At 39.8% G+C, this 144,179-nt stretch overlaps 4 protein-coding genes across 7 annotated transcripts in view; 2 read left to right on the top strand and 2 right to left on the bottom strand.

Annotated features, from left to right (window-relative positions):
- Window positions 1-6,299, top strand: part of GPD1 (glycerol-3-phosphate dehydrogenase 1) — a 7,192-nt gene extending 893 nt beyond the window's left edge. The window contains exons 3-8 of one of the 2 annotated variants that reach the window (XM_044677621.1): window positions 869-941; window positions 1,447-1,585; window positions 1,823-1,935; window positions 3,145-3,378; window positions 3,619-3,725; window positions 4,248-6,299. In XM_044677621.1, coding sequence (XP_044533556.1) covers window positions 869-941; window positions 1,447-1,585; window positions 1,823-1,935; window positions 3,145-3,378; window positions 3,619-3,725; window positions 4,248-4,344 — 763 coding nt within the window. In that variant the 3' untranslated portion in view covers window positions 4,345-6,299. Of the gene's footprint in view, window positions 1-800; window positions 942-1,446; window positions 1,586-1,822; window positions 1,936-3,144; window positions 3,379-3,618; window positions 3,726-4,247 lie in introns of both variants that reach the window. The other variant, XM_044677619.1, reaches the window with a different exon arrangement.
- A 1,237-nt stretch (window positions 6,300-7,536) lies between these two features.
- LOC123249250 (cytochrome c oxidase assembly protein COX14) lies at window positions 7,537-20,819 on the top strand. The gene is made up of 2 exons (XM_044678228.1): window positions 7,537-7,727; window positions 20,421-20,819. The coding sequence occupies exon 2, from the start codon at window positions 20,429-20,431 to the stop codon at window positions 20,606-20,608; it is 180 nt and encodes a 59-aa protein (XP_044534163.1). The 5' UTR covers window positions 7,537-7,727; window positions 20,421-20,428; the 3' UTR covers window positions 20,609-20,819.
- Window positions 20,820-22,170: 1,351 nt separating this feature from the next.
- CERS5 (ceramide synthase 5) lies at window positions 22,171-29,668 on the bottom strand. 2 transcript variants are annotated; one of them, XR_006506367.1, is made up of 10 exons: window positions 29,339-29,668; window positions 28,838-28,968; window positions 28,107-28,164; window positions 27,311-27,361; window positions 26,917-27,009; window positions 25,386-25,514; window positions 25,178-25,284; window positions 24,661-24,817; window positions 23,955-24,061; window positions 22,976-23,059 (listed from the first exon to the last, which is right to left on the bottom strand). XR_006506367.1 is itself a non-coding variant. In XM_044678215.1 (9 exons), the coding sequence occupies exons 1-9, from the start codon at window positions 29,477-29,479 to the stop codon at window positions 22,907-22,909; spliced, it is 1,020 nt and encodes a 339-aa protein (XP_044534150.1). In that variant the 5' UTR covers window positions 29,480-29,668; the 3' UTR covers window positions 22,171-22,906. The 2 variants fall into 2 exon arrangements, 1 of the variants encoding a protein (XP_044534150.1); XM_044678215.1 differs by lacking the exon at window positions 23,955-24,061 and having other exon boundaries at window positions 22,171-23,059.
- A 29,974-nt stretch (window positions 29,669-59,642) lies between these two features.
- Window positions 59,643-132,906, bottom strand: LIMA1 (LIM domain and actin binding 1). 2 transcript variants are annotated; one of them, XM_044679457.1, is made up of 10 exons: window positions 132,797-132,906; window positions 126,793-126,838; window positions 114,386-114,847; window positions 81,674-81,755; window positions 80,701-80,849; window positions 74,886-74,993; window positions 71,161-71,218; window positions 69,125-69,234; window positions 63,220-63,353; window positions 59,643-61,879 (listed from the first exon to the last, which is right to left on the bottom strand). In XM_044679457.1, the coding sequence occupies exons 1-10, from the start codon at window positions 132,904-132,906 to the stop codon at window positions 60,874-60,876; spliced, it is 2,265 nt and encodes a 754-aa protein (XP_044535392.1). In that variant the 3' UTR covers window positions 59,643-60,873. The 2 variants fall into 2 exon arrangements, with proteins under 2 accessions (XP_044535392.1, XP_044535393.1); XM_044679458.1 differs by lacking the exon at window positions 114,386-114,847 and having other exon boundaries at window positions 132,797-132,870.
- Between the last annotated feature and the right edge of the window lie 11,273 nt (window positions 132,907-144,179).

Here is a 144,179-nt window from a genome sequence, read left to right as displayed (position 1 = left end):
ACAGTGATGGCACAGAGTATGTGAAGGCATATTCAAGGGTTGGGTGGGGGACAGATGAATGGCAGCAGGGACAGAGGAGCTGGCCCTAGAACCAGAAAGTGACTGAGTTCTGTGAGGCAGAACCTGTCTGTCCAAGGGATCTCCATGCCCCGATTGTCATCTCCTGGGGTATCTCATGACCAGATAAATCCCCACTTCCATCAGGTGGCTCCAGGGCTGGGCTGGCTGAGGAAAGGAGGGGTTGTTGAAGCAACTCATCTCTGTGGCAACCAAGGACAGGCTTCCAGACTCTGGGGTTCAGGAGAATGCCCCTGGCTTTCATCCTGTTACTCATTTACCCAGTGGCTGACCTTGGAGACTGCTCCGTGGACTCTAGGAGCCGGGCCAAACTCATTTGTCTTTCATTTTCCCCCTGAAAAGAGGGAGGAGGGCATGTTGTCTGGGGCTCTGACCTTCCTAGCTGCGAACCCTCATTTTTTGGTCCCTGAAACTCCTCCAAATTGCTTTCTCCAGCCCAGCCCATCTCTGGAGTTACCTGTCATGCCCCTAGATGAGGCTTGGGAGCAAGTTGGGTTTCAGAAGTTGTTTCCAAGAATCTTTTACCCCCCAAAATAGCTGGAGCTATTGGGGAGGGAGACTGGGAAAATGGCCTGTCTCTTCAAGCCTAATAACTCCTAGGCTCTGCTCCTGAAACCCAATCCTGCCCCCATGCACCCGTTTCAGTGCTCCCTTCTCCCTCCATCACTCTCCCCGCCCCCCCCCAGAATAGTCCTGTCAGCACTACTCTACCACTCCTGTAGGTAGCTGTACCAGATGTGATCCAGGCAGCAGCAGATGCAGACATCCTTGTTTTCGTGGTGCCCCATCAATTCATTGGCAAAATCTGTGACCAGCTTAAGGGTCATCTGAAGGGAGATGCCATTGGGGTGTCTCTGATCAAGGTACCTGGGATGAAGGGAGGGGGGAGAAGGAATGGCTGTGGTGAGGGGCTTGGGGTGAGGACCAGAGCAGCAATTTGAAAATTAAAATCCAGAAAAATGGGGGAGAGGAGTGAAGGGTTGGTTTGGGGCATTATGGGGAAGGACTAAGGAAAGTTTGTCCAGTTCCTGAGCTGGGAATGGGAGGAGGATCTTAAATGAGAGGCAGGCTCCTGAATGATAGTTTTTGAGAGATGGTCTTCATGGGTAGGGACTCAAGATAGTGCAGTGGTTCCCAAACTTTTTTGGCCTACCCACCCCCTTTCCATAAAAAATATGATTTAGCGCCCCCTGGAAATTATGAAACTATTTATTGAACTCAGAATGGAATGTAATACAAAAAAAGTGTAGCCGTCACCGCTTCCCTGGATCACTGCAGCACCCACCAGGGGGCGGTAGCGCCCACTTTGGGAATCACTGGGATAGTGGAACAAACAAAAGCTAGCTCTGAGTCCCTTTCTGTGCCCAGGGTGTGGATGAAGGCCCTGACGGACTGAAGTTGATCTCTGAGGTGATCCAGGAACGACTGGACATCCCTATAAGTGTGCTGATGGGAGCCAATATTGCCAATGAGGTGGCTGATGAGAAATTCTGTGAAACCACCATTGGTGAGGCTTTCTTCTCCCTACTCTCACTACAGTCCAGCCCATCTCTTTTCCCCCATCAAGATACTAAGGAAGGGCTTAAGCTACAAGATACTAAGCTCAGCAGAGCGGGGAGGATAGAGGGGTCCTGGAGGGTAAGGGAAGTGAAAGGGTTACCCTCTTTCTGTCTGGAGCAGAGGGGAGAACAGCTGCCATTAAGTGACAGCTCTTGTTCAGTCTCATCCCTTCCTTCCCCTTTAGGCTGCAAGGACCTGGCCCAAGGGCAGCTGCTGAAGGAGTTATTGCAGACACCAAATTTCCGAATAACTGTGGTGCAAGAAGTGGACACAGTAGAGATCTGTGGGGCCCTCAAGGTGAAAGGGGGGAAAGGGCTCAGGGTCCTATTGGGATCCATGAGATTAACTGTAGGCTGCCTGGACTCCAGACTGGAGAAAATTCCAGTGGAGCGACTCAGGGAAACTGTTCTGATCCCCAGTAGACACCTCCCCACACCTCCCCACACCCCTGCACCCCCCCCCCAGATGAAAAACACCCACACTCATCTGCACTGCTTTTTACCTTTGCCACAGCCCTGTCTTAGAGGAAAATTCAGCCTCTGTCCTTGAGTAGCTTTAGGCTAGTGAGAGAGACAGGGAACACACCAAGGACACAGTCCTGGAGATAAGAAAAGAGCAAGGGGCGACTAGAAGAAATCTAGCCAGAAAGCTAGAGGGGTGAATTAATCAGGGAAGGATTTCTAGAGCAAGGAGGTTGAAGTGGCATTGGTTAGAGGAGAAGAACCAGCATTTATTAAGTTCCTGCTAGGCACTGAGCTAAGCACTATACTGTATTATCTCAATTCATCATTAAGGACTTGCCCTGAGTCACACAGCTAGTGAGTGGCTGCGGCTAGGTCTGAACCAGAATCTTCCTGACTCTCTATGTACTCTACCATCTAGGTTAGCTGGGAAAGGCTGTCCCAGAGAAAAAGGACTAGTCATCGTATTCAGCAGCAGGGCAGCATAAAGTATTTTGGAAACAGGTTAGGGCCCCAGTTACCCATTTTTGTCATGGAACCCTTTAGCCATGTAGGGAAGCTTATAGACCCCTTCCCAGCTGCTGTCATTTCAGTCCCATCTGACTCTTCATGATGCCTTTTATGGGTTTTTTTGGCAGAGATACTGGAGTGGTTCGCCATTCCTTCTCCAGCTCATTTTATAGATGAGGAAAGTGAGGCAAACAGGGTGAAGTGACTTGCCCAGGGTCACACAGCTAGGACCTAAGGCCAGACTGAACTTCCGGCTTCCTGGTGCTCTATCCATTGTGCCTCCTAGCTGGATTTTTAAATGCATACAATAATTTTTTTAATTACAAAGAAGGCCAATTATATTGAAAGTTATGAATAGATATTTTTTTTAAAAAGCAAAAGCAAACACACCACATGCACTAGTTAACATACCCTGGTTAAGAACCGGCAATGACTCAGATGTGACCAAAGGTAAGGCCCCTCTCTTCCGACCAGGTTTGAGGAAGGGCATATGGTGTGGAGGGAAGAGGTGACATTTGTTCCCCAACTCCCATAGAATGTGGTTGCTGTTGGAGCTGGCTTCTGTGATGGCCTGGGCTTTGGGGACAACACGAAGGCTGCTGTGATCCGGCTGGGACTCATGGAAATGATAGCATTCTCCAAGCTCTTCTGCAAAGGCCCAGTCTCCTCAGCTACCTTCTTGGAAAGCTGTGGGGTTGCTGACCTCATCACTACCTGCTATGGGGGCCGGAACCGAAAAGTGGCTGAAGCGTTTGCCAGAACTGGAAAGGTGGGGGCTCAGAAGGTGGAGTCCTGACAGGCAGGAGAAGGTCCATCAGGGCAGATGGAAGGAGGAGAAAGGCTCCTGGGGGGGGGGGGGGAGGAAGGCTAGAAGAGGCTTGGGGCATACTCTCCCCGCCCCCAATTCCTCCCCAGGGTCCCAAGTCCCCATCTGAGAGATTAGGCTCCATCTGATCCCGACCACTGAGACCCTCTGTTCTTTACTTCCTTCCCTCTATCTCTTTCACAGTCTATCGAACAGCTGGAAAAAGAGATGCTGAATGGGCAGAAGCTTCAAGGGCCCCAGACAGCTCGAGAGCTGCACAGCATTCTGAAGCACAAGGGCCTAGTGGACAAGTGAGTGGTGTCACCCTGGAGCAGACCTCATGTACCCTTCCCTGCTGCTCCTCACCCTCCTTGGATCTGAGGGGCACAGGAATCAGGCATCTCATTTGCCCTCCTCCTGCAATCAGAGGCTCACTCTAAAAACACACACAGCCACAGGGATGCTAGGGTGGTTGGAGCTGAGTTTGGGAAGGCTTCCTGGTGGCAGGAAAGAGGGCTGGTCAGAGGAAAGTTAGAGAGAAGCATTTGGCCACAGCTTTTATCTTCTGGTAGGAGGAAATGCCAAGGCAAGGGGAAGAAGGGAGCCAGCAGGGAAAGAGACAAGGAGTGGCTATGAGGGTCCTCCAGGCCAGGAGAGTAGCCACTATCTGTGGGGGTAGGAACATGTGAAGGGTAAGAAGGTCCATTAGTGAAGGGGTCTTTCACCCCAACCAAGGTTGAGGAGTTTGTATTTGAAAACCATCATTACAAGTGAAATGGGAGGAGATTCCTGCCTGACCCAGTGTATCCCTCTTTCTCTCCTGTCCTACCCAGGTTCCCCTTGTTCACGGCAGTGTACCAGGTGTGCTATGAGGGTCACCCAGTCCAGAAATTTATCCAGTGCCTTCAGAACCACCCAGAACACATGTGAGCAGCACTGGAGCTTGGGTTACTGGAGACACCCAGTTTCCTGAACCGGACTCCGGGGCATATTGGGCCCTGAGAACTTTTCAAAGGTTCTCAGTCACTCAACCTCAGCTTGGCCCTTTCTTTTCCTCAGAGTACGGGGAGCCTTGGGGCTTAAGGACCCATGGAAACCTCTGCACAGGGGGCCAAACCGGACCCAAGCAATTGACCTCATCTCAGCTTGGAGATTCTTAAATTCTTGTATCTTCCTCTTTCCCCCTCCTCCTCTCCAGGGGGTCAGGCCACTTTTCTTTTCTATTTGGGTATGGGGGAAATGAACCTCAACGCCCTCTGGATAACTGGGGGCTAGGATGGCTGCTGCATTTTGCTGACCTAAAAAAATGATGGCCAAAGCTAAGAGCCCTGCCCTCCAGGCCCCATGCCCAATCAAGTGGCTGCTTCTTGTGGAAGTGAGGAAGTTGGGGCAGAGGTTGCTCAGGAGGTGGGCTCCAGTTGGGGGAGGGAGAAGATAGAGCCTTGTGAAACTCCTTGGCTCTGACCCTACCAGGGGCACCATCCTGTGTCAATGGATTTCAGTGTTTGTAACAAAATACAAAGATTTCATCTCTTGTCCAGCTTCTCCTAGCAACATCTCTGTCCTCAGAACCTTCTGAGCATGTCCCTTCCCCTCCTCCCCTGGCATCCAAATCAGCTGGCCTGGCATCAGAGGCCCTGGGGCCCTGTCTCCTCCCTGGGGCCTTCCTGGTTCCTGGCTTTTTGAGCTTTGGCACTTTCCATGGCCCTGGAGCTCCTCTCCTACGCGAGTGACCTTTCTAGTGAGTTCCCTGCTCTCCCCCAGTTCTCTCTCACTGAGTATCAGGAACTTAATCTGCTGACTGAGGCACCTCCTGTACCTTTTCAGAGTGGCTTTGACTCTGACCTTTTCATTTCCCACCCCCTGCCTGCCCTCCCCCTAGCCTTCAGCTGAGGATATGACTTCCCTACAGGGAATTACTCCCTGACTGCCACCCCTCCCTTTCCTAAAATACTCATGCTCCTCAGCCTCAATTCAGCCAAGCAGAAGGAACCACTGCTGATCTCATGGGCTTTGGGAAGGGTGCTCCAGGGAACACAGGCCCTTTATCCTCCTGCTTTGGGGAGTCTTCACATGAGAAGCAGGGAGGGTGGGGGACAGGCTGAGGGAAAAGGAATCCCCAGATGCCACAGCCCGACATGCAGAATTAGAATTAGTGGGGCCCAAGGGGAAGCAGGGCTCTGGATGAGAGAGGGTCCACTCCCTAAGAGCTAGGAGTGTTCTCAGAGGAATGCCTGTCTACGTTGCCTCAAAAACATCAAATCCAGGGTGTAGGGGAGAGAAGAAATATCCACACCTAAGTGAAGGAAAGGGAATAGGGAGGAGAGAAAGAAAGGGAAGGAAGGAGAAAGGAGAGACTGTCTGTGAGTGAGTGAGTGTTCTTGGCAATGGCCTTAGTCAAAGATCAGATGGCAGCATCAGGAATGTCAATAGATCAGCAGCTTGGGTGCTACTCTATTAATAGTCTTTTGGGGTTCTGTCCAGCCAGCAGAGGGGACACTAGTCAGTGAATGTCTGTGGTCCACCAAGAAATGGTAACTCTATACCACCTCCCTCCCCATACCAGGGACTCATTAAAGGCCTCTAGCCACTGTTGGGGTAAGAACTGTGAGTTTCAGGAAATGAATTGCCTGGCAAGGACTACCAAGCCCCTGGAAAACTGAGATGAGAGAGGCCTCCCAGTGCTTTTGGAGCTGTACTGTCATACCAATTTTCCTCCTCAGGAAGCTGAGATGGAAAGACTAAAGAACTCCCCACCCCCTGGAAATAGATCTAAACTAAAGTAATATGACTTATTGACACTAACTTATTGATCCCTAACTTTAATCTGAATCCTTCAAATCAAACGATCTTTTTTATACAATAAAATCAGGTTATTTTCTGAACAGAGTCTCTGTGTTAGTCACATCCTGGACTCTTTACATCCTCCAAACCTTATTTCTTTTCTGTACGGGGAGGAAAATGTCATATTTACTGTTCTGACAGCCCTCAAATTTGTCATCCATCCTCAGATCCTCTTGCCCCACCCTCTCATTCTAGTTCATGATTTGTGCAGTAGAAAGAATAGTGGATTTAGAGTCAGAGGACCTGGGTTCAAATCACTCTCCTTGGGCCTCTTTCCTAGGCAACTAAGTGATTCAGTGGCTAGAATGATGGGAACCTAAGTTCAAAACACCCTGGCACATTTCCTAGTGGTTTGACCAAGTTACTTAAAGGCTGCCTGCTTCAGTTTTCCCCATCTATAAAATGGAGATAAAAAAAAATAGAACCTGTCTCCTAGGATTGTGTTAGGAGAAAAGCAGATTGTATTTCCAATTAGGAGAAAAGCAGATTGTATTTCCAACCTAACTAAACATTGCTATTGTGTTATTATTACCTGCAAAACAAGAGGTTTGGGCTAGATCTGTGGCCATTGTAGAGTGATGGAAACAGGCCTGGAGAGGTTGGCCAGGGTCACCCCGCAGGTTGGTGCTGGGGCCAGAATTCAGGTCTTCTTCAGCCTCTGGGTCCAGAACTTCTTCCCTACAGCTTCTTCCCCAAATTCTCCTTATGATTCTTCCAAACAACTACCCCAGACTTCAGGGGTCTCTGGCAGCTCTAAAACTGGGGAAATAACAAACTACGGCTTTCTAAATCCCAGTCTCCATATGACCATTGCCCAACTTGGCTATATTTCTCTCCAGGCAGCACCTTTACTCACCCTAAATTCCCCCTGGCGTTCTTCTGGGATTTAATCTAGCCTGGCAACCTCAAGATAGAACACTAGGGGGCGCACTGAAGCCAACCTCGCCAGAAAAAGATTTGCCTGATGACTAGTGACGTCACTATCTCACATTTGCTTGGGATTGGCCTTTCCCGTGACAGACCTCACAGACCTAGCGGCAGGGAGCCGTAATGAGGAATGACTACAAAGCCCAGGATTCTGTGCTTCCAAACTAATCGTTGAAGACTTTTAGGACGCCCATGATTGGCTCGATGAGCAGGAAATTCATCGAGTCATGTCCGAGTTGCGACCTGGGCCTGGCCGCAGAGAGCGGAAGTATACTCTAGCTGGCTACGGAAAGTTAGTTTTCCCTCCCGAGGGAGGCCGGAAGTTGGTCAGAGAGGGTAAAAATCCATTTCCGCCCTAAACCTTCTGCTTAAGCTCTTAGCTTAAGGTTCAAGGCTCTGACTTCCGTTCCTCCCGGCCTTCACGGGAGCATCTCTGTGGTTCCGCTCCCAACTGACCTTGATGCAGGAAGTGACGCAGTGACGAAGGCTTGGAAGGATTTAGGGAGGCTTCGCTCTTAGGTGTGAGGGCGGTGGGAGTCCAGGTATGAGGGAGGATCCGTGGGGAGGAAGAGGCAAGGCTGGAGAGGGTGGTGGGGCAGAGGTTGGGCTCCGAAGCTTATTCCTGTCACTCTGGGTCTCAACCTCGGGGAAGGTTGAGCTGCAGGGCAATGAGGCCCGCTGCAGCCGGACGGTCTGGGCCTGGGGGACGAGTTGTCCAGTGGACGGGCGCTGAAGCCCTCCTGATCTTCCTGCGGTGCTGCCGAGTGCCCACCCCCCCCAACCCCCCACTTTGACTGCATCGGCCTGTGGGGAAGAGACTACCTCGCTATCCTAGGTTCTTGTGCCATCGCTGCATCCCAACTATTCTGCTTCGAGGCCCATCTTGAGCAGCCTTGGGGCCACTGAATAATCATCAGTCCCTCCTTCTAGGCCTAATGCTTCACCCGCACGTGGTACCCTTGTAGACCTTCCCCCAACAGCTTGACCCCTTCGTTTTGATCCCGCTCTAGCTATCCTCTCTTTCCCTCTCCTAATTTACACAGTCAGTTCAGCAAACATTTATTGAGCGTCTGCTATGGTACAGGCACTGTGCTAAGCTTGGGGGGAAAGGACAGACCTTGGTTTCAAGGCTCACATTCTAACTGGCAAGAGGATGCAAACAAATACTTACAAAGCAAGCTACAAACACGATCATTAAAAGAGAGACAGCACTAGAATTAGAGTTAGAGAAGACTTCCTGCAGAAGGTGGAATTTTAGGTGGAACCTAAAGGAAACCAGGGAGGTCGGTCAAAATCTTATTCTTCTTTCATAGTTCAGTGTTAGTTCTTACATAAAACCTTCTGGAATGCCCTTCCAAATGGGAATTGAACTCATCCCCTCAGAACTTCCACCTCTATTTGGATCCATCTATCTTATAGAACTTATTCTGAAATACTGAAAAAGATCTTCCATTTATAGCAATTAATTAGCATTTAGTGAGGTATATTCTATGCCTAGTAGCCCTATATAAATTGCTAGGAATATAAAGAAAGGCAAAACCAATAAAAGAAACAAGCAAAAAAACCTCTTGGGAGCTCACAAAGATGTAGGTGTCAGCCCATGCTTCCTCATCCTTTGTGACTTTCTCTCAGAAACTTATCACTGTATTTCCTGGAGACCTTTCTCAATGTCTTCTGACATCTCTAGGAAACTAGTAGAGTTCTTGGGCTGTCTACTTGTAACCCGACTAACATCTATGTCTTCTTACTGTTATAATTTCCCTATGTCTTTTTTTTTTTTTTAAACCTAAAACTGACGTAGGTGAGAGGAAATTAGGTCTTGTCCAAAGAATTGAGAACTCAAATGGACTCCATGCTGAGGGAAAAAGCATTATTATGAGAGAATGTAGAAATGGAGTTGCCAGTAAAAGAAGCAGGAAATAGTAAGTAAGGTAAGTTAAGGCGCTGGGTAAGGCATTTTCAAGAATGCCTTTTATCTTGATTAGTTACTTAGGAAGGGGTCATTTGTTTGAGTAGTTCCCTAGGAATTGATGTCTTTTTACTTGTGGTTGGCTTTGGTCTTTGTAGCTTTATCCATAATTCACTCTCTGCCCACTGGAGGGAGCACACCCCATGTAAATAGAATGCTAATGATATGTTAAACACCCCAGGGCAATTTTCAGTTAGATTTTTGCTACTTCTGCCGAGATTCTAAAGGAAGGCTGTATTGTGGAAATTGAGCATTGTTTGAACCTAGTCCTTTGTGATTAGGAAACTGAATGGGCTCCCAACCAAAGACCTAGGCCTTGCATGAGGAATTTTCTTATAATTGGCCCCATACTAATTACTGCTTCCATGTTATTTTGCCTGTTTACAGTTACTGGGCAGGGTTTTGTGGGATATTTCAAGCCACATCATAAAGCTTAAACCATTTTTTAGAAAATTCTGCCTTTTTGGGATAGAATTGTGTTTTGTAACAGTGCCTAGGAGAGTTTTTATTAAAAGAAAAATTCTTTGTTCTGCCTTTTGACCAGATTAATGAGGCAAAACATAGGACAAAGAATTAAAAGGAGCAATACGTTGACAGATTGATCATTGGAGTTCAGCAAGGGATTCCAGATGTAGCCAGCTTTTATTGATGACTTTTGTTATGACAATGCAGACAATCACACCTGAAATCAGAATTTACAATAATGCCAAATTACTGTCTCATGAAATAGCAAATTTCACTAATCACGATTTAGGACTAACTGCTCAGCATCATTAGGCTCTACACTTAAGAACAAGGATCATGGCTCTTATAAGCCTGAGGTCATCTAGCTTTTTGCTGTCAGAATTGGATCCCAGTTCTGATAGACAGTCTAGGTCCCTTTCTTCAACATCATGATTTGATACACTTTCTGAATTCTGCACCAGTTTGAATCTGTCATAAGCAATATGATTTAGCAGATTGAACACTAAGTAGGTGAGATACAGGTTCCCCCTTATAATCAAGTACTACTTACAATCATCTTCAGCTATCCTTTCCCAAAAGCCCTGAAAAATCCCATTCTTGCCTAAATTATAGATCTAATCAAATTTAGAATGCACATCTGGTAAGAGTTGGGCGAAATGTAGACATCAAAGGTGGCTGCCTGAAAAGGGCTTGTCAAGCCCTCACATGCTAATCCTTCTTGAATATTCCATACAGCTGACTGTCTTTCACCCACCTGGGGTTCCAAAAAGCTGTAGCACAATGCAGCAGCTACACCTTGATAAAACTGTTGGTAGGGGACTAAACCAGGTTGAGGGTAGCTAACAGGCCTCAGACCTATCAGTGAGTTAAGGAAATGTCACATGTAAAGACTTCCCCTGGCAGAATGGGTGGGTGAGAACAATTTGTTTTCAGTGGCTGTGAATGTGGCTGAAGCAGGTGCCATAGAATGCTTAGAGCTTAGTCAGCCATTGTAGAGGCTGAGTCCATCCCCTGCATCCCAGGCTAAGGCCAGTTGTCTTGACTTTTGTTTTGCCACTGAAGGAGACAATGAGACTTATGACTTGTATAACTCTTATAATGTCACTGGTCCTCTTTGAAAACAAAGCTCTAACAATAACAACAGGGTATCACAAAAGGTGGTTTGAGCTGGGCCTTGAAGGAATGAAAGGAAGTAGATATCTGTGGAGGGGGATATGGCACTCCAGTTAATGGGGACATTATAACAGAGGTAGGAATTTGATGATTGTCTTCAGGCAACAATGAAGAGACCAATTTGAGCAGAATAGATTTTCTTTAGGGAAGTAGTAGGAATTAGGTGAACTTCATTTTGTAAACAATAGGGAAATAGCTATGTGGCATAGTGGATAGAGCAATGGACTTGGAGTCAGAGAGATCTGAAGTGAATACTTATATAGATACTACCTATGTGATCCTGCGCAAGTCAGTAAATGCCTCTTAGCCTTACTTTCCCCTTCTTTAATATGGGAATAATAATGGAACTACTCTGCAGAGTTATTGTCAGGCTCAAGTGATCTAATTTAAAGTGCTTTGCAAATCTAGAAATTGTCTCTATATAAAATGTTAGCTATTATCAATAATAATAAGGAGGAGAATGATTGGCCAAGGAAGGAGAGAGCTTCAGGATAGAGGAGTTTCTCAGCTGTCAGATATATCAGAGGAGGCTTTTTTTTTTAATCAAGGAAGAGTGTATTGGTGACCTTGGAGTAGTTTAAGTAGGTTGGTGAGGAGCCATATTACAAAAGGCTATGGAAGGTAAGGTGTAATGAATATATATAAATTTTTGAGAAGTTTGGTTACAAATGAATAGAATCCTAAATGTCTAGAAGGGAACTTAAAACCCATCTGGATTCAATTCAATAAAACATTTCTTAAGCCTTTACTATATGCAGGTACTCTGCTAGGCACTAGGATACAAAACCAAAATGAAAGTCTGTGTCCCCTGACATGAACATCACAGGCTTGCCAATTCTTTTTTTGGACGGCTCTAATTATTGCATTCTTTCTTATATCAAACTGAAACTGCTCCTTTGTAAAATCTACCCACTATTCCTAGATCCACCATCTGGAGCCTCACAGAATGTTTAATTCAATTTAGAATTGCTAGGTACTGGCAGAGAAACAGATTAAATAAGATAGGCTTCTTGCCCTTAAAAATCTCTGTAATTCTGAGCCTTCTGAGATTGTGGTGTTCCATATTTCTACAAACATATAGCATCACCAGAAGAACATTGGGAATTGGAATTGTGCTCCTCTGCAACTTATTTCTTGCCAAGAAAATTTTCTCATAATTCCTATTTATTTACCTCATTTGCACAGCAAGACCATAAAACATCAAAGTCTCAGCTTATCAGAGAAACATAAAAACCCCAGTTTGTTCAAAATTTCCAGTTTGTTCAAGAAACTTATCAGGTTATGAGATTTCCCAACACTTTTGCCACCTTGAGCCAGCCCACTTAATCACTCTCTTTTCTATTCCCAAATCAGTAATTAAACAGCAAATTCAGAAATTCTTAGGGGCTCTTGGCTGTTGTAGTAATTTGTAGGCATGGCAAAACCTTTCTACTCCTTCCCTCATGACCATATGCTATGGGACAGAGAACATTACTAACATTACTAACTCTTCCTAATCTCTCTCTCTCTCTTTTTTTTTTTTTTTAATTTTTTAAACCCTTAACTTCTGTGTATTGACTCCTAAGTGGAAGAGTGGTAAGGGTGGGCAATGGGGGTCAAGTGACTTGTCCAGGGTCACACAGCTGGGAAGTGTCTGAGGTCGGATTTGAACCTTGGACCTCCCGTCTCTAGGCCTGACTCAATCCACTGAGCTACCCAGCTGCCCCTCTTCCTTATCTCTTAATAGCCTTTCCATCACTCACCCAGCAACCAATACTCCCCCTTCTCCTTGAAGGAGAGAACCTCACTCCATACTCCATGATTATCTTCAAATTTTTCATGCAAAGAATGCTGACTTTGTTCTTTTCTGAAATGGATCCTTTAAATAAGTCCCAGACTCTGTGGTATATGTGTTGTATATAGTATACTGCTAGTCTGGAGAGCAATTTGGTACTATGTCCCCCAAACACTTAAACGCTATGCGTACCCAGCATCTGCTAGGTGAAGATATATAGCAGTCAGTATAGGTGTTCAAGGAAAGCCTTAGGGCTAAATGGCTAAATGTACTTCTATTATAGCCAATGTGTGGTCCTCTTCGTTTTTTTTTGAAAGTTACATCTGGAAGGAAAGAGGCGGAATTGTGACAGGAGTTTTTAGTAAGGTTGGTAGAAAGGAGTCAATGGAAAGGAATCTATCCAGAAGTCAAGAGGTCACTGATGGAAAAGGATCCCAAAGGGGGTGGGAAAGAAGACCAAAGGTAGCAATTATTCAATCCCACATTGGCCTTCTCTTTTTTGAAAAATTTATTAGAATTTAGGCCTAATCAGGAGAGGTTTTTTTTGATAATTCATTAATCTTTCTGTCCCTTTCTAGCCCCTAGCACAGTAAGTTCTTGACAAAGACTTTTTATAGCATTACCTACATTCCTTCCCATCATCTAAAGAGCTGTTCCTTATAAATATTTAAAAAAAAAAACATCAACCAAACTTTTCATCAAAACTAACTCAAGATATTAAAAAAAAAGTGACATTCGGTTCTATGCTCATAGCCCTCCACCTCTGCAAAAGTGGGCCAGAGGGCTTTCTCGTAGATCTTCTTTAGCACCACTTGGTCATTATAATTTCACAGAATTCCGTTTTGATTATTTTGTTGTTCTTTTCTGTTATGTTGTCATCTGTATGGGGTTTTTCTAGTTTTGCTTATTTCACTTTGCATTGCTTCATGTAAATTTTCCCACGTGTCTAGTCATCTCTATCATTTCTTATAGTAGAGTGATACTTTCTTACATTCTGTACAAGAACTTGTTTAGCTATTTCCCAGTCTACTTTGTTTCATATCTTTTGTTAAAATCCAGAGCTTGGCTGTAAATGTTTTGGTATGTATCAGACCTGTGTTTTTAGCGAAATGTAGGTCAGAAGGTGTGGATGGTCTAGTCCAGTGATTCCCAAAGTGGGCATCACTGCCCCCTGGTGGGTGCTGCAGCAATCCAGAGAGGAGGTGAATAACTGTAAGGGGGGCAGTGATAGTATGTGACAGGGGGAGCTAAGAAATATTTTTTCTGGAAAGGGGCGGTAGGCCAAAAAAGTTTGGGAACCACTGATCTAGTCGTTCCTTTTGAGTAAATTGCTTTCTAGAATTGTGTAATAAATTCACAGCTCTGCCAGCAGTGTGTTAGCATGTCTTTCCATAATCTCTCCAGCACTGACTGTTCTCATTGTTTGTTATTTCTGCTATTTTTCTACTTGTGTCTAAGGTGAAATCTCAAGGTTGTTTTGCTTTGCTTTTTGTTTTATGTAGATTTATATTGATCTTCTGTTTTTATACCATCTAGAGCTTCCCTTCTGCTCCTGCCCCTAATACCTCTCCTACAGCAGCATCCCTTTTAACAAAGAACTGCTTTATTTCTTTTTCCCCTTGTTTTACTCCTTTTCGTTTTATTTTTTTAAGATCTTTTATTTGATTAATTAATTTAGAACATTTTTCCATGGTTATAGGATTCATGTTCTATCCCTCCCCTCCTCCCACCCCCTCCCATAATCAGTGCACAATTCCACTGGGTTTTACATGTGTCATTGATCAAGACCTATTTCCATATTATTGATATTTGCACTAGGGTGATCGCTTAGAGTCTACATCCCCAGTCATATCCCCATCGACCCATGTGATTAGGCAGTTGTTTATCTTCTGTGTTTCTACTCCCACAGTTCTTCCTCTGAATGTGAATAGTGTTCTTTTCATAGGTCCTTCACAGTTGTCCTGGATTGTTGCTAGTAGACAAGTCCATTACATTTAATTTTACCACAGTGTATCAGTCTCTGTACAATGTTCTCCTGGTTCTGCTCCTTTCACTCTGCATCAATTCCTGGAAGTCATTCCAGTTCACATGGAACTCCTCCAGTTCATTCCTTTGAGCACAATAGTATTCCATCACCAGCAGATACCACAATTTGTTCAGCTATCCCCCAATTGTAGGGCATTCCCTCATTTTCCAGTTTTTTGCCACCACAAAGAGCATGGTTATAAATATTTTTGTACAAGTCTTTTTCCTTATGATATCTTTGGGGTATAAACCCAGCAGTGGTATGGATGGATCCAGGAGCAGGCAGTCTTGAGCGCTCTTTGGGCATAGTTCCAAATTGCCATCCAGAATAGTTGGATCAATTCACAACTCCACCAGCAATGCACAAAGAATTATTTTAAAATTAAGTTTTTATTGCTGTCTTCACATATTAATTTCTTTTGGGGCAATTTCCCTCAGTATCCTTCTGCCATCCCTTATAAGAAATAATATTTTTTAAAGACAAAAAGGGGGAATTTAGCATAACCGATTGATACATAGAAAAAGTCTGAAAATAGGTGCATTGTTACCACACTTGTGGAGTTCTCACTTCTTTAAAATAAAAGTGTCTCTTCAGAGCCATGCTGATTCTCTGTTATTTTTCAACATTCACTTTTTATTTTTTTGGATAGTTCTTTCCATTATACACTATATGTAGTGGACGTAGTGTATACATTGTGTATATTGCTTTCTTGGCTCTGCCTACTTCACTCTGCATACCAAGAATTAAAAAAATAAAAGAGAAAGAGAAAGAAATTTGGCAAAAAGTCAAAATGTCAAAAAAAATCTAACATATCAGTGGATTTTCTTATTTTCTGCAAAGGAGTGAAGGGGTGAAGTGTCCATGTTCTTTGCAGTTTTGCAGCATTCATTTTTGATTGTTTTGTTGTTCTTTACATTTAGCTGGATGTATATGTTGTTTTCTTGACATGACATCTGTTCATTTAAGTCTTCTATATAATTAACATACCCATTGCTTCTTATAGCACAGTAATTATCCATTATATTCATTTACCCATACCACATTACACAATTTTTTTGTCCATTTCCAAATTGATAGATATCTATTTTGTTTCCATTTTTTGTAACCATAGAAAGTGCTGCTAGAAATATTTTGGTGTATATGAAACCATCTGATTAGTGACCTCCTTGGGGTATATGCCTAACACTCGAAATTTTAACTCTTATTTGCATAATTCCAAATTGCTATCTAGAAAGGTTGTAGCCAATTATAGTTCTACCAAAAATATATTTAGTGTGCCTGTTTTTCTATAGCTTCTCCTATATTGACTATTCCTATCTTTTGTCATTATTGTCAGTTTACTGAGTGTGAGGTGGAACTCTAGTGCCATTGATATATATTTCTTGTATTATTAGTGATTTAGAATAATCTTTCTTATGTTGTTTTTTTTTTTTTAACCCATACCTTCTGTCTTAGAATCAATACTGTATATTGGTTCCCTGGCAGAAGAATAGTCAGGGCTAGGCAATGGAGATGAGTGACTTGCTCATTCACACAGTGAGGAAATATTTGAGATCAGATTTGAACCCAAGACCTTCCCTCTCCAGGCCTGGTTCTCAATCCACCTAGCTCTTCCTCCCTCTACTAATAGACTTTTTTTTTTTAAATTTTAAACCCTTAACTTTTTAGTGTATTGATTTATAGGTGGAAGATTGGCAAGGGTAGGCAATGGGGGTCAAGTGACTTGCCCAGGGTCACACAGCTGGGAAGTGTCTGAGGCCGGATTTGAACCTAGGACCTCCTGTCTCTAGGCTTGGCTCTCAATCCACTGAGCTACCCAGCTGCCCCCAACTAATAGACTTTTGAGAAGAGTTTGTTCATATCCTTTGACCTTTTATCTCTGAGGGAATAACTTGTCAAATCTTTTTCTGTTGCTTGTATTTCTCGTATATCAGAACCTTAACAGAGATACTGGAAACAAAGGTTTTTCCTCCATTCAGTGGTACCCTTCTTGTCCTAGTTGCATTAATTTTTGTCCATGTAAAAACTGATTTTTCAAATCATCTCTGTCTCTTCCTTGGCTAGAAATTCACCTCTGAAAGATACTTGACCTGCTGGTTATCATTATTATTGTTAATTTTTTAAAAATTGGCTTACCAGGCTTAATAAGTATCAAATTGAATGAATAATTTGTTCCTTTTTCAGAACTTATTCCCTTTTTTTAATTGGTGGCAGGGCTCAGCACAGTTGGTAGAGAAGGGAACTGAGGATTCCAGCTCTGTTGATCCTACTCTTGCTTATCAGCCCATTGCTGGGTTTGTTCATCCTCAACCCAGGATCTTTAGCCCTTAGGGCACCTAATGTATTAATGCATTATGTGCTTACATAAATGTATTACATATATTTATAAAATGTATGCATTGAATACATAAATGTATTAAACTCTTCCCCATCTTAAATTCATTTCAACAGACATATGGGTATATGTATATTATTTGTAAGGTACTAGAGATAGACAAAGAAAAAAAATTAAAGAGAACACACCTTTTAAAGTCCTTGCCTTATGAAAACTGTAAATCTTTGCTATTTGGAGGTAGATGTTGGGACATAGGGAAGGCCAGATTTAGCTACTGCTAAGATTTGGAGGGTGGGAGAGCCAAAACTGTTCCAGAGAGATCATTGCTGACAAATATAGTGGCCTTTTTTCTCAGTTCTCATCCTTCTTGACCTCTGCTGCATTTGACACTGTTTACCTACCCTCTGCCTTCAATTTGTAACTTTGACATTATCCTCAAGTCCTCCCTCTTCCTCACCCCACATAACCATTCAGTGGCTAAGTCTGTGACTCTCTCCCATCTGACCACCTCTGTCTTTGCACAGTTCTCACCTTCCTTTAGGCCCTTCCTCATCTTCTCGCACCCAGTCTCTCTCCCTGCCCCAAATCTCTCCCCTGTCACACTGCTGCAGAGCCTGAACGATCACGAGTGCTGCTAAGATAAAATATGAGCTCTGGATGACTTTTAAAGTCCTTCACATTGTGTCTAACTTATCTTTCCTCCTGTGCTGGGCCTTGCTCTTCTTTATGCACACTGTGATCCAGCCACTTGCTCTTCTCTGTTCCAAGCAGGACCCATCTCTGTCTCTGTCCTAGCTGTCCCATGCCTGGAAGGCCCTCCCTCCCTGACCTCTACCAGAATTGCTCACATTCTAACCAAGAGTGGCTTTCCTTATTAACTGACTGCCTTTCTCTTTATTTTTGTTGTTTAGGAATAAGAACTAAATGTACAATTTCATTGGTCTAGGGAACTCTCTAATGTCTCTGATGTCTTCGCTGCCATTAAAAATATTAAGAGAATTCCAAGAGTGCTGAGAGCCAAGTGACTTGCCCAGGGTCACAAGTCAGAGGGGCCCTTGAGCATAGATCTTTTGTGGCTTCTTGGCCCATTCTCTAGTCCCTTGTCTCTTGTGCAGAGTCCTCCAGAGTAGGTTTTATTAAACTTTTTGTCCCCACTGGCTAGCACAGTGCCTGGCACATAGTGTTTAATAAATGTCTAGGAAGGAATCCAGCTGCCCAGGAAGGGGAGGGGGCACTGTATACCAGTGTCCTGTTGAGGCCTATCTGCCACCCCCACCCCTTCCCGTTCTGCCCAGCCTGCTCCTAGCTTGCTTGCTTGCTTTGGGTTGAGTCTTCTCTGCTGTGGGGGCTGGGCCTTCCCTTGCTCAGGATTGTACTTCCCCCTTACCCCATGGAGACAGACCTTTTCCTGCTGATTCTCTGAGCTTTTCTGGGTTTGAAAACTGCTTCATTGCTCCAAAATTCAGTGTCTAGATTTTTACAGAGTCCCTCGCCCACTGCCTTTGATTCAAGGAGATACATTGACTTGTTCACAAGTTCTAATTGATTGATTTCAGAAAGAAATTTTTATCCAACAAAGAGCTTTACAGTGACTTGAAGGGTGTTACCTGCCCCAAAGAAAAAGAAAGAATTGTGTCTCATGAGCTAAGCTAAATACAAAATATGGAAGACCCATTGCTTTTCATTTCTTTCTTCTTCTTCCCTCTTCTTTTATAGCAGCTATCTGGAAAAAAAACTCATTTTTTTCCCATTGTTACCAGAGCTGTTATCACATCTCTGGATTGCATGGATAAGGTGGTATTAAACAGATCCTTCAAAGATGGTTGACTAGAAAAGGTGGGGCAGACAGCATGGCATGAAGATAATTAGTCAATGAGGATATACATAATGACAAGAATTATAGGAAGCTCTTGGCATGTGGAATATATCATAACCATTGTTGTTGCTGCCACCTCAGTACAGATAATGTACTGGAACTAGACCAGGGTCTTATAGGATAATCTGTGCATAGTTGATATCTACATTATCAGAGAGAACCCATTGAGGAGCTCCTTTGTCAGTCAAGTATCCTGGGCATCTCAGAGCAGACTCAGTTTGTGAACCTGAGTTGATTAAGAGTGATGATATTCTCATGGGAAATAGGGAGTCCACTAGGGGGTAGGGAAGAAGAGAGGATAATGAGATCAATTTTGGCGCTACCGACCTTGTGTGGCAGCTCCAGCAGACAGTTGATGACGTATGTCCCAAGTGAAGAGAAAGATTATGGCTACTTCTAGAGTTTTGAAAAGCAGCTGAAATGGAGAGACACTTGTTGAAGCCAATGAGATCTCCAAGACAGCACCTTTATAAAGAGGGCTCAGGCTAGAAACCTAAATCTTGTAGAGATGTTCCAGAGACTTGTATTAGAAGCTGGAATATCTTTTCCTTTTTTTTTTTTTTTTTTTTTTAATGTTTTGCCTGTACTTTTATTTTAAAATATTTTTTCCATGTTTCTGATTTATGTTCTTTCCCTCCTCGCTCCCAGAGCCAACAAGTACAACTGGGTTGTACAAATATTGTCATTTGATATTTCCATATTCATTTTTGCTATAGAGTGATTTTTTAAAACCTAAATCCCAACCACATCCCCATATGTACATGTGATAAGTGATGTCATGTGTTTGGCTTTTGCATTTCTACTCCCATAGTTCCTTCTCTCAATGTGAATAGCATTTTTTCATGTAAGTCCTTCAGGAGTGTCCTGGCTTGTTGCATTGCTACTAGTAGCAAGATCTATTACATTAGATTTTTCAACAGTGTTTTACTTTCTGTGTACAATGTTCTTCTGGTTCTGCTCACTTCACTTTGCATCAGATTCCTGGAGGTTCTTCCAGTTCATAAAGAAGTCCTCCAGATCATCAATCCTTACAGCACAATAGTATGGAATATCTTTTCCTAAAGAAAGTGTTACAAGGGTCATCTAGTTGAAAGATTACAATTCATGTTATAAAGCATTTATTGATCATGTTCTATGTGTAAGACACTTTGGGCCCTTTATATGACTAATAGTCAGGGCTTAATCTTTTATACCTACCTTCTACTGACCACTTGATCTTGTTATCATGAGTTCAAGACATGCAGATTTAATTATTAGCCTTAGTGAAACAAAATTAAGGTTAATCTGCTACAAATAAAAAAATAGATCATGTTCTACAAACCAAGTGAAACAATTTTTGAATTCAATCTTGCTTTGTCAACATAAATAATAATTGTCAACTTGCTCCTAATTTAGTTCTTGCTCATTCCGTTTTTTTTCTCTATCCTGTGTGCTTCTTTGTCCTGGGAATTTCCAAAAGGAAGGCTTTGTCTTCACTACCTCATACCCACCTAAGCCTTTTTATGCAGGAAATATATTGTATATTGCTGGGATGGCTGGTTCTGACTAGAAAGGTAAGCACTTGGAAATATGTGTATCGCATTCAAGGGTTTGGATCTGAGTCCATTTTCTTTGCAGGTTACAAAATGCCATCATCCAAACAACTGGCTGACTTTGGTTATAAAGCCTTTTCTGCCTCCATGATGTTGCTCACTGTGTATGGTGGCTTCCTGTGCAGTGCCCGGGCCTATCGCTACTTTCAGCATCGAGGTGTCCTACGGCAGGCAGCTGAAGAACAAAAGACTCAAAGTGGTCTGCAGGACTGAAGATATCCTCCTATATACAGAGGCCTGAGGCATTCTGCAGAACACTTGAATTAATTATTTGCAAGGAAGGGTGGTTACTAGCCCTGTCTTGGAGTCTCTGTGGCTTCCATCTTTGATCAGAGCAATGTATTCACATGCTCTGTGATGGATCACAGCAGAGGAGTGACAGTGAAGGATTGTTGAAAGGCATTAAATATGGTTTGCAATTTCAGACTCATAGTTATTTGTTTACTCGAGGTGGGGATTATTCTGTTTGATCAGGGCAGAAGTCACAGAGATTAGAGCTCAGTGCCCCAGTCAGCCTCTCCTCCCCTGTGTTTGAATACTTGGGCTGGTACCTGTGAAATTTGGGTGGGGTTTGTTTTTCATGGATAGCTAGAGCAGAAAGTGATTGGAAGGATCACTTATTCATGCCTCTACCCAAAGCATTAGTCATTTTATAATATCCCTAACAGATGTCATCTGTCTTCTATGGTCCTTCAGTCCTTGGGAACTTGGCTAAGCCGCCCAATCCATCATCAGACTGCTCTAAAATACTAGGAAATTCTTATATGAAACAAAATTTGCCTCCCTTTCTCCTAAATCTTAATCCTTTCATGTGAAAAAGAGCTAGTATGCTTTCTTACTTCCCAAGTCTCTTTTGCCTAAATTTCAGTTTCTTCTATTGATCCTTAGGGTTTCCAGACCCCTCAATTTGGTACTCATTGTTGGCGTCATTAATAGGACCCAGAACTGAACACATTACTCTATAGTCTGACTGATACTGTACTCACTGAATATATTAGCATTTTATGCTTTTTTTTTCAAATAGCTGTACTCAAAAGCAAACCTGATTCAGTTATCCTCAGTAAGGCTAAAAGATTATCCTCAAGGAGAGATTGAGGAGCAGCCAAATGGTTCAGTGAAGAGAAAACCAGGCCTAGAGATAGGAAGTCCTAGTTTCAAGTCTGGACTCAACACTTTCTAGCACCATGACCTTGGGCAAGTCACTTAAATCCAGTTGACTTACCCTTACTCCTTCTGCCTTGGAAGCAATATATGTGTGTGTGTATATATATATATATATATATATACACATACACACACACACACACACACACATATATATATATATGGCTTGATAACCCTATATGTAAAAGATATAATTCCTTGAGATTCAGCAGACTTTCATATTAAAATCCCCTTCCTCAAAATAGGCAAGAATTACATAGTTCTGAAGGATAAATTGCTTGCTTTCAACAACTCAGGACCATAAACCTCAGCAATCTGGATAGCTTCACTTTGGCTCCTCTTCTTTTGTGATAGTATTTTTATATGGTACCACAACAGTTGAAGCTTCAGAGGGCATATAGTCCAGCCTGATCTTGAAATAAGAATTCCTTTAAAGTTGAGAAGGCTCATAAAAACTCCTGTGATGGGGAACCCAACCCATAGTATGAAATAGTAGAGAGGAGTGATGGGTTTGGATGTAGAGGGCCTGGTTTTAATCACAACTCGGCCATTATCTTTATGATCCAGTAGGCTAGCTAGGGATAGTCACTTTAATAGCCAGGACACCAGAGGAGGGCTGAAGCACTTTTAATCACAGAAAAGAGTAAACAATGATATAAAATGGTAACAACTGCCCCCGTGGCTGCTGCTCTCCCCCAACATCAGCCCACCCCCAAGTACCATTGAGTAATGAGCAGGATATCAGCAGGTGCTGTTGCTGCTGGGGAGGGGGAAGAAAGAGGTTGGTAGACATAGAGTCCAGCCAAAGGCCACGGCACACTCTGGCCATCCATCTAGAGTTCTTTTGTCCCAACAGAACTGTCATCAGCTTCAGTGCAGAAAATGGGCTGAGCTTGGCTGCTCTATTCAGAAAGTCCAAGCGGCCGGAGCCATAAGCAGCAATGAAGGTGGGAGTGCTTGTCCAGGCCAAGTCAACATGATCTAGGAATGCAGCCAGACTTGAAATTGGGGGTGAAGGGGCAAGGCAGAGCTCAGAAGTCCAGTCCAGAATTGTGCCCCAACCCACCAAACCACACATGATGTATATACACACACAAAAAGCACGCGCACACATACACACGCACACACATATGCACACGGCAAATAACATTATGGACGAGGAAGTTATTAAATACAAAATGGCAGAGTTTTTAAAAAAGTGAAAATGTTTGCTTCATGATTTTTCCTCAGTGCCTGGTGGGTCTGTTACCCAAGAGTGGGGCTATGAGTGGGAAAACAGGACACGGGGAGCAGGCTGCCAGTGACCCTGAAAGTTCACGTGTCCTCGGGCCTCCGTGTCAGCCTGCCCTACTCTTGTGCCCAGCAATTGTTTCTCAGGTGACCATTGATTTGGTTGGCCCCATTACTGGAATTGCCATCATATGGATGCTTCTTGTTGCCAGTGGGCACATCTTCCTCTTCTGAGCTGCTTTCCACGTCACTTCGGTCATCCTTTGATACCTACGTAGCAGGGGCCAAGGAATAATAGTGAGACCAGAGCTGCCAGAGTCCATGCTCCCTGCCAAGTAGTCTCTGGTTTCTTAGTCCCTCATTTCAGGTCCAACTTCCATCTGTCTCTGCATCTTTCCAGAAAACAGCTAAATTCCCAGAGAGGAAAGTCTTGAGGAAGATCCAGGCTTCCTCTTCTGCTCCCAGACGCCAGGGGTAAGCCCTAACCACTTGGAAAACATGGGTCTTATCAGCAGTAACAGGAGGCACTTGACCCTGCTCAACCCCCTCTTCCTCTCGGAATTCCCCCCAAGCTAGCTGTTTGGGTCTCCCAAGCCAGGCCGTATCCAGGAGACTGTGCTTTCTCTGGCCTCAGCTTGAAGCGGCTTACCTTCCCCAATCCCTGGGCTCAGGTCTGCTTCCAGGTCTGCCATGATGCAGAGCATAACAGAAACGGACTTAGAGTGAGCCTGACCTAAACCACTCCTGGCCCTTCAGCCAGCTAGCTTTGGGCAAGTCATTGGAGCTCCAATGCTCAGGCTCACTGGAGGAAAGCACTCTTGTCAGCCTTTCCATTCTATATGAGCTCCCATGATTCTTGGAAATCCAGGTTTGTCACTGTAAATTGGGGAATGAGCTGTAATAATCTGTAGAAAACTGAATCTGGCTTGGATGTTTATCATCAAGAAATCTCCACCAGGGGGCAAGCTGGCCCCAGCACAGGCAAAGGAAGGCGTGTGCCTCCCAGCGGGGCTTCCATTCTATTCAGCAGTGCCCAGAGTGCCCAGGGAGGATGAGCCCTCAGAGAAGACAGAAGGACAAAGGGAAAAGGAAGACACACAGACAAGGCCCACCGAGGAGCAGCAGCAGCAGCAGCAGCAGCAGCAGCAACAGAAGTTACACTTACATGCAAGAGATGAAACTGTCCAGCTCCCACTTGGCACAGAGAAAAGGAAGGAGGTGAGAAAAGAGTGGAGAAGAGAGTCGAGGTCTAGTCCTTCCTGGCTAGGTCACCTGGTTAGGAGAGAGAAGCCGGAGAGAAGACAGGTATTGGACAGCTGCAGCAAGGAAGACAGACACTGAGCAGCTTCTAGAACTAGCAGCAGCCATGAGGGGCATTCATGGAAGACCTCATTCTCGTGTTCTGTCCCACTCCTCTATGTCAACCTGGCGCTGGGAAATTGTAACGCTCAGCCTAACCTCTCCACAACTTAAATAACTCGGTTAGGAGCCTCCTTGAAGTTCCCTCCCTTTCTGTTTTAGTCAAGCAGGAGCCAGGTGTGTAGAAGGGCCACAGGAACTTTGCCCAGGATAGCAAGAAGGTATCTCTCAAACCCATTCTCTTCCAGGTTTCCTTCAAAACACTTCAGTAAGTCACCCTGGGACATGAAAGACATCTAAATAATGCATTCCACGAGGTAGGGGAGGGAAAGGAAGGCTACCTCAGAAAATCTGGAGAACTTCAGCTCTTTCTTCCCCTTGGCCCCTTGAGGAAGGAGAGTGAAATATTTGGAGGTATTTGGAAGAAAGTCAGACACCCTGCCTCATCTGTAAAAAAAGTTCACTAAATATATAGAAAAGGGAGGAGAGGAGGGAATCAGTCTAGCCCTCACCTTTCCTCGAACCAGGGCCTTGCAGGCAATTCGAGCAATCAGATAGGACCAGATGATGTGGAGAACCTGTAGGACTAGGAGAAGGCTATTGAAGAGCCACCAGGAGGGATAAGGTCCAATCATCTCCCAACTCTCAAACAAGGTTGTGTTCAGGACCCTGAAGAAGGAAAGCCAGGAGTCAGATCATGGGAGGCAGTATCAAAACAAACAAACAAAAATCCTTGGGAAACGGGGGCTATTTTTTTTCCAGTTTTTTTTTTACTTGATGAAATTGCTCCCCAAACGGGTGCTTCTGTCAGCTAAAAGTCAGGGTGGCTATGAGCACCAGATAAGCCAGGGTGCCCCCAACCCTAAGCAACACTGCTTAAGGCAGCTAAAGTCCTAAAATAGTACACACGCTCAGACTTGGCAGGGGATAGAGGTTTCTTAGGAGTAGGGTTCCCAGATTCTGACCCTTAGCTTGCCAACAGGATACCACTGAATAGAATGTTTACTGCCCCAGGGCCCAGGCACTCACCAGAATGGATAGATGCCAAGGCGAGTGATCACAAAAATGACACTGAATACCACAAAAAATGTGTCACAAAGCCGCTGATACTTGGCATAGTTGGCCAATTTGGCTGCCTGGGGAGGGAAAAAAGAAAGAAGTGGGAGAGAAGCAGATCTATCAGGAATGGGGGGAAGCAGGAAAGGAAACACAACAGGAGAGGAGCCAGGAGTCTCACCTCGAGCAGGAAGTCTGAGGAGTCATGCAGACACATGACCAGTGTTCCCACCCGTACCATGTTGTTGATATAGGAGAAGGTGATGAGTCCAATGGTGGCCAGATGATGCACAAACATGATTAGGAAATCCTAGGAAGGCAAGGATGGATGAGGCAAAGTCCGGAGGGGTGGGAGCCCCTCAACCAAAGCCTTAAGAGGGATTCCATGTCTCGGGATTTTCTTCTGTGACCATCCCTCCCTGAGGCAGTTCCATTCTGTATTTGGGCCATGGCAAGGTGCTACCCTCCCTAGCTCTCAGCCCTAAAATCTGTTAGTATGACCTAAAAGGGAGACAGTTAATTTTTTTATGCCCAACGTATTGACAGAATGCATAAGCTATGGATGCTAAACTAGTTCTGGGTTCACCCATTTCTCAGCTGCCATCCAGTCCAATACCTTCTGTCTGCCTATATTTGGGATCTAGTTGCCAAGCATTTTCCATATTCTAAGAACATATAGCCCTAATGTAGATCAATAAGGAAGAAGGGATAGGAGATGAACTTGGATCACTGGTACCAAGGAAAAAGTCCAGGACTTCCTGCCTGGTGGAGGATCCCTGAGGCAAATATCAAGTTTCTACTTTTGAAAACCACTTGTTTATCCATCTCAACCTGTTCCCATTAGGGCTATTTCTAACTTTTTATTCAGAAAAAAGATGTTCAAGAAGGCAGCTAAGAGGCTATGAGCCAATACACAGAAGTTAAGGGTCCAAAAAACAAACAAATAAATAAACAAAACAAATAAAAAGAAAAAGATGTTCGAGAGTCTGGTTCCAAGTTAGCAGAGCCATACATCCATTATGCCAGGAAGGCACAAAGAACATTAATTCGATCCGGTTCTTCTCCTCTGGAGATTAAGAGTTTACATCTTTGGTTCCGTCTCGGCTGCCAAGTCACTTAATGCAATGAAAAGTGCACAGGACTTGGGAGTCGGAACTAGATTGTTCTAAACTCTGCCATTAATTCACTGTGTGACTGTGAAAAAGTCAGTCTCCTTATCTATAAAATGAAGTTCTCCCAATGGCTCTTTTTTCAATCTGGACAAAATTAGGGATCTGAGCAAAATGATTTCTAAAATTTCTTCTGGCTCTAATGATTTGTGATTCTTAGAACCAAAGTGTCGAGAGGAGGATACACAAAACAGGGATCACCAACTGCAGGTAGAATTCACATCCCAACAGTCCTAAATCCTTACTTTGTCCTCTCATTTGTTTGAACAGTACTTTGTTATTTCATTTGAGTTCTGCCAGGTACTTGTCTCTTAGCTCAGATCTGCTCTCAGGGTCTAAAACAGAACTGAGCACATCCATAAATCCTTGTTTCCCAATGCTATATAACATTCTCTTCCCCAAATGACAACCCCATTAAACCTACCACCTATTCTTTTGAGATCCTGACCAGGGAAAAGAGGATCCATCAGTGGTAGTAAAGGTATTTACTAGAGAAGAATGGGAGGAGAAAGATAGGAGCACATTGGGAGACAATGTTCTTACCTTTCGCTTAATGTCTATAAATTGAGAAAACATAAGAGACCAATAAAAGGCCAGTTCCATGATATAGTAGTAGTAAAGGCCCGGTGTGAGAGGCTAGGAAAGATAAGAACTAGTTAGAACATCAGTGAATCAAAGCTGCTGCCTTTCCTTTTTAAAAAGAAAAGCCTCTATGCAGAGTGACTCCTCCCCAAGAATTGGCCTTAGCTTTGGCCTAGACAACAATCTTCTTTTGGGCTCGGAACACCAGGGAGAGACTTCCTTTCTGCCCTGTTTCTCCACCAGGCTACAACCATGGGCAAAAGGAGAACAATGTCACTCCGGATAGACCCGTCTGGGCCCCTGCAGCTGAGATCTCTGAGATTTTGGGGCTTTTTGTTGAAGTCTTCATTCTTACCTGGTAGGGGTATCTGTGCCAGCACTGTCGGGTGTCCCAGAACCAGGGTGACTGAGGAAAGAACAGAGAACCTCGGTCAGTCTGCAGGGATCCAGCTTGGTCCTGAGATCCTTTTAACCTAACATTCCTACTCTTTTGTCACGGGAGAGGTGAAGGAAAGGAAAGATGAATCTGCAGCCAACTTCCAATTCAATTTGTTCAAGACAATAAAACTGTTATTCCACAGGTATAAAATGCTTTGGAGGTAGCTTGAGGGAAAGGCAAGGTAGGTGGAACAACGGAGTCTGCCCATAAAATTCCACCTGCACACTGGGAAATAGCAGGAGGGAAAGGCTTCATTTGATTCAAATAGTACCATGAAAAAAAGGCCAAGTTAAGAAGTCAAAAGCTGCCCTTCCGCAGAACCCTTTAGAGAGAGAGTTCCAACTTGGGATCAATGTCTAGATTTCAGGGAGTCTGAGAAGTTAGATGAGGAAAAATGACATCTTTATTTTCACTAACTTCTCACCGAAACTTAGCATTTTCTTCTATTATTTAAAGAACACAATTCTGAGAAGGGGTCCCTAGATTTGCCGGACTGCCCAAGGGATCTATGGCCTCCCCAAAAGTTCAGAACTCCTACTTTAGACCTCCTCAGGGCAGCTTTCTTAGGAAGGATACAATTTGCATAGCATTTAAGCCTGGGATGGGACCATTAAAAGGAAAAAAAAAAAACAAGAAAAAGAGGCAGGCTCTCAACTCTGACACCCAGGACCGGAGCTAATAGAGCAACAACAAGTGGCCAGGTCAGACTCACCGACCAGAGAAACCGGATTCCATAGGCGAATATACATAAATAAAAAGTGAACCTCCACCTAGGCAAGGAGAGAGCTGAGGTTAGACAGAAGCCCAACTACCACAAAGTCTCTGGGAAGTTTGGGGTAGGGAGGGAAGGGGAAGTCATAATGGTATCTGTCTAGACGGGCCAGTTTCAGGCTACTGATAAGATCCCAGAATAAGAATTTAGGCTAGGGACACCCGCTAGTGTGTGCATGCTCTATAATTATTCTCTGGCCTCTGTTTGTGATATCTGTTTCACTGGGTATCATTTACTTTTCTGTCTTCTGAATAGGCTCCGTGCTGGGAGGGAGTGGGTCTAGAGAAGGGTGGAGCCCAGAAAAATGCTTAATTTTCCCTTTTTATGCAAATGGCCAAGGAGCAGCCTCCCAACTCCCTGCTTCCCAGATGACAGGTCATATCAGAGTTGGCACCACCCAGCAGTATTTATGGCTGTGCACAGCCTTGAAATTGCCTCCTACACAGAACAGGCTAGAAGTCCATCTGGCTTAATTAGTACTCAGGGGGGCCAAGATGTCAAGAATGACAAGCCTCCACAGTCCTCCCTCTTCAGAGGTACTTACAGATAATACCCAAGGATTCTGCACTAGCGCCCATGTGCTGACTCACCCCCAGCCACAGGTGCCTGATACAAAGGGAGAGAGCAGCCTGTCCCTACCCACCTCCTCACTCCCCAGCCTGCACACCTACATGCTCTCACAGAATTTAGTGAGTGTTGGGGGCTTGTCTTGGTTCCTCCGATGGCGAAACCAGCCTTGGATTTTTCGGACATCCCAATCCAGCTGCTTTGAGAGGCCCTCTAGCCTTTTCCCATCAGGACACTGCAGATGGAAGACCATAATCAGAACATTGCCCCAGTCCCTGCAGATGCAGAAGAGATCCCCTGCCCTATACAATGAAGGGTCTTCTTGGCTCATTTTTATCCGATCTCCTGCCTAAAGTCAATTGAGTCATATATGCTCCATCTCCCCCTTTCAGAACAGGATGTGGTAGACACTGGCTCATAGAAACCAAGTAGGACCTGGCCGGAGTGCAGCTCCATCAGTTCCTGACCTGTTCTCTATTGTAGCTCTGGAAGCCTGGACCCCCTCTCTTAGGGTAAAAACCAGTCAGATATTGTCTCCCCCTGCTCACATCCCTGACAAAACCTTTCCCCTAAGAGATGATTTCTCCCCTTTTCTAGCTACTCACCTTGGTGATGGATGTGTATACCTTCTCAAGGATGGCATTGGGATCTGCCTGGTGAGGAACTTTCTCCTGGATGCCAAGATGAACTGCACATGGTTTTGCAATAAACCTGCAGTGAGCAAGCCAAAGGCCAAGTCTAAACATAATTATAATTTGTTTCAGGAAGGAAAGAACTTGATTGGAAGATGGTGGGATCCACAGGGGCTAGCAATGTGCTGAGAGTTAAAACTTTTACATTTCATTTCAGAGCCTGCCACTAATTGACTAGAATCCATGTTGGTGAAGATATGGCACCGTGCTTCCTCGTGCCAGAGGGACTGCTCCCCACATCCTCTCCTCCCCTCTTCTCCAGGAGCCCCATCCTGGATGGAGATCCAGCCACCCAATATGAGCACTTCCTCCCTCTGCTCTCTGGGGTAATGCAGGGGCTCACAGGCATCTGGAAGGCGCAGTTTGAGCACACAATCTCTAAAAGGTTCACCAGCGGTGGACTAGATTATGATCATCCCCTCCATCCAAATGGGTTGGGATAACTGCTGTGCTCAGCTCTGGTCTCCATCTAGAGTACTGAGTTCAATTCAAAGCATTCACTTCAGAAAGGCCAATGACAAACCAGAGCCTAGTCAGAGAAGGGCAGCCAGGAAGCTGTGAAAGAAGGAGATTATATGCAGAACCAGAGATTTTTTAAGTGGAGGAGAGTGGTGGTATATGAGGTATGATTTCAGGCTTTAGTTACCTGAAAGGCTCTCATTTAGAAGACAGAGTAGTCTAATTCTGCTTGGTCACAAAAGAAAAAATTAGAATGACTATATGGAAATATCAGAGAAGTTGATTATAACTAAATAGAAGAGTTTTCTAGGCCTGGAAGCATCCAAAGATGAAAAAGAATGCCTTTGAGGAGTAGTGATTACTCCATCATTAGAAGCCTTCAAATAGAGGATGGATGATTGTGTCAGGGATACATTATAAAGGAGATTTATGCTTCAGGCATTATACTGGGTAGCAAATAATACGTCCTGGTACAAAGAGTCAATTTGAGTTCACAGTTATCTCAGAGACTTAGCAAGATGAAACTCATGACTGGACTATGGCTTTGGGCAAGTACTTGTATCTTACTGAAAAGAAATGAAGTAGGTAAACGAGCAAGAGGGTAAAAGTATATTGAGGAGGTGTATTCATGTGAGGAAATTCAGGAACCAAAGGGGGAAGCATGATGGAGAGGAAACAGAAATAGTTTTGTCATTGGACTACATTCCAGACTACTTGTTCAGAAAGAGGAAATTTAGATGAGTAATTTGAGAAACAGATCACGAGTCTGGCAATTCTGTGGGATCTCAATTATCCACACATCCACTAAAGCTCTCTTGTCTGCTAAAAGCAGAGCGAGTAATAATTTCTTGATTTGCCTTACTGATGATGTGATCTTTCAAAGGGTAAAGGAACCAACCAAGGAAGATTCTATTCTGGATTGAATTCTTGCTAACATAGAACTAGTTGTTCTGGTGGAAAGGATAGGAATCTTGGGGGAAAGTAACCACTCCACCTTAGAATTGATAATAAAGGAGGGGAAATCAATCCAGAATTTGAAACACACCTTAAGTTATCATTTTAAATGTTAAAAAAGAAATGTTCAGAAGACAGAAGACTAGTTAACAGAACATGAATATAAGAGATGACATATCTGTACAAAAGTATCTTAAATGCTAAAGCTGGAAATGAGCCAAGGTTGGTGAGGGGAAACTAAGGACAACCACCACCAAAATAAAGAGGTTTCAATGCAATGACCCAGGACAATTCTGAGGGATTTATGGTAAAGATGCTACCCACATTCAGAGGAAGAGACTGCAGGAGAGGAAACATATAGGAAAAACAACTGCATGAACGCATGGGTTGGGGTGGACATGATTGAGGGTGTAGACTCGAAACTACCACACCAATGCAACTACCAACAATTTGGAAATTGGTCTTGATCAAGGACACATGACAAAACTAGTGGAAATGCGCATGGGTAGGGGGGGTGCGGGGAGGGGGGGTTGAAGGGGAAAGGAGGAGCATGAATCATGTAACCATGTTAAAAATGAATATTAATAAATGTAAAAAAAAAAAAACCAAAAAAAAAAAAAATAAAGAGGTTTCTGCTTATTTTTTAGCTCTTCTAAAAAAAAGGGGGAGGAGCAAAGAAGAGATAGGACCTTTGCTCAGGGTGGATGGGGTGATGATAACTGACAAACAAGAGACAGCAGAGTTGTTCAATTATTATTTCGTCTATTATTGGCAAAAGAAAAGGATCTTTTATACTGGAAATAAGAGTACAAAAATGATTACCAGCAAGTTGAAACCCAAGATTAAGGAGACAGTAAGATGATAGTTGGCTGCCCCTGAATGAATTCAAGTCCCAGATGAACTTCATCCTAGGGGCTCCAAAGAATCAGCAGCTATGACCTCTGAGCTGCTGTAAGTAGAATTGAAAAGGTCACAGAAAATAGAAGTACCACCATAAAACTGGAGAACAAGAGATTGTAGGCCATTAAGTTTGACTTTTGATTCCTGGGAAAATCCCAGAAGACAATTCAAAGTATCTAGAAAGGAAAGCTGTGATTGCAAAAAGCCAGACTGAGCTTCATCAAAAACAATGCTTGGCTCATTATTTTTTTGAAAGGAATACCAAATTTATAGATGAGAGAAATGATGAAGATATAGCTGGCCTAGATTTAGCAAAGCTTTTAATAAAATATTTCATACTATTCTTGTAGAGAAGACAGAGAGATCTGGATTAGGCAAAAATACAATCCTAATCAAAATCGATTGTATGGCCAGACTCAAAAGATAGTTAATGGTTCAACACCAGCATGGCCAAGGTCTTGGGAAATGCCCCAGGAATCTGGTTGGCTCTCCATCAGTGGATGAAGTCACAGATGGAACATACCCTCATCACACCAGCAGGTTACACAAAGGTGAGGAGAGCTAAAACACTGGATAACAATGCGTTAGGCTTTTAAAAGGTTAGAGTACTAGCCGGAATCTAATAAGATGAAATTCTACAGGGATAAATGTAAAATTTTTCCCTTGGATACAAACCTCCCCCCCCCCCCAATTTCACAATTAGATGAGGGAGGCACAATAGGCAATGGCTACTCCAAAGAGGATTTTTAATGGAATGTAATCTCAATACCAGTCAACAGGGTGATGTGGTAACCACAAAAGCTAACATGAGCTGGAAACACATTAAAAGGGAGATGGGGAATGGGAAGTGATCATTCCACTGTGTTCTGTCCTCAGGACACCACATTTGGAGGAGGTTCAGTTTTGGGCACCATGTCTTAAGAAGGATCCCGAAAAACTGGAGAATATCCAGAAGTAGGCAAAAGAATGCTGAAAAGCCTTGAGTCTATGTTGCATTAAGGATAGGCTGCAGGGAACTGTTCAAGCACATTTAACCCATTGAAGAGAAGCCTGGAAGGTGGGAGGGGACACCATGACAGCTGTTATTGAAGGACTTACATGTGGGAAGGATCCAGACTAGTTTTTTCTGTTTTGCCTCCGAGGGTGAGACCAAGAGCACTGGACAAAAGATGCAAAGAGGCTAATTTAGGTCTTATAACAATTACAGTTGTCCAAAAGTGGAATGGACGGCTTGGGCAGTAGTGAGTCCCCCAGGAGGTCTTCATGTTGGAGATATGGAAGGGATCCTTTCTGTGCATGGGTTAAAGGGCTGCTGAGATCTCTTCTAACTATCCAATTGTGTGTTTCTACAGTTACTTCTGAGATTCATCCCTCGTCTTGCACATCGTAATTGCTTAGTGAATATTTGTTGAATTTAAAGTCCTTAAATTTCTTCCCCTGAGCTTAGCATAGTTTCGTAGTAGTGCTGTGGTGGAAAGGACTGCGCTCCAGGGAAACCATGCCTGGTGCAACCTCGATTACAAAAAGCTTGAGATCTGGATAGGAAGAGCTCTGAAGGAATCCTGGAGGAGGCGAGGCTAAATGAACTAGGGGGTTAACGTGGAGAAGCATCTGAGGAATATCATAAGAAGGACTGTTTGGCCTCAGATGATAGACAGACAGACAGACAGACATAGGCAAGGCCCAACGAGCAGAAGGTGCAGAGTGAGATTTAGACTCAGTGTAAGGAAAACCTTCCCAACAATTATGGCTACTAAAAATGGAACTGGCCACTTCCTAATTATGGATCTTCAAGCAAAGTCAGGATCATTCATGACCACTCATTGTGTATGTTGTGGAGGGGATTACTATTTCAGATATAACTTGGTTTAAAGAAGCAGTACAGTACAGAGGATTTGAGTTCAAATCCTGCTTCTACCACTTACTACCTATTTTTTTTTTTTTTTGAGTTTGGGCCAATCGGCTTCCCCTCTCTGGCTCCCAGTTTCTTCAGCTGTAAAATGAGCTTCTACTAAATGATCCTTAAAGTCCTTCTAGTTCGAAATCTGTGGTCCTTATCACTAATGTGGGGCATGATCCACTGGGGTACAGGAAGAAAATGTAAGAACTTCTCTTTACACTTGTTTTTATCTTTAGAATTAGGCTTTATCAATATTTAATGTACAGGAGCAGCTAGGTGGCTCAGTGCATAGAAAAGCCAGGTTTAGAAATTAGAAGACCTGGTTTCAAGCCTGGCCTCAGCTAACTTCCTAGCTGTGTGACCCTGGGCAAGTCACTTAACCTCAACTGCCTATCCCTTACTGCTCTTCTGCCTTGGAACCGATACCCAGTACTGATTCTAAGAAGGAAGATAAGGGTTTGAAAAAAAAACAACTAATGTATTCTAACTCCATATGTAGAGCTGGTGCTCACATGTCATAAACTACTTGGGACATCTGAAAAGTAGTTGTTCACAGTCTTTAATAGAGTGGCTACCTCGCCCTTTCTGTTTTGCTCCAACGTACTAAGATGTACTGTAGTTTGACCAGTTATTTAGTTCTAACAACCCTCACAAAATATAGCTTTAAAAAGGGGAGCTTAAAAAAGATTCTTGCAAAGAATCTGGTATAGCGAAACCCAACAAAGTGAACGCAAGGAAACAAGAAAAGCACAGAGCAGACAGTTCAGATCATCTGAGTTCTTTCTCATCTCCATTACAAGGTAAAGGCAATAAGAATTTAAACAAATAAGATAAAAAAGATAAAAAAAGGCATTTGATCAACGTTATGCAAAATATGAATCTACTGTCCTCACCAATGAACTTTGCCCTAAGTACCTGCTGTAAAACTTGAGTTATCAGCTCTCAACTGGGGCATGCCACCTATAAAAACCCTCCAACTGTAATGATTAAAAAACCTGGAAACGGAACTTTCTAACCTGATTAAATATATTCCAAATGACAAGTTTTTGAACCATCTGTGAAAAATATAAAAATCTAACAGCTTCAAATTAATTTGCAAGACCAAGCACTTATAAACGATGCACCAAGTGCTATGCTAAGTGTTGGAGAAATAAAGAAAAGGCAAAAACAGAAATCAGGGAAGATGAAAACTTACTATTGAAATTTCAACAAAAAACTTGCAGAATTGGTAGACAGGGCTGAAAAATGAATATTGGGGTAGCTTGGAGGCTCAGCAGATAGAAAGTCCTGGAAACAGGAGGTCCTGGGTTCAAATGTGACTTCAGATAAGGCCTTGCTATGAGACCTTGGGCAAGTCACTTCACCCCAATTGCCTAGCTCTTAGCTCTCTTCTGCCTTGGAACCAATATTTAATATCCATCCTAAGATTGAAGGCAAAGGTGAAAAAATAAATAAATGAGTATCACTATTGGCAAGTGCTTCCAGCAATGTACTTCTATCTGGATCTGGGCATCTTTTCCAGGCATCGCAGCCATTAAAACCAAGAAGCAAAACAGAATGAACTTAAAATCATGGCGAATCCCATTCAATTTCAAGACTCTCACTCCTCCTCAGAAAGGTAAGGGAGGAGGAAGAAAGACCAGAAGGGGAGACCTGCTTCTGGCAAAGACTGCCTCAAGTCCCCAGGCTTCACTGATTGCAAATAGGAAAAGTCCTCACTTGCCACTGCAGTTGGTGAACCAGTTCAGGTTAAAAACAAAAACTAATACTTAATCACCTTTCTCTCATTTGTGCCCGCTTCACGATTATTTGTAGCACAGATGAATTTATCTACCCGGGGGGGGGGGCAGGCTCAGGCGGGTTTTGTGGAGGGGATGAACATCTGATCAAAAATGTTTGGAAAGGATGGCTTAAATGGTGGAAGGTGGCCATGCCATGGCAGCCTCCTCCCCAGAATAACAAGGCTGGTATTTCTTTCCTGATGCCCCTGAGGACTCTAATGTAAGCCTCCCCATTGAGCCCAGGCCGGGGCTGAAGGAAGCACCCAGAAGCTCGGGGAAAGGCAAGGGCAGAAACACCAGCTGAGAGGACACTGAAAGGACACTGAAAAGACACTGTCCAGCACCCACCAGCTGCAGAAAGCTCAACTGCTTCACCCGGGATTGACTTGCGAATTAGCAGAGCTGGGACGTGCACCTAGAGAGCTGGAGCTAAAAATCCACGGCATTTTCCATTTTATGATCTAAACACAACATCCAACAGGTATACACCCACCTACTGGGCACTCCCTGTCTTTCAAGGCAGCTCATTCCCCAACCAGGCGGCTTTCCTGAAGGGAGAACTAAAGGTCTTTGTTCCAGGTGCCTAATATGGACTGTGTCTCCTAACAGGACAGCCGGTGTGGCGTAGTATGAACAGAGCCCCAAAGATGCATACTGGCTCCGTAGGACTCTGGGGACAGCGAGGGGGACCTGGAAGACTCCTCCTTCTGAGTTCAAATATGGCCTTAGACACTCATTCACTGTGTGACCTGGGCAAGTCATTTAACCCTGTTTGCCTCCATTTCCTTGTCTGCAAAATGACCTAGAGAAGGCAATGGTAAACCACCCCGATATCTTTGCAAGAACAACCCCAATGGGGTACCAAGGCAGCTGGGACTAAAAGCACTGAATACATGACTCTGGGCAAATTTTTAAATCCCAGGTAACTCTCTGAAACTGTAAGAAGCCTCTCCCTTAACTAATGAGATCACAGAACCAGTTCCCACCTACTCCCTAAAAAACAGCCCCCCCAATCTTAAAACATAAAAATCTCCCCATGGCAATGTAGAGAGACCACTCTCAAGAGTGTCAGAGCCAAGAAAAGGTCCTGCAGCGACTTTTCAGGAGTCAAAGCCAGCCCTGGCCCGAAAGAGCCCTGAAGAACCAGGACCCCAGCCCTGGGAGAGAAAATGAGAAACTTGATGCACTTCCCTTCGGTCTACACCTGCCTGTAATTGGCTGCTCTTCTTCCTTCTGGCAGTGTGGCCAGACACAAGAGGGTAGGTGGTCTTGGGAAAACAGCATCATCTAGGGAGGGGGTCCAGGTTTGAAAGCTGCCCGGCCCCAGCCTCTGCCTCCATGTGACTTCTGGGCAAGTCTCTTAGCTTTATTAGGCCTCACTTGGAATAGATGGGAAAGAGATCAGATGGCTTAGGAGATGGACAGCTAATGCCCTGAGGTGCTTCCCCAGACCCCCTCAACAAAATAAAAGTTCTTGGGCCCAATGAGCACTGTTCCTAAGGAACTAAGCATCCCATTCTACTTCCTGAAATTTCCAAGCAACCAGCCAATGATGTAAAACATATTCCTTTACAATTTGCTGATAAAATATCTTGTGTATAATGGTTGTTCTCTCACAGTCAAGTGTCGTAATACAAATATGGGCGGCTTGCACTTGAGGCCATCCTGGCAGCTCACTCCTCCCTTGGATCATCATCTTCATTCTCCTCAGCCAGAGGATGGGAGGGCAGGGCTGGGCCATCTCTCAGGTCCATCATTCTATGCTTCGACATAAAGCAAACAGGCTAACTGAAGTGTGAGCCGTCTTGGGTTCAGAAGCTTCCCTGGCAGACTTCTGAGCCGATGCTGGCCTCCTGACTCAGTGTGAAGAGCCCCGGCTTGGCCTCGAGAAAGCCTCCAGGCCAAGCGCTGCTCTATGGCTCAAAGCGGACGCCCCAGAGTCTCATTCATCACTGGGGACAGGGATTTATGTTGGTTATTTTCATGAATAGCATAAATTGGAATGAACCAGAAAATTCCTGCCGAAACTCTGCTTCCGGAGTCGGAGTCGGACCTCCCGTGGCGGCGGGACCCAGCGGGCAGGCGGCTCAGGCTCTGCAGGTCTTTTCCTCATTCGTAAAATGAGAAAACCAAATCAGCACGTCCCCTCCTCTCCCCACCCAGGCGGGGAGCTCCCTTTGACAAAATGAAAATCAGCTCCTGCCTTTTAAGAAACTTGGGCTCGCTCGCTCGGGATGAGTACGTACACCGGATAAAAGAGGGGCACCTGCAGGAGGGGATGGAGTAGTCCACTGGGGTGAGGTGAGGTGAGGGGGGAGAACAAGAGGAAAACATCCTTCTGTCTGCCCCAAGAACGAGCATTCTCAGCATGGAAGAGATGAGAGGGAATAATGTGAAATCAGGCTGGAGGGGCAGATGGGAACTCCCAGATTCATGGAAGGATTTCAATACCAGGCTAGAGAATTGAGTTTTTCTTCTACCGGCAATGGAATACCTCTGAAATTGTTGTTAGCAAGACACTGAAAGGGCAGCTGGATTACTCAGTGGATTGAGAGCCAGGCCTAGAGATGGGAGATCCTGGGTTCAAATCTGACCTCAGACACTCCCTAGCTGTGTGACCCTGGGCAAGTCACTTAAACCCCATTACCCAGCCCTTACTGCTCTTCTGCCTTGGAACCAAAACAGAGCATTGACTCCAAGAGGGAAGGTGAGGGTTTAAAAAAAAAAAAAAAAAAAGACTGAGTGTAGATTAAGAACAAATGGCAAGGCAGATCACCCCTACTTCTACTCTCCTGGGTACATACTCTGGTCCCAGTACTAAATCCCTTCTGGAACAGGGAGCATTTTTGCCTGCAGAATGGAGGAAAGTTCTGAGTCTCCCGCTTTGTGCATGCCTACATATCCCTGAGGATCCTAAATCCTAAACCCTAAAGCATTTCCACTTTTCACTCTGGCCTTAGACTCTGAGGGAAGAGGGAGAGGAGCTGGTATGAAGGGAAAGAAGACAATTCTTCAACAACTCTTCCCCCTTCCTCAAAAAAAAAAAAAAGAAACTTCTTGGGAGCAGAACATACAGTAGAAGTTGGGGGTTACCATATCTAGGTCCCGGGGCCAGCTCAGTGATTTTGTAGCAGAGAAAAGCAATATAAAATAATACTGGTTTGCCAACAACAACAGGGCTAGTGGGAGCAGTAAAAGACTTCTAGCCCTGAATTCTCTTCACTCGGCCATGGCCTAATGACTCCCAAATCCTGATTTCTCCCTACTTCTGGGTTTCTGGGCTTCCTCCATTCCCTGAGGTTGGGACACCCAGCTAACGTACCCAGGTTATTTCCCTGCAATAAACTAGAATTTAATTTGCAGCAGTAAATACCTGAGATAAAATCAATGAACTCCTTAGAAAATGGCTGAATTGATTCAAAGTCCCTCAGGTGAGCAAATCTTAAAAGAAAAATCTGCTCTTCCCTTTAAGAAAAAAAGGATATTTCATTCCATTGAATGTGCTGACTCTGAGTGAAGCAAAATCCCAATGCAGCCCCAGCTCTCCAGGGGCTCATTTGCAGCCTAAGGAGTGACAGCAGGGAGGGGCAGGTGAACAGAAAAGGACATGAATGTAGATAAGATGTAGCATAAGAGATTGGGAACAGAAAGAATTCAGAAGAACGAGGGGCTGACAGTTTGAGCTTGAGCGGATGCAGAGTGAAAGAAGCAAGCCCGAGAGGTCCTGTACACGACCACAAGAACACAATGGGATGCAGCCACCAAAGACTTCCCAGGACCAGGCAGAGCAATGACCAGTGTACTGGTCAGCTTCAGGGCCCCTCAGTATCTTTTATAATAAAAGACGGCTTCTATTCTCGCAGAGAGGACATGAAGGTAGTGAAAGTGTTAGAGATGCAGCAAAATTTCTAAGGAGCATCATAAATTTAAATATTTAAAAAGAATAAAAAGTTCAGAAAGGAAGGAACAGCCATTTTGTCACTCTTATTAAATTTAAAACGCACTTGTGAAAACAGTAGGTAACAAAAGTTGCAGACCTGCTGTTTATTTGCATTTGTGGATGTCAATAAACAAGCCAGTGACAAAAAGAGCACAGGACTTCCCAATCCTTTCCGGTGCTCTTTGCATGTGGATTGTTTGTATTTACTATCAAGTATATAATTTTAAAAATCATTTACTGGCCGTCTTTCTTAATCTCACTACTAAACCAGCAGCTCAGACCAGGGTGAGGAGACCCTGTCTTTCTGCAACAGGAAGCAGCTAAGAGATCACACCTGATACACTTCTTGTCTCTGCTTTCTCTCACTGATTGAATGCATCGTCTCTAGGGAGAGAGCCTGAAACCTAACCTTGTACCTGAGGTTATACGGCCTATCTGCAGAGCCTTTATAGCCACTGCACAGAAAGGATGAGAAAAGTTCTCTTGGAAAGGCTGGAGATTTTTTTTTTTTAAAGCAGTGAACAGAGTGCTGAACTTGGGGTCATCTCCCTGAGTTCAAATCTCAATTCAGGAACTTACCAGCTTGGTGACCCTAGGCAAATCACTTCACTCTGTTGGCCTCAGTTTTCTCATCTGTAAAATAAACTGGAAAAGGAAATGGCAAACCACTTCAGCATCTTTGCTAAGAAAAACTCAAATGGGGGTCACAAAGAATCACTGTTTAATCTCAAGAAAACAGAGGTACAGACACTGGGAAGGTGACTTTTTGTTATAAATTGCTGGGGGCTGAAATGAGAACAAGGCTTGGAGTTAGTCTTAGGTTCAAATGAGACCTCAGAACCTTCCCAGCTGTGTGACCCTGGGCAAGTCACTGGACCCCAATCTGCATTAGAGATTTGATAGTGATTCTAAGACAGAAGGTAAACATTTTTGAAAAAGAAAGAAATTAGCTAGGATTGAGATTCAATGAAAGTTATTGATTGACTCCCTTCTCCCCTTCCACCAAGCATGTGAGCACATGGTGAAGAGGAGGGAACCTCTGAGCAGCCCCCTGGACCCTCCCACCCAAGTCCCACTAGCCCTAGTCCGGGCCAAGGTGTCTGCACAATGTTTCCCCGCAGAGGGCTACACTGTACCAATGAAGGCCGCAGGCTCCAAGCCCACAGAGAGCACCTCCAGGCAGCTCAGGCAGGCAGCCGGGGAAGCGGCTGGAGGGAAAATGCTGGGGGAGAGCCTGAAAAGCCCGCAGGCCTGGGAGCTGGCCCTTCCAGATAAGGCCGCCAGCCATGTGACTGGCGCCTCCAATCTGGCCCCACGGGAGAAGCAAACCTGATTTGGCCGGCCATTTGTAAATGACTCAAAGGAGGACAGCTCCAACAAGGCAGGGGCCTAGGGAGGCACATAGGCACAGGAGCCCCGACAGTGTGGAGAAGGAGAATGGGCCTTCCAAGCCTCAGGCCAGGGAGCAGAGAGAAGCCTGGGGTCCAGGAAACAGCCAAGGTCAAGGGAAAGACTGGCAGGGGCTGCCCAGAGTCACCCAGCAGGGAAGACAGAGTTCTGGCCACTATTGCAGGCTTCTCCGCAGCCAGCCTGGAGGATTGAGGAAGAGGCTCCCAGGGAAGGAGGCTGCTTTGGGCTAACGGAGCAGGAACAGGAAGAATGAACAGTGACATCTGCAACCCAATCTCCGGGGCCATTCACCAAGCCATTTCCCCCTCTTGGCTCCATGACTGCTGTGGGCACCAAATCTTGGACTCCCACAGAATCTCCCATCAACTCTTATTTCCCATCATCTGGTATCGAGCAGAGCCAACTCCACCTCAAAGACTGAACTCCAGTCCGAGTTGGGGCCCAGGGAGGCCAATGAAAATGCCAGAAGAGAAATCACTCAAGGGAATGCCAATTTCTTCACCTCAAAGTTTCTTCTAGAAAATGTTCTCCCTTCCCAGTTGGAATCCTGACTTGGCCATTTATTTGCTAGTGTCACTTTAGACATCCGGTCTTGGTTTACTTATCTGGATGGAAGATGGGAATATTTTGACTTATATTAACTAACTTATTGACCCGTTGTGAGGAGAGTTCTTCCTAAACTATAAAATACTATTTAAATGTGAGCTAGTATTATAAGAGAGGAACTTCTAAAAAGGAAAGAAAGTGCTCTAAGTGACCTTTGGCAGTTTAATGTCCTTAGATTACAAAGGAACTGTGCAAATAACAGGATTTCACTCCTCTGTATCAGATGACATACCCTAGCTTTGGTGCTGCTGCCCAGAGTACCAGGGAGCCAAGAGGGAAGGGCCAAGCCCTCTCCATTCATTCAAAGATGTGAGTAGGCATCATGCTGTCACAAAAATGTTAAAGCTAAAATGAGACCTTAGAAGCCATGCAGCAAGTCAGTAACAGAGCCAGGGGAAAGGCCACAGGGGAAAGCTCTCTAAGCAAAATGTCCCTCTCATCCTTTCCTTCTGTTCCTTTGAGAAAAGTGCAGCTCCTCAGTTTAAAACTTCCAGGCAGATGGACCCCTTCCCCCCAGTCTGGCTCTTCTTTACTGCAGAGCACCCCCCACCAAGAAGGAGGAACTTCAATCCCTTCTTCAGGAGAAAGGAGACCACCTTGACACCGAGTCATTTATCCACTCATGCTGTCCTATCACTTGTAGAGCAGGTCCCAAAGTGGAAAGGAACTGCAGGACTTTCATTGGATTCGAGAGTCCCAGCACGGAGAAGGTCAAGTCCTCAGTAGCAGGAAGCAGCCCAGTAGTTAGTATCCTTCTGCTCAGGACTGAATTCCTTTAAAAACCTGGACGTTATTGAAACCACATGGCTCCATAGAAACACTCAGAAAGGCTCCTTTAGCACTTGGGGTTCGGCTATGATGTAGGAGGGTCAGATGAGACGATATTAATAGGTGGTTCTCAAAGTCAATATGCTGCTTCGAGGGATCCTGGGGGTATAGTCTGGAGTCTCTTTTCTGTTTCAGTTTGAGACCACTGATTGAGAACCTTGCTGATTCAGAGATGGACCCGGGACCATAAGATCACATGAATGAATCGAAAAGCACTAAGTGCTTACTGGGCGCAAAGGGCTTTGCTGAGGATACAAACCCCAAGATAGTCCCTGTTGCCAAGGGGCGCGCTTTCCAACAGAGGAAGAAGACCAACAAGCAGAGGTGGTTTATAAGCAACAAGTGACTTCTCAACACCCATACCAGGAAATAGGTCCCCGGCTGAATGCCCATAATCCTTAGCTAAAAGCAGATCTTCTTTCCTACTGGAACATACTTTTTCCTGCTTTATCCACCACAAGCACCCCACTAACCCACACAATCTCAATCTGCACATCTGGATTCTCCCCTTCTTTCAGATTCAGTGAACCTTTTGTAGGCCTGTTTGGTTTTGGTTTTCCCCCAAGGCACAACAATAGTGGAGGCGAGGTTACCTCTGAGAATCCCACAGGTCTAGAAGCTCCACTTTGGGAAAGAGCACCTACTCCAAGGGGGTGGGAGTGGTTTTATTTAAATTAATTTAAATTAAAAACAAACAACAAGAGGACTTCCAGTGGTCTAAGAGAAGAGACATTAGATCTTCAGGTCTCTCTCTTTTTCTTCTCATTTGTTTTCATTAGCTGCTGCACAGGGATGGATTCTCAAAGCTGTCATTACTTTACTTAACTGTAAGCACTCCCAGGGAAGGGATGTTGTTTTTCACATCTTCATACTTCTCCTGACCTAGCACTATGCTGTACCATTATAAATGAACTAGCCTAGCACTTCCCAAAGGCTCTCACTGGTGACAAGTAAGCCAAAGGGTATCCCATGATAGTAGGAGCAAACATCCAAGCCTCCAGAGAGCAGCTGAGTGGGAGTTCCTTCAATAGATACATACATTTCTCCTTCCCAGAAGAGATACCTCCCTCCCTCTCCCCAAGTGCTGCAAGAATAGCAGAAAGATACAAAGAACAATTAAGTAGCCCCTGGGCTGGAGATGATTGATGGATGGATGGATTATGGGTAATGGGCCCTGGGCGTCCCAAGACACCCACAACTTTCCAAGAATGAAGGTTGGCATTTGGTCCTATCTCTTGTCTACTTTCCCAAGCATATCCAGAGTGAGGTTTGCAATCCTTGGGGTCCTGCAGCACTTAGGGGTGACTGCCCTTCAAACCAACCAATTCCAACCCACAGAAACCTGGGATGATGGGTTCAAGGACATGGGGATGAAGAGCTTAGCGCAGTCTATGCTTTAGGTGAGCAGATTTGAAAGCCAACTCCAAGTTCACTGGAACACTACTCCATGGGTCAGGGCGGGCCCCTCCTCACTCGCTCTCCCCATCCTCTCAGCAACTCGGGCTGTCAGCACCGCCCTGTGGGAACTGGAGCGGCCTCGCACTGCACCACATCCAGAGAGGTCCTCTGGGGTCCTCGCGCTCCTGCCCTACCGGGGGCCGCCCTTGCCCAACCAGCATCCCCAGAAAACCACGTGCGGGAGCCACCGGGCCTCCGGCCCCCCTGCCCCGGCTCTCGGCGGCTGCTCCCGCAGGCGCCCCGAGGCCTCCTCACTGTCTTCCTTTTCCATAGGGTCCCTCGCGTGCTCCCTCCCTACGGGGCCCCCGGTCCCCACATGTCCCGCTCCCTCGGGCTGCTCCTCCCCGAGCATCTCCCTCCTCTTCGGTAGCCAGCAGTTGCCCCGCGTGTTCCTCGCTGCCTTTCTTCCCTATGGAGCCGCCCGCGCCCTCTCCCCTTCGGTCTCCGGGGACGCCCCGCGTGCGCCCGCTCCGTGGAGTACGCGGCCGCCCCGCTCCCTCGGGGCCCCTAGCGGGGCGGCCCCCTCCCCTTCCGTCCCCAGCGGGCGCCGCCTCTCACCGCTCGAAGAGTAGGCGCAAGGAAAAGATGCCGGCTGCTAGCGGGAAGGCAGAGAGGACGTGGCGGGCCCGCGGGTAGCTGCTGACGCCTGGCCCCTCCAGGTCGGCCCAGCTCACGTTCTGGGGCAGCCAGAAGCGCTCGCTCCATATCCAGTCCCACAGCAGGCCCAGGGCCCCCGTCACCGCCGTTGTCGCCATCTTACCCCCGCCCCGCGGCTGCAGCCGCCTTCGGAGCCAACCGCACTAGCGGGGAGGCGGCCGCCAGGCGGGGCCCGGTCGGAGAGCCGCCTCCTTCCGGGCCGGGCCCGCCCCGAGGGCTGGGCGCTCCCCTAGGCCATGCCTCCAGCTCCGCTACGCCCCGCCCGCCCGGGCTCCGCCAGCCTGGCTTCGGCGCGCGCGCTCACAAGGTTCTGCTGCGCCTCCTCGTGGGCTCCTTCCCCGGTTCCCAGGTCCGACCGCGCCCCCTTCAGTTTCCTTCCTCCAAGCCGGTCTCTCAGGAGCCCCGCCTCCTTCGTTTCAGTTTCTTCACGCCCAGATTGGTCCCCCGCCCCCTCGTTCCCTTGCCCCCTCCTAGCAGTCTTTTCTTCAAACCTTCCGGGCCCCTCCCGTAGGATCCTCGGCTCTCGGCCCCAGGCAGCCACTCTCTTTAATTATGCGTTCCGGCCTTCCCCCTTCTCCGCCCTGGCCTGGGCCGTACGGGCTCTAGGCCATTTCTCCTCCCACTCGGGCTTTCGGGAGCGCTGGCCCCGCCGAAAACTGGAGGAGGGAAGGAATAGTTTTTTCTCTCCCAGAGGCAGGGACTTGATTCTCCCCTCTGAGACCCGCCGACTTTCCGATCCCGGGGCGCTCTGGCGGGGGAGCGCATACAAGGCGAGGCAGAAGAGAGTCTTGTATTCTAAATTCCCCTAACCCTTACCTGTTGCCGGGGGTGGGGTAGATGGAAGGTGCTGGGAGGGATTAAATTTGCAGAAATGAATGTGTCAATCAAGCGCTTACCACAAGCTAAACCCTGGGAGCGCATATAAGTGACTAGATGCATGATCACATGTATATTTCTTGGTCAGGCGGGTTCCGCTCTCCCTGACCCCTTTTGGGGATGGCTTGCCATTTCCTTCTCCAGCACATTTTACAGATGAGGAAACGGAGGCCAACAGGGTGAAGTGACTTGCCCAAGGTCAAACCGCTAGAAAGTGTCTGAGCTCCATATACAAACAGGAAGATGGGTCTTCCTGCCTCCAGATCTCGCACTGTGCGGGTTAACTGCCCCAATTACATATATAAAAAGAAGATGACGTTTAGAGAGTTCCCTAGCAATGGGGCAGATCAGGAAAGGCTTCCCGAAGAAAAAGTCAAACTTGAGCCGGGTGGTCAGTGAAAGAAAACAGTATTTCCAAAAGGCCGAGGTGAGTAGGGAGTGCATTTCAGGCACGAAGGGCCAGGAGAAGGGACTGCAGCTAGTCCTGAGGCCTCAAATGGGCTAGCATGGCTGGCTCCCAGGATTTAACGGGAGCACCATATTACACATTTATCCTCCATAGAGTCTTAGGGCGTAAGCCCGGGGGTGAGGGTGGGGGAAGAGATAGGGAAGGGCCAGATTGTGAATATTTAAACCCCCAATTTAGAATTGCTCCCAGAAGCACTAGAGAGCCAAGAGAATTTCCCTATGGTCGACTCTTGGCTTCAGGAAAATCCTTTAGGCAATTGGGTGAAGGCTGGTTGGAACCGGGAGAGGCTAGAGGCCCGTAAGTCCATTTTGGAGTGGGGTAGGGGGTGTCATGGTGAAGACCGGAAGTAGGGTAGTGCCTGTCTGGGAAGAGAGGAGCCAACTTGGGATGTGGTCGAAGTAGAGATCAAATGTGTTAGCTAACTCGATTTCCAGTAAGGTGTCAAGGATGACATCATGGCTTTTAGTACATCCACTTAGACATATTTGATAGAAGCAGGACAGAACTACGGTGGGAGACCAGGGGATAGATAACATAAAGAGAAAATCAAAATTAAGTGATTTGCCCAGGGTCATACAACTAGTAGCTAGTAAAGTTTCCAAAGCCAGATTTTAACTTGGATCTTTTCAACTCCAGGGCTTGTACTCTATTCATTGTACCACCTAGCTGCTCATAGGTATTGAGTTCTTAATGTGCAACAAGAGCTCTCTGTACTTGAGTCCATTTTCCCTTGTGAGAAGGTGTTACTACTTGGGGGTGGGGTACCTACTGTTCTTAGACACACTTCTCCAAAAGCTACTGAAGGCTGACAGATTTCTCAAGTTGATAATCTTGAGGGGAACCTCTAGCCACTTGTTAATGCCTCTTTCCCCAGGAATTAGTGTGGATTTATTGTATATATTTATTCTAAATTATTTATCTCTGAACTATGTTGTATCCCCTTCAGAATGTGTGATCTCTTTGAAGGCAGGAACTATCTCCCTTTTAGATTTTTCTCTCCAAAGCCTATCAGTAGAGAAATTTTTTTTTTTTTTTTAAATTTAAACCCTCACCTTCCGTCTTGGAATCAATACTGTGTATTGGCTCCAAGGCAGAATAGTGGTAAGGGCTAGGCAATGGGGGTTAAGTGACTTGCTCAGGGTCACACAGCTGGGAAGTGTCTGCGGCCAGATTTGAATCTAGGACCTCCCGTCTCTAGGCCTGGTTCTCAATCCACTGAGCTACCCAGCTGCTTCCCTCAGTAGAGAATTTTTGATGGCACAGTGGATTAGAGTGCCCGGTTTGGAGTCAGAAAGAATTCAAACTTGAACACTGCCTAGCTGTGACCCTGTTTGCCTCAGTTTCCTCATCTGTAAAATGAGCTGGAGAAAGAAATGGCAAACCCCTCTAGCATCTTTGTCAAGAAAATCCCAAATGAGGTCATAAAGTGAAACTGCACATGAGGATTCATACTTTACCTCCTGTCTTAAAATCAATACTAAGTATTGGTTCCAAGGCAAAAGAGGCAAGGACTAGGTAATGAGGGTTATGTGACTTGCCAGATTTGAATTCAGTATGTCCTGTCCCTAGGCTTGGCTCTCTACCCACTGAGCCACTTATAAATGCTTTCTGAATGAAATCAGAATGAATTGGGGAAAAACACAGAGTAGCCCAAAAGATTAAGAATGGAACAACAGCTGATGTTTAAAATGACAACTGGGTCTAGAACATATACTTAAAAGATGAACCAGGCAGAGGGAGAGGAGGAAATGACACCTGCAACTGGCTAAGCTCCCAACCTGTCACTGAACAAAGGTTGAGAACCTTGGGCCCTGGGAGTGCCTTCTGCCCTGGGAACTTTATACCTGTTTAATAAAACACCTAACTATCGCCACTTACAAGGTTAATTACCACAAGAAGCTGACTAGTTTGATCTGAAAGAAGATTGAAAGAACTAAATCTGTATCCCTTGTGAAAGGGGAGATAAGGTAACTTTATAACCAACTAAAGCATGTACACACCCAATGCTGAGTGTATCCGAGAAGAGGGAACTTTAGCTAAGGCTGTTTTTTCTCAAACCTAGAGAAGCAAGACTAAAAATACTCAGTATTCTATGTTATAAACAAAAAGGGGCCTAAGAATATAGGTATACAGTGATGTGAGTGTATCTGTCTGTATTCTCTCTAGCTGCAGATGATGGAAGAACACCAACCAATCACCCTTGATAGTTGTTATAATTTCCCCTTTCCTCTAATAGTTGCCCAGGGAGGACCCTTGAGGTTAGATGGGTGGGTAACCCTTTCAGGTCCAACCTGGGGTTGGATACATTAATATAGGGCTTTGATCTGCCTTGGATTATGTTTGGTGTCTGACTGCATTGACTCCCTCCCCAAGGGTCGTGATATAAAGACCACTCAGGAGGGTACTTGTTAAATTCACTTTATCTATAATCAGGGAAAGGATAAACAGGACAAGGATTGGGGATTGGAGACCATATCAACCTAATATCTATAACTAGTTGACAACCAGGACTGGAGGCTATTGATCTAGTAGAAGCTGGAGCTTTATTCTCCACTACACCTCTGGCCTAGCCTGGCCACAGCCAAGCCAGAGAATAGGGACTGCTATTGATGCAGCTGTGCTGATGATCTTATTCTCTCAGCTTTCTCACTACCAGTGTTTGGTGATACACTAGCTCTCACAATTTTCAGGAAATATTCAGATTCTTCTTACCCTCTTCTTCATAGACCTCCCTTGCCTCCCTTCACCACCCAAAGACCTAGAGACCTAAAGAGACCTAGAAAGACCCAGAGACCTAAAGACCTAAAAGGCCCCTCCAAGTGGCTGTCAGGGATTATTTATACTGTCAGGCCAACTGACATTTGTCCCTGGCTTACAGCACCTGGGAACATTCCATGTCTTCCAACTGCCTCCCCTGTCATTCAAGGTGGCATCCATCATTTCCCAGGTTGTGAATAATAACATAAATGCCGTTTTGTTTTTGGAAATTTCAACCTGAAAATTTCCTGATGATCTTCTTCATTGATGACTTCTACTCTATGCTTATCTAAACTTATGTGTTCCTATCCCACTAACCTCCCTTCCCAAAATAAATCTTATCTTAGCTAATGTCTTATCTACTTATGTTTGCCTAATGCTAATGAGAAGGGTTTAGGATAGATTTTCTGGGAATGTATGGGATTTGAATACAATGTTTCCATAAGTCATAACATTTGAACACAATGACAACATGTAAGCATTATAAACACATTTAAGAATAACTATCTATGCTACTTCTTACTTCTAAGTCAATACAATCCTTCAATAAACTAGCTTAAGTTTCTAATACTGAACTTTAGATGAACATTCCTAGTTCACAATAAATTCTAACATTTTTCTCTGTTCCCTAATCTATGGTTAGGAAGATTAGTATGTAAGTAATTTCCTTAAACTATTGTTAATGTGTTAGTTTATTAGTTTCATTGCTAAGTAACTTACACTATACGTCTGTCTGACATTTCTATTGACAGTCCTATATTTGAACATTCATAACTATTTTATACTGTCCCTATGCTAGCTAGAATTGAATTTCCCTTTTCACTATTCTCTCCCTACAGGTTAGTAGGCTATTCATTATTGGTTAGTAGCAATACATTACATATGTACAAGGTTTTCATGTGATGTTCCTATGAAATATGAGTACTGTTGACCTTACAAGGAATCTGAGTCCTCTTGTTTATTATGGCCACTGTACTTTGTACTCAAACCTATTTACATCTATTTACAGTATGTACATGTGATGTGACTTTACTGTGTCTATTTGTTGGACTGATGACCTAACATTTGCTGTCTGGCTTATACTCACCTTCTTCTTTCAGAATCTCTCTGTCAATCAGCTTATATTCTGTTGCCTTAATCCTAGTGTGTGCATTTCCTTGTGATTTGTGTCTGAATGTGAAAACCTTGCACTATTCAAACCTAATCCTGGTCTGCTGATCATCTCTCCTTGTGATTTTTCCAGTGATGTTGTCCAAGTCACACAGGTGTTGTCACAGTTCAGGTCCTTGTACAGTCTGTTGTGGAATGTCTCTTGTATTGTTCTTGTGCTGGTCCTGATATCCTGATGTTTCTGGAATCTTTGGAATCTCATCTCTCTTTTCCTTTGCTGGATACACATCTTGTCAGTTGTTGACTTGATTGAAGAATTCCCTGGATCAGGAACCAGTGTATAATGATTGTGTAGTGTTGTGTTAAATTTTGTGTTGCCACAAAATTTTTTCTTATGAGATATTTTGTGTTTGCACTTGTTTTTGAGGTTATTATTGTAACGTTCATTCTTCTTCACCACTGCTGAATTCTGATAGGCTTAACTGTTGATCTTCATGTATGAATGAGGTATTTGTGTATTCTAAATCAATGCTTTGATTGTCTTGCTCCTGATATTGATCTATGTCTTGGCTATCTGTGTGATCTTGTGTTTCATTTGTCTTTGCATCTGTATCTTGGTCTTTCTGTTTGAGGCTTTATTTCTAAGTGTGATCTTTTCTTTTGAGGCTCTATATCTCTGTCAGATTATATTTCTTGTGGTTGAGGCTGAATTTGTTCGTTTGTTTGTTTGTTTGTTTGTTTGTTTATTTGTTTATTTATTTATTTAAAACCCTTAACTTCTGTACATTCTGTTCCTTGGTGGAAGAGTGATAAGGGTGGGCAATGGGGGTCAAGTGACTTGCCCAGGGTCACACAGCTGGGAAGTGTCTGAGGCTGGATTTGAACCTAGGACCTCCTGTCTCTAGGCCTGACTCTCAATCCACTGAGCTACCCAGCTGCCCCCGAGGCTGAATTTTTGAATGAGGTCTTGACTTCACTGAGGACTTGATGTGTATATAATGATACCATGCATCTTTTCCTTTGATTTTTACAGATGTAGGTATAACTAAGATTATTTCATGTGGACCATACCATTTTGGTTCTAATACTGATCTTCTTGTGAAGTTTCTGATGTAGATTTTATCTCCAGGCTTGTAATCATATAGGCTAAAATCTAGTGGAACTTTTTGTTGGATCAATGATAATTTCTGCAATTCTTCTAGTCTTTCTTTCAATAAGGTGACATACTCATAGATTTTGCACTCAATCTCTAGATGTGATAGGTAATTAGTGTCATGTGGTGCTTTCCCAACCCACGGTTGTTGTCTATATAATAGTTCAAATGGTGATAAATGTGTTTCACTCTTGGGTTTACTTCTTAAATAGAAAAGCACCATAGGTAAGACTTCTGGCCATTTGAGATGACTTTGTGTGCAAAGCTTCCCGATCCATTGTTTTAAGAGTCCAATTTGTGCGTTCCATGGCTCCCGACAACTGAAGTCTATAAATGGAAATTAAATGTCTCTTAATTCCTAGTACCTGGTAGACTTGCTTTAGAATAGAATTTGCAAAGTGACTACCAGAGTCAGACGAAATAACAGCAGGAATAGAGAATCTTGGAATTAGCTCCCTCAGTAGGATCTTTGCTACAAATGCAGCATTATTTTGTCTGGCTAGGAATGCTTCTGGCCATTTTGTTAGTTTATCCACTATCACAAGTATGTACCTATAGTTTTGACATCTGGGCATTGTGATATAATCTATTTGTAAGCACTCAAAAGGTATGAATGCCAATGGCTTTCCCCGGTAAGCCTTTGTCTTAATTATGGCTTGATTGTATTGCAGGCACACTCTGCAATTTTCACACACTCATTTTGCTTCTGTTGTCATGCCCAAAGCAATTCAGCCCTTGCAAATTATATAGATTATTTCCAATACTCCATAATGACCTCTTCTATGAATTGCTGCACAAGCTGTGTGGTGCAGTAGTTTTGGCAAAAATGGTTTTCCAGAGATAGATATCCATACTCCATTTACTAGATTGGCTCCAAGATTTTCTTGCCAATATTTCACTTCCTTTTGTGAATAAGTTTCTTATAATTGATCTTTATCTACTAAAGATAAGTGGAATGTAGCTTTAGGTCCAAATCTAGCTGCAAACTTTGCACTGATGTCTGCCCTGTAATTGCCCAATTGTACTGGTCCCACGAGCTTTTGGTGTGCTTGGCAATGTATCACAGACAACTTTGATGGTAACTGTATGGCATGCAATAATTCACTTATTAGTTTCCCATATGCTATTACTATCCCCTTCTAATGGTAATTCAGGGATAAGAGTCGCTGGGTTAATGGTTTTGCATCTATGGAAAGTCAAATTCTTGTTTGTTAGTAAGATTGTTTGGTACTGGGAAAGACATTGTGATATGAAAGCTTGCAGATTTGCATTCCTTAGCGTGGTTTCAAGTTGGTGCTAGGAATACAATCTTAGCTCCCCTCCCAGAACTAGCTTTGAACTTTTCCTAACCATTAGAGCTGTAGTAGCAATAATCTTTAAACAGGAAACCATTCCTTGCATAACTGGATAGAGAGTTGAACTGTAATAGGGTATGGATCTTAGATTGCTACCTAAGTATTGTGTGAGCACTGCACAGGCAATTCCTTTATCCTCATGGATAAACAGATGAAATGGTTTATTGTGGTCAGGAATGCCTAATGCAGGAGAAGATAGAATTGCCCTCTTTAACTTTTCAATGGCATTTTTGCGTTCCCTTGTTAGCTTCAGTGGTTCTATGATGTCTTTCCTGGTCAACTCTGTTAGAGGTTTTGCTACGAGAGAAAAACCAGGTATCCACTGTTTACAGAAGCTAGTCATGTCTATAATTGCCCTTCACTGTTTCTTGGTCTTAGGTAAGCTTAATTTCTGTATATCCTCTATTATCTTCTTGGATATGCTTCTAGTACCATCTTACAATGTCAATCCCAAAAACTTGATCTTATCTCTAACCCACTAGATCTTATTTTTGGATATTTTATGACCCCTCCTATTCAGTTCTTCAATTAGGTGTATGCTGTCTCTTTGACAGATATCTCCTGTTGGTGACATTAGTAGGATGTCATCTACATAATGCACCAGTTTTCTGGCAGTGAAAGATATTGATTCAAGAACTTTTTGTAGTATTTGGCAAAATATGCTCTCACTATTTATGAACCCTTGTGGAAGACAACTCCACAATAATGTTCTTACATGTGAATGCAAATAATTGTTGGCTGTCCTTGTGTACTGGAACACTAAAATAGGCATTGGCCAGATCAACGATGGTGTACCATTTAGTGTTTGATGGGATTTCTGCAATTATCTGGGATGGGCTTGGAACAACAGCATGGATTTGTTCCACATAAGAATTTATTGCCCTAAGATCTTGTACCATTCTCCACTGGGTGTTCCCTTCAGCATCTAACTGCCTTTTTTATGGGCAAGATAGGAGTATTAAATTCTGAAAAATCCATATACCAATATCCCTTGATCTAATAAGCTTTGGATAATTGGTTTTATTCCTGCCACAGCCTCTTTGCTTAATTTGAATTGAGGAATTCTAGGTGGTGGTATTCCTCCTTTCACTTTAATTTTCATTGGCTTAGCAGATAGGATCCTACGCACGTCTGATGAACTACTAGCCCAGACCTCTTTGGGTAGTGTATCTGGAATCTTGTAGATGGTATCTTGTTCCAGTACTAAGATGGTATGATCATCTGGCTCAATAGATGGTAGCTGCTAATTTGCATAGGATGTCCCTCCCTATTAGGTTGTTTGGACATGATGGTAAAAATAAGAATTGATGGTCAAATTCTATTGGACCCAACTTCACCATTTTCGGCTTGAATTTTGGTGCAGTTTGGGGTATCCCAGATGCTCCCTTCACTACTACTATTCCAAGCATCTCACAATCTCTAGGGAGATCTTTTAAACAACTGATATCTGCTCCTGTATTCAGTATCCCTTCTACTGATTCACCGTTGATTTCTATTGTGATCAATGGCTCATTAGTGATTTTATTGTGCAAAGAAAGTATTTGATTCTCTTCTATTTGTGGCTGTGCAGTAATGGTTTCAGAAATCTAATGCCTCTCTATTAGGAGATATATGGTAGTCTGGAGATGAATCTACTTCCGGTAAAATGGCTGTCCTCATGTACACTTCCTGTTGGGTGTTTGATTCTGCCCCTCCCCCTTGCTGCCGAGTTTCTCTGCCTAGAATGGAATCTTCAGAAACTGACAAACATGTCTGCTCTTGAACAACAGTTTGAAAGTGAACTTTTTCTCCCCTCACTGTAGGGCTTTGTAAGTTTCCTCTCATGGTTTCAGGGAAAGAATTAGGTGTTTTTTCTCTCCTTTCACCACTACTTGATGCTTTAGCTCTAAGTTTGAGGCATTCCGGGTGTTTCCTGTGTTCATAGAGGTGGCTGTTTCTCCCAGCCCCTGAACATTCTGAGGTTTGGAGTGTTCACTTGCTTTAAGAAAATTTTCTTTGGTCGTTTTAAAACAGAGAGACCTGCTACATTGTTTCTAGGTTTGAAACGTGTCAGGGTTTAGACACGTTATTATCTTACTTGTGGATGTTATGGGGGTTTCTGACAGACTCTTGAGCTTGAAACTGTGTTTCTCTTTGGCTCTCCATTACACTATCAGGGGTCAACCTTAACAAAATAACATTTTTCTCTTTGGCAAAACACTGTTCCCGGGGGTTGGTTTTGTTACCACTTCTTTCCCCGGGTTTCTCCCTTTGTCCAGCTCTTACTTTGCTACCTGCAACAAAGCTTCTCTGGCTGGTTAGCCTTAAGTCTACCTTACTTCTAGCTAATCCCTTGCCATAATGTTTCACTCCTACTGAAGTCTGTGACAACTCAGTATTTTCCAAAAGAGATTATTTCTCCCCATAAATTTCTTTGTGTAATTGCCTCAAGTCATTTTCCATTTCTAATTCAGCAGTGGATTTATGTTTATTCTCTAGTGTGGTGTATTGATTGCCATCACTATTGCCTTTCATTAAAATATTAACCTCATTCTGCTTTTTGAGCTCTCTGCTCTCTCTACAATCATTATTCTCTTCTGACTTAAATGTATTAGAGATTAACCTTCTGCATTTCTCGGCCTGGCTCCCAACTTTAAAAATTTCTCCATTTCTTCCAAAGATGGTTTGCTAGAAACGGATTTACATTCATGTTGGCAACAAGCCTCTGATTTCTGAGATTTGCTAGCCCATTTGCTGTTTACATAAGTCTTCTTCTGGTAATTGCTAACTCTGTCTTTGGAAAAATCTATTTGTTTTCTGAATCTACATTGCTTGATCAAGTGTCCAGGTTTCTCACATAGAAAACATTTTTGGACTTTGTCAGCTGTTTTTTTTTTTTTTTAAACTCCTGGATAGTTCTGTCCTTCTCTGAGTCTAATTCATGTGTAATTTGTTGTTCTTTGCTTTTGGACTCATGAATATAGGTTGCATGCTTTCTAATGTCCTTTAGAGACAATTCTTCCCACTGTGGACAATTCTGTTTAAAATAGACTTGGAGGGGGCAGCTGGGTAGCTCAGTGCATTGAGAACCAAGCCTAGAGATGGGAGGTCCTAGGTTCAAGTCTGACCTCAGGCACTTCCCAGCTGTGTGACCCTGGGCAAGTCACGTGACCTCCATTGCCTACCCTTACCACTCTCCTGCCTTGGAGCCAATACACAATATTGACTCCAAGAAGGAAGGTAAGGGTTTTAAAAAAATAAAATAAAATAGACTTGGATTGGGATGCTAGTTCCCTTTATGAATTGGCATCTGATATGGGATAGAGCTTCCTCAGATTGGTCTTTGTTAAAGCCTAGGAAATTTTCTGAATTTTCAATGAGCCTGTCTAAAAACAAGCTAGGGTGCTCATCCTCAGCCTGCCTCATTTCTTCAAACTTGTTCCTCCCATTTGGTCTTTTAGCATGTATTTGTACAGCCTCGAGTAAATCAGTTCTACATTTCAGGAGTGCCCTCATATTGACAGGTTCTGTCAAATCTATTGCTTCATGCCCACGAAACCAAATTTGGGTTGTCTCATCTCAGCAATGAATTTGGCTTTTTCACTGGGGGTGTAGAATTCATCTAAAATAAATTCAACGTCCTGGTAGGATGGATTAAAAAGGTTGAAGGTTGGGGGCAGCTGGGTAGCTCAGTGGAGTGAGAGTCAGGCCTAGAGACAGGAGGTCCTAGGTTCAAACCTGGCCTCAGCCACTTCCCAGCTGTGTGACCCTGGGCAAGTCACTTGACCCCCATTGCCCACCCTTACCAATCTTCCACCTATGAGACAATACACCAAAGTACAAGGGTTTAAAAAAAAAATCTAAAAAAAAAAAAAAAAAAGGTTGAAGGTCCTTTTTAGCTCCTTGGCAGATTTATATGGGGACAGGAATATTTGGGGAACTTCCTCTTTAACACCTCTAAATATTGTGCTGTAAAAGCTTTGTTATGTCTTCATGCTGACAGGTTCACTATTTGGTCTGAACTATAATTGGGAACAATGACACAGTGGTAGGGGCAACTGCTCCATTTTCAGTATGGGTAGCCTCACTGATATCAAAATCAGTCTGGGTACAACTGTCCACCATTTTAGATCTGGGAGTTTCCTTGGCCTTAGGCTTGTATGTATTCTCTATGATCTCTAACTATAGTATAGTGTGTTCATCGAGAGTCTGTCCCTGCTTAATCTTATTATTGATTTCCACCATGAGCCTAAGCTGTTCCTTCATCACTGAAAACATATCTTCATTGTCTTGTTTGCCTTTCCCAAAAAGTAACAAATATTTTCTTCACTGCCAAAATCCCTTGAATCGTTGTCACAAACATCACTACAATTGCTGGTATGTAAGTAGGACAGGAAATCTGCCATGGTAAAATATAATGTCAAAATCTTTATAAAATAGTCTGAGATAACTTGAAACCATAGCCTTATCACCCCTTGGGTAAAGGAATAGATGAACAGTGAGATGGTGGTAAAGATGAAAATTGCCCTTGCCAACCCCATCTTATTTCCTTTCCCTTTAGTTAGCCTAGGTTCTTTTGCCCCCTGGCTTCACCAAAAACTTTTATAAACAAAAAGGGGCCTAAGGAGATAGATATACAGTGATGTGAGTGTATCTATCTGTACTCTCTCTAGCTGCAGATGATGGAGAAACACCAACCCCAATCACCCTTGTTAGTTGTTATAATTTCCCCTTTCCTCTTAACAGTTGCCCAGGGAGGACTCTTGAGGTTAGATGGATGGGTAACCCTTTCAGGTCCAACCTGGGGTTGGATACATTAATATAGGGCTTTGATCTGCCTTGGATTACATTTGGTATCTGACTGCATTGACTCCCAACCCAAGGGTCGTGATATAAAGACCACTCAGTACCTATTATCTATAATTATTTATACCTATTTATCTATAATTAATAAGTACCTACTTGTTAAACTCATTTTATCTATAATTGGGGAAAGGATAAACAGGACAAGGATTGGAGATTGGAGACCATATCAATCTAATATCTATAACTAGTTGACAACCAGGACTGGAGGCTATTGATCTAGTAGAAGCTGGAACTTTATTCTCCACTACACCTCTGGCCCAGCCTGACCACAGCCAAGCCAGAGAATAGGGACTGCTATTGATGCAGCTGTGTTGATGATCTTATTCTCTCAGCTTTCTCACTACCAGTGTTTGGTGATACACTAGCTCTCACAATTTTCAGGAAATATTCAGATTCTTCTTACCCTCTTCTTCATAGACCTCCCTGCCTCCTTTCACCACCTAGAGACCTAAAGAGACCTAGAAAGACCCAGAGACCTAAAGACCTAAAAGGCCCCTCCAAGTGGCTGTCAGGGATTATTTATACTGTCAGGCCAACCAACATTTGCCTCTGGCTTACAGCACCTGGGAACATTCCATGTCTTCCAACTGCCTCCCCTGTCATTCAAGGTGGCATCCATCATTTCCCAGGTTATGAATATAACATCTATAAATAATTTTTAAAAAGGGAGCAAATCCTATCTCTAGTCCTGTGGCACATTGGCAGGATCTCAAAATACCCTCAGAGAAAATGTTAATTTTGCCTGTAGTAATAGATCATTTATAGAGTGCCTTAATTTATCTCAGAGGCTAGAATGTAAGTTTTATACTGACTTTAAGAGTGAGAATCAGAGGCTCTGAATGGTCAAGCAACCTGTTTTTAGTCACACAAGTAGCAGAACAGAGATTCAAACTCTCATGTTGCTGACAGCTACTTTGAGGGTTTTTTCACTGCAAACTATTATCTCTCTAGGATCTGAAGACACAATCCTGACTACCTTAAGCTCTTTAACACTCCATCTTAAAGAGATCACATTGTAATTCTTGGGAGACACACTGCTTTCCATAAATGATCAGTTATGTTGACATTGTCTTCCTTTTGGATAAAAGGTATTGATCTGACCAGGAAAAATTTTCACCTTAGCAGCAAAGCTGACATCAGTCATGAGCTGGAGGCTCTCTTACTTCATTGGCAGGAAGCCTCTGATTCCAAGACTGAAACAGTTCAAAGTTGCTATTGTTGGTCAAATCTCAGGGGAGATAGCAATAAGTTCTGTTCAGTTATTCCTCCCTGCCTCAAATATGCCTGGGTTGTCAGGCTTTCTGTTGAATAAAGCAGCCATTTTCTGTGTATACATACCATGCTATCTTCAAGCATTTACTAAGTATCTACTGTGTGCCGGGCAAGATGCTAAGCATCGGGGATCCAAAGAAAAGATAAGAACTTGGCTCTCTGGCTTCAAGGACTCCATATTCCAATAGGGGAGACAAACTAGGAAGAATAAAAAGGAGATAGTCTCATAACACTCAGGAAGACTGAAAAAGGCCTCTTGCTGAGGGCAGGATTAATTAGTGTTGAATCCTGCAGGATGCCAGGGAAATGAAGAGGCAGAGCTGAAGAAGAGCATTTTGGGCAAGAGGGAAACAGCCAGTAAAAAGACACAGAATGCTGTAAAATGAATTTTCCAAATGTTAGTTTTAAGATTTCCACTAAATTGCAAGCACCTGGTCAATGATAGTCAGGCAACTGCTAACTTGGATACTAATGGAAAATACCGGGTGCCAAACTGGTGATGAGACCATCATGGTACCAGAGCTAGGCTGGCCCTGAGTGTATGTGTCTGAGAGAGAGACAGAGAAAGATAGAGACAGAGAGAACATGTGTGTGTGTAAGGCAACAAGCAGTTAGGAGTCAAGAGTTCAGTTCAATATAAGAAACTCCTAATGTGTTCACATCACAAATGGAATGGGCTGCCATTTGAGAATAATAGCTATCATGTACATAGAGCTTTAAGGCTTATAGATTACTTCAGAAGAGATAATGAAATGTGAGTCCCCATCCCTGGAATATTTCACGGAGGCCAGAAGATCATATATCTAGGATTTTGTAGGTTCTTGAATCGGGAAAGAAGTTGGACTAGGTAGCCTCTGATGGCCCCATCTCTCTAGGATTTACTGATATGAGTAGGAAATATTTCATGAATATTTGGGGATGATGGTTTGTGAACACAATCCTCACTTTTGATTTTCTTTACCAAGTTATAATACACAGCAGGTCATGGTTAATATTAGGGTAGTTAGGCTGGAGGTTTTTAAACATGTGAGTAAGGAAGGGCTTCTGAGATTTATAAATAATCTATCCTGAGGGAAAAAATCAGGAATACAATTCTGTTGAGTTCAAAGACTGAGCTTCAAGCCCTGAGACTTTTAGTCTTTAGTTTCTTTACAAGCTGTGGAATGTACTTTGCAAAGAGCGACTGGGTATCACAAAGGACCCAAAACGCACTGGACAATTTAGAGAATGTTTTTAAGACCAAGGCAAAAAAAAAAAAAAAAAAAAAAAAAAAAAAAAAAAAAAGAGCACTGGACTGTTGACTCTATTCCCCAGAACCAAATAGAAAATGCAGCATTCAAGAGCAGCCCATTACCACCACCTGCTGGTTGGATGGTACCACATCATTAGAGTTACTCAAGATTCCATTTTTGGCTTTTCTTTGACAACTCTGGGCAGAAGAATGTAGAAGATCATAACAATGGGAAAAAAAAAGACAAGGAGCAAAATTTAAAGTGTAAATGGAAAGCTTTATTGGATAAAAATGTTTCATTATGAGCAATGTTGGTAAGAAAGCAGAATATTTTACATCTCTAAAAAATATTATCAGAACTAAATTTCTAAAGATAACAGTACAAAAGAGCCTATAGTTTAAACCCTCCCCCCCTCACCCCAAGCTAGAATATAAATTATGCAAAATAAGTGTAATCACATTTGAAATGTTCAGAAATAACTCTAGAAACCAGTTCCAAGAAAAAGGACAACAGCTGGTCTGGCTTTACACTGGGAATATTGCCTTTAACATAATGCATCCATTTCAGAGCTAATTAAGTATTAAAAATGAAGTCTTAGGTGAACAGAGGTCCACATTTTTAAAGAGTCTCAAAATGTTGTCACTTTAAGTGAATCACAGGGAACATGAATAGTAAAGAGAGAGGGAACTGAACAGTTTCTTGCAAAGATGTCAAACTCCTTGGGCAAATGCTGTATTCTTTTTGAGTGACAGCTAGACCCCTATCACTTTTGCCTAAGGATGAATATCAGTTCCCTCCAAAGATACTCTGAAAATATTGCTGGTGTTACACCCTACACATTACAAAATGTGGCTTGGAGGATGCAAAACAGTACATTTTTTATACTGATTTAAAGAAGAAAATTAGAGTTTATCATTAAAGAGATTAAAATTTTGATCACCTGGATGAATACAAAGCAATTAGATTTGTTTTCATTAGAAAATAAACTACTTGTGCCCTTTATACTAAAGTGCATTCAGTCATAATTGTTAGGCCAATAAGTCCCTTCTGAATTGGTCCCTAGTTCCTGGTAGTGTTTGTAGTGGTAACAGTGTGTCACTGAAATCTGGCTGCAACCCTGTTTTTTTGGGGAACACAAGAAAATCTTGAAGAGAATCACTTAGTGTAATTTATCTCCTTGATATAAAAGACTTCAAAAGTTCTTAATACATCTTATCTTTGCCTAAAATCAAAGAATTTAAGTAATAAAGATCTCTTGCACTTATTTTTGTTTGGGTAGCGATATGGGGTTTATTTAAAGCAGAACAATCCTAATTTAAACAGAGGTACTGTTTGGGATGGTAATTGCCATCCACTGTATTTTTATGCCAAATTTACTTCTATTTCTAAGGCATCTTTTGTTATGTAGTTTAAAAAAACCTTCATGGATGGCAGCTATTTGCTAATACTATCAATGTAAGGCCCAGCACCTCTGCAAAATTTCTAGTTAAAAGCTAATCTGCTTTTCATCTTCATCATCTTCTTCCTCCTCCTCCTCATAGTAACGATTCCTCTTTATCTGCTCTTCCACTGAAAGCTCTTCTATCTCTTCTTCCCAGAAGCTCACATCCTGGGATTTCTGAGATGTTGCCATTTCCTTGATGGGTGTGTTCCCCTCAGCGCTGGAACAACTTGGAGCCTGCCGTTCTGTGTTTCCATCTTCACATGAATCTTCCCCCATCTGGCCGTTCTCTACAAAGTGATCCTCCCCTTCCTCTGTCTCAGGACTTGTCCTGCTCTTCCTTCTCTCTTCTGTAGGTTCTTTGTTCTCTCTGTCAGCTCTTTTCACACTACCGTTCTCCTTGACTTTGCCTCTCTTGATTTGCTTTTTCTCTGTCACTGTTCCCCCTTCAAGTTTCTCACTCTCTTCTGGTACACTGCAGTCTCTCCTCACAGGCAGAGCTGAGGCTCTTGGGCTTCTGACACTTGTCGCCCGGAATGATGCCGCTACTGTGAACGGGCGACTTCTTTCTTTCAGGGAAGACGATCTTCTTAGCTTTCTCAAATCCAGATCCACATCATCTGCAGCATCTGACTTGCTCATCTCATCCTCGGGAGGCCACTTAGGCTTTATCATTTTGATCCCTCCCTCTGAAGTACTTACTGAACTACCAAGTTCAGCTGGAGGTGGCCAAGCAATCCTCAACTTCTTTGTTTCAGCGGGTCTGTCTTCCTTTTCTGGCTGAGATGTGGCCTTGGCTTCCATGCTAGCAGTCAATACACCCACTTTAGCAATGGGGGCATCTTCTACTCCAGGGTTCTGGAGACTCTCAGTTGAACATGAAGGCTGAGTTGGTCTCTCCAAAGACTCTTCAGTTTCATTTCTGCTTGCCCATAGATCCTTATGAGGCTTATGTCCAAAGCCTTCATCATAGTTGCCTTTAGATTTAAAAAGTTGATTGAAGTGAGGCTTGCAATAGATTCTCCCATGTAAGGATGCATATGTTCCTAGACTGTTAGCAATTAAAAGCAGATAAAAGTTAGTATACTGTAAACACAGCCCCCTGAAGGCCCAAACCTAAGCTTCTCTACATTTTTAGGATTTGCAAAATGAACTAAATGAGGAAATGTTGACACATTCAAAGGTCATGCTCAGAGAAGCTTAGCAAAAGTCGAACTCAGTCACCCTGGCCTCTAGCTTGGACACTTTCATTTGTTTTTTATACACTATGCCCAATTTGTTCTTTCTCATCTCTGAGCCTCTGCAACATCATCACTGAACCTGAAACATGCTTGCTGGTCTACCTCTATTTTTTAAGCAATGTCTTCTCTTTGGGAAGTCTTCATTAATGATTTCTGCCTATGCAGAATGAACACATACTTGCAATCTATAATGATGCATTTATTTTGTCAGATCCCTTTTGGATGTTCCCTTCTGTTGGCCTCTCCTTTATATGAGGTATCCCCAAACTCTTAGAAACAGCAAGTGTTGTGGTTTAGGGTTTCTTCTCAGCCTTTTGGGACAGGCTACATTATATGACCTTATATGACCTCATTTCTTTTATGCCTTCCCACAACTAGTCGTGTAATGTTCTACCCCAAATATGAACTTAGTGACTACCCTTGACTTATTGACCTGAAAGCAGCAGTCAACAGCAATATGGTGATCAAGATTAACTAGTAGGCCTCTTTAGGAACACTATGCTTTAAAGGGAAGATAAGGAAACTGTGGTGATTCCACCAAAAAAGAATTATAATAATGAATGGCTTATAAAAAGACATATTAGAAATGCATATGGTTATTTACTTAAGAGGAGGAAAGGTTAATGTTTATACCCATATGTGTATGAAGCTTATTTGTTTTATCAAGAGACACAGAAGACCAAAAAGTTCCATATAAGAAAAGTAGTTAACAGTGAAATGAGTTTCTAAAGAATGTGGATTCTTGTTCCCTAAAGAATTCCTAGATCTCTTCAAAGTATGGAGAGAAAAAAGGGGGAATTTTAAAAAGAAGCTTCAAATGATTATTTTGATTTAATGTACACCTTCCCAATTTTTTAACCACACATTGAAATTCCTCCCTTGAAGCAGTTAGATGGACTGAATCTTGAAATTCTTCCCAGCTTGACTTACTCAAATGCAAATTACTTGAGCTTTAGTCCTAAATTATGGCTATTCACAAACAAAAGGTCCAAATGGCATTGTCATTATTTTAAATGCCAATATCATCTCCCTACATCTGTGTGGTGCTTCTCCCTTTTTCAAAGTGCTGTCACACAAAGGAAACATTCATCACCATTTTTTTCAAGAGCCAACATCTAGTGAAAACCAAAATTACTTTGATCTGGCTTACCTGAGTTTATTGTTGCAATAGAAACAACGGAAACAGCTGATGTGAAACACCTGCTGGTTGGCCAAAAGGCGCTCCATTGGGTACACAGTTTTCTGACATACAACACAGGGTTCTTTCGTAGGCAGCTGGAATTTCTAAGTAACAGGGAAAGAATAAATGGAATCAGTATGAAGTAGAGATGAAGTAGAGTAATGCTTTGTTGGCATTCTGAGATGAAGTCCCAAGCCACAATACTGATTAGTAGATGACTTTAACCCTTTCTAGGCCTACTATAATCTAACTCCATAATAAAAGAACCTTTCCTGCCTTCCTTGCCCAAATTGCCTTGGCATTTTTTGAATTGTAAAGGTTGCTGAACAAGGTGAAATTATGTCTGGAAATCCAAGACGAGATGAGCCTCTATGAAAAAGTGCATATGGAGTACTGTGGGTAGAGTGTAAGGAAGCTGAGATTATGCCAACATGGTAGGCAATGCTACTATTCTTCTCCTATCAGGTCACTATCATAATCTTTGATCTAGTGAACTGGCCTCCTTACTGCCCCACAAACAAGGCACTCCATCTCTTGGCTCCAAGCATTTCCTGTGCTTATCCGCCCATGCCCAGAATATGACTCTTCTTTTCTATTGACCTCCTGGGCTTCCTTTAAGTTCTAATTAAAATCTACCATCTACAGGAAGTCCTAACCCCTCTTATTTCCAATTGTATCTTATAACTTTGTGTGTGTGTGTGTTTGCATGCTGTTTCCTCCATATCTTTTGTCTCTTCTTGTCTCCCCAGCACAGTGCCTGGCAAACCATAGTTGGCACTTAATAAATGTTTATTGATTTACTGATGGGACAAGCAAGAGAAGACATTTGCCCAAAACACCACTTAACTTTGGGAATCAAGAAGAGATACTTTCATAAAGTATCTTTTATTCTATTTGGTTTATAACTGGCTAGACAAGAACTATTCAAACTGGTAATAAAACTTAAACAAACAAACAAACCCTAACCCAAACCCTCAAATATCTCACAGTAGAGATGCAATACAGTAAATCAGATAAGAATTCGTCATCAGGCATAAGCTAAAAAGAACTCTTAAGTTCTATAAGTTTTTAAAAATAAAAACATCTTTGAGGCTGGTCTCCCTCTCTCAATAGGAAGGAAATACAGGCAGCCACACACAAGTGTTAGTCTGCTCAACTTTTCCACCCTGGGCAGCCTTATGGTCCCACATCCCTAAGGGACAACCACTTTCATGCCAGACTTAGTTTGGACACTGACTAGCTTTAGCTTCAGAACTCCCAAACTACCAGCTCCAGACTTTCCCAAGGTTATAGGGGCCATGACCTGCTATAAGATTTCTAAAGGTGACAAATTAAAAATGTTATAGAGTGAAGGTGAAAAGGGAGGGAAGGGGGTGGGGAAGAGAGGGAGATTTAAATAATAGAAAGTGCATTAAGTCACCAAAATATTTGAAAGGGCAAAATAATCATCTTCTCGTGCAACACGGAGGGTTGCATAGATGGTCTCTTATATTTTCAAGGACAGGTTAGCTTACGATGCCTTGCTTCTTGAGGATATAAAATATTAGAAATCAAGGTTATGATGTGAATTACCACCTTATGGGTACTATCCAAAGTTTATATGATGGGAAATGGCTATATAGGAACCAGAAGGGAGTGGAGAACCTGTGTGGGAACCCCTCTCAGCAATATGGATCCCACATCTGCTACCTCCAACCATAAATGCTCCAAAAGTGGTAGACTTATGGTAGAAAGATCTGGCTGGAGTAACGTCAGGCTGATATCAAAGCAATCTGTTAGTGAGACGATTAGCGGGAGATCTTGGTAGAAAGCACGATGAGTAAATCAGCAAATTTGTATGATGGCCTGAAAAAAGGGACTCGGTTCAAAATAAACTGGGCTGTGGGTAGGATATAATATTGATTAAAAAAAACCAAACTGAGAGAACCCATTCAGTAGGGCTCACAGTTGTCAAGTGATTATTTTAACAGGAAAGGAATAGAGGACACTGTGTCAGTTGAAAGCAAATGAGGGGCAGAAAGGGAATGTGGGATTCAAAGAGGTAAAAAGATAGTATAAGTGAGTGGATTTACGTGATGCAACAACCAGGAAGTTAGAAATACATCTACTTTCGCGGGGAGAGGGGAGAGGTAGGACAGAGAGTGTGCTAAGAAATCAAGCCACAAAAACTGTCTCTACTTCATTCAGTTCCATGAAGGTATCCAAATTCTTCCATTACATCCAAGTCCTGCTGAAAGTAATTATATTAATATCAACTGGGGCTTGGACTTTTTTTTTTTCATCCTAATTAGATTTGGCATATAACTGAGATGCTTGTGTAGAACTTCAATTAGGTTTATTACCCTGAAAAGCCTCGGTCCTGGGGTGTAGCAAGCATGATTAGAAGGAAATCCTGAATGTAGGGTAGAACTGAGACTCCTGCAAAGTTTCATCTAAATCACAACATGCATCCTGTAAATGCCACCAAACAAAGGCTTTGATCAAATTAAAAACAAGCCCAAACTCCCCTTTCAGTGACAGCATTTTATAAGATTGCTCTGCTGGGGCAACAGTGTAGTCAAGTGCCTGCCTCCATGACAGGACAAGTCCTGTTGCTAGGGAGGCTGGAACAGGAGGAGGAGAGAGAAGAGCAAATGTCAGGGCTTTTCTTTACAAACATGGCCCTACTGGCAGAGATGGAAGCACAAGGAATAGAAAGGAGAACCTGAGAGAAAGTTGCAAGTTGAGCTCACAGAGGAGGAAAGCAGAAGGCAGGAACAGAAATGAGGTGCCAGGAGCAGGAAACAGAAGCTGGAAGAGACAAATAGTAACAACTTTCAATGGATACACAGCGTCTGGTGCACTGAGAGCCCTCCGGTGGCAGCTGCCCTAAATACACGGAGGCAGGAGCCCAGCCAGGAATAACATTTTCAAAATTAATGCCGCTTAATTAGCTCTATTTTCATTCAGACTTTAATATTGAAAGACACCCAGTTTTTCTGAGAATGCATCCACGCAGGAAACAATGACTCCTCAATAGTCCTTTAGTACCGCCCTACAGCCTCCCCATGCCTTTAAGGTAGGACAATTTCTTTTCAATGATGCCCTGACTCTAGGGATGAAAAGTAATTTCTTCCTGTCACCAAATACTTCCCAGGGCCCTCCCCACTCTAGCCAGAGACTGCACCATATTCCCTGGCGTCCGACTCCTATGTGTAATGCTGGGCTCCATTTCTAGTCAGTCAGAGGCGCTGCTGCAGCCGCCTCCACATCTCCACAGGGTTTCTGGCACCGTCAGCCACTTTCTCGAATCCCTTCCACATCTGCTCGGCCTTCAGTGAACATCACCAACTCAATTTGTAGGTAAGGAAACAGAAGTCCAGAGAGAAAAGGGATTTGTTGGAGGCCACACTGACAATATCAGAGAAAGAATCTGCAGCCAGTCTTCTGGCTCCAAAATTGGTACAAGATAAAGGCCCTAGTCAAATTTATTTCATCTTTAGGAATGCTGGAGGAGGGGGCAGGTGGTGGCTCTTTGGATAGAGTCAGGCTTGGAGATGGGAGGTCCTGGATTCAAATCTGACCTCAGACACTTCCTAGATGGGTGACTCTGGGCAAGTCACTTAACTCCAAATTGCCTAGCCCTTACTGCTCTTCTGCCTTGAAACTAATACTTAGTAAGACTGAAGGGAAGGGTTTAAAACAAAATGAAACAGGAGTGCTAGAAGAGGAGAGAGAAGAGTCTCAGGATCAGGACTAAGAGGGCTGGGCTGAGAAGTCAGTTCATTCTGAGCTCTCTCCCTCCCTAACCTAAGGAGACTTTAAGTTCAATATTTTCCAATTACATTTTAGGCAACTGTGGAAGTTTGCCACTCCTCTGCTCTAGGGGTTACCACCCTCCTCAATAATTAGGCTTCTCAGATGCCAAGTGTGAAGAAACAACTTGTTTTAACCCCTAATTTTCAAAAGAAAAATAGGAAACTACATCCTTTTCTGCTAGGCTGCAGTGATGGCTCCAGGTGCTGCTTCACCCTCCATCACCACTCCTCCATCAGGATTTGTTTAGTCATATTTCAGTTACAAAAAATTCTGGCAATAACAATCGATGTTAACAAAATAAATAAAAATTCAGTAGAGCATAGATAATGTTAAGGGTTGTTTTTCTAATTCAATTTGGCTTCAGGGATCCATTTCTATTTCTGTTTGACGATACTGCTCTAATGCAGGAACTCTTTACCTGGGTCTGGAACCCCAAGGGATCCAAGGATAAATTTCAGAGGGTCTTCTGAAATTGGATGAGAAAAAAAATTCTTTGATATTTCACTCTAACTTAAATTTAGCATTTCCTTTAGTTATTTTAAAACATCATGCTGAAAACAGACTGCCAGAAAAGACAAAAGACTCTTGTCCTCGACCAAAAAGGCTTCTTCTGAGGAGGAGGTATTAAAAAAAGGCTTGAAGCAAACCCCCAAACTCTCAAAGCATTGTGACAAAATGTTAGAGCTGGAAGGGATCTTGGGGACAATCTAGTCCAACTCCACTACGTAGAAGAATCTGAGACCTCATAAAGAAGTGAATTGTTCAAGATCACAGAGAAAGGCTCATTTAGCTCCTATTCCCAGGGCTTGGGATGATGCCTAACATGTAGTGGGTGTTTAATAAATGTTTTCTAGCTGAGATGGAGTTAAGTCAAACGGAGGCCAAATCTAATAAATCCATAGTTAAAGCCAGAAAGAACCTTAAAGACTACCCAGGCCTAGACACTTCCTAGCTGGGTGACCCTGGGCAAGTCCCTTAACTCCCACTGCCTAACCCTTACTCCTCTTCAGCCTTGGAACCAATACTCAAGTCTTGATTCTAAAATGGAAGGTAAGGGTTAAAAAAAAAAAAAAAAAGAATGCCTTATCCATTTCTCATGTCTGGCAAAAAAGGAGGCAGAGGCCCAGACTTTGTTTCAGAGTAGGGACCCCAACCCAGACTTCCTGACTCTCAGTTTAATATTCTTTCAGCCACAACTTGGACCTTTTGAGACAACTTTTTTATTTCTCAGCTATCTTCTTGTCAGACAGACCAGAGCACCTTTTGTTCTCTTCTATGATCCCTTTTCTGGCTAAGCCAGCTCTGTCTATTTTATTCTCTCTGCCATCTTCTTGTCAGTCAGATATGCTGTTTCCAGGTACCTACCTCTTGTTTCTGGGAAGAGTTAATCTACTTCCCTCCCTAAGACTTAACTCACCATCCTTATAATTCTCTAAACCAAACTAAAGCAAACCCAAACCCTTTCTGGCCGTTACTGTCTTTTTGGTATCTGCACTAAAATGTAAACCCCCCCCCCCCCCCCCAGGCCAGCGCTTGCCCCGGGAGGAGGACTTGGGAAGGCTTCTTGGAGAAGCAGGATTTGATGTGGGTCTCGAGGGAATCCAGCAGGCAGAAACAAGGAGGGAGAGCATTGTGGGCATAAGGAGTGGCCTACAAAAAGGCACTGACACCAACTGTCCCTCATGCCTGAAAGATTCTCCCTCCTCATTTCCTCCTGGCTTTCCTGGTTTCCTTCAAGCAAATCTACAAGAAGCATTTAATTCCTCTTAAATCTAGTGACTTCTGAAGATTATTTCCAATTTATTCTGCCTATGCCTTGCCCATACATAGTTGTTTGGGAGCTCCCCGAGGGTGGCTTTACTTTTCTTTGTATCCCCAGCACCCAGAAAGTGCTAAATGTTCACTGACTAACTGACTGAAATGGCAGGTCTTGTCTGAGGAACAGCATGGAGTCTGGTGTAGCTACATCTCAGAGCAGTGTAAGACAGGAATAGAAAAAGAAGCCAGGCTGTGAAGTGCTCTAAAAGCCAGAGGTTATTGATTGCTGCAATGCCATAGAAGTAAATAGTTACTACACCTTTGCTGCTTTAGGTGGAGAATTTTCAGCAGAGCTAGAAGCTCCAGAGTCGGGGTTTTGCTGCTTGAGATGTACAGGCTTTTGGCTTTCCCTCACACTCTGGGAGGTACCTAGTCCAATTATGGAGGGCAGAAAAGAAGAAAAGTTTTCATTTTTATTTCTTAATGAATTTTTTATTTAACATATTTGATTTTCACTTTTTCCAACTTTAGTTAGTCTCCCACCATCCCCCATCAACTAAAAAAAAAAAAAAGGCAAAAACCTTATAACAAATGTAGAGCATAATCAAGCAACACAAATTCCCACATTGGTGATATCCAACAATATATGTCTTCTGCATCTCCTCTGCGAGGTGGATAGCAAGCTTCAGCATCATTTAGGGTTAAGACTTTCAAAGGTGTATAATTTTTGTTATTGTATAAGCAACTCTCCTGGTTCTGTTTCCTCTACTCTGCATCAGTTCATATATATCTTTCCAAGCTTTGCTGAAACCATCTCCTTTATCATTTCTTTTTTTAATGAATAAAAATCAATTTTCTTTCCCCTTCAATTGCATTGCTTAGAGTTCTTAAGTCTTTCTGAGCTGTTCCCCTGTTTCTGTTCTCCATTAGATTATATGTCTTTCTAGGTTTCTCTGCAACTGTTTCTTTTTATTATTCCTTATAGCCCAATACTATCCCATTACTTTCATATACCCTTAATTCCTCCAACCATTCCCTAAAAGGATTCATGATCTTTGTACCTCAAAAAGAGGTGCTATAATTACTTTTATACACATGGGTCCTTTTCTTCTTTCTTTGATTTTTTTGGGGGATATAGGCCTGGTAGTGCTATTGCTGGGTCATGAACAGTTTAGTAATGTTGAAGTACTTTTTCAACTTGCTTTCCAGAATGACTAAATTTTCAGCTCTATCATGTAGTGATGTGCTTGTTTCTCCAAAACTTCTCCAATATTTGCCATTTTCATCATCATCATCATCATCATCATCATTTTTACTAGGCTGCTAGGTATAGGTAGAGCCTTAGGGTTGCTTTAATTTTCATTTCTCAAATTATAAATGATTTGGAGTATTTTTTAAATACGGTTACTGGTTTCATATGGCTGTTGGATTTTTTCTTTTGAAAACTGCCTATTCATATCCTGTGACCACTTATCAATTGGGGGAATGGCTATCATTCTTATGAATTTGAACAAATTCCTTATATAACTTGTAAATAAGATCTTTTTAGCAGAGTAACTTGGCCAGTTAATGATATTCCTTCTCATTTTAGTTGCATTTGTTTTATTTGTGCAAAAACTTTAAAATTTTATCTAATCAAAGCCTCCCTATCCCCTATAGAATACTGTATTGATTAAACTGGGCAACTGAAATACTTTATGCCATGGGAAACTCAGAATTAAAAGATATAATAAAAATAGTAAGTTAAACCACAAACATTTTTTTTCCTTGGGAGTCTTTAGCCTCAGAATGAACAGAACTTGGAATGTACACATAAAAATCAGAATAGGTTTGATTAAAACAAGACTACAACAACAAAAACCTTAATCTTGAGTTTGAGGTAAGAGAATACATTTAGATAACTAAGGAAAAGTTATATTTATAAGATTATTTTAAAACTATAAACATAGCTATCATTTTTCCATGTGAAATACTGGTTCTTGAAAAATTTTGAAAAGAAAAATAGTTTCATAATCAGGTTATCCTTAATATTTGGCACCAAAAACAGGAGATTTTAATGAAAATAGCACTAAAAGTATTTCTCTTATCCTTCAAGTCAAGCTAAATTCAAACAACTGTTCTCTACCTCATGGGTTAACCATGAGATATTTTTTAGGCATTACTCCCTACAATTAGCTAATTTCTGGTTGTAAACAAGAGACCAGCTGCCACTCCTGAAAGTCAGCAAGTAATATGGATAATCCTGGCTCAAAGATGGCACACAAAAGCAAATGCTTCACCACCTTCCATTACTCCCCCCTCCCCCCGGTAGCTCCCCATAACCTCTTACTACAAGATCTAAGAGAGAATGCTCACCCGGTCCATCTTCAGTAATGTTGGAATACAATGTCAGGCTGTTTTCAGTTGTTGGAATCTACAACAAAAGAAAAGTATGAATCACATTAAAAATAGAGAGAGAACTGCTATTAAAACCTGCTGACTCCAATAAGTCATTGACTGCCTGAGGGAAGTAACAGGCAGCAGAACAGCTGAGCATTTAAATAAGAGGCAGCAAAATATATTTTATGAGGCCATTAATGTGCATTTCAATTACACAAGAAAGTTAGAAACAGATTGCTTTCAGCTGCCAGAAGTGTATACTATCATCTCCCTCTGTAAAAGAGCCCCCCACCACATCTCTCTAAAGGGATGCTGGACTGAATGAGAAAGGCTACGGCTACCACAGTTTTCTCCAAAAAATGAGAATAAAACCATCCAAATATCAAAATCTCCTTATTTACTACTCTAATTTCTCCAACTCTAAATAAAAGCATTGTTAGTATAGAAGGAACAAATTTGCTATACTCCTTCAATGTTTTTGCTATAGTTTTTTCTAGATGAGAAGTTGCTGCTTTTGACCAAGATGACTAATTTAATGTGATTTCTTCTTTAAAAACGACTATTTCTGTTACTCGAATGTCATCTGCTCTAATGAATAAACAGAACCATTGTTCAGCCCATAACAAACTCAGCCTTAGACTAGGTTATGGTCTAAGTATGGAAATTCCCCAAATCATCCTTTTCCACTCATATGCAAAGGAATGAACTGTCAAACTGAAAACAGGGTGGCACTTGCTCAAAACTGAGAGGATTCCTAAACATTCTGATTCCATTATAAAGTCATTTGAAGAAAACACCTGAAGGAACACAGAAAACTTCCCCCTTCTTTTTCCAGTTATTTTATTTTTTTCTTTCCTAATTTTCTTTGGGTTTGGGCAGGTCTTTACATATATCAAGAAAGGTAATAATTTATGGGAACTTCGTAAAATGTTAAATTTGCAGAACAATATATTTGGATGTGAGGAGCCTCTAGGGCCTAACCTCCAGGGACACCAACTTTGATTAATTTAGACCCTAAAAAAAGACTTTATTTCTTATTATCTAAGAACTATGTCAAATAAACTTCATGGAGACTCTTGAATGAAAGACACTGGGGTGGGCACTCAAAAGGATTATGCCTAAGTCATATCGACCCAGCTGATTTGGTGGGAACAGCACATATCTCACTGGGGAGAGTATTATGAAGATGAATCAAAGCAGAGTTTTCCTAAACAACCCAGTTATATAGTGTAAAGAAATTTTCTAACCAACCTGACAAAGGCACTAGCCACTGGATGAATTCAAATGATGGGACACATGAGACTTCTTGTGACTAAGGATCAGCCATGGGTTAGAGAACTTTTAAAAATGTAACATAACTGCATTTTTTAGATAGTGAGTTTGAGGAGTCAGTTTTGAATTTCTCTGGATGGTTTTCTTGAGGAATGGAGCAAAATGAAGGTATATCTCTTTCCTCCTTCCCTTTTCCCCACCTTCTAGTGGAAGCTAATGGCTATAGGAAACATATGCTTGAATGTAGCTTGAGAGGAATCCAAGAACATTGTTTCCTAAACCTCTGAACTCTAACCTGCTATGGAGAGAGAGGTAGAGGGGAACAAAGAAAGGGGGAGGAAAGAGAAGAGAAGAGAAGAGGGAAAAGAAGATAAGGGAGGGGAAGAGGAGTGGAAGAGCTTGGTAGGGATCGAGATGGTAGCCTTTAGAGCCAAGATTGGGAAGAATTCCTGTTGGTTCTAGAAGTTACAATTTTTTCTGAAAGAACACAGACATGTTCTAGTCAAGCAATTCACAAAAGCTAGAAGCCAGAGATGATGAAGACTACAACTAAGTGACAGAGCAAGAGAGCAGGTGCTGTGAGCCCTGTTGAAAAATTTGCTCAGCCAATATTTCTCACTCAGCAAAGAGCAGCAGAGAAAAATCATTGAGAGAACCCGAATGGCCCTGAAGCAGCTCAGGGGCTCAGTTGCCCTTCCATGTGTGTTCCTCATGTTGTGGGTGGGAATATTCATGGTTTCTGCATTTGATCATTCTCCCCATTGATGCTATATGTGTTTATAGAAGAATGCTTCCTGAGTCTATTGGGGGAGATGGGGGAATGCTTTTGCTGTGAATCTTCCTACCATACTATTTCTTTAAATACCATCTGACTATCAACAGGTAAATACAACAGGTCGGGTTCATAACTTCTAGCTTTTAGCACTGCTAGCTCAAAGACAACTTTGAAGCTGGAGTGGGGTACTCAGCCTCCAGGGGATTGGGGAGAGACTGAGTGATCTGTGAATGTATGTAACTTAGGTGGAATCTTCACTTAGGTGACATCTTTTTGCTGATTACAGCAGGATTTCATAACAATTGTTCACTCTCTGATAATGGAATACAGACAATACTAGGCAACTCTGGCTTTTGCTAATCAGTAGCGTTCTCTTTTCCTCTTTATTTTGATCCTGATCTTACCACAAAATCTCAGTAGCAATCTCTAATATATGCCCAAATCTATGACTTCCTTGCAGGAAAAGTCAAGCTAGCAGATTATGTTTAAATATTTTATAAGAGCAAGATGGAGGGACACTCAAGAGAAAAGGAAGAAGTAAAAAATGAAATGCTGTTTCATCCTTTATTCCAAGATCAGCATCTGTCTGTAACAAGTTATAGTTCAAACACAGCTTATATGGTATTTGGGGGCAGATGGCCAAAAAAAGGAAGAATGAAAGAAATTCTGAGGCTGCTGACTGTTTACAAAATTGCGCGATGAGCCACAACAATTTGTATTCTCTTCATCCTGTATTCTTTATCTACTCCTTTACCTCATGAATCAACTCTACTAATATTTCATTAAACAAATTATAATTAAAATTTTCTGATAATATTGTTCAGCTCAGAATTCTAGTATTTAACAAATATGAAAACCAGATGAAAGTGGAAAACTGATCAGAGGGTTAATTGAAGTGCTGGGTTATGTCTAACCCTCTCTGGGTTTCAGTTTCTTCATCTATAAAATGAGGGAGATCAGACAAAATGATTTCTAATGCTTGCTCTCTCTAACTTGAACACTCAGACTCATTTTCAGAAAACCACATTCTAGTCAGGTTAGGAAAGAACAGTGTCAAGAGAGTTAATTTAAATGATGATTTTCTCATAAGACCAACCATGACTACAAAAAGCCCTTGTCTCATTTCAAATTTGTCATGCTGACAGTTCAGAAGACCAAAACAATAGAAACAAGTATTGTACAATAGAGAAAATGATGTGTTAAGCTAAATGCTGGAACAAAGTCATTGATCAAGAACTAAGTACCTTGGAAACAGGCACTCAGAACATTTAAGAGATGAACAATTTAAAGACATTATGAAGTTATCAATTTCCCCCGCACTGCCCCCACACATGCCCGATGCACATTTCCACTGGTTTTAACATATGTCATCGATCAAGATCTATTTTCAAATTGTTGTTAAGACTTAAGATCTTTTAAAGTAATGAGCAGATTTTTTTGAACATTCATCTAGTTAAATGAGTTTTCACTGAATGTGAATAATTTATCACCAAACTGAAGTTATATAACTTGAAAAAAGAATAATTTATACAAGCAGCTGCAACGAAATTCTCAGACACTCCACATCAATGGTTTTTAAGTGATTTCTAATTTTAAGTATCTAATCTAGAACCCATGCTTCCTTGGTAAATGAACATCAGACCATTCCACTTACCTTCTCTGCCTCCTGATGGGAGACACAATCTTCAGGACCTGGAGGAACATTCTCTTTCTGGTCCAGTTTAAGGGTTTTGATTTCATTACCGGTGTTTCTTAGCTCATTCTGTGAAAGAAAAATAACTGAAGTATTCAAAGAATATTCTTAATGTTCTATCCTCTTCAAGTCACTCTAAAGAAACTTGTGATGTTAAAAAAACAAAAGCAAAAAAACCCTTCAAGCAGCTTCAAGTCATGTAGCCCCCTGACTTTCACAAGTAAAACCCACAGATTAGTGAAACTACAAAAGCAGCTTTGTGGCAATACCTCACAATTAAAAGAATTTGTAAATTGGACTGAATAGGATGCTCAGCTCACTAGAACAGACACATCGACACATACACACAAAGGTCAGGTGATTCATACTCTTGCAGCAGAGCTTGAGGCAATGTGAAGCTTGTGAATTTTGTCAGAAGAGACTATTGAGGAGCAAGGAAAGGGAGATGCCAAGTGGCAATATTTAATAAATGTACTAACCATATACATAAACGCCTGGCCTGGAAAGAAAGACAGGGGTGATGTGTATATTTTCATTACTAAGATAATACTTACGGATAGTGTAAAACAAAAATTTTCCCCAGATGTTTTAAATAAGAAATTTAAATCAGGCCCCATAAAGTGTAACTCCCACTGTTCTCATAAAATAGTCCAACTTGATAAAAAACAGTGGGGTCCCCAAGAAGGAGACCTATATACCCTCATTAGGTTTCATTATTACCCTCATCAGGTAATCAATTGGGGGTGGGAAGATAGACCTAGTCTCACTCTTCTGTGACAGCCATGGGGGTTTGTCTCCCAAATAACTTCACCCTCTTCCCTTCATCTGGTATCACTCAATACTCTCCTGCCTTCCTGTCCTACTGGTCTCACATTGCTCTGCAAGCTCTCAGCCTCTTTCCTTCCATTCTGAATGTCAGCCCCATAGGGCTGTTATAACCTAATGTGGGCAGCTGGGAAATCAAAATCTATTCACTGCCAGTGATCATGAGTAACAGTTCTGTTCTTCCTCAGATCACCTGTTGGGGGCGGGGGAGGGGGGAGTTTCTGAGGCATGGGATGGTAAATTAGAACCCCTTGTTCCCTTTAGTTTTTTTAAACTCTTACCTTCCATCTTAGAATCAATACTGTGAATTGGTTCTAAGGCAGAAGAGCAGTAAGGGTTGGGCAATGGGGGTTAAGTGATTTGCCCAGGGTCACACAGCTAGGAAGTATCTGTGGCCAGATTTGAACCTAGGACCTCCTGCCTCTAGGCCTGGCTCGCAATACACTGAACCAACTAGCTGCCCTTTTAATTTTTGATGGTACAGAATGAGTCTTGTGGGATGAATGGTCATGGAAGAGTTGTTGTTACCACCTAAAACTCATTGTTTTCTTCCCCCCAAAAAACAACCCTTCTGCTGACAGGCAAAGACACCTGCATTCTTCTATGAAACGCTGATGTCATCTCAGATTCATCACCCTCTCTCACTACATATATATATATATATATGCATATATATATATGCCTTATTGATTCTATCTCTACAATGCTTCTCATATTCATCCCCTTCTCACCTGGACTATTGCAACAGCCTCTCAACTAGACTCCTGCATCAAGTTCCTCTTTATTCCAATTTACCCTCCACAAAGCTGCCAAACTGATATTCAAGTCTGCACAGGTCTGACCATTCTATTCCTTTACTCGGTAAATTCCAATGAATTTTTCTATTCACTTCTAGGACCAAAAATTAGTTCAACTTTACCTCATCCTTTAAAAATGCCTATTTTTTTGTTCAAGGTTCACAACGAACATAAATATATATGTAAATATATGTGTGCATATAGATATAATAAAATTACATGAATTTCAATCCCCACTTTTAATATATTCAATTTATAGGTAAAATTCAGTCCCTATATGTTATATATAATTTATAAAAATATAGATTTGGAGTATGCTTCATCACAAGCTTTTAAGTAATTGGGTATGCTATGAAAAAAAAGTGAGGGAATGCTGTGATTAAAAAATACCTTTGCGGTCTAAGCTAATTTCCTATTATTCTGGACTCTTCCTCCACTCTGAATTTTTGTGACACAATTTCTTCAAGTCATAACAGTCTCCTTCTTCTTTTAAGGCACAGCTCAAGCAGTTTCTTCTGCCCTTCTGATCCCCACTATTGCTAGCTCCCTCCCTCCCAAACTATTATCATTTAACTAATCTATGTTCATATTTATTCATTTTATATTTATGCTATATATATTCTTAGATGTACTTCTTGATTTCAAGATGATTTCTTGATTGTGTGTAGGGATTGTTTCATTCTTTGTTCTTATATTCCTAGCACCTAACACTGTGCCCGGTACATAGTAGGTAATGAAGCAGAACTCATTATCTTTCCCTCTAAACCCTCCCCACCTTGTCTGTCTTCCTTATTACTACTATTATGAGGAAAATTAAGAGTATAGACATTTAGTGAAATTAGCATCCAGGCTGTCAGATAAGACCTAAAGGTTCCAATGATGTGAGTAGTGGCAAGAAAGGAAATGATTCCTGAGAGACTCCATTATGACTGAGGGAGCAGTGGGATGCTGGTGAACTGCCTTTAGTAGAGAGCCCAGGAGAGTGGATTTGTCTCCCAGAAGAAACACCTGCCTGTGGGAAATTCAAGTTGAGCAGGAGGATCAGACTTGGGTGGTGGACATCCCAGTCTGATTCAAGCTCTTTGACTTTAGCTGTTTGGATTAATTTTGCTGAGGACCTGTGCTGGATCATCAGTGAACTCAAGTTGTGAGACATCCATTCACCTTCCAGCCTTTTAGGCACTCCAGGCAGCCTGGGTTAGAATAGTGTAGATCCATCTCCCAGTCCCTGAGTACTGTTCTTAGATATCTAATTTAAGGGTGACCTTACCCAACATCGTTTACCCTTAAATTAGTTATTAAACTGTGTTTTTATAACTTCTTTCTGTTTCATTCCACAACCCAAAGGGCTCATTGTCATTTAATAGGAAAACCCTGGCTGAGTTGGTCTGAAGTTGACAGTTGCTTCCCAACTGTCACCAACCATTCCCAAGTCCTGTATTTGTGTGTTTGGTGAGATTTCTAGTGTGTAACTGTGTGTCAAGCAATCACCCTTCACTCCTTCATCCCTTTTCCCCCTAGAAACCCCTGTGTGTTTATTTACCCACTTCAGATGGCACCCCAGATGGGTTGAGGGAGAGGGTGACCATCTTCTCAGACCCAGAGGCTCCCAATCTTAGGAGACATCCTGGATTCCTCACTCTCCATATCTATTACAAAATGCTGTTTGGCATTCAAAGCCCTTCAAACCCTGCTCCCTCCTACCTTTCTGGACTTCTTTTACCCTACTCCCTGCCACATGCTCTTTAATCCAGTTACCCTGGCCTCCTGGCATTTTTCTGTCCCTCTCCCATGCCTGAAATGCTTTCCCTCCTCTGCTATGACTGACTTCAGTGACTTCCTTTAAGTCCTTCTACCTACCTTCTCCAGGAAGCCTTTCCCCAGCCCTCTTAATTCCAGTGCCTTCCTTGCTTTGTATGTATTTGTTTGCATTCTATCTCCCTCATTAGACTGGGAGTTCCTGAAGGGCAGGGACTATCTTTTGCATCTTATTTTTGTATCCCCAGTTCTTAGCACATGCTTAATAAATTTTTTTGGTTGACTGATATTTGTTTTTAATATGTTTACTGATATTTGATTCTCTAAATTTCCTCTAGATTCTCTAAATGTTCTGTTACTCTACCCCTCCCCAAAAGCCATTCCTTAAAAATAATTTTTAAAATAAAAATTTCTTTTTTTTTTTTGGCTTAGATTTCTTCTAGTGTCCATCCCCCTCCAAAAGAGTAATCCCAAATAACTTTTTTAAAGAAAAGAGAAAAAAATCAGCAATACCACAAACAATACATTGGTAAAAAAAATGAAAATATATTCAATGTTCCACACCCATGGACTGCAAAAGATTGAGGAAAGATATCTTTTTATATCCTTTCTATGAGGCCATCCTAGGTTTTTGTAATTGGACAACATAAATTCTCAATTGTTTCAATTGGTTGTTCTTTTTCTTTTACATTGTTAGAGTCATTTCGAGTATATTTTGACTATGTTGACTTCATTTTGCATCAGTTCACATAAATTATTCCATGTCTCTCTATTATATTTGTTTGTTTCTTACATCATGGTAATATCCCATTATATTTATGTGCCACAATTTGTTTGACCATTTTCCAATAGATAGGTCACTACTTGGCTTCTAGATCTTTTCCATGAAAAAGTGATGCTGTGAGTATTTTGCTATTTATGGAGATTTACTTTTTATCAATGTCTTTCTACTTAGAGTATATGCCTAGAAGTAGAATCTCTAGATCAAAGGATATGAACATTTTAGTCACCTTATTTGCAAAATTCCAAATTGTTTTCCAAAGCAGATGTATAGGCATACCTTAAAGATACTGTGGGTTTCATTGAAGACTACCACAATAAAGAAAATATCACAATAAAATGAGTAACATGAATTTTTTGGTTTACCAGTATATATAAGTTGTTTACACTACACTATAGTCAATTAAGTGTGTGATAGAATTATGAATTAAAAAAACATACTTTGATTAAAAATACTTTGTTAACAATACTTTATTGCTAAAAGATTCTAACCTTCAAATGAACCTTTAACAGGTCAAAATCTTTTTGCTAGTAGAAGGTGTTGCCTTAATATTGATGGCTGCTGACTTATCTGAATGGTGACTGCTAAAGGTTGGGGGTGGCTATGCCAATTTTTTAAAATAGGACAACAATGAAGTTTGTCATTTGTCTTGTTGATTAATTTTCCTTTCTTTGAACACTTAAAAGAGGCCATTGTAGAGTTATTAATTGGCTTAATTTCAATATTGGTATGTCTCAGGGAATAGAGATGCCTGAAAACAAGGAGGGATATGAGGAACCACAGGTTGGTGGAGCAGTCAGAACACACATAACATGGGGAAGGAAAGTGGGAAAATTCAGGTGATGTGAAGACAAATTATGTCAATAAAATATTTTAAAACAATATAGTGTTGCATATTCAAAATGTTATTACATGGAATACATACTCTATCTTTCCTTTAAAATAGTTCCTATTTTATTCTCCATCTTTCCTCATCCCTTATATGAAATTATCATTAGTCACAAAGAAGCTAAGAAAATATCAAATGACAGGGCAGCTGTGTAGCTCAGTAGACTGAGAGTCAGGCCTAGAGACAGGAGGTCCTGGGTTCAAAATTGGCCTCAGACACTTCCCAGCTGTGTGACCCTGGGCAAGTCACTTAACCCCCATTGCCTAGCCCTTACCACTCTTCTGCCTTGGAATTAATACATAGTATAGATTCTAAGGTGAAAGGTAAGGGTTAAAAAAAATATCAAATGAGATAACTCATTAGAGCATCCAAGAAAACAATGGTCAGGGTCACAATAGGGATTAAGTATAATTTCAAAAGAAAAATTGTAGACACTAAATAGTAGGCCAGAGCTTGAGGAAGAAATCACCTCAAGATAGAGACCCAGGAGGAGTGGTGCCTTAAATGTCTAAAGTAAAAGAGATACTTAAGATGAAATAGATAACTTTATGATAGATAAGGCAAAAATGACATATCTGCTTTACTGAGGTGATTTCCTTAAAATTGGTTTGAAAAGTACCAACAGAAATTTTTTTGTTGGTTTAATAAGTTCTCTAGCTCCAGAAATCAATAAATATTTGTTGAATATTAATTAACTAAAAGAACAAATAATGTTAAGATACTTACCATATAGTTCGCGGAATTGCCATGCTTAGATACAGCTGCCTGGTATTTGGCCATCCTATCTTTTATTGATGTTTCAGAAAGGCGAGGGATCTCTACACTTTTTTTACTCTCATTTTTCTCTGAACTAAATGTAGATGAAGATGATGGACCTGGAAAAGAAAAATAAATAGCATACTTTCTTACAAGGCAAAATAATATACATTTTAGTAGTGAATTCTAAATTCTGGGAAACTATTACATGATGGACAATTTCTATATTAAAAGTATAAAGATACTTATGACACACAAAAATAGCCCATTTACCCAGCTTACTAAAACATTAAAAAGAAAGCTTTTGATATAACCTTCATTCTTTTCTATTATCTTATATTGGTCAATAATTAATATTAGAGTCTAATCTACCATTACATAATCTACATCTAATAACCATTTCATCGTTGTTGTCTTATCCACCCATCCACGCACATTATTTAAATGTATTATATTTTAAATGTTGCATTAAATTCTAGCAAGTCTTTTAGACTGCTTACTTTTGGCACTCTGAAAGATATAGTCATCAAGGACAATTCACATTAAATTGCTAGGTAAGTTTATTAGAGAGTGAAAATTTGTGAATCTTTTGATGATCAAGTTATTTGGTCTAGAGCCCAATATTGCTATGTAGCATTCTCAGTTCAGACTTTTGTCATACATTATAAGGAGAAAAATTAAACAATGAAAAGACTGAAAATAGAGAAGTCATTTGTGGAGAGAAATTAAATATAAACAAAGGTCAATGTCATCCCAAACTTTCAAGTCAGACTTTTCAAATGAAATAATGGATATAAAATATGTGCAACTCATAGAGAACTATAAAAATATCGATCTTTTTTTCCTTCCATTTTCCCCTGACAGTGCTAACCAGAAGAGCTGAAGGTCTCACTACTCTTTAGAACTTCCTGAATAACTTATACACGTGGCATTGTCTTCTTACCAGGGAGAGCTTCCATGTCTTCTGAAGGGTAGTTTTCAGACATCCTTCTTCCACGTGTACTTCTGCTTTTGTCCAAAAGAATCTATTTACAAAATAAGAGGCACCAATGAATTTTCCAGAAAAGAGGAAGAATAGTTAATGTAATATTTAGAAAGGATAGATTTAGAGAGGATATTCATCACTAGAAAGCAACTATATACAGCAAATAATCTCTTCCATCATCAGCTCTGTAAAACTATGGTTAATGTTCAAGCCTATTCAATTGTGACCGTTAGTAATAAAAGCTAACTAATATACACCAGAGCCTTCAAGCCCCAGATACTCTGGACATACAGCTTTCAAAATCAACTAGTAAGTCCCTAAAGATCCCTGGAAGTTGGGGAAAAGTTCTATTGACAAGCCTTTTGGAATTCTCCCTGCCTTCCATACCTCCTCTGAAAAAAGGAAATCAACAGATGATAACATTTGCTATCCATACTAGTTTTCCCTTACTGTCCACCACCCTCCCTCTATAAGAAAAATACCTGTCACTGGCTGTTAAAAATTAAAACCCTGATCTCAAATAACTCAACAAAGATTTAAGAAGCTGAAACCATTAGGTTTCTAAGGAATTTTTCCCTCTTGAGAGAATGGGCAATACATTTTGAAATAACTGTTATTTCATTTTGTTATTAGTAACAGATATAAATATCCTGTTCTATTCTCTCTCTCTAGCTCAGTCCCATATCACCAACTACCTTTTGGTCACAACTAATTGGGTATCCCTAAGGCATCTCAAACTCAGTCAAAAACAACTCATTAAAATTCCCCCCCAAGTTCTGTCCTCTTCCACACTTCCCTATTACTCTTACTCCACACATCTAATCAATTGCCAAATTTTGTCATTTCTATTTCTACCACATACCTTGTATATATCCCTTTTTCTTATTCTTATAAATGGCAACCACAACAACTCTTTATATTCATCATTAATGTTTATGAAAGGAAATTTCTTTTATTTTAACTTAATCAAGTACTTTGGAATGCCCCACCTTTTAAACTCAATCAGTCAGGAACTTGTGAACCCTTTTGATAAAGAGTTCACATCCTCAGAGGATGGGAGGTGGATCCCACAGACACTGCCCCCTGGACAGTGCTAGGCAAATTGGGAAGCTGTGATTGGTTCCTGTGAAGTGGGGGAGCAACAGGAAGTGATGTGGAAAAAGGGTTATAAAAGGCAAGACCGAAAAGAACATTCAAGCATTCCTTGCTCTTTGACGAGAAGACTTTCCTGGGTAAGGAGGATTCTGCATGATTCTCTGCTAGAGGCTTTCTGGGTAGATGACTGGAACTAAAGGAAGAGGCTTACACTGATGAGACCCATATTGAAGAGATTATTGGACTTCCACATGGAGACTGGAACCTGAAGGAGCTTTTGTTGGAGTTGAGCTGAATTTCTTTGGATTGGCAATTATAGGGTATTTTAGCTAGGTTATTTAGCTAGGAAATATTTTCTACTTCCCTCTTACACTTCTCTTTTGCTATATATTACATTAAATTATTAAGAGCTACTAACAGATTTTTTCGACTTAAGAAATTAATTATTTTTATAAACAGCAACCATAATAACTCTTTAAAATTCTTATATTTGTCAAACCTAATTTTAAATATTACATATTCCAGGCTTCGTCATTTTTTTGTCTTTTGCAGCAGCTTCCTAATTCATTTTCCCACCTCAGGTCCCTTCCTTACTATTCTAATCTATCTTTAACACAGTAGCCAAAAGTGATTTTCCTAGGGTACAGATCTAGTCCTATCATTCTCCTAGTGAAAAAAACATCAGGAGCTCCCTGTTACCTCCAGGATCAAATATAAACTCTTGATTTGCCTTTTAAAGCTTTCTATAATCTAGTGTCCTCCCTTACCAGTGGTTAAATTTTTTTTTTTAATTTTAAACCCTTGACCTCTGTGTATTGACTTATAGGTGGAAGATTGGTAAGGGTAGGCAATGGGGGTCAAGTGACTTGCCCAGGGTCACACAGCTGGGAAGTGTCTGAGGCCGGATTTGAACCTAGGACCTCCTGTCTCTAGGCCTGGCTCTCAATCCACTGAACTACCCAGCTGCCCCCCTTTTTTTTAAATTAAAAAACAAACAAACAAATCCAAACCCATTACCTTCCATCTTAGAATGAATACTATATATCGGCTCCAAGAGAGAATAGCAGTAAGGGCTAGTCAATGGGGTTTAAGTGACTTGCCCAATGTCATACAACTAGGAAGCATCTGAGGCCATATTTGAACTCAATCCTTCCAACTCCAGACCTGGTGCTGTATCCACCATGCTACCTAATTGCCCCTCAATATATTTCTTTTTTAACACCCCCAAATCAACAACCATTTGATTTGTTGTTGTTTCCATATTATTCATTTTCATAAGTGAATAATCTTATAAAACCAAACCCTAAACTATATATCCAAATAAACAAGTGATAAATCATATGTCTCCATCTGTATTCTTATTCCAACAGTTCTTTTCTGGAAGTGGACAACATTCTTTTTCATAAGTCCCTCAGAATTGTTCTGGATCATTGTATTGCTGTTATTAGCAAAGTCTATCACATTTGATCTTTCCACAATATTGTGGTTACTATGTAAAATGTTTTCCTGGTTCTGCTTATTTTACTCTTCATCATTTTAGGTAGGTCTTTCCAGATCTTTCTGAAATCATCCTATTCATCATTCCTTATGGCACAATAGTATTTCATCAACATCATATACCACAATTTGTTCAGCCATTCCCCAATTGAGGGATATCCCTTTAGTTTCCAATTCTTTGTCACCACAAAGAGAGCAGCTATAAATATTTTTGTAGAAACAAGTCCTTTACCATTTTTTTTCCTCTTTGGGATCTAGACCTAGTAGTGATATTACTGGATCAAAGGGTATACATTTTTTATAGCCCTTTGGGCATAATTCCAAATTGCTTCTCAAAATGGTTGGTTCAGTTCGCAACTCCACCAGCAACGCATTAGTGTCCCAATTTTGCCACATCCCCTCCAACATTTATAATTTTCTTTTATTGTCATATTGACCAATCTGATAGGTGAAGGTGGTACTCAGAGTTGTTTTAATTTGCATTTCTATAATCAAGAGGGATTTAGAACTCTTTTTATATGATTACTGAGAGCTTAGATTTCTTCATCTGAAAACTGTCTATTCATATCCTTTGACCACTTATCAATTGGAGAATGACTTGAATCTCATAAATTTGGCTTAGTTCTTTATATATTTGAGAAATTAGACCTTTATCAGAGAAATTTGTTAAATAAAAATTTTCTGAGTTTGTTGCTTCCCTTCTAATCTTGGTAGCATATATTTTGTTGGTACAAACCCATTTTAATTTAATAAAAGTATTCTATTTCCTCTTTTGTTAATCTATGCAATTTATATTTTTGCAAATATTTATCCATTTCACCTAGGTTATCAGATTTATTGTCATATGATTGGGCAGAATAGCTTCTAATGATTGCTTTAATTTCCTCTTCATTATAGGTGAAATCACACTTTTCATTTTTGATACTGGTAATTTGATTCTCTTCTTTCTTTTTCTAAATCAAATTAACCAATGCTCTCTCTATTTTTTTGTTTTGTTTTTCATAGAACCATCTCCTATTGTTATTCATTGGTCTAATAGCTTTTTTACTTTCAATTTTATTAATTTCTCCTTTGATTTTCAGGATTTCCAATTTAGTCTTTAACTGGAGATTTACATTTTCTTTTTTGTAGTTTTTTTAGTTGCATGCCCAAATTATTGATCTTTTATTTCTCTATTGTATTAATATAAATATTCAGGGGTATAAAATTTCCCCCACTACTGCTTTGGCTGTATCCCATAAATTTTGATATGTTGCCTCCTCATTATCATTCTCTTCAATGAAATCAGTGATTGTTTCTATGATTTGTTCTTTGATCCATATGTTTTGAAGAATTCGATTATTTAGTTTAAAAATTAATTTTCCTTTCCATGGATACTTATTAATTATAATTTTCATTGTATTATGATCTGGAAAAGTTACATTTATTATTTCTGCTTTTCTGCATTTGGTTGTGAAGTTTTTTTCCTAATACATGATCAATTTTTGTATATGTACTATGTGCTGCTGCAAAGAAGGTATACACTCTTTTTATCCCTATCCAATTTTCTCAGATATCTATTAAGTCTAAATTTTCTAAAATTTCATTCACTTCCTTTACTTCTTTCTTATTTATGTTTTGGTTAGATTTATCTAGTTCTGATAGGAAAGGATTGAGGTCCCCCATTAGTATAATCTAACTGTCTATTTCCTCCTTAAAAATGCCTTTAGTTTCTCCTTTAAAAATCTGGAAGGTATACCATTTGGTGCATATATATGAAGTAATGATATTACTTCATTGCTTATACTACATTTTATCAAGATGTTATTACCTTCCTTATCTCTTTTAATCAGATCTACTTTTGCTTTAACTTTGTCTGAAATCATGATGGCTACTACTGCTTTTTTTTTTGGTCTCACTTGAAGCCCAATAGATTCTGCTCAAGACCCTTACCTGTGTCTACCTCTTCTAAATAACATATAATAAAGTTCTGGTTTTCAATTCATTCCGTATCCATTTCTGTGTTATGGGTGAGTTCATCCCATTTATATTCCCAGTTATGATTACCATCTCTGTATTCCCCTCCATCTTGTTTTCTTCTTTTAATCCTGTCCTTTCTCCTTTCACTCTTTCCCTCCACATCAGTATTTTGCTTTTAATCCCTCCCTCCATTCCTCATTCTTTATATTCATCCCCTTTCCACCAACTCCCTTTCTTATTCCCCTTCTACTTCTCTATAGAAAAAGATAGGATTCTATGCCCCGATGAATCTGGCTATTCTTTCCTCTCTGAGGCAAATGCAACAAGAGTAAGTATTACCCTTCACCACCCTCATCCTCCCTTCCATTGCCCCGCTCTCTGTGCCTCTTTATGTGATAAAATATACCCCACTAATTTACTTCTCTCTTCCCATTTCTCTTAGTGCAATCTTCTTTTTTGCTCCTAGATTTTTTTAAATAACATCCTTAAACACCTTACTACCACACATCCTCTATGTACAACTTCTTCTAACTACTATGGTAATGTTAATTTTTAAAAGTTACAGATATCATTCCCTATAGAAATATAAGCAATTTGACCTTACTGAACCCCTTATGTTTTTCTCCGTTTTATTTACCTTTTTGTGCTTCACTTGATTTTGTGTTTGGGCATCAAATTTTTAAAATCTGGTTTTAAACTTGGTCTTTTCTTCAGGAATGTCTGAACAGCTTCTATTTTATTAACTGACCATACTTTTCCCTGAAAGAATATGGTCAATGTTGATGGGAAAGGTTATTCTTGGTTGTAAATCCAGGTCCTTTATAAATCATATCCCTTTTGGAATATCATATTCCAAGTTTTGCAGTCCTTCAATGTAGAAGCTGTTAGATCCTGTATAATCCTGACTGGGATTCCAAGATATTTGAATTATTTCTTCATGGTTTCTTGCAGTATTTTCTCCTTGGCCTGGGAGCTCTTGAACTTGGCTATAACATTCCTGGGGGTTGTCATTTGAATATTTACTGTAGGAGATGATCAAAGGATTCTTTCAATTTCTATTTTACCCGTTTGCTCAAGAATATCAGGGCAGATCCTATATGATGTACAGGGTTTTAAAAAAAATCATGACATAAAGATAATCTATTAAGTCTTAAATTGTCTCTCCTGAATCTATTTTCCAGGTTAGTTATTTTTTTCAATAAGATAGTTGATATTTTCTTCTATTTTTCACTCATTTGATTTTATTGTATTGTTTCTTGATGTTTTGTGAAGTCATTACCTTTTATTTGCTCAATTCTAATTTGTAAAGAATGAATTTCTCCCAGGATCTTTTTATCCTCTTTTTCCATTTGGTCCAATCTACTTATCATGGAACTCTTTTCTCCATTGGATTTTTGTGCCTCTTTTTCCAGTTGGTCAATTTTGCTTTTTTTAAGCTGTTACTTTCTTTTTGTATTACTTTGATTTCTTTTCCCCATTTTTCTTCCCATTTTCCTTCAACCGGTCTTATTTGATTTTTAAATTTGTATTTGAGTTCATGTAGTGCCTAAGACCAATTCCCATTTTTCTTTGAAGTTCTATGTGTGGTTGATAGGATCTCACTGTCCCCTACTGACTCTGTGCCTTGTTCTTTATATCCATAGAAATTTTCTAGGGTTAGGTGTTTCGTTTGCTTCTTTGCTCATTTTCCCAGCCTTTTTTGCCTATGGACTGGAAGATCTAAAAGCTGATATTCTGTCTCTTCTACTGATGGCTTGGAGAACTGAGCACTCCAAGCTATTGTGCCCTTGAAGTAAGGGCTTCATTAAAACTCAGGCTTGAAAAGGCAAAAAGCTATGAACTTCTGGGTCTCAGTGCAGGCTGGTGCCAGGGCCTGGGACTTGAAGGGGTGGTTTTGGGGTGTGTGGTACTCTGATTTTTATATAGGCAAAATCCCTGGATCCCAAAGTGGGCCTATGTCCAAGCTCAAAACCTGGTGCAGTAGGTTTTGTGTGTGTGTGTGGTTAGCCAACACTTTTCTGTGTGCAGTTTTAATTCCAGTTCCCCATTATGCAATGAGAATCAACTCTCTCTTTGACTACCTTTTAAATTGTCTAACTCCATTCCATTGTTGACTCCTATCTTTTTGAGGCACTTTTAAAAGATTAGTTTAGAACAGTGGTTCCCAAACTTTTTTGGCCTACCGCCCTCTTTCCAGAAAAAATATTACTTAGCCCCCTGGAAATTAATTTTTTTTAAATTTTAATAGCAATTAATAGGAAAGATAAATGCACCTCTGGCCATCACCGCCTCCCTGGATCGCTGCAGCACCCACCAGGAGGCGGTAGCGTCCACTGGTTTAGAAGGACTATCAGAGTGGTTTCAGATTTCACTGCTACTAAGCCACCAATTAGGTTCTGCCCCCCCCCCCAATATAGTTCTAAAAATGTTAATTACAGCAATAAGCTAAGAAAAAGAAATTGAGGGAATAAGCAATGAGGAAATAAAATGATCACTTTTTGCAGATAAAATGATGGTTTAGTTAGAGAACTCTAGAAAACCAACTAAAAACCAACTAAAACAATTAACATCTTTAGTAGAGTTGCAGTATATAAAATAAATACTCATAAGTAATCAGTATTTCTGTATATTACCATAAATCCAGCAGGAAGATTTAGAAAAATTACATTTAAAGTAACTATGAGGGTGCCTAGGTGGCTCAGGAGATTGAGAACCAGAACTAAAGATGGGAGGGTCCTGGAATTAATTATTATTATTGTCTCACACTTTCTAGTTGTGTGAAGCTGGGCAAGTCCCTTAAGCTTCACTGCCTAGCCCTTACTACTCTTCTGCCTTGATATCAATATATGGGATAAAAAAAAAAGTAACTATTAACATTATAAAATAGTTGGTAATCTATATGCCAAGGTAGACACAGAAATTATATGATCACAACTACAAAAAATCCTCTACACAAATAAAGGCCAAACCTAAAAAATGGAGAAATATTGTTCACATATAAGTAGACAAACCAAGACAATAAAAATGATAATAACCTAAATTTACTTATTCAGGTCCATGCCAATCAAAAACTACCAAAAGGCTTCATTATAAAACTAGAAAAATATTAGCAAAATTCATCTGGAGGAACAAAACTTCAAGAATTTTGAAGAAACTATTAGAAAAAGTGAGAAGAAAGGGAACATAGTATTTAATCTCATTATATGGCAAAGCCATAATCATCAAACCCATTTGGTACTAATTAAGAAAGAGGTGAAACAGATCAGGTATGAAATATACAGAAGCAAACAAATACAGTAGACCATAGTTTGATAAATTCAAAAAGCAAGAATTCACTTTTGAACAAAAAACTAATGAGAAAACTGTAAAGCAGTCTGACAGAAACTAGGTATAGGCTATTGTGCTAAAGGGAATAATGAACTGGAGGAATTCCATGTGAAATAGAACAACCTCCAGGAATTGATGCAGAGAGAAAGAAGCAGAACCAGGAGAACATTATATACAGAGATGGATACATTGTGGCACAATCGAATATAATGGACTTCTCTACTAGCAGCAATGCAATGACCTAGGACAATTCTGAGGGACTTATGAGAAAAAACACTATCCACATCCAGAGAAAGAACTTTGGGAGGAGAAACACAGAAGAAAAACAACTGCTTGATCACATGGTTCAATGGGGATATGAATGGAGATATAGACAGTTACAGGAGGGGGCTGGGAGGATGGGAGGGAAAGAACATGAATCATGTAACAATGGAAAAATATCCTTAATTAATTACTTAATTAAATGAACTTAAAAAAAAAAAAGAAACTAGGTATAGGGCAAATCTAAGCCCATGACTTAGACATAGTATCATAAAAACATTAGAAGAAATTACCTGTCAATGGAAATTGACAAACATGATCTCATAGATCATAGAAGAGATCACTGAAGTTAAATTTATAGTATATGTATGTGATATAATAAATAATAAAGGGAATGGGTTCAGAAAAACTTTGGCTAACTTATATGAACTGATGCAAAGTAAAGTGAACAGAATCAGGAGAATAACATGCACCATGACAGCAATATTATAAAGATATTCAATTATAAAAGATTCAGTTAATTCAGATTAATATAATAATCCATTACAACTTTAAAAGGACTTGTGACGAAAAATGCTATTCATCTCCAGTTAGGGATCTGATTGATTCAAGAGACCAGATGGAAGCATATTTTTTCTTTCATTTCAATTCCAATTTCTACCCCTCAAAAAAAGAGTTGCTACAATTATTTTTATACATGAATCCTTTCTTTCTGTTTCTTTGATCTCTTTGGTCTAGTAATTGTATTATAGATTCAAAAAGTATGCATAGTTTTGTAGCTTTGGGGACATAGTTCCAAAAGGATTTCTAAAATAGCTAGACCATGTTCTTTTCTTTTCTTTCTTTCTTTTTTTTAAATCATTACCTTCTGCCTTAGAATCAATACTGTATATTGGTTCCAGGCAGAACAGTAAGGGCTAAGCAAGTGGGGGTGGGGCGGGGAGAGGAAGAGGGGAGTTAAGTGACTTGCTCAGAGTCACACAGGTAGGAAGTGTCTAAGGCCAAATTTGAAGCTAGGACCTCCTGTCTCTGGGCCTGGCTCTCAATCAGCTGAGTCTCATAGCTGTCCCCGTAGACCAGTTTCACTGTCCCACCAAGAGTGCACTAACATACCTATTTTCTCACAGCCTTTCCAGCCTTTATCATTTTCTTTTCTTGTCATCTTTGCCAATCTGATGAGTGTGAGCTAGAACTTCACAGTTATTTTAATATGCATTTCTTTAATGATTAGTGATTTATAGCATTTTTTCCTAGGTGGCCATTGATAACTTGGATTTCTTTCTCTGAAATCTACCTGTTCATATGCTTTGGCCATTTATCAATTGGGGAATCTCTTATTCTTATAAACTTGAATCAATTTCCTATATATTTTGTAAGCAAGATCTTTATCAGAAAAACTTGCTGCCAAGACTTTCTCTCCTTTTATTTTAGTTTTAGCTAACTTGTTTTTGCCTGCAAAAAAACCTTAAATTTTATGTAATAAAAAATATCCATTTTACCTCCCATGAATCCTTCTATTTCCTTTGTTCATGAACTCTCTCCTGAAGGAAATAATTTAAAAGAAACATGGGAAGACTTGTAATAACTGATGCAGAGTGAATTGAGCAGAAGAGAACAATTTGTATAGTAACAGCAATACTTTCAAGACAAATGACTTTAAAAGATTTGTGAGGACAGCTGGGTAGCTCAATGGATTGAGAGCCAGGCCCAGAGATGGAAGGTCCTAGGTTCAAATCTGGCCTCAGACATATACTTCCTATCTGTGTGACCCTGAGCAAATCATTTAACCCCCACTGCCTAGTCCTTACCACTCTTCTGCTTTGGAACCAATACACAGTATCAATTCTAAGAATGAAGGTAAGTGTGATAAATTTTTTTAAAAATTGTGATCTTTGATCAACATAATGACCAACTAAGATTCCAAAGACACATGTGAAACATGATACCCACCTTCTGATAGAGATAATGGTCTTAAGTTAGGTGCAAATTGAGACATTTTAGGGGGTGAAAGGAAACATTAATCAATCACTCAATCAACATTTATCACCTATTATATGGCAGGCACTGTGTTAAGGGTTGGGGATATAAAAAGAGAACAATGTGTGAATATGTTTTGCTTGACTACACATTTATAAGTTAGCTTTTCTTGCTTCCTCAATAGGTGAAGGAAGAAGAGAGGCAGGAAAGAAGGCAGATCTTTGGTGTTTAAAAAAAAAAAAACCTAAAAAAAAAAAGATTTTTGGATCACTAGACCTGGAAAGGTAACATTTGAGTAGTTACTCAATAATAGCATTAAACAATAATAAAACTTTTCCCCCAGGATTTTAATTTTTGCATATACCAAGAACAAAAATGTAGGCCTGACACATAGCTTCTTTGCTGCCTGCTTATCTTTACACATCACTTCCAACAATAGTTATTTCCCTTTTTTAGTTATCTTTGCTAATTTGATGCATTTGGTGGAACTTTAAATTGTTTTAATTTGCATTTGTCTTTCAGAAGTGATATGGAACATTTTTTCATATGGATGTTCATAATTACCTGTCATTTGGGCTAAATTTTGGTATATAACTATAATTGTGCCGTAAGAAATTATGAAGATCATTTATTTGGGAAAATTTATTTGGGTTGATACAGAATGAAGTAAGCCCAAGAAAATAGTTTACAGAATTAATACTATAATAATGTCTGAAGATTTTTTTCTCATTTCAAGTATATTTAATGACTCCCCCCAGTTACATCTACAAAAACTCAGATCAAATTTTCTGCAGGTTCATTTTTTTTTCAACAGTATTTTGATATTTTGGGAGGTAATAAAGCTTTTTCAGTCTTCCTTTTTTTTTTTTTTGGTTTTGAAAAGGAACTTGTATTCTAAATTTGTATTTACCTTTGGCTTTTGTGAGTTTTGCTTTTTCATGATGGCAATTACATTGCATCTAAGGAAATGCTAAAACAATGTTTTGCAATCAGTTTGTTTCTACACAGAAGTGTTTCTCGACTATCAAGAACAGAAAAACTACTTCAGAAATATTAGGGGAAAACCTTAGGAATAAGAGTATTATTAACCTAAGTGTCCTTAGTGGTCAAAAAAAAATAGTCATTTGTATGTGTATTTCACTTTTAGTCAGTTTTCCTAATCATGTTAACCAAAATGATTTAAAACCCAAAATCACTTGCAGTAAGACTAATTCTGTCACATCGCATTCAGTTCAACTGTACAAAACAGCAACCACATTCACTGATGAGCCTGGGATTGGATTGAGTTTCCAAATTTTTTTTTTGGAAATTAAGCCTTGTTTCTCCTTGGGAATGGCGATCGCAGGCAATGAGGAAGAGAGTAGATTTGGCAGGATATTGCACAACCACATATGCTTTCCTTTCTTCCAATACAGTTTCTGATTTGCTGGTCAGCAAAATGAAGGAAATTCCAAAGGCTTAATCCAAGGGCTGTACTGAAAAATGATCGCTGTGAAAAATCATAATTTTTCAGGACGTGGAAAATAACTTCTTTTGCTTTTCCTGTAACAGAAAAAGAACCTTGACCTTCATATGAGAGACAAGGTTTTCAAGGTTTCCCTTTTGGGGTAAGCATGCATATAGTGTTGAAAGAATGTGTTGCTTGTGATGTTGTGTTGTTTTCAGTGTTATGTCTGTAGTTCTATTTTCACATTTTGTGTCCTCAATTTCCCTCCTCTAAATAAAGCTTTTTTTCTACTTGAAAGGGAGGTTAATTTTATGCTACTCTCATTTCATAACTCATGCTGTAAGTTACAGGGAAAAGGAAACTTTCCCTTCCATGCCGTTTCTTTTTAAAGATAAAACTCTTTATACATTCCCTAATAGTCCTTCCAGACTTTGGTCTGCAGCTTCTAGGACTTAAGTTTCAATTCCAGCAAGGAAAAGTCATCCCTCTCTACATGTAGCTTGTAGCCTAACCCCTGGGAGTCTAACCAGGGATAGCTTTATGAGCTGCATATGGCTGGTGTCAGTGATAACCACCTGGATATTATTATTCAAATCAATAGCATAAAACAGAAGAAAACTTAGTTCTCACAGTCACATCTCATTTCTTATCCATTATATCCACAATTCATCCCTTAGATATTTGAGAGAGCCTAAAACATTATAATCCATTAACAGAAAAGTGTAGGAGAGGTGGAAAGATACTTAGGAAGAATAAATCATGCGAAACTAACAACTTTTTTAGATGAGATGAAGTTAAGATGAGATATTCAGATACCATAAAGGGTTCTGGCTCAGGGGGAGCTTACCAGCTGTGTAACCCTAGTCAAAAGTTACTCACCCTCTCTCTCTGCCTCAGCATCCTCTTCCATAAAATGCAGTTATTTCCCAGGGTGTTATTATGAGGATCAAATGAGATCAAATGCATAGAGAGCAGTTTGTAAATCTTAAGTGCTATAGAAATGCTAGTTGTTATTAATACTAGCATAATTTTTGTTATCTTCATTTCAGCAAAACATTTTATAATATCTCTCATTAGATCCTTGTGAATAACATGGTGAAATGGCGGCTATTATATGGATTGACATTTAAATAAACAAGCATAATCAAAAGATGTCCTAATGGATTGATTACTTCTTTTCCTCTATGACCATCTTTAACCTTCACACAGCTGAACTCATTCCATTCCTACCTCTGATATGGAGATCAATCCCATCTACAGACTATGGAATAGAAGTAACCATCATGCATAGTTCAACAATTTGATATCATCATGGTGGGTATAACTTCTCATTTTGATATGTCATTTTCCCAACAGCTAACTTTCTTCTCTAGTGATTGATGTTTCTGCCTTGTAGCCCATATATATTCAGAAGCTCTGCTCATTACTCCTGACATACTAATCAATTCAACTTGCTGGCTCTCAGTTTCATCATTGGAAAATGAGGTGGTTCCTAAGGTCCTCTTCAACTGCTAAGTTCTTTTATTCACAGTCTCTTGTAATAAAGCCCCTTCTTTGTCCACAAGTTCTTTAATAAATGGGTTCCTGCTGCTTCATTTCCCAGATACTTAAAGGAACTAGATTCCCTGATTTTGGATATCAGTTTCCTCATGATATCTAATTCTAAATCTTTCTAAAACTTTCTTATACTCCCCAAACCCTGGACCTGGTCTGGTCTTGACTTTTTTTAAAACCCTTATCATCCATCTTAGAATTACTATTATTATTTATTATTTATTAGTATTAGTTCTAAGGCAGAAGAGTGGTAAGGGCTAGGCAATGGGGGTTAAGTAACTTGCCCAAGGTCACACAGATAGGAAGTATTTGAGGCCACATTTGAACCTAGGATCTCCTGTCTCTCAATCCATTGAGCCACCTAACTGCCCTCCATTTTGATCTTTTAAAAATGATACTTGTATCCTTTCCCTTGTCTCTTCCCTTCATTAACTGATCTTCAAACTAGTGCCTGCTTTTTTTGCATGCCCATCCCTAGGATAACTGACCTTTAGCTTTATTTCCTGTTTAGACTTTACCCACCAACTGTACTGTCATTCTTCCCTAATTTGGCTTCAATTCAAACAAATGTTTGGCAATGCTGTAGGTCACATTGGAGAAAGAGCTGTAGTAGAATGCCACAAGGTTGAATAAGCTGTGTTCTCAGCATTTTATTTAAAAGAAATATTTATGAAATTTGCAAATGATATAAATTTGATTCATCTTCCTTTTATCTTGTCACATAATAATAAGACCATAGTCACTGATGGTGTTTTTTTATAATTAAGAAAACAGTACTCATTCTTATGGAAAATTTATTGCTATAAGACAGTCAGTTCAAACAACTCTAGGGTACAAAATTCCTCCTCATATTTTGAAATGATGAAAGCCAATATCATAATAGTAGAGTCACTTAGGGAAATTAATTCAACAAAAAGTTTTTTCAATTTCATTTTTATTTTCAGTTCAGAATTATCTCCATTTCTATTGAGAAAGCAAAAAAACCAAAGCCCATTACAAATACAGATAGAGGCAACTACATCATTCAGTGGATTGAGAGTCAGGCCAAGAGACAAGGGGTTCCTGGGTTCAAATATGGCCTCAGACACTTCCTAGCTGTACAACCCTGGGGGCAAATCACTTAACCCCCATTGCCTAGCCCTTACCACTTGTTTGCCTTGGAACCAATACACAGTATTGATTCTAAGATGAAAGGGAAAAGAAATAGATGTCAAGCAAAACAAATTCCTGAATATTCAAAAAAAAAAAAAAAAAAGAAAAAACATATGCTTCAATCTGCCTCTGAGTCTATCAGCTCACTCTGGTGGTGGATAGCATGTTTCATCAAGTCTTTTGTATTTGTGGTTGGTTGTTGTATTGATAATAATTTTTAAGACTTTCAAAGTTGTTTATCTTTACAATATTGTTGTTAGATATATATTTTCTCCTGATTCTGCTCACTTCACTTTTTTATCAGTTCATACAAGTCTTCCCAGGTTTTTCTGAAACCATCCCTTTCATTATTTCTTATAACAAATAGTAAACTGTAACTTATTTAGTCATTCCCCAATTAATGAGCATCACTTGTTTCCAATTTTTTGCTGCCATGAAAAAAAACTTCTATAAATATTTTTGTGCATATAGATCCTTCTCTTTCTTCAAGATCTTCAGGGTAAAGAATTATGATTGGTATCACTGGATTAAAAGCTATGTACAATCTAAAAGTTTTTTTGGGCATTGTTCCAAATTGGAAAAATTGATCTTTAATAGATTTGAGAAAGAGAAAACACAATATAGCAACAAACAGTAAGAGCCACAAAATTGATCACTAACTTTGAGCATGTTTCTAGTATTTTACCCTAAAGAAAACATGAAAATTTCATAATGAACTCTACATTCTAGAATCAGAAGCAATTTTTTGAACAGAGTTCCCTATTTCTTGCCTCTCTCTTCACTCTCTCTCCTCATTTAAGCCTGTTATGAAGCTTCATTTTAGCTTAAATCTGGTGACAAATTTTCAGCTGCTAGTTTCCTCTCCCACTTCAGTTTTCTTTGTACTATTCTTCTTCTTTATGTTCATGTTGGGTTCCTAACTCACATCATCCCAGAACAATGGAAGTTCCTGAAAGGCACAGATGGTTTTATACTTGTGTTTTCAATCCTCAACACATTATATAATGCTTTACCCCAACATTGGTGCCTAATAAAAATTTATGTTGAATTAGAATGAAAAGGAAAGTAGAATGGGAGCTCCTTAATAGCAGGGACTTCTTGTTTGTTTTTGTTTTTTGTTTTTTTATCTCAAGCACCTAACACCCCCCATCTGTACAAAGCTGGTTAGCTGAACAAATCATAGAATAATAACAGAATGGGATGTTATACAGCTATAAAAAGATAAGAAAATAAAAAAACACAGAATATCATTTTGTGTGATACAAAGGAAGAATGGTTGTACAGATGAGACTTACTCAGCTACTTACACCTTCTGACCCAACAATCCAACTGCTGGGTTTTATTATAGGAAAAGTTAAGTTAAGGTGTGTAATTTTGCAGATAGACAGCAGAGTTTAGGATTCTGGAATCCTGGGGAGCTGCTGTTGGAGAGAGACAGTTAGGCCTAGGACTGTGGCTTTTCTCTTTGAAGGTTTGACCTGAAGAGTTTGGCTATTTTCCTTGAGACATTTTACTGCCTTATCTTCCCATCCTACCTGTGGCTCAGTTATCCTGTTTCCCTGTTGGCTGTTTTGACATATGTCCTGTGCTGATCCCATGAAAATTGACAGTTGAGCATGAAACCTGGCCTAGTCTTGGTCCATCTTTGGTCCCTGTCAGGCTTACACACAGACCCTTTCCTTAAATAATCAAAAGAGGGGTTTAGTGTTAGCTTAGCTGAGTACAGGAATTTGGGGTTATATAGAGAGGATAGGAGCAGAGTAGGAAAACCACTCAGACAACATCTCTGTGAAGAAGGTAGTTAACATTAGATTTAGTTTATCCCAATCCCTTCTAACCTGTCCCTAGTTTATTAAAACAACTGTTATTTCATAACCTAGTAGTCTGTGTGTGTCATTTCAGTGTCTGACTTTGCCTGCACTGGGCTTGGGTGGCCTTCCCAAAACAGGTTTAATCTTCTGTTACTAGCCTTAGTAAAACATCTAACCCATCCCCTAAAACCCACCAATATTTCAGTTTATACCCCTAAAGTGATTACTACTGGCAAGAAAAGAACCATGTGTACAAAAATATTCAATGAAGTACTATTTTTTTTGTTTTTCCTATAACTTAGCAAGGTTTTCTTGTTTTGACACCTTTTGTTTTTATATCGCATTCATTTCCAAATATATCCTACAAAAGTATGTCCTAATGAGCAAGATTATAACAAATTTTGAGAGAAAAAAAAAGCAGTTCAACAACAAAAGCAATTTTTGCTTTTCTTTGTATCCTTTGCAGAGTTACAGTAGTTGCACTACAGTAGTACACAGAGGAAGGGCTTAATAAATGCTTGTTGACTTACAGACAAAAGTAACCAAAACACTGAGTCTTTTAAAAAAATTGTTCATTATTTTAACCTCATAACCAGTTTATGATGTAAGTTCCATATATTATTTCTAATTTACATATTTAGAAATTAAAGCTGAGGTGAAATGATTTGCCCAAGGTCACGCTGCTGGCAAATGTCAGGCACAGAACTTGAGCCTAGGTCTGCTAGGTTCCTATTGCCATTCTTTATCCAATTTTCATTCTGGTAGCTTTATTTGTATGAAAAAAAGTGGAAAAAAATTATATGTACAACATTAGGGGAATGGATAAACAAATTTTAGCATATGAATGTAATGGAACCTTATTACAATGTAAGGAATGGCAACAAATGTGAATAATTCAGAAAATATGAAAATACTTACAAGTAAAGCTAAATTGAGAAAGTAGAGCCCAGAGAATTATATCTAATGTTTAAAATTATGTAAATACATTAAAACAGCACAAAGGCTTAGATTAAATTCAATTAACCACATTGATTAACACTAATAACACTTTCTTTTCTGTGACAGGAAATTAAAAAAGTGATATATATTCTTTTTTTTTTTTTTTAGACCCTTAACTTCGGTGTATTGTGGTAAGGGTGGGCAATGGGGGTCAAGTGACTTGCCCAGGGTCACACAACTGGGAAGTGTCTGAGGCCGGGTTTGAAACTAGGACCTCCTGTCTCTAGGCCTGACTCTCACTCCACTGAGCTACCCAGCTGCCCAGTGATATATATTCTTAATTGGGATCACTCCTTTAGGTGGTTTTACCTATTACCTCATTGGGGATTATAACCTTTCTGTGGTGGGTTGGGGAGTTATATATTTGTTAGAAAGTCTCTGACTTATGAAAACAAAATAAGTCAACAAATCTTTTTTGGGGTGGAGGGAAAATGACATATATAATGACTATAACTATATTTAAATAAAAGAAAGGCAAAGGCAATGAAACAAAATGATCAGGCAGAACATGGAGGGACCATAAAGTAAATACTGTTTTTCATTTGCTAATTCTAGCAAATTTGTTCAAATGTTATATGAAGTGAACACAGAATATAAACAGTTTTAAAATGTCAGAAAAATATGATCAGATCCAAAAAACAATTGGAAAAATAACTGTAACAAATTATTGATAATAGTCAATAAATATAATAACTGGGAAAATTAAAATAATCTCACATTCTTCATGCCTGTAATGATGCAAAAAGATGAGGAAACTCATTTTTGTATAGAGCCTTAGGGGAAAAAATAGGCTAATTCATTGTTAGAAGAAATTTATTTTATTTTATTTTTTAAACTATTACCTTCTGTCTCAGAATCAATACTTTGTGTTGGTTCCAAGGCAGAAGAGTGTTAAGGGCTAGGCAATAGTGACTTGCCCCCCCCCAGGGTCATCTAGCTAGGAAATGTCTGAGGCCAGATTTGAATCCAGGACGTCCCAACTCTGTGACTGGCTCTCTATTCGCTTGAGCCACTTAGTTGCCCTCTGGAAGATCTTTAAATTGGTTCTACTGTTCTAAAAAGCATTTGGAACTATTCAAGAAAAACTAGTAAATTGTTCATATCTTTTGACTCAGAGATTCTACTACTGGAAGTATATCAGATGGAGGTAGTTGATAGTACGAAGAGATCTATATGCTCAATAATGTTTATATAGGATCACTACATGTAATAATAAAAAGTTGGAAATAAATTTTCAGCCTATATCTTGAGGGAATACCTAGACAAATCATGGTATATAAAAGTCATAAATATTTGTAGCCCCTAGAAGTGAAAGTGAACTCCAGTTTGCAAAGTCTCTGGGAAGCCATAGCTTAGCAACAGCCAGACATGTAGCTTGCCCCCTCATCATAAGAACTCAACTCCTCTCCCCAAATACTGTATATATTCCAAGAAATTACTGATGAGGGATTTATGTGAGAAACTCTGTTAGATGGTTACGCATTGACATATTGAATTATCACTGATAGAAAAATCTGTTTAGAGCCACTGAGGTAATCTAAATCCATTGTTTCCATCTTGTAAATCATTACTAATCACTGTCCCTGTAAAAAGCTTACCTAATCCCTTAGCCTACGTCACTTTCTCTATAAGTATGTACCTGAAATCAATAAATTTTGTCACTGATTGGCATGAGGCCTTGAGTCTGTCTATAAGTCTTTGACCCTCCTGATCCCAACCACATTCCTCTTACCCTGTTATGTGACCCACAAATAATTTGACAAGCGGGGCTCGTCAAATATTACTGCTCAGGAGGGGGGGGTGCGGGGGGGGGTTGAAGGGGAAAGGAGGAGCATGAATCATGTAACCATGTTAAAAATGAATATTAATAAATGTTAAAAAAATATTACTGCTCAGCATAAAATGAACCAAAATTAAAAAAAAAAAAAAACAAAAAACAGAAATATTTTTCTTAAGTAAAGCAGAGAGGGCAGCTGGGTAGCTCAGTAGATTAAGAACCAGGCCTAGAGACGGGAGGTCCTAGGTTCAAATCCGGCCTCAGACCCTTCCCAGCTGTGTGACCCTGGGCAAGTCACTTGACCCCCATTGCCCACTCTTACCAGTCTTCCACCAAGGAGCCAATGCACAGATGTTAAGGGTTAAAAAAAAAATAAAGTAAAGCAGAATGAAGAAAGCAGAGCTGATAACACACATACTGAAATAAAATTAAAAAAAATCAAAGTGTAAAAACATCAAAATTCTGGTCAAATAAAAGTCAGTGTTAGTACTATATCATAAAGTTTAAAAAACACACCACCTTGCCTTTCTGTTAACTGATATACTAATTTTTTCAAACAATTCAATTGGAATTGGGATTTGTTTCAATGTCTGTTGCAGTGTCAATTACATGAAAATAATGTATACTAACAATTTTTTTTTATCCTGGGACTCCATTCTAGGAGCATAGGGCCACAACCAGTAGGCAATGGGTCACTCAGGGTCCCAGCTGGGAAGTGTCTGAGCCCAGATTTGAACCTAGGACCTTTCGTCTCTAGGCCTGGCTCTCAATCCACTGAGCTAGCCCAGCTGCCCCCACTTTAGGTTGCAGTTTCTTTTAGCAGATGTAGTTTTTACAGGGTGGGGTTGCTAGCCCCACACCCAACCCTCCTCCTTTTTCATCCGGGCTAGGGACTGTCCTTAGCCCAGGAGTGGTAAGGGTGGGCGATAGGGGTCAAGTGACTTGCCCAAGGTCACACAGCTGGAAGTGTCCAAGGCCGGACTTGAACCTAGGACCTCCAGTCTCTAGGCCTGGCTCTCAATCCACTGAGCCACCCAGCTGCCCCATACTAACAATACTTTATGCTAAAATGCATGTGATTACTTTGATTACAGTTTGATCAATAAAATTGCTTTCTTATTTCATATTTATTAACATTTTAAAAGCTTTTTCTTAATTGATCAATCAACCTTGGAGTCAAAAAGACAAAAATTAAATGGTCCTTGTCATCAAGTACTTCTGGGAATTTATAATTTCAAATTGGCAATATTCAATAATAAGTTGAATAGTCATTCACATTTAAAGCTTGAACAGTTCCCTTACTGGAAGTCAAAATGGTACACCAAAATAAAACAAAAAAATCACAGAATCTATGCTTTCTTCTTCTTACAGACCAAAAAAGAAAAAGAAAAAAAGATACATAATTTGTACAATATAGACTGTTAGAGCTCTACTCTCATAGGAGATTATTATTATTAGAGACTATTATTATTATATATTATTACTCTGCTAGGAGACTTAATTATTAAAGTTGTTAATGAAGAAAAAAAGGAAGATTGTGGAACTATCTGGGGATTATCTGTGTGACTACATTTTGGAGATATGGGAACAAAAACTTTTTAGGTACAAATTAAATTCATTCATCCAAAAACATTTATTAAGCACTTGTCTGTAGAATACTTGTGCTATGATACAAACTTTAGAAAAAATATAGTCTTTGCCCTCATGGAACTTAAGAAACCAGTGGGGGACAGGAAACAAGGAGTTATCTATAGGGGGCAGCTTGGTGGCTCAGTGGATTGAGAGCCAAGCATAGAGATGGGAGGTCCTAGGTTCAAATCCGGCCTCAGACACTTCCCAGCTATGTGACCCTGGGCAAATCACTTGACCCCCATTGCCCACCCTTACCACTCTTCCACCTAGGAGCCAATACACAGAAGGTTAAGGGTTTAAAAAACAAAACAAAACTGACTATATTCTTGCAGGGGAAAGTATGTCATTTAATAAAACTGAAGACTTCCAAGCATTCATAAAGAAAAAGCCAGACTTAAGCAGAAAATTTGCTGCCCTAACACAGAACTCAAGAGAATCACCAAAAGGTAATTAAGAAAGGGGAAAAAAACCAAAAAACCATAACCTTTTTTTTAAGGGACTCATAAGTTCAATTGATTTGTATCCCTATAACAAAAGATGATATTGGTACCTTTTAAAAAGTGTTATCATCAGAGTAGCTAGAAGAAGTATATTTAGAGGGAACAGTGACAAACTGTATAGAATGAAATGTATGTGTGTATATATATATATATAACACTACAGGTAAAAAGATAATATTAAAGAGAAATGGAAGAGTCAAAATGGAGTAAATTTATATGCCATAAAGAAGTGCTTGGGGGGAACAGGGGAGAAGACCAATACCCTGGAAGGGTAAAGAGGTTGGAGAGGGGAAATACTTAATTCTTAAGTGCATTAAAATTAACTCGAAGAAGGAAGAACAATCAGATCCATTGGGGCAGAGAATTGATTCTCCCCCTATAGAGAAGTAGAAGGGTAACACACAGACTGGTGGGGAGGGAAGCAATACTTGGGAGGGAGAAGATAGGGTGAGTAGCTTTAAAAGACCTTAAAGAATAAATAATAAGAGGGGAATAAGAAGGGAGGGGGGAGAAAGGAAGTACAATAAGGGAGGGGACTAGGGGGACTGATTAAAAATAAAATACTGGTATAGAAGGAAATAGAGAAAGAAGAAAGGGCAGCACAAGGAGAGGGAATCAAAATGTCTGGAAATACACAGTTGATAATTATAACTGTGAATCTGAATGGGATGAACTCACCCATAAAATGGAAGCAAATAGCAGAGTGGATTAGAAACCCAAATGCTACCATATGTTGTCTACAAGAAACACACGAGGCGGGTAGACATATATAGGGTAAAAACAAAAGGCTGGAGCAAAATCTATTGGACTTCAACCGAGGAAAAAGAAGGCAGGAGTTGCAATCATGACTTCTGACAAAGCCAAAGTAAAAATAGATCTGGTTAAAAGAGATAGGGAAGGTAATTATATCCTGATAAAAGGCAATGTAGACAATGAAGAAATATCAGTACTCAACATGCATGCACCAAACGGCATAGCACCAAATTTCTAAAGGAGACGCTGGCAGAGCTCAAGGAGGAAATAAACAGTAAGACTATACTAGTGGGAGACCTAAACCTTCTCCTATCAGATCTAGATAAATCAAACCAAAAAAAAAGAATAAGAAAGAGGTAAGAGAGGAGAATGAAATCCTAGAAAAATTTGAGTTAATAGATATGTGGAGAAAAAGTAATAAGGACAAAAAGGAATACACCTTCTTTTCAGCAGCACATGGAACATTTACAAAGATTGACCATGCACTAGGGCATAGAAACATGGCAAACAAATGCAAAAAACAGAAATAATAAATGCAAACTTTTCAGATCATAATGCACTAAAAATAATAATTAGTAAGGCTACATAGATAGGCAAATCAAAAACTAATTGGAAACTAAATATGATTCTCCAAAATCAGTTAAAGAACAAATCACAGAAACAATTAACAATTTCATAGAAGAGAGTGATGATGATGAGACATCCTACCAAAATCTGTGGGATGCAGCCAAAGCAGTACCCAGGGGGAAATTTTTATCTTTGAGTGCATATATTAACAAATCAGGGAGGGCAAACATCAATGAATTGGGCATGCAAATCAAAAAACTAGAAAGTGAACAAATAAAAAAAAATCCCCAGATGAAAACTAAACTAAAGACCATAAAAATTAAAGGAGAAATTAATAAAACCATTAATTAATTAAAGAACTATTGAATTACTAAATAAGACCAGAAACTGGTACTTTGAAAAAAAAATAAAATTGACAAAGTACTGGTCAATCTCAATCTAATAAAAAAAAGGAAAGAAGAAAACCAAATTAACAGTATCAAAGATGAAAAGAGAGACCTCACCTGTAAGGAAGAGGAAATTAAGGCAATCGTTAAAAAATATTTTGTCCAATTATATGGCAATAAATATAGCAATCTAGGTGATATGGATGAATATTTACAAAAATATAAATTACCTAGATTAACAGCAGAAGAAATAGAATACTTAAATAATCCCATATCAGAAAAAGAAATTGAAGAAACCATCAAAGAACTCCCTAAGAAAAAATTCTCAGGACCAGATGGATTCACAAGTGAATTCTATCAAACATTCAAAGAACAAATGATCCCAACACTATACAAATTATTTGACATAATAAGCAAAGAAAGAGTTCTACCAAATTCCTTTTATGACACAAATATGGTACTGATCCCAAAGCCAGGTAGATCAAAAACAGAGAAAGAAAACTACAGACCAATCTCCTTAATAAACATAGATGCAAAAATCTTAAACAGAATACTAGCAAAAAGACTTTAGCAAGTGGTCATGAGGGTTATTGATTATGATCAGGTGGGATTTATACCAGGAATGCAAGGATGGTTCAATATTAGGAAAACCATCGACAAAACTGACCATGTTAACAAGCTAACAAAAAAAAATCACATGATTATCTCAATAGATGCTGAAAAAGCCTTTATGAAAACACTAGAAAGTATAGGAATGGGAGGACCTTTCCTAAAAATAATAAACAGTATATATCTTAAAGCATCAACAAGCATCATCTGAAATGGGGACAAATTAGAAGCATTGTCAGTAAGATAAGGAGTGAAACAAGGATGCCCACCATTACCCCTATCATTTATTTATTTAGAGTTTTTTATTTTTTTATTTATTTTTTAATGTTTATTTTTTAGAAAAGTTAACATGGTTACATGACTCATGCTCTTACTTTCCCCTTCACCCCCCCGACCTCCCATAGCCACTGCGCATTTCCACTGGTTTTAACATGTGTCACTGATTAAGACCCATTTCCAAATTGTTGATAGTTGCATTGGTGTCGAAGTTTCCAGACTACATCCCCAATCATGTCCGCCTCAACCCGTGTGTTCAAGCAGTTGCCCTCTTCTGTGTTTCTACTCCCACAGTTCTTCCTCTGAATGTGGGTAGCATTCTTTTCCATAAATACCTCAGAATTGTCCTGGGTCACTGCATTACTGCCAGTACAGAAGTCTACCACATTCTATTTTACCACAGTGTATTGGTCTCTGTGTACAATGTTCTTCTGGCTCCGCTCCTTTCACTCTGCATCAATTCCTGGAGGTCTTTCCAGTTCACATAGAATTCCTCCAGTTTATTATTCCTTTGAGAGCAATAGTATTCCATCACCAGCATATACCACAGTTTGTTCAGCCATTCCCCAGTTAAAGGGCATACCCTCATTTTCCAGTTTTTTGCCACCACAAAAAGTGCAGCTATAAATATTTTCGTACAAGTCTGTTTATCTATGATCTCTTTGGGGTACAGACCCAACAATGGTATGGCTGGATCAAAGGGCAGGCATTCTTTTATAGCCCTTTGAGCATAGTTACAAATTGCCATCCAGAATGGTTGGATCAGTTCACAACTCCACCAGCAATGCATTAAAGTCCCAATTTTGCCATATCCCCTCCAACATTCATTACTCTCCCCTTCTATCATTTTAGCCAATNGGTGGTACCTCAAGAGTTTTTTTTTTGGTTTTGTTTTCCATTTAATAATTTTTATTTTTTAGAAAAGTTAACATGGTTACATGATTCATGCTCTTACTTTCCCCTTCACCCCCCGACTTCCCCCTCCCCCATAGCCGATGCACATTTCCACTGGTTTTAATATCTGTCATTGATCAAGACCTATTTCCAAATAGTTGATAGTTGCATTGGAGTGGTAGTTTCGAGTCTACATCCCCAATCAGGTCCGCCTCAACCCATGTGTTCAAGCAGTTGCTTTTCTTCTGTGTTTCCACTGCTGCAGTTCTTCCTCTGAATGTGGGTAGTGTTCTTTACCATAAGTCCCTCAGAACTGTCCTGGGTCATTGCATTGTTGCTAGTACAGAAGTCCATTACATTAGATTTTATCACAGTGTATTGGTCTCTGTGTACAATGTTCTTCTGGTTCTGCTCCTTTCACTCTGCATCAATTCCTGGAGGTCTTTCCAGTTCACATAGAATTCCTCCAGTTTATTATTCCTTTGAGCTCAATAGTATTCCATCACCAGCATATGCCACAATTTGTTCAGCCATTCCCCAATTGAAGGGCATACCCTCATTTTCCAGTTTTTTGCCACCACAAAAAGCACAGCTATAAATATTTTTGTACAAGTCTGTTTATCTATGATCTTTTTGAGGTACAACCCCAACAATGGTATGGCTGGATCAAAGGGCAGGCATTCTTTTAAAGCCCTTTGAACATAGTTCCAAATTGCCATCCAGAATGGTTGGATCAGTTTACAACTCCACCAGCAATGCATTAATGTCCCAATTTTGCCACATCCCCTCCAGCATTCATTACTCTCCCCTTCTTTCATTTTAGCCAATCTGTTAGGTGTGAGGTGATACCTCAGAGTTGTTTTGATTTGCATTTCTCTAATTATTAGAGATTTAGAACACTTTCTCATGTGCTTATTGATACTTTTGATTTCTTTACCTGAAAATTGCCTATTCATGTCTCTTGCCCATTTTTCAATTGGGGAATGGCTTGATTTTTTATACAATTGATTTAACTCCTTGTATATTTGAGTAACTAGACCCCTATCAGAGTTTTTTGTTATAAAGAGTTTTTCCCAATTTGTTGTTTCCCTTCTGATTTTGGCTGCATTGTTTTTATTTGTACAAAAGCTTTTTAGTTTAATATAATCAAAATCATTTATTTTACATTTTGTAATTTTCTCTAACTCTTGCTTGGTTTTAAAATCTTTCCTTTCCCAGAGATCTGACAAGTATACTATAAACAAGTTAAGTGAACACTGAATAGTATACTTGTCAGATCTCTGGGAAAGGAAAGATTTTATTACCCCTATTATTTAACATTGTACTAGAAACACTAGCAGTAGCAATTAGAGAAGAAAAAGAAATTGAAGGCATTAAAATAGGCAATGAGGAGACTAAGCTATCATTCTTTTCAGATGATATGATGGTCTACTTAAAAAATCCTAGAGAATTAACTAAAAAACTAGTGGAAATAATCAACAACTTTAGTAAAGTTGCAGGATACAAAATAAATGCACATAAATCATTAGCATTTCTATATATTTCCAACACATCTCAGCAGCAAGAATTAGAAAGAGAAATACCATTTAAAATTACCTCAGAGAATATAAAATACTTAGGAATCTATCTACCAAAACAAACACAGAAATTATATAAACACAACTATGAAACACTTTCCACACAATTAAAACTAGATCTAAAAATTGGAAAAACATTGATTGCTCATGGGTAGGACAAGCTAACATAATAAAAATGACCATTCTACCCAAATTAATTTATTTATTTAGTGCCATACCTATCAAACTACCAAGAAACTTTTTTACAGAATTAGAAAAAAACTATATCAGTTCATTTGGAAGAACAAAAAATCAAAAATATCAAGGGAAATAATGAAAAAAAAAACAAAACGTGAAGGGAGGTGGCCTAGCAGTACCAGATCTTAAACTATACTAAAAAGCAGTGGTCATCAAAACAATATGGTACTGGCTAAGAGACAGAAGGGAGGATCAGTGGAATAGACTTGGGGTAAATGAAGTCAGCAAGACAGTCTATGATAAATCCAGAGTCCAGCTTTTGGGACAAAAATCCACTATTTGACAAAAACCGTTGGGAAAATTGGGAAACAATATGGGAGAGATTGATCTGGGAAGTAGACTCTATAAACAACAACCACAGTGCAATTATCAATAATATGGAAATAAGTCTTGATGGATGACACATTTAAAAACCAGTGGAAATGTGCATTGGCCTTGGGGGTGGGGAGAGTAGGAGGGTGGAGGGGTGGAGGGGTGGTAAGAACATGAATTATGTAACCATGGAAAAATCTTCTAAAAAAAAAAAAGACTAGGGCATGCCAAGGAGATTTATAGGTGCAGGTGGTGGTCTACTTTGGCTAAAGCATAAAATACATGGAAAAGAATAATATGAATCTGGATTCCTGAACAGTAGGCAAAGGAACTTTACTTGGTATCAATGGGGAGTAGAGGAGTGACATGGCCAGGTCTAAGCATAAGGATTAATGGCAGTAGTAATCATGGATTAGAACCAGTAGGGGAAGGAAGATCTGATGAAAGGCTACTGTGATAGACCAGACAGACAAGAATAAAGATCAGTCAGAGCAATGGAAGGCAGAATGGATCCAAGAGAAGGCAGAATGAACATGAAAAATTGAGATAATTTTCTGAAAGCTTTCTCTTCTCCCCTCCTATCCAGGTGTCTTCTGCCAATTTCTCTTCCTCTACCTTTGTCTTACACGAAAAGACAGCATTTCCTGCTCTGCATTACAAATGATCTATTCCATCCCATTTTCTCCAGCAGATTGTCCTCTACATCAACCCTATGCTCTCACTCATTTTCAATCTTTCCCTTGCCTCCTAGCTGCTTCCCTACTAACTACAAACATGCTCATGCCTCCCTTCATAAAGTCAAAATAACCTTTACTTGATCCTTCTTCCTTTCTTTTGTGAGAGAAGGCTGTCTACAATAGATGTGTCCACGTCCTCTCCTCACACTCCTTTTTAATTCTCTGAAGTCTGCCTCCTGACCTCATCATTCAACTGAAAATGCTCTCTCCAAAATCTTTTAATTGCAAAATCTTTTTTCAATCCTCATCTTTAACCATTCTTCAATCTTTTTTACTATTGATCATCCTCTTTTCTTTGACATTCTTTTCTTTCTAGTTTGCATGACACTGCTCTCAATTGGTTCTCCTGTCCATCTCACCGCTTCTTCTCAGACTCCTTTGCTATTCTTCAGCCATGTTATGTCTGCTAACTATGTCTCCCAAGGCTCTGTACTGGGTCCTCTTCTCTTCTCCAGGAGATTTTGCTTGGTGATTTCATCAGCTCCAATGGGTCAAATTATGATCTCTATACTCATGATTCTCAAAACTCTCTAAAATTCCCTGTTAACCTTCAGGCTTGCATTTCTAATTGTTTATTAGATACCTCAGATTGGATCTGAACAGAACTGAACTCATTTCTTTCACAAACTCTTCCCCCTTCTAAACTTCCCTATTACTGTTGAGAGCACCACCATTCTCTCAGTGCCCTAGGCTCACTTTCTTTCACTCTCTATATCCACTTTGTCGACGTTTGTTGATTTTATCTTCATAACATCACTTAGTTGTATCCCTTTCTCTCCTTTGATACTGGCATCCCCATGGTGCAGGCCCTGATCACCTTAGGCCTAGACTACTGCTGATTAGTCTGCCTGACACGATTCTCTCCCCACTCTGGTCCATCATCTCTTCATCTGTTAAAGTGACCTTCCTTAAGGACAGGACTAACCATGCCCTGCCCCCAATAAATTCCAATGGCTCTCTGTCACCTGTAAGATCAAATGTAAAATCTTCTGCTTGGCTTTTAAAACCTTTCACATAGAGGGCAGCTGGGTAGCTCAGGATTGAGAGCCAGACCTAGAGACGGGAGGTCCTAGGTTCAAATCTGTTTTCAGACACTTCCCAGCTGTGTGACCCTGGGCAAGTCACTTGACCCCCATTGCCTACCCTTACCACTCTTCGGCCTTGGAGCCAATACACAGTATTGACTCCAAGACGGAAGGTAAGGGTTTTTAAAAACAAACAAACAAACAAACAAAAAACCTTCCACAACATGTTCTCTCCCTCTATATCCCCTCTGACCTTTCCAGTCTCCCCCCCCCCATTTCCCCACTCCCAGTCCAGGTACACTAGCCTCCTTGTTTTTCCTCAAACATGATAGTCCAGGTCTTGATTATAGGCATTTTTCACTGGTGGTCTCCCATTTCTGGAACATTCTCCCTTCTGGCTTCCTTTAAGTCCCAGCTATAAATCCTACTTTCTATGGGAAACTTTTCCCAATCCCTCTAAATTCCAATGCCTTCCTTCTGTTGATTATTCCCCATTTTCCCTGCATATCACTTATTTATATATGTTGTTTCCATGTTAGCGCTTTGAGCACAGGCTCTGTCTTTCCCAGTGCTTAGCACAGTGCCTGGTATATTGATAGTCAGGGAATATTTATTAAGTGTCTTTATCTATCCATCCATCCATCCATCTATCTATCTATCTATCTATCTATCTATCTATCTATCTATCTATCTATCTATCTATCTGTGTCTATCCNTCTATCTATCTATCTATCTATCTATCTATCTATCTATCTATCTATCTGCCTGTGTCTATCCATCCATTTATCCAGACAGCCATCTATCTTGTTCAGTTGTGTCTGACTCTTTTGTGACCTGATAGACCATACTCTGTCCCTGGGGTTTTCTCAGCAAAGATACTGGAATGGCTTGCTATTTCCTTCACCATTGGATTAAGGCAAATAGAGATTAAGTCACATAGCTTAGTAAGTATCTGAGGCTGGATTTAAACTCAGGTCTATTCCTGACTATAGGCCCAGTGCTCTATCCACTGAACCATCTAAGTTGCCTCTTACCCTATCCTACTTAGGCTTTAATCCTGGAAGAAAAATTAGATGGTATTTAGTAAATGACTTAACAGATAAACAAGTAAAAGATTTTAAGAAAGTCTTGACCACAATACTATGCAAAAAACAAACCCTAAAAGCTAGACATGATATAAAATTTAAAACTTATGATGAATCTATCAATTCTCCCAGCCACAAATTTGTGCTTCTAATCAACAGTTCTTTAATACCACATGTTTAAAGTTGTATAAGATAAGAAATCAGTAAATTTAGCCCACGAGTTTGTATAAGAAAGGAAGTTACTGAAGTTAAGAGAAATCAATATAATTTCTTCTGTGGACACATAAATAATAAATAATTTTAAGGTTTGAAAGAATCCTAGAGGTTTTATTTTCTGTCTCTTATCATTTGTAAAAGAGAACCTTGCTAGCACTGTCAGTAGGATATGCCATCTAAGATATTTTCTAGAATGACTATAGGTTGCTTTGGTCAAGTTACATATATATATTTTAAGGTTTGTTTTTTTGTTTTGTTTTTTGAGGGAGGGAGGTGACCACAGAGGACAAAGCTGAGGGGTAGGGATAGGAGGAGAGGGAGAGAGAAAGGAAGAGGAGAGAGAGAGAGGGAGAGAGAGCATGTGAGAGAGCGCAGCACCTACTGTATAGTAAAGTTAACATAGTTGTTAAAAGTTAAAGCCAAAAATTGTCTGTAGGTTTGAGTACTCTTTGAGATTTTAGGCATCCACTGCAGGGGATGGGTCTTAGAACATAACCCCTGCAGATAAGGCAGGACTACTACTGTATAGTACTATAGAATAATGTACAATATACTTTATTATTACTGTGTTTAATTTTGGTAATGTCTTACTGTGTATTTATCAATTGGACTTTATTATACATATGTATGCATAAGAACACATTATATATAAGATCAGTAGGTATCTAAGTATTTCCATTATCCATGTTCTTGCTGCCCCCAAACGAAGGATCACTGAGGTTGGCTAACATTCTCTGAAGGGCAACAATAGAATTTAATGTAATTTGTACTTATTCTTTAGTTTCACTAATTTTCCTTGAAGAATGAAGGACAGCTTTTATCACATTTTCCTAGAATGTATAAAGTAGAGTCTACCTTCTAGGAAAATTCCCATTATCTTTTAAATACTAAACTACATTTGCATGGCTTTTTCACATGATCAGAAGAAACTTTCTGCCTAAAGCCTTAGCTAGAATTAAAGCTGAATCAATGCTAGTACCAACTATGTCTAAGACACCACAGACAATTCTGTAAGTCCAGTTTAATTGATCTCTAATCCACTGCAGAGATGACTGTTTAGAGCAGCCCAGAAGGATTTTCCAAGACAGAAAATGGTAACTATTTAACCAGCTGTAAACCCCAAGAAAGCCAAGTGCAGTTCTGATGTGAAGGTTCTAAGCAATCTGTTAACTATTAAAACTCTCTAAAAATAGTGAGTGGAAAAGGTACAGAAAGTCTGTATCTGAAACACTGGCACTTTTCAGACACTTCTACACCACCAGGTTATTATCCAACACCATCTGCCCTTTGGATAGGCTCTTGTTAAATGTGTGCCAGAGCTCTATTCTGGCTAGACCACAGCCAGCCTTGTTCTGGCCCACCATCTCCTGGTCAACAATTGGGGGGTGGGAGATTGGGAATGGAAAGGAGAAACAATGCTTCTCTTTAGACCCTTGCATGTGTTACCACTTTGTATTACTAGTCATTTTCTACCTTAGATCAGTTTCCACATGCATCCAGACCTTCCTCACTATGTCTGTATTGTATGTGTCAGCATGACATCAGCTCTTCTGCCCCTAACAGGGTCTGTGAGGTGGCAACTTACAATGGTGCTTTGAGTTACATACAACAAAGCCCTTTACCCCCATTTTAGATTTCTGAATTTTTTTTCTCCTTCCATTTAAAATTCCTTTTTCTCTTAATAAAGCCTGTGAAGAAGAAAAGGGTTTTGGCAGACCTGAAGTATGAAACTGGGTTGGAACTGTTGCAAAAGGTCTTTGGCAACATAAGCTTAATTTTGAAAAAATAAATAAATAAAATTGCTGCATGGCAACATCTAATGACAACTGGTTTACTGAGATAAAAAGAAATCCAATTTTTATTCATTTGGGAGGGGAAAATCTGATTTTTGAAACACGAGCAGCTTTTTCTTTTAAAAATCTTCCGTCTTCCTCACATTTATTTTCCCAAATCCAACTTAATCAAGAACTTTGCAAGGGGCTGAAAGCTATTCTTTCAAAGTTCCAAAAGAGCCCAGCTTGTTCACACTCTACTTGGTCCTCCCTGCAGGCCTTAAGAACAGGATTCATTGCTCAGTTTGACTCAATTAGCAAAAAGACTTCCTCACAAAACAGTCTGTAAATAGATATTCAGGCTAAATATTTACCTTCATACAATCAACCTTCTTATCTTGATGGTATGTAGAGCAAGTAATGGTTTGCTCACCATCAAATCTGTTTATTTAATCACAATGAATGCTGTAACAAATCACTCTACTGAAATAACTAAATATGCAGGAAACTATGAGAAAACTGGAAAAATCTACTAACTCTGAGGCCCCTAGACTGTGTAAGTCACTGGCATATGCAACTCATTTTCTAGTTAATTCCCTCTAGGGACTGAGTCTGCAGTCCACATGCGGGATCAAATTTCATTAGCAGTTGTAGGAAAATGCAAGCCCTATGTATTTGCAAGTCAAAACTAGTGAAGGCAAAGGCTAGGCTTACCATCTTCACTTACTTTTTTTTCTCTGGGAAAGGATTTTAGCTGATAGAAAACATTTGTTGAGAGCACAAAGGAGGAAGTTTAAAAGAAAGGATTCAGCTTGGAAAGAGACAACCAACCCTCAGCCATAATTCTGAAACTATGGCATAACATTTTGCCTGGTGTTGTGTCAAAGATGATAGAATCTTAACTCTTGATTTCACAATTAAGGCTTAAAATGACAAAGGCCCAGAAAGAAAAGAAAAACGTAAGACACAATTTTCAGCTAATTCCACATCTTCTCTCATTTCTGTGGCTTAGTCTGAAATTCAAACTGAATTTACTCTGTTTAAAAAAAACATCAGATTATGGCCAACTGTGAAACTAAGTTGAAATTGAAACCCACAATTAACTCACTACCTTCTCAAAGCAAAAAATAGATATTGACTATAATAGCCGCCATATACTTAAACTATTGATTTTCCCCAATGCACTAGAAAAGTGAATGGCTTATTGTTCAAGTGTGTAATTTGTCCCGTCCTTACCTTTGTTGAAGCAGAATCTCCCTTCTCAAACATCATCTTAAGTCTGTTGAGTGGGATGTTATATTTCTCTATTTTGCCAGCAGCATCTGAATTCTCACTGGCTTCAAATTTTCCTATTTCTTGCTTGGATTCTCTCAGGCAATTTTCCATTTTACCAGTCTCTAGTGAATGGACTTTAATCTCCTCAATCTGATCGTTGGAAGACTGAGCCTGGATATTAGCTTCGGAAAGGGAGTGAAATCTAGATCTCGTTTTAGCCTCTTCAGTTTGAGTAGCTCTAGCTACTGAGGAAGTGCTGTTTTCCACTGGAACACTGGGTTGGTCGACTTTCGGTCTCACCTCAGCACTGCTGTTCTGGGGAGATTCTGTCTGAGGCTCCACTCCCAGCTCTGGATTCTCCCACTTTTTCTTTAACACGCTCAGAGTTCCCTTTCTAAAATTCTGGGGGAAGTTCTCCACATTCTAGAAGAAAGAGAAGTTACTGCTAGTTATAACCTGTCTGTCGAAGCATCAAACATATTCTCTATAAAATAAAAGTTAAAACTCCAAGCTGCTCCTTACTCACTGCTGTCTCAGACAGCTGTGAATAGTTACAACTGTGCCACATGGAGAAAGCCTACACCCCAGGGGTGGGAGGGGGGAAGAGAAAGAAAGTCAGAGGCTGAAGCAGGAAGTGATAAAACAGGAGAGACTTATAAGGACAAAATGGGAAGAAGGAAAAATGTAGATTTAATGGTAGTTACCTTAGAGACAGAGGTTTTCTTTCACTCTAAGAATCAGCAGAAAAAGGAACACTACCCATATTCTGGGAACTTTAAATATTATGTCTAAATTAGTAAGAATTTAGCATAAGATTTTTATGGAACAGAGTTTGAGGGCAGCTGAAAGCACACAGCTCATTATAGATAGTAATGAGCTAAAACATGTTAGAAATAATTTTTATGTGCTTGCATAAATTATCATTTCTAATCTCCCCCCCTTTCTATCTCATTTATTCTCACGGATTCACTTATCACTTTTATGAAGAAAATCCCCAGATCTATCTGCCTGAGTTCCAATCCTACATCTCTAAAGCCTATTTATCTTTCTCTACCTAAGTCTGACAGGATCAACTCAAGTTCAACAAGTCCAAAACTGCATTTACCTCTAATCCTGCCAGACACTATCAATCATCCAGGCTGATTTTTCCATCACCCTCAGTCCCATCTCCACATCCATTTAACTATAAAGACCTCTGTTCTTTCACTTCTGTGATACTGTTGCCGCACTTCTTCCCTGGACAAAATTAAGAGCCTTCTATCTGGTCTCCCAGTCTGAAGCCATTCCTATTTCCAATTCAATCTTCCCAGAACTATCAATATAATCTGCTCAATGTCTAACAAATTATTAAACTGATCCCACATCTCCCTGTTATCTATAGAAAATATTCAAACTTTTTCTCCCAAAACATTATGTATGTAAATCATTTTGCAGATCTTAAACTCATTGTTCCTATAAGAATGTCAACTGCTGTTGTATTATTATTGTTGCTGTTATTATTTCCATTAGCTTTCACAACCTGGCTCCAACCAACCTTTTTAAATCTTATCTCACACTACTTTACTAAATATACTTTACTTCCAAAAAAACTAGGCCATTAGGTAGTCCCCCATTTCATCCTTCAATCTTTCCCACTCCATGCATCCACATTTTTTTTTCCATGCTTGTAACTTACTTCTTTATCACAATCTGTGGAAATCTCCCTTTTTAATTTTTATTTCTTTTAAACCCTTAACTTCTGTGTATTGGCTCTTAGGTGGAAGAGTGGTAAGGGTGGGCAATGGGGGTCAAGTCACTTGCCCAGGGTCACAGTGTCTGAGGAAGTGTCTGAGGCCAGATTTGAACCTAGGACCTCCCATCTCTAGACCTGACTCAATCCACTGAGCTACCCAGCTGCCCCCTAAATCTCCCTTTTTTAAAAAAAAAACCCTTTACTTGTGTCTTAGAATCAATAGTATCTGTTCCTAGACAGGAGACTGATAATAGCTAGGCAAATGGGGGTTATACAGCTAGGAAGTGTGTGAGGCCAGATTTGAATTGGTTTGAATAGTAATAGAAAGATCCTTAGAGCACTCTCCTCTATTCAACAAAGACTTATTAAGCACCTAGGTAACTGGGTGCCCAGGAAAGAACACTGGGTCCAGACTGGGTCAGGGACACCTGAGTTCAAATGTGACCTCAGATACTTCCTAGCTATGTGACCCTGGGCATATCACTGCAAAACAGAGATAATAATAGCACTTACCTCCCAGGATGGTTATTAGTATTAAATGAGATCACTGTAAAGTGCCTAACGCATTGAATAGCACAGAATAAGTGCTTTATAAATGTTAGCTAACATTAGCTATCATCATCTATTATATATGCAAGGTACTCATAGTTCTAGGCAGAAAAAAGGAAGCAATCCTTACCCTTGAAAAGTTTACTTTCCAAAGAGAGGATATGTAAAGTAATTTCAGTGGGATTGCCTTGAAGGGACTTGGGGATTTCAAGAGATCAAGTGAAAGGAGAACATAGCAGGCACAAAGGAAATCTTCCAAGATGATGCGGAATGACTAATGGCAATTTTTGGGTCTGACCATTCAACCAATTTCGAATCTACCTAATTGGTCTATTTTCTAGTCATAGAATCTGGAAGGGACCTCAGAGGTAATCTTGTCCAAATTACACCAATTTGTATAAGGAATACCTGCTAAAGTATTCCCCCATTCCCATTCTAAGGGATTTATTAAAAGGAATGCTGTCTACATCTAGAGAAAGAACTGTTGGAATAGAAATGCAGGAGAAAGCATATGATTTATTACTTGTTTATCTGCATATAGAATTTGGGGTTTTGGTCCTATAAGATTACTCTCTTAGTTATACATGTATAACCCAATGGAATTGCTTGTCAACTCTGGAAGAAGTGAGGGAGACAACATGAATCCTATAACCTTGAAAAACGTGTACATTTGTCACTGGAATAAAAAAAAAGAAAAAACTGTTAAAAATAAAATAGAATATCCAATGTTACAACCAGTGGAAATGTGCGTCGGCCATGGGTGGGGGGAGAGCGGGGGGGGGGGGTGAAGGGGAAAGTAGGTAAACAGATTAAAAATGAATATTAATAAATGCTTAATAATAAATAAATAAATTTTTAAAAAAGAAAAAAAAATAGAATATCCACCCACCCAAAAGGGCTGTCCAACTCTTGCTTGACAAACTTGTAGTATGTGGAAAACAATGACCTTTTTAAGCAGTCCATTATACTTTTGGACAGCTCTATTAGCAAATTTTGCGAAATAAAGGGCTGAAATCTAAATTTACAACTTTGAACCATTCCTCCTGATTCTGCCTTTTGGAGTCAAGTAAAATAAACTCAATCCTCTTCTCCCAGGACAGTTCTTAAATTACATGGAGACAATAATCATGTCTTCTTAAGACTTCTATGCCCCAAGCTAAAAGGCTCTAGTCTAGTTTCTTAGATTATTCTTTGTAAAAATAATAATAATAATTATTATTATTACTTTTATTCATATAATTTAATGTTTGCAAAGTTTTTTTTAAATAATTTTTATTTTTTTAGAAAAGTTATCATGGTTACATGATTCATGTTCTTACTCCCCCCACCCCCCACACACCCATAGCTGATGTGCATTTCCCCTGGTTTTGACATGTATCATTGATCAAGACTTATTTCCAAATTATTGATAGTTGCATTGGTGTGCTAATTTCAGGTCTACATCCCCAATCATGTCCGCCTCAACCCATGTGTTGAAGCAGTTGCTTTTCTTCTGTGTTTCCTCTCCTGTAGTTCTTCCTCTGAATGTGGGTAGCGTTCTTTACCATAAGTCCCTCAGAATTGTTATGGATCATTGCATTGCTACAAGTACAGAAGTCCATTAAATTCTATTTTATCACAGTGTATTGGTTTCTGTAAACAATGTTCTTTTGGCTCTGCTCCTTTTACTCTGCATCAATTCCTGGAGGTCTTTCCAGTTCACATGGAATTCCTTCGGTTTATTATTCCTTTTAGCACAATAATATTCCATCACCAGCATATACCACAGTTTGTTCAGTCATTCCCCAATAGAAGGGCAGACCCTCATTTTCCAGTTTTTTGCCACCACAAAAAGCGTAGCTATAAATACTTTTGTACAAGTCTGTTTATCTATGATCTCTTTGGGGTACAGACCTAACAATGGTATGGCTGGATCAAAGGGCAGGCAATCTTTTATAGCCCTTTGAGCATAGTTCCAAATTGCCATCCAGAATGGTTGGATCAGTTCACAACTCCACCAGCAATGCATCAATGTCCCAATTTTGCCACATCTACTCCAACATTCATTACTCTCCCCTACTATCATTTTAGCCAATCTGCTAGGTGTGAGGTGATACCTCAGAGTTGTTTTGATTTGCATTTCTCTAATTATTAGAGATTTAGAGCACTTTCTCATGTGCTTATTGATACTTTTGATTTCTTTATCTTAAAATTGCCTATTCATGTCCCTTGCCCATTTATCAATTGAGGAATGGCTTGATTTTTTATACAATTAATTTAACTCCATGTATATTTGAGTAATTAGACCCCTGTCAGAGTTTTTTGTTATAAAGAGTTTTTCCCAATTTGTTGTTTCCCTTCTGATTTTGGTTGCATTGTTTTTGTATGTACAAAAGCTTTTTAATTTAGTATAATCGATCATCCCATTCACATTCAGAGTTATAATTATCAGTTGTGTATTCCCCAACATTTTGGTATCCCTTCTTAGTTCTACCCCTTCTTCTTAGGCTATTTCCTTTTAAACCAGTAACCCTTGTCCTCTCCCTTGATTTACTACCCTTTCTACCCCCTCCCTTGTTATTCCCCTATTTTTATTTTTAAGGCCTAATGAATTCCTTCTCCCTTCTCCTCCCCTCCCTTTTTTGACCTCTCTGCTCCCCTTGGTTTATCCCTTCTGACTTTCTCAGTAGGGTTAGATAGAGTTTTATATCCCAATGGATAATATAGCTACTCTTCCCTCTCAGGGTTAATTCCACTGAGAGTAAGGTTTAAATATTACCTCTTAATGTTCTCTTCCTCTCCTTAAAATAGTATTCATCTCCTCCCCTTCCCATGCCCTCTTTGTGTGTAAGAGAATATCCTATTTTTCTTATTCATTCAAGTTTCTCTTGGTGTCCTCTACTATTCACCCCCCCTCTTTCCCACCCACCTCATCATCTTAGACCATTTAGTACTCCAACCTCTCCCTGTGAATAATTCTTCTAATTACTATAATAGTGGATACTATAATAGTGAATAGAGTTCACTACAGAGAATTACACATAACATTTCTCCATATAGGAATACAAATAATTAGATCTTATTGAAGCTCTTAAAGAGGCAAATTTAAAAATAAGAGTTTTCTTTCTTTCCCCTCTGTTTCTTATTTACCTTTTCATGTTTCTCTTGGTTTTTGTGGTTGGATTTTGAACTTTCCATTTAGTCCTGGTCTTTTCTGTGCAAATACCTGGAATTCTTCTATCTTGTTGAATGCCCATACTTTCCCCTGGAAGTATATAGTCAGATTTGATGGGTAGGTGATTCTTGGTTGTAGACCCAGTTCTCTTGCCTTTCTGAATATCATATTCTAAGCCTTGAGGTCTTGTAGTGTGGAGGCTGCCAGATCCTGTGTGATCCTGATTGGGGCTCCTTGATATCTGAATTGTCTCTTTCTGGCTTCTTGTAAAATTTTTTCTTTTACTTGAAGTTCTTGAATTTGGCTATTATATTCCTGGGGGTTGTCTTTTCAGAGTTTAGTGTAGAGGGTGATCTATGAATCCTTTCAATGTCTACATTACCCTCTTTTTGTAGAACTTCAGGGAAGTTTTGCTGAATAATTTCCTTTAGTATAGAGTCCAAATTTCTATTAATTTCTGCTTTTTTCAGGAAGACCAATGATTCTCAAATTATCTCTTCTAGACCTGTTTTCTTGATCTGTCAATTTCTCAGTGAGATAGTTCTATTTTATCAGTCTTTTGACTTTGCTTTATTTGTTCTTGTTGTCTTGAGAGATCATTGGCTTCTACTTGCCCAATTCTTGTCTTTAGAGACTGGTTTTCTGCTATATTCTTTTGATTTTCCTTTTTGATTTGGTCTATCCTGTTTTCTAAGCTGTTTGATTTTGGTCTCCAATTTGCTCATCAATTCTTTTGATTTGGGGACATCTTTTTCTAATTGCCCAATACTAGCCTTTAGAGACTGGTTTTTGGCTATGATCTTTTGGCTTTCCTTTTGAATCTGGTCTGTTTGGTTTTTCAAGGCTTCCAGCTGGTCATTTCTGGTCTTCAATTTGCTTATCAATTCATTTGATTTGTGAGCCTCACTTTCTAATTACGAAATTCTGCCTTTTAAACTGTTATTTTCTTGACAGTTCTCTACCATCTTTCTTATAATCTCAGATTTGAACTCTTCAATAGCTTGTGACCAGTTTTCATTTTTTGGGGAAGGTTTGGATATGGTTACTTGTTTGTTCTCCTCTGCTGTTTGCTCTGTTGTCTGGATTTTTTTCTGTGTAAAAGCTGTCAAGTGTTAAAGATTTCTTCTTGATCTTTTTCTTCTGGGGTTCTTGTCTCTGGCTTGCCATTGTTAGCCCAGCGCCCTCTCAGCTTTATGCTCATGTTCAGGGTCTGTCTGTGCTCTTTGGGCTCCTGAGGTCTCAGGTCTAGTTGTTCTCAGGGTCAAGCCTCCTGGTGGTCCTCTTGCTTGTTCCTCTGCCTGAAACTCCTTTAATAGTCTCAGGGCGCTGCTTCCACAGTCATGCACCCCTCTGCACTTGGTCCCCACTCATGGTCCGCACCTGGGCTCAGAATCTGAATCTGCAGCTGCAACTGCGCCTGTGCTCAGGGTCTGTGTTCAAAGTCCGCGAGCTCTTTAGCCTCTTGGGGTCTTAAGTCTTGCTCCTCTCAGTAAGAGGTCCTGGTGACCCCAGGTAGCTTTTAAGGACTTAATGGATGCCCCAAACTTGCTCTAACTCTTGTGCACTGGTTTTGGTCCTGTAGGTGGTGGTGGTGGGGGAGGGGTTGCTCAGCTTGCATTTTATGAGAGCTGTTTCACCCCCTTATAGCATGGAAATGCCCCAATCCCATGTACCTTCAATGCTGCGCCCTGTTGTGGGGTCCCTTCATTCATCTGGATTTGTTTTTATGTCCCCTTGAGGAGTCCTATATGTTTTGGTTAGGAGAGGTTAGGCAGCTGCTTTTTACTCTGCCGCCATCTTAACCTGGAACTTTGCAAAGTTTTTTTTGCAAATATCTCATTTTATCCTTACAGCAACCCTGGGAGGTAGGTGCTATCATTTATCCTCATTTTACAGATGAGAAAACAGGTAAACAAAGATTAAGTGATTTGTCCACAGGTTGTATGTATGGCTGAATTTGAATTCAGGCCTTCCTTACTTGAAGTTCTATACTATATATATATTGTCACCTAGCTACCTATAAAATCATCTATAGGCTCTTCATCAATCTGGTCCTCTTCCCCTAGATGTTAAGTCACATACCTCTATCTTGTCTAGAAAAAAAGTGTGGGAGATAAACCATTTCCCTAAATTCAGATATATCATGTCTATACAGTATTTCCTTGATAATCTACTAGAGGAGTAATTTTAGGAAGAAAACCAGAAAAAGGAATGCATTTTGTTAGGCACTTCCTGTTCCTGATGAAGCTATTCTGAGTAAGGACTACTTCCCTTTCTTAATTCTCACAAACCATCCTTTTAAGAGTATGTTCTAAAATTTTGTCAGGAACCTAAGCCAAGCTTGCCAGCCCATGGTTTGAAGAAACTGTTTGTCTGTTTGTCTGTCTGTTTGTCTGTCTCCTCAAATCAGGACATGTCTACCTCTTGATTTTCTTAGCAAAATTCAAGGATACATTATTAAAGGAATAGTTCATGAGCATTTAGGGAGAAAAAAAATTGATAAGAGACAGCAAGGTGCAAAAAGATTGGGTACCTAGTGCAATTATCAATAAAATGGAAATAGGTCTTGATCAATGATACATGTAAAACCTAGTGGAATTGCACGTCAGCTATGGGGGAGGGGGTTGGAGAGGAGGGAAAGAACATGAATCATGTAACCATGGGGGGAAATCTGAAATTAATTAATTAAATAAAAGATTTCAATTCAAAAATAAAATAAAGATTGGGTAGACATTTGCTTGTACATAAGTATTTCTTTTTCTCTTTCTTTTTTTTTTTTTAAACCCTTACCTTCTGTCTTGCAGTCAAAGGCAGAAGAGTCATAAGGGCTAGGCAATGGGGGTCAAGTGACTTGCCCAGGGTCACACAGCTAGGAAGTGTCTGAGGTCACATTTGAACCTAGGACCTCCTGTCTCTAGGCCTGGTTCTCAATCCACTGAGCCACCCAGCTGCCCCCTAAATAAGTATTTCAATGTTGTCTCCTCCATCAAATTATGAGCTTATATAAAAGCAGGAACTGTCTTTTATTGTTCTTGTTTCCCCAACACTTAGCATAGGTGTTTGGAATATAGTAGGTGCCACATAAATGTCTACTTACTGATGTCATGGCATACTAACCTCATTTCTGTTTTGATACTATTCTAAATCAGGGTTACTTCTGTACATGTCATATTCTTCTCCTTAAACTCCTCAGATGCAGAGACTATAAATTCTCTACTTCTGTATCTCTGGCATAATGCTTCAAAGTTGCTTAATGTAAATTTGTTTAGCACAATTCTAATATCTTTTACAAATATACTTGGGAAGAATACAGTAAAATTAATATGACCTGAGAGAGTAATTCTCTTTTTCATCTTAAACCTTCCTGAATATGAACCTCACCCTAAGCTGAACCTTCATTCATCATAGAATACAGTACTGCAGATTTCTCTCAGTTAAACCATTATTTACAGACTTCATATCCGAAAGAGTGGTGGGTTTGGAGCCCGATATCCTAGGTATAAACCCTGGTGCTACTCCCCAATACCTCTGTGACCATCAACAAGCCAGGGAGCCTCTCTGTGCATGTTTCCTTGTGTATAAGCTCTAAGTTGGTTTTGATGACCTCCAATTTCCCTTCCAGCTCTATATCTCTAATCCTATGAATCTCAGAAATTAGAGAGACCTCTGTGTGACCATCTAGTCCAACTCATATGTAAAAAGAATCGCTACCAATACAGGCTACCCAAATAAGTGGTCATCTAGCCTCTGCTTAAAGTGAAAACTACCATCTTGAGGTTTGCACTTTGGGACAATTCTAATTGCTAGGAAGTTTTTCCTAATGTGAAGTTTAAATTGTCCTATTTTTAATTTTCACCCCAAAATTCCATTTCTTCAGTCCTTGTATGACACTGAAATGCCCTCAAGGCCCTTCATCCTGTATGGATGTTCTCCAGCTTGTCAAAGTCATTCTTAAACCATGATACCCAGAACTGAACATCCACCAACTTACTCCCTTTCCCATTCCTCTAAATGGAGGATAAGCTTGCATTAGTTTTTTTGATTCCCCCATCACACTGCTGACCCATAATGAATTTGCAGTTCACTTAAACCCCCAGAATCTTTCCAGAAAAACTGCTTTTACCATGGCTGCTCTGCTGCATCCTTGGGAAACTGGCTTTTTGTGTCCAAGTAAAAGGCTTTACATTTATCCTTACTAAGCTTCATCTTCTTAGATTCCCAATCTCACTTTCATACAGGTCAAAAAATATTCAGCTGAATGAACACATCCTATGCTGAAGAATCCAAGGGAAAAAAAAATAGAGCATTCTCAAACAGATCCCCTGTATTGGAGACTGAAATCCATTCATGCATGCCCTTCCTGTCCCTTATTGTCCATGTCCTATTCAAAAGTACCACAGTGACTCTACACATTGTGCTGTGGGCTTTCCTCGCTTTCTTCCTGCATCCTGAGTGTACCAATGAAGCATTCTGGTTGTCTAGCTGTTATCCCTCATTCTCATCATGTGACCAGCTCATCTCTCCTATCATACTTTACTTGAGAGCAATAAACTTTTTAGAGATGCCTGTAGATTCCTGCATTTTATGAATCTTCAACCAGCTAACTGGATTAGGGGTCAATACATTTGGTTTTACTGATCCAACCATTCTGGAGAACCATTTGGAACTATATCCGAAGGGCTATAAAACTGTGCATATCTTTTGACCCAGAAATACCACTACTAGGTCTATATCCCAAAGAGATAAAAGAAAAAGGAAAAGGACCTACTTGTACAAAAATATTTATAGCAGCTCTTTTTTGGGGTAGCAAAGAATTGGAAATTGAGAGGATGCCCATCAATTGAGGAATGTCTGAGCAAGTTGTGATATATGGTTGTGAATACTATTTGCTATAACATATAAGGGGTAAGATGCTTTCAGAAAACCCTGGAAAGACATACATGAACTGACACAAAGTAAAGTAAGCAGAACCAGGCGAAAACTGTACATGGTAACAGCAATATTGTACAACGATCAACTGTGAATGACTTAACTATTCTCATCAATCCAAGGCAATTAAGGAGGACTTAGGATGAAAAATGATATCCACTTTCAGAGAAAGAACTGGGATGGGAGTCTGAATACAAATCAAAACACTTTTTTGGCTTTCTTTACTTTTCTTGTCTTTGGGGGGTATTTTGGTCTGTGTTTTCTTTCACATCATGGCTAATATTGAAATATTTTTTGTATGACATGGATTGCCTTCTCAGAGAAGGAGAAAGGAAAAAAGGAGAGAGAGTTTGGTACTGAAAATTAAAAAAAAATGTTGGGGCAGCTGTGTGGTTCAGTAATTTGAGAGCCAGGTCTAGAGATAGGAGGTTCTGGCTGGCCTCAGACACTTCCTAGCTGTGTAACCTGAGCAAGCCACTTAACTTCCATTGCCTAGTTGTTCTGCGTTGGAACCAATATCTTTGGAATGAGTATTGATTCTAATGGAAGATATTTTTTAAAAAACAAATGAAGAATGTAAAATTATTTTTACATGTAATTTGAAAAAAATATTTTTAAGGAAAGAAAAAAAACAGAAATTTTGTTTCAAAGCAGCATTTCCCTAAAGTGTTCTAGAAAATAATAAAACAACCTTGAGAGATAGATTCTGCTACTATCTCCATTCTACAGTTGAGGAAATCAAATCAAACAGAGGTTAAGTGACTTGTCTAAGGTCACAAAGCCAGTGTCTAAGGGTGGATTTGAACTCTGGTCTTCCTGACTCAGGATTAGTGCTCTATCCACTATGCCACCTACAACATTAAGGGAGATTCTGTTTCATAGAGGATATTCTTATTCAGGTACAAGTTGTACTAAATGACCTCTGAGCATTTCAAGAGAAAACTTCAGTGTCCCTCTTTCTCCCTCTATTAAAAATAAATTAAATATATTGAATATATTTCAACAACTTATTACAAGGCAACAATTTGGCATAAAATAGATTTTATTTCCTATATTTTACTGATTTCCTTGACTAGTATTCCATAGATAATTCATATCCAAAATCCTTCTCCATTCTACCTACTACAAGTATTATTTATGGGTATTCCTGATATATTTCAAACCTCAATTTTTATTACAAAAAAAGTTTAGGAAATGATGATTTAAGTAATTACCTCACAGAATAAGGAGCTGCAAAAATGCTGACAGGTCAAAAGCATAGAAGGGAACATTTACATTATGCAGTTGTAAGACCCCCAGGGTCATGAACTTTCTTGTCTGACCCATCCCATTAGCATGGCTAGAACATTCCAAAGAGAGGTCACGGGTTAAGAGCCCTAGGAACATGATCTGAAACTAAGAGTTACGGGTCTGGATCAGAGAGACTTTGATTGGTTCCTGAGATGTGATAGACCAGCTCAGAGAGACAGGAAGCGACATGGAGAAAAAGGCTATAAAAGATGAGACTGTAGAGGAGATTGAGGCCTTTGGCATGAGTTTTCTGGAATTGATTCTTCTACTCCAATCCATGTTGATGGCTCGGGTGGAAGACACTCTCATGGGCTGGTAAGATTCTTGCTTTGAAGAGACTACTGTGGAAATCAGAACCTTGTTGGGGAGTGAGCTGAAATTCTATGGACCAGACTTTTAGGGTGAAAGGCTAGGAAATAATTTTCTACTTCCTTTCTTATTTCTTTCTTATAGTATATATTAAATTAAGGAAAAGATGACAAGAACAAAAACCCTTGAGTTTCAATTGGTTCACAACCAGTAAATCATCTTGCTGGCCTCAGGAGCAACACTTGACTTCTCTAATCAACAGCTAAAAAAATATAAACATTTGGCATGACTGCTTAGCTGAGATGACAAGGAACTGAAGAACCCCAAGGTGACTGGCTGTAGTTCAATGAAACAGGCTCTTTTCATGGCATTATGTGCAACATGATAATTTTTTTAAATACTTACATTTCTCTTCCTATCTGCACTTGCTTCTTCAGCTGCTTTTTGGTACCTACGGAAGAAAAAAGATTAGCAGAAGATCAATAATTGTTTCAGAGGTCATGACCTGGAAGAGACTTCAAAAGTTATCTAATCCAACCTCTCATTCAACAAACAAGTTACCTGAGTTTCTGGAAGGGTAACAGGTTCAGGAAGCATCAGAGATGGGACCTGAACCCACCAAGTCCCCAAGTTCTGCCACCTAGCTCTGCCTACTCCATTCTTCTGGTCTCTAAGAAAGCTAGCTGGACTTATTTCAAATATACTGCCAGTTACTGTGATGACCTCATCTCAGGGGGAGAGTTATGAGGTATCTGATATCAAATTAGATCAGCTCTAAGGCTGATGCAATCTGGTCCAGACTGAGTTAAGTACATAAAGCCTGAATCTGGCTCAAGCATAGTTTAAAAGCTAACAAGGAACTAGAATTTCAGGGTGTTTGGGGTCCACTTTGGGAAAAATAAAGAAGGTAAGTGTGAACCTCCAAGAATTTGCATAGAGTAGAATGAAATTGGCATACTAGGGGTATTCTATCCAGGTTTGATAGGGCATTAATACCTAAGGGCCACACTCCCAGTTTTATAAAAATCTACCAATCCTATGGTACTTAGCTCCTACTCACCACAGAACATAATCAGTGTTGAACAAATTTTAAGTGTCTAGGCTGAATAAAGTTCAAAGACAATTCCTGTGAATTATTCAACAGGTAGGCTGCAGCTTGTGCCCCCAGGAATCAAACCAACAGCTAGGATGAGCTGCTTAGAGTCCTTAGGGCTAAGCCCTACTCAGCCACCATCAGTGTTAGAACTCCTCTCATCCACTACTATTGTCTGAATTCATTCCTCAAGGGTTAGGAAATTCTCACTCTTTCTTACTCTCAAAATCTCTGGCATATTAAATCCCTGTCAAACTAAGAGCAAACACTTCTCTCTAATACCTACTCTTTCATCTCCATCCACTTCCACCTTGTCCTTACCCATATCCCTCTCCAAATCTGCCCACCTCTTCTACTTGTGCCCTCTAGAATTAGCGTTTTTAATGAACAAACTTACTTTCATTTTAGACATCTTTCTCTTCTTTCTTCCTTCTCTTGGCATTCACTGCCTTCTACAATTACCCCCACCAATGATATCACATTCCTGGCCATTCTTTCTGATATGAGTTGCATTGCCTCTCATATCCCATCCCTCAAATAATCTGTCCTGGAGGAAGAAAAGGAATACTATTTCCAGACTCTTTCTACTGTCACTACTCCACTATCTTTCTTTCTGGGAGATTTATAATAAGCAAATTTTTCACCTGATTCAGACTCAGTGGCTATTATCTACTGGCCCCAAGTATATCCTTCCTTCTTTCTCAGTAAATTGGTTCAGTTTCCCGCTCTCTCCTAACTTCTGGCTCTCTCATATGACAGGACTTTAGCCTTATATTAATGCTCCCTCCTCACATACCCTAATCTATTATTTTATCAATCTGCTCAACTTCCATGACTTATTCCATCACTCTGCTTTAGCAACACATAAAGCTGACCACCCATCCATGGTCAGACATTACAGATAAATGTTCCACTCCTATTATCAAGAATTCTGAGATTCCTTTATCCTTTCATAATATTTCTTAAAAACAAACAAACAAACAAACAAAAACAACCCAACATTTATTAAGTACCTACTTAATAAAGCCAGGTACTGAACTAAGCATTTAAAAATTATTTTTAAATTTCTTATTTATTTATTTTCAACATTACTTTCTTTTTAAATTTTGAGTCCAAATTCTCTTTCTTCTTCCCACCCCTTCACACACCCATTGAGAAGACAAGTAGAGGGGAGGGAGAGAGCATGAATCATGTAACCATGGAAAAATATTCAAAAACAATTTTAAGAGAAAGCATATATGTGAAATAATGCAAAACATATTTCCATATTTGCCATATTTTTAAGAAGCAAGAAAAATAAAGTGAGAAAATTATAGTTCAATTTGTATGAAGAGTTCATTAGTTCTCACTCTGGAGGTGAATAGCAATTTTTCATCATTGGTTCTTTAGAACTGTCTTGGATCATTGTATTGATCAGAATAGCTAAGTCTTTCTCAGTCGATCGTCATCACAACATTGATGTGATTGTGTACATGTACACGATCTCCCTGTTCATCTCACTTCACTTTGCATCAGTTCATAGAGGTCTAGCCATGTTTTTCTGACACCTTGTCCCTCGTCATTTCCGATAGCACAACAGTATCCATCACAATCGTATGTCACTACTTTGAACTAAGCACTCATTTGATGTAGGTGCTATTACTTATTCCCATTTTACAGCTGAGGAAACTAGGTGTCATCTAGTTGTTTTTTTATAATCTCTTATCTCATCTCTCTCTGTCTCACTACTCCTAAATCTACTGCTTATCCTCACCAAAATTTCCAATCTCTCCTCCCCTCAAAAATTTCACAGAGGGGGCAGCTGGCTCAGTGGATTGTGAGCTAGTCCTAAAGATGGGAGGTCCTAGGTTCAAATCTAGCCTCAGACACTTCTCAGCTATGTGACCCTGGGCAAGTCACTTAACCCCCACTGCCTAGCCCTTACCATTCTTCTGCCTTGGAGCCAATACATAATATTGACTCCAAGACAGAAGGTAGGATTTAAAAAAAAAAATTTCACAGACCATCCCCTTTGCCTTGGCTACTCTCTTCTCTCTTCTCAGTCTTGATCTCTTAATGAATCAGTTCAATTCTATCTCTTCAAAAATCCCTTCAAAAATCCATTGCTCATGCCTTGCTAAACCTCACCATTGGATTAAACCCAACATCTGTCTTTTCTGCAGGGAACAGAGATAGGATGCAATCGGAAGTTTTGTGACTAGGGAAAGGAAATGCAGAACTAATGTGGAATGAGAAGAAGGCCTACATTTGGGGTGATTTGCTGACTTGTTGCTGCAGCTTCAACCTGAGGCTGACTGAATACCAAGGCAAAGAGTGGTCATGGAGATCAGGCTTTGTACTTGCAAGAAGCAGGAACAGAAATGAGCAGCAGTTTCATGTCTCCAACTCTGGAGTGGAGTCTCAGACAACCCTCAGCCTATACTGAAGCTGACAACTGAGTAACAAAAACAGGGAGCTCAAGCCAAGGAGGAACCTGTATTTTGTTGCTCTGAGTTAATAGAGCCTTCTAACTAGCTGAAGTTCTGGCTATAGAGAAGTCTAAAGTTCTGTCACCTAGACTGAAAATGGGGAGTCAGAAGTTTGCAAACTCAGTCCAGGAGACCAATGATCAGACTCTCCTTTAGATCGGAACATTCTGGGCACAATGAAAGTTTTCTCACCTGGTTGCACTACCTTGGGACTTCTCTGCCTGACTCTCCACCAAGCCCTAGGAAGTGGCTACTGGGATAACCTCATTGTCTTGTAGCTCTCATTAGCCCTGGTACTTCAACTTATCAATAACCTCTGCCTCTCTGATTATCATGAACTCCAAACCTCCATTGACAGAGAAATTTCAGCTTAAACATGTTCACCTCTCTTATCTGGTTGCACTCTGACTTGACTTCTCCAATATGCCCTAGCACCTCCCCATACAATTAGATTGTAAGCTCATTGAGGTTTTAGACAGCCACTGCAGAGAGTTGGGTCTTGGAATGTGTGTGTATCTGCAACATGTATAAACTATATTAAATTGCTTGCCTTCTCAATGGAGGTGGAGGGTGATTAGAAAGAACTTGGGAGTCAATTTTTTTAAAGGAATAGGAAAAATTGTTTTACATGTAATTGGGAAAAAAATAAAATGTTAAAAAATTCTTTAAAAACCTCAGAATAAAATGTTGATTTCTAAAATTTTTATATAAATAATGAGTCTAGTTTTCTTTTCTTTATTTTGACTTCCCTGGTATAGATATCAAGATCATATAACACAAATATAAAAATTTTTAGGATCCCTTCTTACATTATATTTTTTAGTTTATGTAGTATTAGAATTGTTTTTAATTTAATTAATTCTAAAAGATGAACTAAATATTTCTGCTTTTCTGTATTTGTGAAGATTTTATGCCTTAAAATAGTTAATTTTTGAGAGACTACAATACACAGATGAGAAATACTCCTTACTATCCCACTTAATATCTTTTAAAAATATTTTATTTTCCTGATTACATGTAATAATCATTTTCAACATACATATTCCAAAGTTATAAGATCCAAACTCTCTCCCTTCCTCTCTTCTATGAGATGGTAAACAATTTAATCTTTGACCATTTCTCAAATGGCCCCACTTAGTACTACTTTAAGTGTTTGAAATATTTTTCTTATAAATCCTGGATTTAGGGGGAGTTTATTTATGATTTTTTCAATGTCTTGCTAAGATGAAATTAGGTCCTCTATTTTGTTAACCTTGTTCTGTTAACCTTGGTGTTTTATATTTTTATAAATATAGTAGGACCTCATTTCATGCAAACTCAACACTTGCAAATTCAGGTATATGCAACGGGCAATCAAAAAATTAAAGGCAGATAAATATATAAAATAAAAAATTTTTATGACACGTTAAATCCTCACCATTTCCCCAGCTAGGGTAAAGTCTCTATCTCCCAGTATTTTACTCAGTCACACTCATTCTCACTTTGAGAAGTGTCAGTGTGAGTCATTATACTGTTTTGCCCAAATCAGAACAAAGCACTCTGTTTCATTAACACTATTTAGTTATAAATAACAGTCCCAAAGTATAACAATAGTGATGCTGATAACTCTGATAAGCATAAGAAAATAATAAGTGCCTAAGTATGTTTGTATAAGAAATTCTTATTAAACAATGGGATTCACTATTGTTTTATTGGAAATCTTGGGGTCTCTGAACTACATTTCCCATAAGTCCACTGAATTCCTGTTGCAGCGCAATGACGTAGACAGGAGGATTGAGGGGCTGCAAGTGTTGAGTTTGCATGACTTGTACTTCCTCTCTTTGCTTCCAATCCACCATGGGGAGAGCAGGAACAACTAGGTTAGCATGGTACATGGTTTCATTTTCTAATGGCTACTAATCTTTAAAACCCATAATGTTTTTAAAGTTATCCTTTTTACATTAATTTTATTTCTTACATTAATACACACAAATTTTCAATTTCAGTGAACAATCTTAAAATGTATTGGCCCCATAAAACAAAGTCTTACTGTCGTCAGCCATTTCTTTTAAATTGTCGGTTTCACAGGCATATAGTTGTGTGAAATAATTCCTAATAATTCTTTTATTTCTTCTTTCCTGGTTGTGACTACTTCCAATTCTTCCTGTTAATGTCTCTTGAATTATCCCTTCCTTTCATTTCTATAGGTACTATCCTCATTACCTCACCTGTTATTTACAACTACCTCCTATACAACCCTCCAATTTCTGTCTGCTCTAATCCATCCCACACATGACTATGAGTATAATCTTCCTCAGTCTCTACCATTTTACTTTCCTAATCAAAAGTCTAGAGCAACTTCATATTGCCTTGGATAAAAAAAATGTAGACTTGGCCTATATTTATGCCTTTTATCATCAAGGTTCCTCCTTCATATAATCTCTCCAGTCTGATTTCTCAATATTCCTTAATAATGACTTTCCACTCCAGCCAATCTTCTTTGTCTTGAGTATACCATCTGCTAATCCCAATCTCTCTGTACCTTTACTTGTATCACTTCCTCTACTACTTGTAATAAAGTTTTATACTTGTTGATATTTTGCTTTATAATTGTGCTCAGGTCCTTCCATATGTTAGTTTTAACTTTTGTAACTAAGTGGTTAACTCCTTGCCATATCTTCCAATCCCATTATATGCTTCTTGGAGATAGAAATAAAGAGCCACTCAACAAATGGTTGTTAGCTAATTCCTAGGTTAGCATCTCTAATCTTAACATGTTACACAATATGCTTCTAGGACCCTTACTCTCAAACAAGCAGTAATATTTTTTCTAAAAAGATGATACTTCTGGAGGATTATCAGTACTTACTTAGAGAATATTTCTACAATAGCAGATGACTTGTTCTTATTGACAAGAGAAATTTCTTTTGCAGTGATCCTCAACGACCATTGTCGTCTGCTAAATGGATCTGGTTCCATTTTGTCTCAATATGCTGAAATTCCTCTGGAATAAAGAAGATTGGATGATCAAATACAGAAATGAAACTATAATAATACCACCAAGCACTGACTTGAAGGAAGCAGGATAATATATTAAAAAGAACACTAGATAAGGAGTTAGGAAGCTTAATATATATGTATAGATCTCTGGGACCCCTAAAGCACTATCTAAATGTGAGCTAGTAGTAGTATTAATAGACACAAGGCAGCTGGGTGGCTAAGTGGAAAGAGAGCCAGGCCTGGACTCTGGAGGACCTGGATTCAAATCTGACCTCAGATACTTCTTAGCTGTGTGACCCTGGGCAAGTCATTTAACCTCTTTTATTAACCCTTTGGTTCTTTTGTCTTGAGTTGTTTCTAAGATGGAAAGTGAGAGTTAACAAAAGAAAAAGTATTAGTAAGTAGTCACTTTGACTCTGCTACTGTCTTTACCTCTTTCTAGTTTGTATTTTCCTTTATAAAACAAAGAGACTGAATCAAATGCTCACTTCATGCTCACTTCTGGCTCAAAAATTCAGTGCTTCTATGATTCTATGTCTGGTCCCTCCTGCAGACTCAGAATGTGCTATTTCTCCTTATATTCAATGTGAGAAGAGTATTTCCATAATGAGCATCTCAAAAAAGTTGTCATCAAGATAGGGAGAGTGGCATGAAAGATGCTGAGCCTACTTTTAGGTTCCATTTTTATCTGTCTCCTCCCAATTAAAGCCTCCAGGGTTTTTTTAAATTTTGTTATGTAAGTTCTATATGTGTTAGCATCAACCATGGTTATAGGGTCATAGGGATTTTTGTTTTCCCTTCAAGTATTTTAAAAAGTGAAGAAAACAATTTATCTAACATTTAGTTGAGAAAAGTACTATACTAGTTATCAGGTTCCAATATTTTCTAGAAATGCTTCTCCCATTCCCCCATGAATTAAATATGCTCATGATAACTGAAAGCAAATATATAAGAACACGGTCCCTTACAGCAATAGGTACATTACTAATTACTTTAATTTTTTAAAAATCAGTTTGATTTTTGTATTGATAATCATCAAAATCTTCCAAATAAACAGGAGTTCCAACTTTTATTATAAGGAAGTAATATTAGAAAAGAATCACTGGTTCCCTTGTTTGCAAAGATAAAGATGTAAATTTAAGTAGTTTATAATATTCTTGACAATAAGTAGAACAGAATTCTATATGGCAGGATAGAATTCTATTATGTTGTCACTTCAAACATGGATAATTCCTTTTTAAAACTTAAGTACTTTAAGGGACAGCTGGGTGGTTCAGTGGATCAAGAGCTAGGCCTAAAGACAGGAGGTCCTGGGTTCAAATGTGACCTCAGACACTTCCTAGCTGTGTGTACCTGGACAAGTCACTTAACCTCCATTGCCAAGCCCTTACCACTCTTCTGTCTTGGAACTAATTAATATTGATTGAATAATATTAATATTGAACAAAAACAAAACAAAACATAAATACTTTAGATGTTATATTAGTAAAGATTGAGACCATTTGATACTATCATGCTGTTTTATGTATTCATAGATCTAAATATAATTAGCTCACAATTTTAGAGCTGGGAGGATCTTTATTCTTGCCCAACCTCTCATTTTATGGATGAGGAAGCAGAGGCCAAAATGCAGAATTCCTGCATTGACTCCATTGGCAGTGGATTAGTGTGTGCCTGTTTTCCCAAAAGTCCTCTAATGGCTTTCATTTTCCTTTTTTAGCCATCTTGGATTGACTTCTCTATTTTTTTTAAAACAAATACCAAATAGTTTTGATTATTTCTCCTTTGTTGTATATAATTTGAGAGCTAGTACTGCAAGGCCTCTTTTCTTCCCATTTTCTCCCACATGACTTTTTCTCCCACATGACTTCTTTTGAGAGTCTTGACCTTTTGTTCCCATTGCATCCTGATTTTGAGCTACCCCCATCCTCCATTTTGTAGAAGAATTCATCCCATTCATGTTTATGACTATTGATTGTGTGCTTCCCTCCATCATACCTTCCTATACTCTTTGCATATCCTTCATTCCATTTACAAGGAAGGTGGTAAAAAAAGAAGAAGAAGAAGAAATGTGTACAAAGCTAGATTTCAGGAACTAAAACTAAAGATATGAGCAAACAAAAGATGATAATGACCACCTGAAGGAATTATTATTGACCCAGAGACACTCCAAAGTTCAACCCAAAAGAAGAATAACTTTGCAGTTTGAAGTAGAGTCTAAGAGGGAAAAAAATGGGTTGGCCTGTACTGGTTGAGGTATTTGAGGCCAGCCCCTCCTTTGCCACTGTCTTTGTGCTTATGGCTGTATTTTGGTGTAGTTCTGTACTGGGTGAAGGCATTTGCTGTAGTTATTCTTTTAATTTCTTAATTATTATTTGGTCTGGTGCAATTTTTAGTGTTCTGCTGGAGAAGATATAAGAGATATAAGGTGCCTGCCTCCACTGAAGCAGTTATCTTAACTGAAATCAGCCCCTAAGAATGACCTTAATTCTTTTTTCTTTACTTAAAAAAAATTTTTTCTCAATTACATGTAAAAAATTCTGTAACTTTTTTGTTTTTTTTATTTATTAAAATTTTTTTTAATTTTAATAAAAAAATTTAAATTAAAAATTTTTTTTAATTTTAAAATTTTAAAATTTAATTTAAAATTGTCTCCCTCTCCTCTCCCCTCGAGAAGGCAAACAATTTTATATAGATTATATAAGTGCAGTCATGTAAAATAGTTCCAATATAAGCCATGTTGCAAAAGAAAAAAACAAAAAACAAAATAAAAAGAAAATAATGCTTCAACTTGCATTCAGGCTCCTTCGGTTCATTCACCAGAGGTGGATAGCATTTTTTATCACAAGTCCTTCATTCAGAACTCTCTTGGATCACTGTAGTGGGAAGACTAGTTAAGTCAAAGAATGACCTTAATTCTTAACTAGGATGCCATTTGAAAGTCTTGAAATATTTTGAATAATCTTTTTGCAAATAATAGCTGCACCAAAAATTATTTATCAGTATGTTTCCTAAATATGCTTTAACTAGATTTGGACTAAATCAAAATAAGAACTGCCTTAAATAACATTCTGACAATTTGTTTTTGTTTTTTAAACTCAAGCTTTCATATTGTATAATTATGTTTCCAAAACTCTTGTGAATTCTTCCATTGAGGTCAATTCTGGGTCAAAGAATTTCTTTGAAGAGTAGTCTACTGTCCTAGTGATTACAAAAGGGGACATAAGAGGCACTCTGATAGCACTTTTTTTAAAGTCAAACTATTTATTATTATTACTTATGAATCAAGAAGGTTTCAGTATGAAGAAGGAAATCTATTAATTGCCAAGCAAGTACAATGGAACAAATGCTGGATTTGGAGTTGGGAGACCTGAGTTCAAATCCCATCCTCTCCACTTTAAATCACTAAATCTTTCTTTGCCTTGGAGCCATGTTGGATTATGTGATCTCTGAATAAGGTCCCTTTTCATTTATGATCCTATTCTATGATCCAATAACCTTATTATGTATGCTATCCTTATATTTTATGTTGTATATATACATATATTTCTATATATATACACAAAACATATCATTTTGTTATTAAAGACAAAATGAATGCTATTGTACTTATTTATCAATGCATAGAAGGTTTATTGCTATTTAATGCAATGGTTAACACTGAAAGATCTGGTTGAGAAATGGCACATTTGGTTTGTCTGTTTGAAATGGAAATCAGTATTAAAATGTTAGCTTACATTTACATAGCAATTAATGATACTAAAAGTATTTTATATGCATTATCTCATTTGATCCTAACAAAGGAAAGTTTGAGGTTTGTAATACAAATATAATAATTATCCCTTAAATTTTACTGTTTAGGAAGGTGAAGCTCAGAGGCATTAAATGACTGACTTGTCCAAATTGTTGGTTAATATGTGGTATCCAAATCAAGACCTCTGCACTTCTGCTTGCCAGTTAAATGCATTTTCCAAAAAAGAATGTGTAAGCTAGTCTTCCTACAAAGATTATAACATGAATTTTGCATTACTGTTTCTAGTACTGGGGGCAATGGATTTGTATCAATATTAACAGCTCCCACTTAGTAGCATTTGACACTTTACACTGTGCTTTCTTCATGAACCTCTGAAATGGGTAGCATAACTCTTATTATCCCCACATTATAAATAAGGAAACTGAGGCTTAGATTCCAACCTAAGACTCTGAAAGGGAATTTAGCTCAATTCAGTCCAATAAGCCAAATGTATAGGAAATTCCTAAAACTAAAATTCTGATAAGGGAAATACAAATTATTTCAACCAGGAAGGGGCAAAAATTGCACCATGTTTAAAGAAACTGGATTATCTAAATAAGGAGGTAATTGAGGACCCTCAGGTTTTAAAAGGATACATAAAAGAGATGGAATTGGGTAACTAGAAAGAAATAGAAGACTGGTGAGATTCCTTAGCATTAATGGCAAATAGTCTAAAATACAGTATGAGTGGAAACTTGCCATACATGCTGGAATTTTTAAAAACAGATTATTTTAAGGGTAGGGCAAGATAATGAAAGTCTACTAAGAGCAATCAGTTATGTTAATAAAATCTTTTAAGGATGTATTCCCTAATGGTACACCTTTATATTTGAGGTAAGCAGTACAATTATTACAATTTTACAGATGAAAAAACTGAGGCACTGAGAATTTAAACTGGGCTTTCCCATAGTAACTAAGCTGAATCCAGGTGACGTTAGGGCAGAAATAATGAACTTGTTTTCTAGAAGATCAAGTTAACAAGAAAACTGAAAGCAAGATAAACGAGACAATAAAAGAACTGACCTAGTTGCCCTCTTTGAGATAATACCTGAAATATCATAGAGTACTGAATGAACTTCTACTGCTAAGTCTGTATAATAAATTGTAGTAGGTCCCTTGAAAGTAGAAATAGAAAAGTGTTCCACTTTCTAAAAAAGTTAAGGTTAGTAAGCAGATTTGTCTAATAATTCATACTAGAATTTTATCAGGAAGTAGAACCATTTAGAAAGAAAGTGACCATTAAAAGTCAGAATGGATTAAAGATAACATGTTAAATTATTTTGCTTCCTTTTTTAAAAGGATTTCTGGAAGAGATCAAGGGAATGCAGTGGATATACTGAATCTAAATTTCAACAATCACAATAATAGCTTCCAATTTTATAGTACTTTAGGGCTTTCTTATACAGATTATCACAAATAAAGTTCACCAAAACTGTGGGATACATAATGCATGTATTAATATTTATTGATTCATTGATTTCATTAGCATATGAAACTCCCAGTGTAGGTACTTCCTCTATGAATGCAAATTGGCATTTGTTCTACAAATAGTCTCCTGGAGCACAAAGAAATTAAGTATCAAGTAGCCAATAGGCTCAGAAGTAGAACTTGAACCTAGGCCTTCCCAACTATACAACCAATTCTATATCCATTAAGAACAAATTAAGTTCTCATGTAACTTTAGGTCATATTCTATAATGTCCAACCCAACTTATATCTCTTTATAAGACAGCCAAAAAGTAGTCATCTAACTTTTGCATAATAGCCCACAGTAAAAGAAAACCCATTACCTCCTCAGGCAGACCATTCCACTATGGACACACTGAATTGTTAAGTTTTTTCCTGTACCAAACTTATATTTAAGTAATTTCTAACTACTGCTTCTAGTCATAACTTTAGGTTCACACCAGACAAGCCTATTCCTTCTTTCATGACACAGTTTTTCAAAGATAGCTATCCTGTCAAAGTCTTTGCTTCTTTAAGCTAAATATACCAAATTCCTTCAACAACCACCATTTGACATGAGATCAATCAATATGCGTTTTTAAGTGCTTATGATGCTCTAGACCAGTGATGGGCAAACTATTCCCCTCGGGCCAGATCCAGGGGGAGTTTGCCCATCACTGCTCTAGACCGAATCACCTGGGTCTAGAGAATCTTCCTTCCTCCATTTTTTCAACTTCTAAAATGCTGTGCCTAGAATGTGGAGTGGTATTATGATTATCATAAATATAGACTTGGAACATCAAAAGGTAAATAATTAAAATATTAAATACTTCTGGTTGGGGGGGATCTTTACATTTATAGTACAGAGAATTTTAAAGATTTATTGATTATTTTCTTTACATCCTTCCTACAAGGTAGGGGACCTAAAAGAAAGTTGGGGGGGTGGTATAGGGAGAGGTGACTGATGATGCATTATGACTTTTTCACCTCTATCAGGAGATGGGTAGCATATGTCATTATCAGTCCTCTAGAATCATCGTTAGTAATTATATATAAGCCTTTTCAAAGTTGTTTTGTCTTTTCCATATTATGGTAATTATATAAATTTTTCTCCTTGTTTTGTTCACTTCATTATGTGTCAGTTCATAAGTCTTCCCAGGTTTCTCTGACATTATCTATCCCTTCAATATTTCTTAGTACATAATGGTATTCCATTAGATTTATATACCATAAATATACCATAACTAGTCTTCAACTAGTCTCTCAACTGATGGGGACTCCCTCAGATTCTAATTCTTTGCTACCTCAAAAACAGCTACAGTTTTATACATCCTTGAAGTTTGCTTTGTTTAGGACTAGTTACCTCCCTTAATCTACCTCCTTTCTCCTTTTTCTCTTTCCTTGGGAATTACCCAATTTGAGTGAAATGTATTTCTGTATCCAATTCTGAATGTATTTTCTTCTCTCCTTTGACCAGTTCTGATAAAACTGAGACTCAAACACTGGCCATTGTCCCCACCCCCCCTTCCTCCCAGTTAGTACAGATCTGAACACCTTGATTATGAGATCATTTCCTCCAATCTTTCTTTCCTTTTCTTCTAATCCCCAGATTCTCCTTTCCTCCTCCCTTTCTAGTCTGCTTTCAAGATCAAGGGATAACAGAACCGAAAAGAGGCCTTTTATTTAATTAAGAGTCCTTTTCTAATCCAAGATGATAGGGCTCAAGAGACACCTATATCATCATATTAGATTGTAGGCAATTTATCCTTATTAAATCCATCACTGCTTGTTCAAATTCAACTTTTCTATTTCTCTTGACGCCTGTATTTGTATGTCAAAGTTTCTATGTACCTCTGCTCTTTTTTATCAGGAATGCTTAGAAGTTCTCAATTTTATAAAAAATCCATTTTCCCTGACTATACTCCAGTTTTGCTGAGTTTGGGCTGAAAATTTTTCTTTTTTGATTTGCCTTCTAGAATATTATACTCCTAAGTTCTATACTCCTTCACTGTGGTGAAGGGGGAATAAGGGAATGGAACAAGCATTTATACAAGACTGATTCTATGCTAGGCATGTACTAAGGGTTTTTACAAATATTATCTCATTTGATCTTCACATTTGGACCTCACAACCCTGAAATTATTATTATTGTCTCTATTGTGCAAGTGAGGAAATTGAAGTTAACAGAAATTAAGTGATTTGCCTAACCAATAAGTATCTGAGGCTGAATTTGAACTCGTCTTCCTGACTCCATGCTCAGCACTGTGCAAACAATTTAGAATTATTGAAAGAAAGTAATTAAAGTAATTAAAATGTCTGAAATCCTAAGATTCCATTGCTGGGAATATGTCCCAAGGAGGTTTATGACAAAACAAAGACTCAATAGATACCAAAACATTTAAAGCAACACTTCTTTTTCAGCAGCAAAAAACTCAAGCAGATGCCCCATTGACTGGGGAATGGTAAAACTACTTGTGTACATAAATATATTAAAATTCTTACTGTATAGTGAGAAATGATAAATAAGATGAATAGAGAGAAATATGAGAAGACAAATGAAGTGATGTAAATGAAGTAATTAAGCAGAACAGGGAAAATGACTACACCAATGTAGAAAGAAAGAATAACAACAACACAACTGAAACATAATGAGATTATAATGATCAAGCTTGAAGTCGAAGAGGAGCCATGAGAAGGCAAGGGATGGACCTTGACAGATAGCCAAGAGCCTTAGGAGCAGCACTGTCCCTCATCAAATCATCAGACTGGCTTCTAGTACAGTCATCCACAATCATCATTAAGGAAAGAATCTATGATGAGGAAGGGGATTCACCTCCCTCCATGACAACCAGAAATAGCTATTGACCAGCTGCCACCAATAATGAAAAATAGAAACCAGAGCCCTGAGAATGGCAGTCCTGCTTCTAACCTGGCTTTCACAGCCACCATCTGAGGTGGCAACTCCCATGAAGAAGGCATAAGCTTCTTATGCTAACTGTTACACAGAGGGCAGGCCTCACTGTAGCTGCAAGACTCCCTAAGAGAAAATGGGAAGCAGCATGTGCCAGGGCAAGTGAGAGCTCCACTATCACCCTGACCAACATCTCCCCCCAGATCCTGATGGAGACCTCAGTCCATCATCCCAAATCCAAGAGCCTTAGGAAGAGCAATGCTTCTAGCAGTTCATGGACATAGAAGTGGATCATTTGTGAGTGATGGTAAGATCCATGGTATGACCATCTCTGTGAAACTGAGGAAGGGTAGAGGAACATATGAAATGACTAGGTTGAGAAATCAAGAGATTAGAGTCGCAGGATTATTCATATGCAAGCCCCCTAATATAAGGGGCAGGAGTTAGGGAGGAAAGAGAGAATGAGCCAGGAACTGAATTATTTGAGGAAAGATGAAGGTCAGCAGATAACTCAAAGGAAGACAAGTTACTTAGTGATAAAGCTAGGAGAACCTAGTAGTGGCAATGGGGAGCAAAGGAGTATTCCAACTCCCCACCTTATCAATGAGTTTTGGGGTGTGTGAAAATGTAACCAGTGCTGGAAGGGGTGGCCAGGGAAGCTTTCATCAGGAAGGAGTCAGATTTCTGTTAGTACAAGAAGATGAGGGAAGAAGAAAGGAAAAGATTTAAGATGAAAACAAGTTTATTGCTTATGGTGCAAGCATTCCAAAGGGCACAAATATGATAGGATCCACGTTTTCCTAACTCAGCTTCTCTGACTTCCCTGATACAACTTTATTAAGTCCTGCCCTCCCCCTCCCTACCAGAAAACTTGATTGGTCCCAGGTTCCCTAATGAAGCGTCCAGGTCTGAGGAACAAAAGGTCCCAGTCAGGCAGAATTGGGATCTCTCAGACTTGGTGTTAACTAACAGTACATGAATCATCATATTCCAAGGATCCGACATTCAGATGTTTCCCTGAAGGGGAGAGAAGGTCATGTCTACAAAAGCTGAAGATATGTGCCATGGTATTCTTGCTATGCTAGGACAAAGGAAACCTCCTCTTTTGTTAAATGTTCAGTGACTTTAAGAGAGCTTCATTTCATTCCACCGTTAGGACTGAAGAGTACTGACCTCAGAGTTCTGCCTACAACAACAATTTTAACAGCTCTTTATTTTGTTTTTTAAAACCTTCACCTTTTGCCTTAGAATCAACACTATTAGTTCCAAAGCAGAAGAGCAGTAAGGGCTAGGCAATGGGGGTTAAGTGACTTACCCAGGGACACACAGCTAGGAAATATTTGGGGCCACATTAGAACCCAGGATCTACTGTCTGGATCACTATCCACTGAGCCACCTAGCTGCTCCTCTAACAATTATTTATAATAAGAATTGACTCTCTTGGAGGTAATATAAAAACAAAAAGAGGTCAATAAAATTCTGTTTTTGTTAAATGGCCCATATCAGTTTATCTAAGCTATGAATAGCTATACCTATGAAACAATAGTGGGACTGGGACAATGAGCTGGAAAATTTAGTCTGTTTGATTGACATTGACTGTTTGACACACAGATTTATCTAGTGCTTCCCAAATCACAGCTGCATAGTGAGTCATAAAGCCACATTCATTTTATTATTGTTCCTATTTTGATTTGCTTCAAGCCATTGCATGAAAATATCTAAAATGTATCAAGAAGCATCCAAAAAGGAACTGTGTTTCAATCTTTAAAAAAAAAGGCATTTTATCTACTAGCAGAGAATATCAAGAAGTGGAATTGCCTGCAATATAGAGAACTAGCCTTATTTCAGGGAGACCTGGGTTCAAACTTCTGCTACAAGATCCTAGGCAGGTCACTTGGCATCTCCAGGCAATTGTCTAAGACTGTAAATAGCAGAGTGATCACTGATCTGTATTGGCAGAGAAAATTTTTCCTAGGGAACTAACTATCTGTGTTGCTAAAATCACAGGTCAGAAAAAAAAATCACAGATTGGGGGAAAAACAAAAAACTACTCTAGTATAAAGGGGCAATTATGAATGAAAAGGCTTCACAGATTACAATTACATGGAAGTCAAGAAATGGGTTCTGAATCAGATCCTGCCATGAATTAGTTTAACTTAGCACAACTTTCCTACAAGTACTTAACATAATGTGAATACCAGCTGAGTAAACCCTTATACATGGGCACTGGATAAACCCTTTATTGGATGTACTGGAAATTCTAAAGTGAAGAATGAGACAGGTGAGGAGCAATGGGCTTTACAATTTTTTTTGTTTTTTAGTTATTTGGGGAGAAAAAGAAGGCTCAAAGGACAGGACCTTTGCAGAACATGGTGGAGTTGTGATAATTAACATGAGAAAAAGCACTGCTTCTCAATTATTATTTTGCTTCTAGTTTTGTCAAGGAGGCCAACTTTGCAATGAAAACAAGAGAACAAATCACCAACAGAATTGATATCCAAGATAAGAGAGCACCTAACGGTTCTTGATAAATTCAAGTCACCTGGCCCAGAGAAACTACATCCTCCAGTCTTAAAGAAACTTACAGATGTGACTGCTGAGTTACTTACAATGATATCTGAAGGACTGTGTCCCAATTTTCCAAAGAAGAGAACAGCACCTGCAAACTGTACACCAATTAGCCTGACTCTGATCCAGGGAAAATTCCTGAATGGATCATTTATAAAAATCTACAGAGAGGTAATGATTACAAAAAATTTAACATAATGAAATGATGAAAGGGATAGATTCGGAAAAACCTGGAAGGACTTATAAATTAATACAAAACGAAAGGAGCAGAATCAGAATGATTTACAGCAGAAATTGTAGAAGTTAACTGTGAAAGACTATGATCAACATAATAACCAAACCAAGACTCCAGAATGAATCCGGATTCATGGCAGAGATGCAATGGACTAGAGGCAGATTAAGAAATACATTTTCAGATAAGGTCAATGTTTGCATTTGTTTATAATTATTATATTTATTTTTAAAAGGTAAGAGCTTTTTTAGTGGAAGGAGTTGGGGATAGTGGTCCTGAGAAAAAAAGAGCATTAAAGAATC

Source organism: Gracilinanus agilis, chromosome 5, assembly GCF_016433145.1.
Source record: "Gracilinanus agilis isolate LMUSP501 chromosome 5, AgileGrace, whole genome shotgun sequence".
Taxonomy (NCBI): domain Eukaryota; kingdom Metazoa; phylum Chordata; class Mammalia; order Didelphimorphia; family Didelphidae; genus Gracilinanus; species Gracilinanus agilis.
Note: the sequence above shows the minus strand (reverse complement) of the source record. Positions and strands in the feature narration are given on the sequence as shown.

Coding starts and splice junctions, on each gene's coding strand:
- LOC123249250 (XM_044678228.1), top strand. CDS start 20,429: ATGCCATCATCCAAACAACTGGCTGACTTTGGTTATAAAGCCTTTTCT.
- CERS5 (XM_044678215.1), bottom strand. CDS start 29,479: ATGTTTAGACTTGGCCTTTGGCTTGCTCACTGCAGGTTTATTGCAAAA. Junction 25,285..25,385: donor CCTCAGACTTCCTGCTCGAG/GTGAGACTCCTG, acceptor TTCCCTCCCCAG/GCAGCCAAATTGGCCAACTA. Junction 24,818..25,177: donor CTTGGCATCTATCCATTCTG/GTGAGTGCCTGG, acceptor TTCCTTCTTCAG/GGTCCTGAACACAACCTTGT.
- LIMA1 (XM_044679457.1), bottom strand. CDS start 132,906: ATGGAACCAGATCCATTTAGCAGACGACAATGGTCGTTGAGGATCACT. Junction 81,756..114,385: donor GAGATTCTGCTTCAACAAAG/GTAAGGACGGGA, acceptor TTTTGTAAATAG/ATTCTTTTGGACAAAAGCAG. Junction 61,880..63,219: donor TATTGCAACAATAAACTCAG/GTAAGCCAGATC, acceptor AATTGCTAACAG/TCTAGGAACATATGCATCCT.